At 51.5% G+C, this 138,488-nt stretch overlaps 6 protein-coding genes across 15 annotated transcripts; 2 read left to right on the top strand and 4 right to left on the bottom strand.

Moving 5' to 3' along the window:
• Nucleotides 1-20,641: 20,641 nt before the first annotated feature.
• EIF4E2 (eukaryotic translation initiation factor 4E family member 2) lies at nucleotides 20,642-53,744 on the bottom strand. Of its 5 annotated transcripts, XM_025404201.1 has the most exons (8): nucleotides 53,060-53,744; nucleotides 47,240-47,354; nucleotides 45,741-45,875; nucleotides 39,928-40,032; nucleotides 37,646-37,798; nucleotides 37,413-37,549; nucleotides 30,274-30,352; nucleotides 20,642-23,293 (listed from the first exon to the last, which is right to left on the bottom strand). In XM_025404201.1, the coding sequence occupies exons 1-7, from the start codon at nucleotides 53,077-53,079 to the stop codon at nucleotides 30,307-30,309; spliced, it is 711 nt and encodes a 236-aa protein (XP_025259986.1). In that variant the 5' UTR covers nucleotides 53,080-53,744; the 3' UTR covers nucleotides 20,642-23,293; nucleotides 30,274-30,306. The 5 variants fall into 5 exon arrangements, with proteins under 5 accessions (XP_025259986.1, XP_025259987.1, XP_025259984.1 ...); XM_025404202.1 differs by lacking the exon at nucleotides 30,274-30,352 and having other exon boundaries at nucleotides 20,643-23,293; XM_025404199.1 differs by lacking the exons at nucleotides 20,642-23,293; nucleotides 30,274-30,352 and adding an exon at nucleotides 35,410-35,675.
• On the top strand, nucleotides 53,220-55,821 carry TIGD1 (tigger transposable element derived 1). The gene has a single exon (XM_025404198.1). The coding sequence runs from the start codon at nucleotides 53,910-53,912 to the stop codon at nucleotides 55,683-55,685; it is 1,776 nt and encodes a 591-aa protein (XP_025259983.1). The 5' UTR covers nucleotides 53,220-53,909; the 3' UTR covers nucleotides 55,686-55,821.
• A 1,962-nt stretch (nucleotides 55,822-57,783) lies between these two features.
• On the bottom strand, nucleotides 57,784-64,299 carry CHRNG (cholinergic receptor nicotinic gamma subunit). Of its 2 annotated transcripts, XM_025405267.1 has the most exons (12): nucleotides 64,224-64,299; nucleotides 63,895-64,034; nucleotides 63,602-63,646; nucleotides 63,316-63,425; nucleotides 62,523-62,678; nucleotides 61,530-61,627; nucleotides 60,964-61,164; nucleotides 60,657-60,771; nucleotides 60,349-60,463; nucleotides 59,482-59,692; nucleotides 59,160-59,290; nucleotides 57,784-58,548 (listed from the first exon to the last, which is right to left on the bottom strand). In XM_025405267.1, the coding sequence occupies exons 1-12, from the start codon at nucleotides 64,276-64,278 to the stop codon at nucleotides 58,375-58,377; spliced, it is 1,551 nt and encodes a 516-aa protein (XP_025261052.1). In that variant the 5' UTR covers nucleotides 64,279-64,299; the 3' UTR covers nucleotides 57,784-58,374. The 2 variants fall into 2 exon arrangements, with proteins under 2 accessions (XP_025261052.1, XP_025261053.1); XM_025405268.1 differs by lacking the exon at nucleotides 62,523-62,678 and having other exon boundaries at nucleotides 58,375-58,548; nucleotides 64,224-64,278.
• Nucleotides 64,300-67,591: 3,292 nt separating this feature from the next.
• Nucleotides 67,592-78,040, bottom strand: CHRND (cholinergic receptor nicotinic delta subunit). Of its 4 annotated transcripts, none has more exons than XM_025405054.1 (12): nucleotides 77,933-78,040; nucleotides 77,524-77,669; nucleotides 76,762-76,806; nucleotides 75,830-75,939; nucleotides 75,545-75,700; nucleotides 75,230-75,339; nucleotides 74,085-74,285; nucleotides 72,795-72,906; nucleotides 72,602-72,716; nucleotides 70,135-70,339; nucleotides 69,932-70,050; nucleotides 67,592-69,144 (listed from the first exon to the last, which is right to left on the bottom strand). In XM_025405054.1, the coding sequence occupies exons 1-12, from the start codon at nucleotides 78,021-78,023 to the stop codon at nucleotides 68,962-68,964; spliced, it is 1,593 nt and encodes a 530-aa protein (XP_025260839.1). In that variant the 5' UTR covers nucleotides 78,024-78,040; the 3' UTR covers nucleotides 67,592-68,961. The 4 variants fall into 4 exon arrangements, with proteins under 4 accessions (XP_025260839.1, XP_025260841.1, XP_025260840.1 ...); XM_025405056.1 differs by having other exon boundaries at nucleotides 75,862-75,939; XM_025405055.1 differs by lacking the exon at nucleotides 76,762-76,806.
• A 456-nt stretch (nucleotides 78,041-78,496) lies between these two features.
• Nucleotides 78,497-83,729, bottom strand: PRSS56 (serine protease 56). Its single transcript, XM_025405429.1, has 13 exons — nucleotides 83,497-83,729; nucleotides 82,768-82,875; nucleotides 82,342-82,392; nucleotides 82,048-82,237; nucleotides 81,595-81,694; nucleotides 81,348-81,507; nucleotides 81,006-81,148; nucleotides 80,630-80,792; nucleotides 80,263-80,436; nucleotides 80,005-80,169; nucleotides 79,833-79,895; nucleotides 79,361-79,467; nucleotides 78,497-78,997 (listed from the first exon to the last, which is right to left on the bottom strand). The coding sequence occupies exons 1-13, from the start codon at nucleotides 83,591-83,593 to the stop codon at nucleotides 78,707-78,709; spliced, it is 1,812 nt and encodes a 603-aa protein (XP_025261214.1). The 5' UTR covers nucleotides 83,594-83,729; the 3' UTR covers nucleotides 78,497-78,706.
• Nucleotides 83,730-116,678: 32,949 nt separating this feature from the next.
• On the top strand, nucleotides 116,679-124,591 carry ECEL1 (endothelin converting enzyme like 1). 2 transcript variants are annotated; one of them, XM_025404613.1, is made up of 18 exons: nucleotides 116,679-116,818; nucleotides 117,777-118,663; nucleotides 119,272-119,340; nucleotides 119,448-119,558; nucleotides 119,646-119,738; nucleotides 119,944-120,068; nucleotides 120,317-120,539; nucleotides 120,911-121,009; nucleotides 121,241-121,315; nucleotides 121,466-121,563; nucleotides 121,812-121,870; nucleotides 121,951-122,002; nucleotides 122,572-122,639; nucleotides 122,792-122,916; nucleotides 123,265-123,330; nucleotides 123,608-123,703; nucleotides 123,946-124,022; nucleotides 124,166-124,591. In XM_025404613.1, exons 2-18 carry the CDS (start codon nucleotides 117,878-117,880, stop codon nucleotides 124,263-124,265), a joined length of 2,322 nt encoding a protein of 773 aa, XP_025260398.1. In that variant the 5' UTR covers nucleotides 116,679-116,818; nucleotides 117,777-117,877; the 3' UTR covers nucleotides 124,266-124,591. The 2 variants fall into 2 exon arrangements, with proteins under 2 accessions (XP_025260398.1, XP_025260397.1); XM_025404612.1 differs by having other exon boundaries at nucleotides 121,466-121,569.
• The last annotated feature ends 13,897 nt before the right edge of the window (nucleotides 124,592-138,488 follow it).

Here is a 138,488-nt window from a genome sequence, read left to right as displayed (position 1 = left end):
AAGGGGAAGGACGCTGTGGGAAGTGTGGCCCCAGCACCTGGACTTAGTGAGAGAAAGAGGCCACAGGCTCCTGGTCCCAGGCTTATGTGTTTCCCTGTCTTGCTGAGCTGTGGGAAGTGGGAAGCTGGAAGAGAAGGGAAGAGGATGAGCCCTGTTTCAGACTCCGAATGTTGAGTGTGGGGTGACAGTGAAGTCTCGTGTCTACTGGGCAGGTAGGGAGAGAGATAAGAGCCTGGGCACTGCAGAGGACGCCCACCTGAGGTCTTGTTGGCATGGGATGGAGGAGCAGAGAGGGGAAGATCTGATTCACGTTCTGGGTGGGAGATCAAGAGACCCACCCTGAAATGAGAGTGAGAAGGGCGTTCTCCAGGCCAGGGAGGATGCAGAACCGGGTAGGGTGGGCTGGGGGCTCCAGGAGACAGCAGTGGCAAAAGAGTGGTGTCTGCTGGCCCAGGGCATTCCTTTCAGAGGCTGGAGAGGGAAGAAAATCAAAAAGGAAGGAGGTGGCCATGAGCAGCTATTTTTAGCTGAGAAAGGAGAAACCAGTGAAGGGGAAGATGAATGAAAGATAGACGGGTACAGGAAACCTTGGTCTTTTTAAAGGAAAAGATTGTTTGGTACCTATGAAGAAGCATCTGATGCAAGTCAACATCAACCCCTGATGGAAACGTTTGCTAACTTAGCAGTAGAATGATTCCTTGAGTGAATGTGAAGAAGAATCCTCTCTAGGGGGCCGTAGGAAATCCCAGAAGCACTCAAGTTCAATCAGAACAAGGAATAAATCCCAGTGGCACTGCAATCATTTGGTATTTTTTTTTCTGGATATTGTGGCCAACGCAATGACACACAAAAATAAAGTAGTATAATTATTGGGAAAGGGAGAGACAACAATTATCATGATTGAAAGCTGAAAAACCGAAAAGCCACTACCCTCTTCACAAAACGAAATAAAACAAAACCTTACCAAACCCACAACACCATCATCTGAGGACAGCGAGGGGGAGAAAACTTAGTGGTTTTTTCTCCTTTCTTCCTCCTTCTCCTCCTCCTCCTCTTCCTCCTCTTCCTTCTTTTTCTTCTTTTCTTTTCTTCTTCCTCTTCTTTCTTTCTTCCTCCTCCTCCTTCCTCCTCTTTCTTCCTCTTCTTTTTCTTCCTTCCTTCCTCCTCCTCCTCTTCCGTCTTTCATCTTTTGATCTTTCTTCTTTCTTCTTCTTCTCTTATAGAAATGGGGTTTCACTTTGTTGCCCAGGCTGGTCTCAAGCTTCTGGGTTCAGGCGATCCTCCCACCTCAGCCTCCCAAAGTGCTGGGATTACAGGGGTGAGTTGCCACACCCAGTCAATTGATCTGTTTTTGGTGGGGAGAAATTCTCACACATTTCTTGATAACCCAAGGTCATAGAAGATTTTGTGTTGTTGAGAGTACAGTAGGAAGAAACTATTCCAGTTGCAGTGACTCACGGCTGTAATTCCAGCACTTTGGGAGGCTGAGGTGGGAGGAGCTCTTGACCCAGGAGTTCCCAGACCATCCTGAGCCACAAAGTAAGACCCCATCTCTACAAATCTTTTTTTTTTTTTTTAAAAAACCGCGTGGTAAGCCAAGGTGGCTCATGCCTGTAATCCCAGCACTTTAGGAGGCCAAGGTGGGCAGACCACGAGGTCAAGAGTTCGAGACCATCCTGGCTAACACGGTGAAACCCTCTCTCTACTACAAATACAAAAAATTAGCCAAGTGTGGCGGCGGGCACCTGTAGTCACAGCTACTTGGGAGGCTGAGGCAGGAGAATCACTTGAACCTGGGAGACAGAGGTTGCAGTGAGCCAAGATCGTGCCACTGCACTCCAGCCTGGGGGACAGTGCAAGACTCCATCTCAAAAACAGCAACAACAACAACAACAACAAAACTAGCCAGGTATGGTGGCACACACCTGTAGTCAGTCCTAGCCAGTTGGGAGACTGAGGCAGGAAGATTGCTTCATCCCAGTAAGTTGAGGCTGCAATGAGCCACTACACTCCAGCCTGGGTGCCAGAGCGAGATCCTGTCTCAAACTAACACAAAAACCAATCAATCAATTTTGCAGCAAACACCAACTGGGTGTCCTCTAAATCGATTACATTCTTCCTGTTTTTCTAACATTTAAAAAAAAATAAAAAATAGAGACGAGGTTTCTCCATGTTAGCCAGGCTGGTCTTGAACTCCTGACCTCAAGTAATCCGCCTGCCTTGGTCTCCCGAAGTGCTGAGATTACAGGTGTGAGCCACCGCACGAGGCCCCTAATTCAATGAAATTCTGACACTATCTGGAGACAGTTTCAGATCCTACAGGTTGAGGGCTCAGTCTCATAGGATTGTCCCTCACTTCCGACGCTAGTTGCAAACTCATGGTTCTTTTACCTTTGATTCTGAACGTCTGGGTATAAATCGGGGTTCCCATCAACCCCTCCTTAGGTTTGATTAATTTTTAGAGCAGGCTGGGTGCAGTAGCTCAGGCCTGTAACCCTAGCATTTTGGGAGACCAACGCGGGCGGCTCACCTGAGGTCAGGAGTTCAAGACCAGCCTGGCCAACATGGTGAAACCCCATCTCTACTAAAAATACAAAAATTGGCCAGGCGCAGTGGCTCACACCTGTAATCCCAGCACTTTGGTAGGCTGAGGCGAGTGGATCACCTGAGGTAAGGAGTTTGAAACTAGCCTGACCAACATGGAGAAACTCTGTCTCTACTGAAAATATAAAATTAGCCGGGCGTGGTGGCGCATGCCTGTAATCCCAGCCGCTTGGGTGGCTGAGGCAGGAAAATTCCTTGAACTGGGAGGTAGAGGTTGCAGTGAGCCAAGATTGAACTATTGCACTCTAGCCTGGGCGACAAAAGCAAAACTCCATCTCAAATAAATAAATAAATAAAAATACAAAATTAGTAGGGCGCGGTAGCACGTGTCTGTAATCCCAGCTACTCAGGAGGCTGAGGCAGGAGAATCACTTGAACCTGGGAGGCAGAGGTTGCAGTGAGCTGAGATCGTGCCACTGCACTCCAGACTGGGCGACAGAGTGAGACTCTGTCTCACAAAAAAAAAAAAAAAAAAAAAAAAAAAAAAAATTTGCTAGAGCAGCTCACAGAATTCTGGGAAATCAGTTTGCTGATTTATTCTAAAGGATGTTACAAAGGATGAAGAGATGCACAGGGCGAGGCACGTGGGAAGAAATGCGGAACCTCCACCTCCTCTCCAGGTTCGCCAGTACTGATGCTCAATCACTAAGTAAAGCCCCTAGTTTACATGAGGCTTCACTGCTTGCGTTGTACATTCTGTAAGTTTTGAGAAATGGACAATGCCATGTACCCACCCTTACAGTCGCATACAGAATAGTTTCACTGCCCTAAAAATCTGGTGCTTTACCTATTCATCTCTCTCTTTCCCTCTCCCCAATTTCCAGCAACCACTTGATCATAGTGTCTCCATAGTTTTGCCTTTTCCAGAATGTCACAGTTGGAGTTATACAGTATGGGGCTGTTTCAGATTGGCTTTTTTTACTTAGCATTATGCATTTACATTTCCTCCCCATCCTCTTATAGCTTGATAGCTCATTTCTTTTTAATCACTGAATAATATTCCATTGTATGAATGTATCATAGTTTGTCTAATTTTTAGTTTGTCTAATTTTTAGTTTGTCTAATTTTTGTCTTGTTTTTGAAATAGGAAAAACGTCCTTCATTTAGAAAGAAAAAAAAGTTGGCCAGGTGCGGTGGCTCATGCCTGTAATCCTAGCACTTCGGGAGGCTGAGGTGGGCAGATCACCTGCGGTCAGGAGTTTGAGACCAGCCTGGCCAACATGGCGAAACCCCATCTCTACTAAAAATAAAAAAAATTAGCTGGGCGTTGTGGTGCGCGCCTGTAATCACAGCTACTCAGGAGGCTGAGACAGGAGAATCACTTGAATTGGGAGGTGGAGGTTGCAGTGAGCCAAGATTGCCCCACTGCACTCCAGCCTAGGCAACAGAGCAAGACTCCATCTTAAAAAAAAAAGTTTTGCATTGAACGCCGGCGCTGGGGCGACCTGGTGAAGTGGGGAAGTGAGTAGAGCAGGACATTCCATGGGAGGGGGCAAGGCATGGGGCAGCCTGGGGGAGGGGGCTGCAGAAGGATGGCAGCCGCAGGAGGTGCTTAGCTGGAGTCCTGGGTCCTGGGAGAGAGGGTGGGGGCGTGACAGGTGCAGGAGCCGCTGGGATCTGATGTCCCTTCATGTTGACCAGGGTCTTGAGGGATTTCCTGTCTAGCTTGTGGAGGGTCAAATCACCCCTTTCGTCCCCATCCTGGCAGCTGCGATCTGGGAAGCTAGACAGAGCTATCCTTTTATCCATAAGCTGCTCACATTTCCCAGGAGGCCAGGGGCTCAGAGCTGGGATCTTTAGCACCTTCCGGGCCAAACCGGCAGTCTGCCAGGTTGCCACTGGTGCCAGGGCCTCATTCACCAGCTGCAATAGCCCCTTTGACACCACTGCATTCCCAGGGCTGGGGTGGCTGCTGGAGAGGGGGCTGTTAAGCTCCCTCCAGGCTCAGTTCTGAGACCCTCAGATCTCCTGACTGAATGGGGCCTTAAAGGTCATCTGACCTACCCTTGGGTCTACCACTGGCATTTCAGCAAACCCCCGAACAGGTGGCCTTCCGGGCTCTGCTTCTTCACCTGCAGTGGCTGAGCCAGCCACTCCATTTTTAGACAGCTCAAATGGTCAGGGAGCTTTTCTTAAACCTAAAGCCTCATCACTGTAACTTCTACCCAGAGGTGCTAGTTCCACACACAAGGCCATTTTCCATGATTGATCATTTAGATATTTGAAACCATTCCTCTGGAAGTGTTCCCTTCTCAGGGCTGGAGGGTTTCAGGGCCTCAGCCATGCTGTGGGCGGTACTGGGGGGCGCCTCCGAGACCTCAGCTCTTCCGCTGGAGCACACTGAGCAGCAGCCCCTGGAGAGGCAGCTGATACCCCCTCCCCGCTTCTGGAGAATTGGGTGTAGCTTTTCCCACCTGGGTTAGTGCTGGGACCCATGATTCCCCAGGCATGGCTTCTCATCTGCACCCATGCTGAGCAGCCCACCCTTTCCACACTGATGACCCATTTTCCAACAGGGAAGGCAATCTCTCTGCTTGTGGTAATCTCCCATCAATTGCCTCTTGTTCTTTTATGCTCTGATCATCAATTAAAAGATACAGTACTGCTCTTGGTGCTTTTTGCAAGCCTCAGCTCATTCTGGACTGGCATCTTAACAATAGTTGTCCTAGAGAGTCAGCCTAGGCTTGGTGTGGTGCCTTTTTTCGAACTTTTTTTCCATGATTTGGTTGACCTGTCACCACCTTAGCATGCCCTTAACCTGAGAGGGGACAATCTGACCATTAGCTGTGGCTCACCAGTGACCCACAGCTGGAGGCAGTTCCCGCCTTATTTTGGACTCTTACCACCTGTCATGTGTGGACCACCCAGAGCCCACCCAAGGTGGGGGGTTGAGAGGGGTTCCCTATGGGCAAAGTAGGCCATGCCTTCCACTCGTGGGACTGCCCACCTCCTCTGTGGGGTCCCTCTCTTCACCACCTGACACTTTGGATCCCACCGCTTCTCCTCCTGCTTGGTGTGCACCCTGCCACAGATCAGGGAAGGGGGGATCCTGTCAGGCCTCATAGGAATGTACTTTTTTGTTTTTTATTTTTTTGAGACAGAGTCTTGCTCTGTCACCCAGGCTGGAGTGCAGTGGCGCTATCTCGGCTCACTGCAGCCTCTGCCTCCCAGGTTCAAGGGATTCTCCTGTCTCAGCCTCCCTAGTAGCTGGGACTACAGGTACGTGCCACCATGCCCGACTAATTTTTTGTATTTTTAGTAGAGACAGGGTTTCACCATGTTAGCCAGGATGGTCTCAATCTTCTGACCTCATGATCCACCCACCTTGGCCTCCCAAAGTGCTGGGATTACAGGCGTGAGCCACCGCAACTGGCTGTACTTTAATTTAGTGTAATTCATTTATTTGTTTAGAGATGGGGTCTTGATCTGTTGCCTAGGCTGGAGTACAGGGGCATGATCATAGCTCACTGCAGCCTCAAATTCCTGGGCTCAAACAACCCTCCCACCTCAGCCTCCTGAGTAGCTGGGACTACAGCCACACACCACTATGCCTGGCTAATTTTAATAAAATTTCTAAGAGATGGGGTCTTGCTATGTTGCCCAGGGTGGTCTCAAACTCCTGGGCTCAAGTGATCCTCCTGTCTTGGCCTCCAGAGGAGCTGGGATTACAGGCAGGAGCCAAGGGGTCTAACTTGAACTTTTATTTTAAAATAATTTTAGATTTACACAAGAGTTGCTAAGACAGTACACAGAGTTCCCATGTACCCTTCACCCTGCTTCCCCTAATGTTAACACTTTGCCTAAATATGGCACATTGATCAAAACTAAGAAATTAGCTTTGGTACACTACTGCTAACTAAACTTCAGACTTTATTCCAATTTCCCTGGTTGAGCTTCTTCTGTTCCAGAATCCTATCCAAGATTCCAGATGATAGTCATCAGTTCTCCTCACTCATCTGTGACAGTTTCCAGGTCTTTCCTTGTCTCTTATGATGTTCACACTTTTGAATAGTGCTGGTCAGGTATTTTGGTGTTTTGTAGAATGTCCCTTGGTGTGGGTTTGTCTGACATTGTCTCATGAGTAGGCTAAGGTGATGGATTTGGGGGAAGAAGACTTCACAGGTGACTGCCTCTCTCGGCACATCCTCCCAAGGCATGCCATGTCAACATGCCTCATTGACGCTGTTGACTTTGACCACTTGGCGAAGGTGGTGTCTGCCAGTTTCCTCCACTATTAAATTACTGCTTTTCTCTTTCTGCTCTCATTCATTAGAAGCAAGTCACTAATCCAGAAGCACATATTTAAGGGGAGGGGAACTAAGCTCCCTCTCCTGGAATGAGGAATATCAAATATTTGTAAACATACATTCAAACCATCACTGTAATTAGAAATATTTTCAGGAGAGATACTTGGGGGTTATGGGAAATATCCTGTTTCTCCTTGAAGTTTTGCTCACTATTTTTAGCATTCATTTGCAGATCTTGCCTGTAACATTAATAAGGTGTTCTGGCCGGGCACAGTGGCTCAGGCCTGTAATCCCAGCACTTTGGGAGGCCAAAGCTGGGGTATCACCTGAGATCGGGAGTTTGAGACCAGCCTGGCCAACATGGTGAAACCCAGTCTTTACTAAAAAAACACACAAATTAGCCGGGCATGATGGCGTGCATCTGTAATCCCAACGACTCAGAAGGCTGAGGCAGGAGAATCGCTTGAGCCTGGGAGGCGAGAGTTGCAGTGAGCCAACATCATGCCACTGCACTCCAGCCTGGGCGACAGAGTGAGACTCCCTCTCATAAATAAATAAATAAAATAAGTGTTCTGAGCCAGGTGTGGTGGCATGCATCTGTAGTCCCAGCTACTCAGGAGGCTGAGGCTGGAGGATCCCATTAGACTAACAATCTGAGACTATAGTGTGCTATAATCACGCCTGGAATAGCCACTGCACTCCAGCCTGAGCAACATAGTGAGACCCCTGTCTCTTAAAAAAAAAAAAAAAAAAAAGTCCATACTTCATTCAGATTTCCTTAGTTATTACCTGATGTCCTTTTTCTGCTCCAGGGTCCCATCCAGATACCACATGACACCCGGTTGTCCTGTCTTCGGAGGCTTTTCCTGGCTGGGACAGTTTCTCAGACTTTCCTTGTTTGCAATGGCTGCTCGAGCTTTGAGGAGTACAGTCAGTGTTCTATAGAACGTCTTTCTCGCTGCCGGAATTCATCTAATGTTTTTCTCATGATTAGACTGGGGTTGGGCGTGTTTAGAAAGAAGACCATGAAAGTCAAGTGCTCCCCTCATCACACCGTGTCAAGGGTACACACCACGACATGACTTTTCCCTGTCACTGCTGACCTGGCCTTCTGGCTGAGGCAGGATTGCTCGGATTTCTCCATTCTCAGCTTTAAACTGGGGATCTCCTTTCCACACTGCACTCGCTGGAAGGGAGTCACTGAATGCAGCCAACACTGAAGGAATGAAGTTATTCCACACAGTATTTAGAATTCTCGGCCGGGCGCGGTGGCTCAAGCCTGTAATCCCAGCACTTTGGGAGGCCGAGACGGGCGGATCACGAGGTCAGGAGATCGAGACCATCCTGGCTAACACGGTGAAACCCCGTCTCTACTAAAAAATACAAAAAACTAGCCGGGCGAGGTGGCGGGCGCCTGTAGTCCCAGCTACTCGGGAGGCTGAGGCAGGAGAATGGCGGGAACCCGGGAGGCGGAGCTTGCAGTGAGCTGAGATCCGGCCACAGCACTCCAGCCTGGGCAACAGAGCGAGACTCCGTCTCAAAAAAAAAAAAAAAAAAAAAAAATTCTCCACAGACGATTTGTCTACTCTTGCTCTTTGTTTATTTATTTTATATCAGTATACATTCAAAGACATTTATTTTATGCTTTGGGCTACAATCCAATACCACCTTTTATTTTGTTGCTCAATTGTTTCAACTTTGGCCATTCAGCACTTTCAGTTGGTTCCTGTGTCCCATCGATGTGGTTTCTTTGCTGGTTTGTTTTTGTTTTTAGCTCTTCCTCTTCCTCTGCCTCTTCCTCTGCCTCTGCCTCTTCCTCTTCCTCCTCTTCCTCCTTCTTCTTCTCCTTCTCCTTCTTCTTCTTCTTTTTGAGACACAGTCTAACTCTGTCGCCCAGGCTGGAGTGCAGCGGCGCAATCTCGGTCACTGTAACCTCTCTGCCTCCCGGGTTCAAGCGATTCTTCTGCCTCAGCCTCTGGAGTAGCTGGGATTACAGGCGCATGCCACCTACACCCAGCTCATTTTTGTATTTTTAGTAGAGACAGGGTTTCACCATGTTGACCAGGCTGGTCTCGAACTCCTCACCTCAAGTGATCTGCCCATTTTGGGCTCCCAAAGTGCTGGGATTACAGGCGTAAGCCACTGCACTGGGCCTTGTTTTTAGTACTCCTTAACTTTCCGGCTCTATAAACTGTTCCAGGCTTATCTTATATTTTTCCTGCCCAGCCCTATAATCAGCTGTTTCACCAAGGAGGCTGGTTCCTTGTATTGGATAACTGTATTTAGAAATCAAGATCTAGGGCCAGGTGCAGTGGCTCATGCCTGTGATCCCAGCGCTTTGGGAAGCTGAGGCAGGCAGATCACCTGAGCTCAGGAGTTCAAGACCAGCCAGGGTAGCATGGCAAAACACCGTCTCTACAAAAAATACAAAAATTAGCCAGGCACGGTGGCGTGTGCCTGTAGTTTCAGCTACTTGGGAGGCTGCGGCAGGAGAATCACTTGAGTCCAGGAAGCAGAGGTTGCAGTGACGCCACTGCACTCCAGCCTGGGTGACAGAGCGTGAGAGACCCTGTCTCAAGATCTGGGTGTAAGGTGTACTCATTGCTACTGGGTGTCACTGCCTCCAGTCTGTCTCAGAGGACAAATCTAGGGAATACGTCTACCTATATTAACCCACATATACACACATATCTATATGTCTGTATCTATCTGTCTGTGTGTCTATTAAACATGATTGTAGGCTATGTCCTACTCTGATCCAGCATTACATGGCTCATTCTAGTCTCGTGTAATTTTGAAGGCTCTGTGGTGGTGGTAGTAAATGTTGTAGGTTGCTGGGAGGCTACAGTAAATGGCAATTATCCCTGATGATTTCAGAGTCTTTCATCTCCATGTACCCTTGACCTGGCAGACATTTTGCTGCTTGACATTGGACTCATCAAGATGAGCTGATGTGCTGCCAGAAGGACCCTTCTGCACCCAAGCTCATCCTGGATCTGCCCTGAGGCTGCAAGTGATCTTAACTAAGCAGAAACAGAGCCAGGACTAGGAAATCGGGTCTGGGCTGTTAGCACCACACCTGCACTGTGCTGCCCTGTCATTATTGAGGCACCAGGAAAAGGCTAGGAAGTCCATGTGGTTAGGCCTAAGATGAACTGACAGGGTCTCTTGCATTTAATTCATGCTCCCTACTTCAGTGGAAAGTTTAACAGCGACATAAGTTAGGACACCAATTTATAACTGCAGCTGACACTGGAATCATGGGGGCCGGGTCCAGACCCTGCTGATTATAAGGCACAATCAGGACTAAGATGTACTGAGCTAAGGGATGGTGAAGGCAGGCTTTAACCCTGGCTTTGGTCTTTCTTTGATCTTCAACATGTCATCATCCCGGGAGACATCCCGGACCCACACCTCCCCGCCTTCATGGTTCCTTGGTGCAAAGCATCCAGCCTACCAGCCGCCCTCTCCCATGTTTGCCCTCTGGCCTTTGCCATCACCTGAAATTGCTCTTTCTGGAATGACTTTCCTTCTACTTGTCTTCTTCTCTGACTCTTATGCTACCTGCTGTTTGCCTCACTAGGGCCCCCAGAACCCCTAACCCTCCCTGTTACTCTGCCATAACTCACCTCCCTCGCCTGCTGAGGCCCCTTGGTCAATCACTTCAGGTACCGTGACTGAGGCCTTCTTCAGCTTGTGCCCTCTGTCTCCAGCCCACCAGCTCTGCCAATTCCTGAACCTGGGGATCCAGACTGGATTAGTTCCTTCCTGGTTTGAGCCATGAATCCATGTCCTCGGCACTCCCCGAGCATCCTCGTGTGCCGGTGTCGTGGGTTTCCATCTCCCCACCCCCTGCCCTACGGCTCTTTCTTTCTTTTTTTTTTTTTTTGAGACGGAGTCTCGCTCTGTCGCCCAGGCTGGAGTGCAGTGGCGCGATCTCGGCTCACTGCAAGCTCCGCCTCCCGGGTTCACGCCATTCTCCTGCCTCAGCCTCCCGAGTAGCTGGGACTACAGGCGCCCACAACCGCGCCCGGCTAATTTTTTGTATTTTTAGTAGAGACGGGGTTTCACCGTGGTCTCGATCTCCTGACCTTGTGATCCGCCCGCCTCGGCCTCCCAAAGTGCTGGGATTACAGGCGTGAGCCACCGCGCCCGGCCCCTACGGCTCTTTCAAACCTTTAGTCTTCTCTCTAAATAGATCAAGGTTTTATAGGAAAGGGCTTTCAAGTATGAGTCAATCTCCAGAAGTCAAAAAAAGAAAGACTGATTCATTCAAATACATAGCAACAAGACTTTGGATGTAAAAACACGTTGGGCGAAACAAGACAAGCTTGGAAAGAACACCTGCAGTGCTGCTGGTCAGCGATTTCAAGGAGAGCAAATAAAATCACCCAACACCCCAACAGATCAGAGCAAAGGACTGTCTGTAGAAGACAATGACCATTAAACAGAGGAGAGAACTAAGCAAATCAACAATTCACGGCCAGAATCCTCATTCACCCAGTCCAGAGGGACAAGAGACAGTGGAGCTGGACAGGTCAGCAGTCCCCACCAGTAGAAGGCAGCTGGAACTCCTCCCACTAGGAGGAGAGGCAAAATGCTTGCATCACCCTCTTGGGACCTGGGCTGCTTATATCCTGGAGGCTCCAAAATAAGTTATCTAGGCAGCCACTTTAGAGTCAAGCTTGCCTGCGTAACAACAGGTTTTCCTGTTCAGATACAACTCATCTTTGACTCTCTTGCCCACCCTTAGCCACCAGCACGGTAAAGGCCTCATCCTACAACACTGGGTAAGCCATCCTGGACTCCTCATTCAATTGTGTTGGTTCCTGCTCTGGTCAAGCTAATATTACAAACAAAGGGATAATCTCCTTAATATATAAAAAACCCCTGTTAGTCAATAAGAAAAAGACCATCAACTCAATAGAAAAATGGTCAAGTTATGAACAGAAAACCCAACACAAATTCTCCTTAAATATATGAAAAGAAACTCAATCTCACTCACACAAAGAATGACACTGAAATACCATTTTTTACCTATCAGATTAGCAAAAATCTAAATTTTATAATATATTCTCTCTGTGGGGCTGAGACAAAACACATGCATTGCTGGTGAGGGTGTAACCTGGGGAGCAATTTCACAATATTTATCAAATCAAATATCGTGTACTCTTTGACCCAACCTATATGTATATATATGAGGAGACTTATTATGGGAATTGGTTCAGGTGATTATGGAGGCTGAGAAATCGTACCATCTACCATCTGCAAGCTGGAGGGCCCGGGAAATGCAGTCTGAGTCTTAAAGCCTGAGAACCAGGAGCTCCAATGTTGGAGGGCAGGAGAGATGGATGTCCCAGTTCAAGAAGAGAAAGCAAGTTTGCCCCTACTCTGCCTTTTTGTTCTGTTCAGCTCTCAATGGATGGATGATGCCCACCTACACTGGTGAGGGTGCATCTTTACTTAGTGTATCAACTCCAATCTTCATCTCCTCCAGAAACATCCTCACAGACACACCCAGAAATCATGTTTTACCAGCTATGTGGTCATCCCTTGGCCCAGTCAAGTTAACACACAAAATTAACCACCACACAGTCCAACAATTCAAGTTCTAGAACTGATCCTACAAATATGGTTCCACACATGCAAAATAATGGGTATATATACAAAGCTATTCACTTCTTTCAGCAAAATACTGGAAATAATCGAAATGTTCATGAAATCAGTAGACGGGACCAAGCACAAAGGGGAACCCATGTAATCCTAGTTACTTGGGAGACTGAGGTAGGAATATTGCTAGAGCCTGGGAGTTCAATGCTGTAGTGCATGGTGATCATGTCTGTGAATAGCCACTGTACTCCAGCCTGGGCAACATTAGAGAGACCTCAACCTCATCTCTTAAGAAAAATTAGGTTACAAAAAGATGGTACATCCATATACTCTCCCATACAACTTTTAAACCTTCTCTTCTTCTTCTTCTTCTTTTTTTTTTTTTTTTTTTTTGAGACAGAGTTTCTGTCTTGTTGCCCAGGCTGGAGTGTAATGGCGGGACCTCGGCTCACCGCAACCTCCACCTCCCAGGTTCAAGCGATTCTCCTGCCTCAGTCTCCCGAGTAGCTAGGATTACAGGCATGCGCCACCATGCCCAGCTAATTTTTGTATTTTTTTAGTAGAGATGGGGTTTCACCATGTTGGCCAGGCTGGTCTCGAACTCCTGACCTCGTAATCTGCCCACCTCAGCCTCCTAAAGTGCTGGGATTACAGGTGTGAGCCACCATGCCTGGCTCTTCTCTTCTTTAACAGGACAGAATACATTTCAGCTCCAAAACCAGCATCGTATTTAATGGGATTTAATTTAATCCTAGAGGCATTCCCATCAAGTTAGGAACAAGACAGCACGACCACTGTTACCAGCGTGAATCAACAATGTACTGGAGGTGCTAACCAACACAATGAAGTAAGGCAAAGAAAACAGATAGGAAAGTTGGAAAGGAGAAAGCAAAACCTTCATAATTTGAAGATAATAAGATTATAAAGCCAGGCATGGTGGCTCACACCCGTAATCCCAGCTCTTGGGGAGGCTGAGGTGGGAGGATTACTTGAGTGCAGGAGGTTCAAGACCAGCCTGGGCGACGTAGTGAGGCCTCATCTCTACAAAAAATACAAAATTAGCTGAGTGTGGTGGTGTGTGCTTGTAATCCCAGCTGCTCCAGAGGCTGAAGTGGGAGGATCCCTTAAACCCAAGAGGTGGAGACTGCAGTGGGCCAAGGTGGTACCACTGTACTGCAGCCTGGGGGACAGAGCAAGGCTATGTTAAAAAAAAAAAAATATATATATATATATATATAAAATATGTATACACACACACACACACACACACACACCTGGCAAATGCAAGCAAATGATCTGTGAAATGCTACAAATAGCAATAATTTATTATCAGTGAACAAACCTCAATCATAGAGGTCAGCAGCTCTCACATTCCCGCTTTAGGATGATGGGGTACCAGTAAGACCAGGGACCTCCATAAACATGAGCCTGAGGGAAGAACATGTAATTTCCCTCTACCTTCATAAGTTGATAGCTGGAACAAGCCTTCTGTAACAAAAGATAGATTAACAAGAGAAAAGCCATTTTTATGTTAATGTGCACAGTTTACATCACGTGGGAGGAGCCTCAGTTGAAAGGTGTAGCTCTCAAGGCAGTGGCTTGAAGCTCTGCCTGACATAGTATTTTATCAAAAAGCCATAAATCTTTTTTATTTTATTTTATTTTATTTTATTTTTGAGACAGAGTCTCGCTCTGTCGCCCAGGCTGGAGTGCAGTGGCGTGATCTCGGCTCACTGCAAGCTCTGCCTCCGGGGTTCACGCCATTCTCTTGCCTCTGCCTGGGACTACAGAGTAGCTGGGACTACAGACGCCTGCCACCACGCCTGGCTGATTTTTTGTATTTTTAGTAGAGACGTCGCGATCTCCTGACCTCATGATCCACCCACCTCGGCCTCCCAAAGTGCTGGGATTACAGGCATGAGCCACCGCGCCCAACGAAAAGCCATAAATCAGCCATAAATCGTAGAGTGTTGACATGACAAAGGAGAGTCTTGCAAAAGCAGGACAACTCTGGGAAGAGAGCAAAGTTAGCTCCCAAATTTCCCTGGTCCCATTGGCACCATCTCTGAGTTGATGAGTGAGTTGTCTGAGGAAATTTTCCATCTCTGCTTTTACACAGGAAAGCTGGAGGGGAGGTAGAAGGATCTCTTGTCTTTGTGAGTTGCTGTCCTGCCATCAGGGAAGCAGAGGGAAAGGCTGAGTGCCCCCCTGCATTTAGCCTTCTTCAGCCCAACAATCACAGCGTTTTATTATTTATTTATTTGTTATTTTATTTATTTATTTATTTATTTAGAGATGGAGTCTCACTCTGTAGCCCAGGCTGGAGTGCAGTGGCACGATCTCGGCTACTGCAACCTCTGCCTCCCGGGTTCAGGTGATTCTTCTGCCTCAGCCTCCCAAGTAGCTGGGATTACAGGCGTGAGCCACCATGTCCGGCTAGTTTTTGTATTTTAGTAGAGCCTGGCTATGTTGGCCAGGCTGGTTTTAAATGCCTGAGCTCAGGTGATCTGCCTGCCTCGGCCTCCCAAAGTACCAGGATTACAGGTGTGAGCCACTGCGCCCGACCGGCAGTATTTTAATTAGTATATTTATGTAGTGTTTTACGCTTATGTAATACTCAGTATTTTAGAGAGAAATATTTAGGTTTCCTTCAAGCCCACTGCTGCACTTCATTTGCTGTGAGGTGAGTTATTCGGTGAGAAGCAGTGCTAGGTGGAACAGCACACGATGACTAAGGCATTTTATAAATCTGTTTGGCAGGAATTTCTCGGCAGCCAGCATCCATGCCAGGCCTGTTCAGAGATGAGGAAGGTGTGGTCCCTGCCTTCTTGGAACCTACCCCAGCAGCCAGAACAGACAAGGACACCTGCGGTTCCAATCTCTTGGGCCCAGTGCTGTGGGAACATAGGAGGTGCCCATGATTAGGGCGGGAGGGGACCAGGGGCTCTCTGGAAGAGGCAGTATGTGAAGGGTGGAGGAGGTGGGCAGGGTGAAGGGTGGAGCGAGGGCCTTCTACAGCAGGGAATGAATGGCATGAGAGCAGGGAACAAGGATGTATCTGCGGAACCCCGGGAACTCTGGTCGAAACTGATATGGCAGGGCTTTCAATGAAGCAGCATGTGAGGTCCTTCAACAGTGCCAGGCTCAATGGCATGAGCACGACATGGGCTGGGGCTGGCCAAGGCTGTTGCAGGGGGCAGGAGCACATCGATTAGATGCGGGGGAGATACTGGGGATGTGTGTGTGTAAAGTTGTCCAAGGAGGCCAGGGCATAGGTCCAGGGGTGGTAAGGAAGGAGGGTCCCTCCAAGGTCATAGTCCTGACCTGGGCTGCCCATCTGAGCCTCCCACGAAGCACTGCGCTAAGATGAGGAGCAGGGTCTCCTCCCAGGGCCTCTGGCCATTCTGTCACACAGGAGGGACCAGCCACCTGTCCTCTGTAAAAGGGTCTTGGAAATCACTCGGAGATAAAGTGAGAACTGGTCAGGAGACAGAGGTGTGCGTGCTGCCCATGGGTGGGGCAGGAGTGAGCTGAGGTGAACCTGTGGTGGAACTGGTGACAGCAAAGGAGCCTGGCAGTGAGTCAGCCAGGGTGGCTGCAGCCAGGGCATGGTGGGCACTGTGAGCCAGAGAGCATGGGGTGGGAGGCCGGACCCCCGAGCCCTTCCAGGAGCCTGGTGCTAGGTGGTACCCAGCCAGCCCGGCCACAGATGAGCTCAGCCTCTGCAGGGGCTCTCACCACGTTCTGGGAAACATCCTGAGGGGGGTTGGGGGGCTGGGACCCTGCGAAGAAGAACACACGAGGCCACAGGACAGGGCTCTGGCTCTTGGGGCATCAATGTTTACAGTCCTCTTGTCAGGGACAGGAGGAAGGTCACCTGGAGGGGGACGTTGGATTGACCTACCTGCCTTCTTGGGCTCACAGGGGAGAAGACCTTGATGCCCCTTTCTCTGTCCGTTCGGAGTCCTGAGAGGGTGGAGGATGGCAGGTAGAGGGTGCTCTGAACATTCCTCCCCTGCCGCCTCACAGAGACGTCAAGACAGAGGGCAGGCCCTGGTGTGAAATACTATTGTCTATGTTTACTACAAGGAAGAGGTGGGGTGAGATGGAGAAAGGGAAGTTTTGCTCTCAGGGTGGGAATTTTACTTCCCATACAGTTCACGGAGAGGGTCTGACAGGGCCCGCTGGACAAATGTGGAGAGAATAATTTGGGCAGAGCCAGGCATGGCAGCATGTGCCTATAACCCCCGCGACTCAGGAGGCTGATGCCGGAGTATCACTCAAATACAGCCTGGGCTACATACCAAGACCTCACCTTCAATTTATTTTTTTTTTAAATAAGGCCAGGCACAGTGCCTCATGCCTGTAACCCTAGCTTTGGGAGCTCGAGGCAGGAGAATCACTTGAGGCCAGGAGTTCAAGACCAGTCTGGGGAACGATGCAAAACCCCACCAGGGACCTCCATAAACAATGCAAAAAAACAAAAAAAACAAACAAAACAAAACAAAACAAAAAAACCGCTGGGGGCGGGGGGAGCGGGCAGAGGGACTTTAAGGGAGTATTTATGGTCTGGTTGTAGAAATAGGGAACAGAGATGCCTGGAATCTACATGCCATGGATTTAGGGTAAGGCCAATACTCAGGTCAGGAGGAGGGTGTGGGATTAGGGGAAAGGACAGAAAATGTCACCTTGCTGGCAAACTCCTGTGCCCTCTTGGCTATTCCCAGGGCCCCAGGGGAGGCTGCCTTGCTCATGGCTCTTGATGCTCCTTGGCCAGTGGGGTGGGGCCTCTGATCTACTAGGATCACTCTGCGGCAGCAGGAGTCATTTTGGAGCTAGATCCGATTCAAAGCCCTCTTTCCCAGCAATCAAAATAATGACTTGCAGACTAGGTGAGCTATAACCTATCAGTGTGACAGGCTTAAGAGCTCTGGAATTCTAAATCAAATCCCATCTCTGCCCTTACATGGAGTGACTTTTTGCATTACTTAACCTCTGCCTGTTTCTTCATTTGTGAAATGGGGAACCCACAGGGCTCTTGTGAGATTTAAATGAAATATGCATGTAATTTTAGTGTCTAGCAGTTTTCAATAAATGGTACACTTTACAACATATGATACTAATCTCACCCATAGGCAACATCTCCAGCATGAAACCCACTGGCCTCATGTCTGCACTTCTGGAATCCAGATGAGTGACGGTCACCTGCCCACTGGACTTGGCCCACATGGAGTACACCTGAGCCGCCCATCCTCTGGGAGGCTTTCTTGCCTTTATTTGCTGCATTCCTTCTTCTCCCCTTTGGACTGCGAGCTCCTCAAGGGAACAGCCTATAGCTTCCTATTCATCTCCCACTCATCCTGCCTGCCACACTGGCCAGCCCACTGGACGGGAGGTAACAGTGTGCTGGACAGACATTCTGAGGGCTGCAGAGGCCTCCTGTGGACCCTGCTCTCCTGCAGCTGGCCCATCAGTGCGCTATACTTCTACAAATTGTTGGAATGGAGACAGGTTTCCCCCCCCCCCCCCCCCAGGATATTTGTTTGAGTCAAAATGATCTTGACGGGGAGCTCACTGTTACAGGTCTCATGGAAATAGGCCTGGGGGACAAGATTTGGCTGAGGCTTTCAAGTGACATCAGACAAGACTGCAATCAAGGGAAAGCAGACCTGGGGCCCATGGGCAATCACATGAGATGAGAAATACCAAAAATGTGGACCGTCCAGGTAGCTGGGGGACACAGCTCCAAAAAAGTGACGGTGATGCTGGATTAGCTCCATTGGAGGAACTGGAGGTTCCACTGGATGGTGCTGGATTAGTTCCATTGCCCTTTGGCAAACCATGTAAATAGATGCATATTCTAGATGTGAATTTGCGTTTCCTGCTTCTCCCACATGATCACCCGTGGACTAATGGAATGCCTTACTCACCAGTATAGTATTCCATATTGCTTTTAATCAAGAAACAAATTTCACAGCAAAGAAAATGAGGCAATGTGCTTGTGACCAGGTAATCAGTCATACCACATCTCAGCAGGAGGAAGCAGCTGGACAAACATTAGAGCGAAATAGCCTCGTGAAGACTCTGTTACAGCACCACTTGGGAGACCACCTTTGGGTGCTGCCCCAAAGGTTCTGCTTTGCATGTATTGTCTCTCCCATAACCAAGATTCGTGGGTCCGGGAATCAAGGGCTAGAAGTAGGAGTGGTTCCTCTCACCTGTCCCCTCAGCTGGAGTTCTGCTGGTTTGGAGGCTTGGTTTTTAAAGGAGGAACGCTTCCAGGGAACAACGGCTCACTGAATCGTACCCTGAGGCTCACCTGCTGTTTTGGGCCCTTCTGGGCACTGAACCAACAAGCAAACAAGGGGTTTAGTGACTCGGGTGTATTACCAAGGGAAAACAAAAGCTGCTACATTCCAGGGCCAGGGAGAACTGTCTAGAACCCATAATTTTCTGGGGTCCCTCTTACAAATAGCAAAAACAAAAGACTGTAACAAAGGAAGGACAACTAATTCAGATACCTTAGGAATAAAGGTTTGGATCAATCATACCCAAAAAAGAATCCTGACCAGAGGAGATCCTGGCTGACGGCAAAGGAAATACAGAATAGACAGTGGAAAAGGAAGTGATACATAACCGACAGCCTCAAGATCATTATAGATGATGTACATTTTTTTTTTTTTTTTTGAGATGGAGTCTCACTCTGTCGCCCAGGCTGGAGTATAGTGGCGCTATCTCGGCTCACTGCAACCTCTGCCTCCCAGGTTCAGGCGATTGTCCTGCTTCAGCCTCCTGAGCAGCTGGGGCTACTGGAGCACGCCACCACACCCACCTAATTTTTGTATTTTTAGTAGAGACGGGGTTTCACCATATTATCCAGGCTGGTCTCGAACTCCTGACCTCATGATCCACCCACCTCGGCCTCCCAAAGTGCTGGGATTACAGGCATGAGCCACCGAGCCCGGCTGATGTACATATTCTCGCTTGTTATGTGCACAAATTTTCTTCTCTCATCATTTCATGCAAATTTTTCTGGAAGTAAACTTTACCCTTTAGTGTTTGGGTACCGTTCTCTTGTTCTGTATTCTATTCAGAAGGGATTGAAACTGAATTAGAAGAGTCAACACAGCTCTGAGATTGACAGTGACTGGTGGGCTTTACATGTCCTCATTTTTGAGAGAGGGTAACAGCTTCCAATTAATTACATCTTCTTGGGCACAAATAATTGCTTTTGTGGTGGGACAGAAGTTCAAAGGTGTAGAAGGCTGTGCGCAGATGCTGAGTAGCTAACAGGGGCTGTGCCAGTTAGGAAGCTCTTGTCTCTCAGTTCCACACCTGCTCTTTTTAGCTCTGCTTTTGTGATACCAGGGATAGAACTCCACAAACATCTCTGCTTTCCCAGCTGGCATCCTGTTGGATTTTTCCAGTATATGCCAGTAGAGGGAAGCGTCCACGCTGCAGGTGATCCCAGTTGTCATTTCTGACCTGCTCAGAACCAGCTTCATGATGGGCTCAAAGACCCAGGACCAGGTGAGCAACACCCATCCTCAGAGCACTTCTGGAAATTGCTACTTCATTCTTGTTGGGTTTTTTGCTTTTTTGGTTAGTGTGTCAGTAATTCTTTTTATCACATTGTTGAACTGGCATGGTTTCTATCTCCTATTTGGACCATGACTGATAGACACAGAGAGGAGATTTCTATCTACAGAAACTAAGTCTCAAGACTGTATTGTTTTAAATCTTTTGTCAACAATAACTGAAGCTCAGCAAAGCCTCTTTCTCCCTCAGTGTTTCATGTGGGCACCAGCCATCGGCATGCCCACGTGTCCCTCTTTAGGCTAAGCTACTTAATATAACAAAAACATTCCAAGCTTAGGCTGAGTGATTTTTTACATCAAAATCAAATTCTTTAAACTTTCTTCTATTCCAATATTCCTTACCCCAAGTTAAAGAGAGTTACCAACTATATTTTGATAATAAAAATGTAAATTGAGTTGTGGCAATGATTAATATCAATTAGAGAATATTTCCACAATACATTTGTGTCATTGAGATTGACATTGCCTGGACTATTCCACATATTTCGTTTTGGGATGCAGTTAAGCTTGAGACTCATACACTGAAAGGTAGAATTAGTAACAGTACCCCCGGTTCCCTTGTATTAACAAGTCCACAACCTGGTTCTTGCTGATATTTTCCATTTATTACTGCAGTAGATAATTGCTCTGAAAGTGCAACACTAAATCACTCTTGTCATAGCCTCTGCTCCATTTCCACTGGCAAATACTTGGAAATTCATTCTTCGAGCATTGTGGACCACAAGCTTCTCTCTGGATGGAAAATTATTGCCACTGCCAGTATCACAGGGAAAACACACACACACACACACACACACACACACACACACACACACACACGAACAGGAGGATTCAAAAAGCAGAGCTCTGGAGAGGAGTAGGGGCCAATTTCAAACAGAAAACCCAGCAAAGGGGTTAGAGGAGAACAGCCCCAACTGTGCAAAGTGGAGACCGACTCTCCACTCTCCTCACATTCTGGTTACGTTGGCCCTGGTAGACCTTTCTCCCTTTGTCTCTATAACAGGTGATACCATAATCATAACCATGTCACATCTCAGCATATCAGAAGCCCATGGAGTAAAAATAGATGAAAAGACCTCTCAAGCTAGTTTGGAAAAATAGAGAGTTTAGATAAACTGACTATTTAATCTCCCACTTAAACCTGTTAGGCAGAACATCTGGGAGAACACTGGGGGTAAGATGCTGCCTAACAGACATAACCCCTTGCTCTAACCAGCCTAAAGGCAGTATGTTTTGGATGGAAAAGACAACTGTCAAATACTACAACGACAAAGAGGAAGGGGAAACATAAGCAGCTCTAGAAAACATAAGATTCAAAACTCTGAAAAAAAAAGAAAAAGAAAAAGAAATCTATGGACAACACACCTAACCAGTAGGCTTGACCACTCACTCACTCCTAAGCATGCTGTACACATACACACTGACTTCCCCACACACACAACAGTCAGGTAGACGCCCAAAGGAGGGCAAATCCAAATATCAGATCTCTTTGGAATTTTCATGGCAAATCTGAGTTTAGGCAAAAGTGAAGACCTCCCTGGGGTTTTCAAAGACAGCCTTTGCTCCCCATGTAGCCAATGGTGCTCTTACATTTGCCGAGCCCTTCACAACTGTCTGGACACTAGAATGCACTCTTCATATTCCTGGAGTTTAAATCACTGCTAGATCTTATCTAACTTGACCTGTAATAGAAGCACCTCCCTTTTGGCCCCTGTACTCCCCATTCTTTCAGGAAAAAAGCATCCCCAAAACAGTGGTAATTAGAGGGTGTTCAGGAAAGGAAAAGTAGGAGGAGAGTAATATAAATACAATAAGGAAATGCCTGTTATTCTCATATGATTTCTCTGAGACCAGGTGGCCAAGGATCCCCTAGTCTTCAAGGATATGTTTTAAAGAGAGGCCTTAATTTAAGGTACTGCAGTCTTTGCTCACAAGAGCCAAATAAGACAGTGCTACTTGGAGGTTGCTATAGGACTCTGACTCAATTTATTTGAATCCTAGGTGCTCTTTTGACCTCTCTGACTTCAGTCCTTCGGGAGTCAGATCACCCAGCTTCTCTGATGAGTGACTGGTCATTTTTAAAGCATACCTGCAGTAGTCTTCAAGAGGTTTCTGCCTGGGCATCACGATCAGCACACATTTGCTCATACACATACCAGGTGATAAGGACTCAACCACTGCAGACAGGCAGAGCCATGCAAATAAAGCCATCCAGCAAGGTCGCCTTTTCCTCAGATGCCCCAGTTTCGGGATGATAGAATTTGCATACTAAGTGTTAATAGGCCTGGCAAATAACCAGCTTTTGCTTCCCTTCCTCAATGAGGGACATGCCAGAAATAGGCTTGCACACAGGCTCTGCTCATACGGGAAACAGGCCTGACACACAGGCTCTGCTCATATGGGAAAAGATTTCAGTCACTGTCCTCAGCTCCAAATTCTGTACTTGGAACCTAGATTATAATCTAGCTCCTAATCAAACTAGATTCTGCTCCAGTTCAGTTTACTAAGGCATTCCCTCTAAGCTGCCTCAGTGAAACCAGTAAGAGTCACTGGATTACAATTCTAAGTGTAGCTGTGCCTAAGAGAGAGTCCCACAGGAGAGGAGACTGGAGGGCATAAGGCAGGGGATGATACAAAATCCTGGACAGTCATCACATCAGTAACACAGCTTCAGAAAGTGGTGGGCTTGGAGGAGGGGAGAGAAAGAAACAAAGTATCCCAATAATTTAATGGCATAGCTAGAAGAGAGCATTTACAGCTATTCTGGGACTCTCCAACAGAAAGCTTTTCCTGGATGCACAGACATTCATAATACTGGTAACTCTCATCAACAGCTCTGGCATCTACACGTGGCCATGGTACCCTTCGTACAGCACGGGAAGAGAACAACAGGATGCCCAAGAGGCATCTGGACAGGACACAGCAAACAGAAAGGCTGAACGCCCCCCACGGAACCCCATTAAAAACCAATGTTTGTCTATTACAAAGTCACGTTTTCCGTTTTTCCGCCTTATAAAGTCAGCGATGCTGGAGGGTGTCTAGCGGAATCCGTCCTCCAGGAATGAGTGCAAAAGGGGAGCGCACGGCTCAGGGACGTCCCTTCAGTGAGCAATGGAAGGACTGGCTGGAGGCCTCCCATCCATTTCGGACAAACACACACATACAGAAAAGGATTATTGCCAGCTTGTGTACTTTCACAATGTGATTTTTGTATTTCGAAAGCTTGAATTGTCCCTGAAAGAAAAAAATGGGAGAAAATAGAGTGTTCAATACAAGGATCATCTATATAGAAGCACATATATACAGGGGGAAGCTGACTCATCAGCCCTTGGGGTCTCCATGACATATCCCGGGGCCTTCTTCACTTGCCAATCTAATGCCAAAACAGCAACCCACCTCCCAAGTCCCTTGTAAAACTTCCATTCAATTTTTTTGCAACAGCAAAAGATTAGAAACAATTCAAATGCAGATCAAGAGAGGACTGGTTAAATATTAATGCTAGGGCACATTCATAGAAATAAAACAGGAAGCTCTCTACTGCTGTGGAAAGGGTTCCAAGATAAACTGATAGCTTAAAGTAGAGTGTGTATACATGGTATGCTACCTTCTGTGTAAGTGGGGGTAGGGAAACAAGGTTACAGGTTCATATTTGCTCATATATGCATTATCAAACTTTGCAAGGCTACACAGGAAACCAACAACAGTGGTTACCTGGGGCAGTGGAGGTGGAAGGGGCACACTAGAAACTGGGCAGATGGAGGAAGCCTGAGAAGGAGACATTCTGTCTCTCTCCCCTTCTTCTTTTAATCTAACAACACACTTCTGAAAACACTGTGTGATTCACCCGGTCTTATGTGAACAACAACAAAAAAAACAACCAACCAACCAACCAAATAAGAATCCTCAGTTTAAAACTCAGAGCTGCTTACAGAAGGAAAGGATATTCCAGGAAGTAAAATCTGGGTACCTTTCACTTTACAAACATGGTTCTAATTTTTCTGTGTGTGTGTGTGTGTGTGTGTGTGTGTGATGTATGTGGGGGATCCCAATATGTGTCCTCTTAGTTGCCTTTTATTGGATGTAGACAGGCTTGGCCAGCCACTAGTGACCTTTCCTGTCCCACTCTAGAAATCTAATGACATCTTAGCAGGTCCATCACCATCTGAGTCTCAACATTTCAGGCTGGCAGGGACTTTAAAGGCAACCAGTTGCTGCCCTTGCCCAGTGCTTTGGACTTCAATTTGTCAGAAAACTTTACCTGGATTTTGGAGTCGTTATTTCTCTTTCATTTTAAAGGGACATTCTAGAAGCTCTGGCTTTGACCTTTGTTTTGTTTTGTTTTTTCTGAGATAGTATCTCACTATGTTGCCCAGGTTGGTCTTGAACTCTTGGGCTCAAGTGACCCTCTGGCCATGGTCTCCCAAAGTGCTGAGATTACAAGCCCAGCCTGACCTATCTTAAAATTGTTATAATTAACGGGACATATGGCAATTGGTTCAGAGTAAATATGTGCTAAGGAAAGAATATGCTCAGCCCAGCCAAACAGCAGTTTCTTTCTGTTACTGGCTAACAGATCCTCCTCCATGATGGCGGTCAGCTGACAGTGACCAACAGCCCCCACTACACAAAGAGAACGACTGCAGACAAGAACTGAGAAGGGAAACTGGAGCTGGGATAGGTGAACTCAGGCTGGGAATAAACTGATGCTATCTCAAAAGTTCGCTGGTATTTTATAGCTGGCATGACAACTGTGTGGTTCATTTATCAATGGCTACTTAGCACTTCAACTATCTTCAACTAAAGAGCTGAAGGTTGAAAACCAAGTTAATAGGGTGGTCATCTTTTTAAAAGGCCAATGGTATTTTAAAAAAACTCCTTTCAAAAGGATAGACCCCTCTGAGATGCTACAAGTAGCTAGCAAAGGATAAGGAACATACCTGATCATAACACAGAGAAAAGCAAGCACAACTGCTCTGTGTGTGTGTGTGTGTTTGTGTGTGTGTGTGTGTTATTTCTGAGTTCTCTTAGGGACAATGTGCTGTGTTACAGAGATGCATTATAAAAGACACTTTTTTTTGTACCTACACTTAATACTAAAGAAAGTGATTACACAGGAACAGATGGCTGTGTTCCATTTCTTCCCTTTTACTGGCACCTCTATGCCCATCTAATCATTGAACACCAGAAGTCTATCAGTAGGGATTCTGCTCTTCTTATTAAAAGAGAGACTAGAAAGTCAGGGGTATGGGAAGGTAGGAGCAGAGAATTTGCTGACTTGGAGAATTATCTATCTTGGAATGAAGGAGATGGTAAGCAAGTGTCTGGCCCCAACTCTTTCAGCTGTTTAGTGATGGAAAGAGGATTTTCAGGGTAATCATTACCATAAGCAGGTCATCTTATCTTTTGGAAGAATTCCTCTATTATGCTAGGTGGGGCAGAAATAAATTCTTTCTCTGTAGCAGATAAACTGGAGAGCTTTAAAAACACTTTCTCATTCAGATTTTGTTTTTTGTTTTTTTTTTTTGAGATGCAGTGTTACTCTGTCACCACGCTGGAGTGCAGTGGTACAATCTCGACTCATTGCATCCTCCACCTCCTGGGTTCAAGGAATTCTCCTGCCTCAGCCTCCCGAGTAGCTGGAACTATAGGCGCGCACCACCACAACTGGCTAAGTTTTGTATATTTAGTAGAGACAGGGTTTCACCACGTTGGCCAGGATGGTCTCGATCTCTTGACCTCATGATCCGCCCGCCTCGGCCTTCCAAAGTGCTGGGATTACAGGCGTGAGCCACCGCACCCGGCCTCATTCAGATATTTAATATTTTTGTTATTATAGACCACTTTATTGTCAGAAAACCTAAGAAATCATATTCTAAGGTCCATTTGCAAAGTGAAAAAGGGGAGGAGAAGAGTAAAGGAAAAGCCAGGAGAATCCAGCTGTGCTTTTCCAATTTGATTTAAGAGGAAAACAGAACAGCAAGTGGGGGTAGCCTGCTCCTGACAGTGACAGACTAACACAGGTTGGTGGCAGTAAGGCCCTATGGCTTTGGTCCAGCCTTCTTTAAAAAAGTGGGTTGAGAACAGCTTGATGCCAAATTTGGTCTGAGCAATGTGTTCACCTCAAGCCAGCTGGGAAGTGATACTCCATTACATCCCTCACCCTGGGCTCAGTGCACAGAGAGATTAGGAGGCAGGAAAGGGAGAAGTAGACAGGAAGGGGCAGAGGCCACAGATGACCCTTTAAAAAACAACGTGCTGGCCGGGCGCGGTGGCTCAAGCCTGTAATCCTAGCACTTTGGGAGGCCGAGACGGGCGGATCACGAGGTCAGAAGATCGAGACCATCCTGGCTAACACGGTGAAACCTCGTCTCTATTAAAAAATACAAAAAACTAGCCGGGCGAGGTGGCGGGCGCCTGTAGTCCCAGCTACTCGGGAGGCTGAGGCAGGAGAATGGCGTAAACCCGGGAGGCGGAGCTTGCAGTGAGCTGAGATCCGGCCACAGCCCGGGCGACAGAGCCAGACTCCGTCTCAAAAAAAAAACAAAACAAACAAACAAACAAAAAAAAAACAACGTGCTTCTGTTCTTTTAAAAGCAAACTAAAATTTAGCAAATCCACAGTGAGCTCCTGAAAGCTGGACCTCTAGTAATCTGGCAAAGCTGTGATAGGGCATGGGCTATGCTTAGGACACCAAAGAGGACATAGAAGCTGACAGTCCCACAACGCTGGAAGAAAAAAATAGAATTCTTTCTCTACCAGATATTCCTTTGTCCTGATGATGTCTCAGAAATATCCGAGAGCCCCATTCAGAATGGCTTCCAACTTCACATTCCCAGGTATCTTGGGGAAAATAGTTGTCCAAATACTCTGAAATAGCTTTCCAATCTGCTCTACCTTAAAATGGTCATCTTTTAGTACTTTTAGAGAAATGGACAAGTTCCAACTCTGAAAACAATGAGCTACGGCAGAGATTAACTCCTGAAAATGGATGACAGAGGGGCAAATTGGTCATTCAGAATGCCCCCGCCTCTTTGGAGTTACCTGCCACTGTGCTGGTGCCTGGCAAGGGCACCGAAGTGATTCTGGGTTCGCAAGTGAAAGCTGGGAGTCATCCAAGGAGGAAGGCTACCTATGTGTCTGCTCTGAAGAGTGGCTCTGAGGGGTGGCTCTGAGTGGTACCGTAGACCTAAGCGCACACGGTCTTCAGGAGAACATTCTTTGGCCATTAGCTGTCCACCCCAGGCCAGTTCTGGCTTCCTCTTCTCTCCCTGCATATTCAGTAAAGCTGCAAACTCTTTTCTAGTTTCAGTGAGGCAAATTCCAGTCTCTCATCTTCAACTTTATTTTATTCCAACTTCATTTCCCAACAATATAGACTCACTGTTCTGTGTATACCAGCCCAGACAGCTAAGTAATCAGAATCCTTTCCTAGCAGCTCACTGACACTTTTACTGAAGTCATAGTTAAAAGGACAATACTTATTTGAACGGAAGTCAAATGAAATTGTCCTAAAATACTAGCAGTCACATGTAATGACATAAAATAGCAGATAAATTGAGAAAAAGTATTTATGATTCATCAAGAATTATTTAAATAGCAGTTTTTCTACCAAATTTCTTTATAGATCCCGATCTGTGTGGAGGAAAAAGAAAAGGGAGAGAGGGAAAGAGGGCTAAAATGTTAAGGGGGCCTCTAAAATGGCAGTCCCAACAAACATAAGCTAGGGATGCATATCTTCTCAGAACATCTCTTTCACTTACAGCGAGGTTAAATCAATAGAGATGCAACATGAAGTCCTTTTCAAGTCTATTAAGACAATGAAGTGAGTGGATTTTTTGTTGTTGCTGTGTAAATTCATTTTCTCCCCCACTTTCAGAATAATTTTTGGTTTAAATTCAAACACTCCTCACGGACTTCCAAGCCCGTGCTTTAAGGAAAATACCTGAACCATGAGTGTTCTCTTCATCTGCCTCCCACACTGTATAAAAAAGACACAGGGGCCACAAAGAGACCACAAAATGGCAATTATGCAAATATATGACTTTTTACAGCAATTCAAAGATATTTTTCCTGGGGGATTAGTGTCTGCCAAGAGGGGTGGGAGTCATTTTGAGTTTTCTTCCATTCTGACTATTCCACTTTCATTTTAAAGACTTTTCACTGAACCTCAGATGCCATCAATTTTTAAAGGTACATCATTTTATGTACTTTAAGAAATAAACACTGCCCATTAAACAGTGACAAAACCCTTTTAAATCACATTAACTGTAAGCATCCCCAATTTTTTTTTTTTTGAGATGGGGTCTCGCTCTGTTGCCAGGCTGGAGTACAGTGGCACGATCTCAGCTCACTGCAATCTCCGCCTCCTGAGTTCAAGTGATTCTCCTGCCTCAGCCTCCTGAGTAGCTGGGACAACAGGTGCGTGCCACCACGCCCAGCTAATTTTTGTATTTTTAGTAGAGATGGGGTTTCACCATGTTGGCCAGGATAGTCTCGATCTCTTGACCTCGTGATCCACCCGCCTTGGCCTCCCAAAGTGCTGGGATTATAGGCGTGAGCCACTGCGCCCAGCCAAGCAACCCAATTTTAAGAATATTAAAAGCCTTACAGAAGAAACAGGATTGAAAAAAATATTAAAAGCCAAAAAAAACCTTAGAAATAATTAAATATGGTAGTATTTTTAAAATAGCTCCATTATAGTACCTGGCTTCTGAAAATTTAACTTAATATCTTATTTCAAATATTTACTATTTTTTACCTTACAAATCAATGATTTATCTACTATTAGAGCTGGTACCTTTTTCCTCCCTCTTTGTGTATACTAGCAGACCTCTTGGAATTCCATGTTGACTATATATACAGACACTTATATATATGCACAAATACACAGACATATATTTAGAAACAGGGTCTTACTATGTTGCCCAGGCTGGCCTTGAACTTCTGGACTCAAGTGATCCTCCCACTACAGCCTCCAAGTAGCTGGGACAATAGACATGTGCCATGATACCAGGCACTAATGTTGACTACATCTTAAAGAGAATCCTTTTAAATTTTGAACCACCAGAAGACTGAATTTATAATAAAGAAATCAAACTATCAAGACAAAAAAAGGTATGGGTGGCATCACTTGTGTGTGCAGGAACTCTGCAACTAGTTTTATCTGTATATCATACCTACACCCCCGAGCTCTCAGGCCTGGCCACCTGCTGCTATCCCTCAGAGTGTCATCTTGTCTCTTCCAGCCCATGTCTCAGGCCCCTGGCCACCTGCTGCTGTCCCTCAGAGTGTCATCTTGTCTCTTCTAGCCCACATGAGGGATGCAGGTCTCCTTTTCTGGAAAGCACTCATCTCCTTCTTGGGAAGGGGGAATTCTGAGGTAGCTATTACAATTGACATGTTCTGTTCCAATTTCAGAAATACTCTATTTCTTAGGGATGTTAGTGGCAGGGACAGTTTGATGTCCAGGAAAAGGCTGTCATCTCCAGCACATGCAGATATTGGTCTTTCATCCATTCCTCTCATTCAGAATAAATTCACCCAGCTCCCTCTGCTACAGAGACAAACATGGACTTGATACTCTCTTAACTGAAATACAAATATTCCCAAAGTCAATGCTTTAGTTGCCTCAGTCTTTGTATCTCAGTGCCTCTCCCTGCTAGTACAGTTGCACTGGTCTAGTGAAAGTACAGCTTGGAACAACTGCTACGCACACAGCCCTGAAATCCAGCCCCACTACTGACATTGCGGAAACCCTGAATTTATATTACCGTTTCCTCACAACTGACACATGACACCAGCAAACAGGAGACATACCTCTCATGTAACTCATGTTGGGGCCTGTGGAAATGCCCTTTTAGTCATAGGACATTGCCAGATGGCTTAAAAATGGCATTTGAGCAAAAAAGAAAAAGCATCTGTGGCACGTTTACCATCATGAAATGTTAGCATCAAAAGAGATCTCAGAGACTTTTTCATCCATAGAGCCTCACTTTTCAGATGAGAAAATAGGGGCATAATAAGGTGAAGTGGCCTGCTCAGGGGTTCACCAGGAGACATGGGACCCAGGGAGGATGAGAATCCAGTGGTTTAGGACTTATGTTTTTCTCTGAGGCTCAATGTTGACAGCGGCAAGTTTGGGGGTAAATGGGAAGAGGGGTCCCATGAATGAGAGGTATGTCACAGGGTTACAGAGAAGATAGACAAGGCCCTACCCTGAGTGTGAGAGACAGAGGGGGAGCGTCCGATCAGCGGCCGCTGCTGTTCACCAGGCCATGAAACTCCTCCCAGGCCCTGGCAAACCAGAGACAAAAAAACACAATAGCACATTCAGATCAAAAGCTTTTGAACACAGAGAGCAGACACAATAACCCCACATCCCCCTTCAGATGCCCTCCAAGTCGAGTGGAGCCACAGGTACCTGGGAGCAGAGCAGCGAGGTCCCACTGGACTTTCCTTTCCGAGGAGCAGTGCGGCCTACCCTTTCAGGGCCAGTGGGCACTTCTGCTTGCTTCACTTGAGAAGTCTGCCCCTGTTCCCTCAAGGATTTGCACCAGTGTTCCTTCAACAAGGCTCCAGGGGAGGCCAGTAAGGTCAGAGCTGACGCTCAACTGTCACCAAAAACACTTCCAATTTACAGTGACACTCCCTGTCCTTTCTGCCTTGGGTATGTGTGCACAGGTGGCAGAAACAATTTTTCTTCATCAGGCCTCACTGAGGGTAAAGGCCAGTTCCCAACAGCATTATGTCTAAAGATGCAAGGAGGAAAGTATACACTTTCTCTGCTTTCATATTTCCAACCTTCTAACCCTTCTACACTCAGACTTTCAATGTGTCAGTTTCCACCTGTTTCTTAAGTGCTTATGTAACTACTATCTGAAAATTTAAAGTCACGGTAGTTCAAAATTTCCAGGGAACAACGCCCATTACAATTTTCATGCTGATTAGCTTAATTCTGAAATTAGGTTGGGAAGGGATAAGAAATGTGACAGAGGGGGTACGTGGCCTTTCAGAATGGTGCTCCACAGAGAAAAGACTCTTGGTGACTGCTGGACTAGTCACAGGAGAAAACCAGATCCCCTATGCTTCTGGAGGCTCAAACTCAAGTTTTCTCAGGGGAGCTGATTTCCTCCCTAAGCCCTAGCCACTTTTCAGCCCCAAACTGATGAGTTCCTTGGGAATTATAAATAAAATATGGTGCTTCTAAGTCTGAAGTTCCTCATTATTGTTACTCCATTCTTGGTTTAATTTGGTGACATAGTACCCAGGGTGACAATACACTACATTTATAAGTTAACCATCTACCTCTTAGAGGAGGTAGATCTGCAGTTCATGTTTTCTTCAGAGAATTATTACAAAAGCTCCTAGTGTATGTGCTAACTAAATTAAGGAAAAATGTAAGACTGCCAAACAAGTATGCCAGTCTTTGTCAATTCCCAAACTCAGTGTCCACAGCAAGACACCTGTTTCAGAGCTCTTTCTGGAAAGATGGTGATGTGATGCACTTTGTGAATCCCTGAGTGACATCAGAAGGCAATCTCACTCTTTACTCCAAATGAAGACAAGGGCAAAGCAAAATCCAATGCTTCAGCAATGACCCAGGGAAACCCCTCACTGTAATAGTGAAATTTAAATTCCTTTTTAAACCACTTAGGTGCCAACAAGAAATTACATGGCTGTGTTGAAGCTTCATGTCATTTACCCTTTTGTTTCCAGGAAGGGCCATCCTTACACTAGCCTACACTGAGCAGTTCTCTGTCAAGAACCTGAAGAAATACGGACTTCATGGCTCTGTCCTACTCCATTCCAGTATTATATTCCCCTCCCAGTTTCTTCATTAGTATCTTCACTATATGTTAAACCTCAACATGAAGAATCTGGGTTAAGAAATTTCCTCACGGCCGGGCACCACGGCTCATGCCTGTAATTCCAACACTTTGGGAGGCTGAGGCGGGCGGATCACCTGAGGTCAGGAGTTCAAGACCAGCCTGGCAAACACGGTGAAACCCCATCTCTGATAAAAATACAAAAAAATTAGCCGAGTGTGGTGGCAGGCACCTGTAATCCCAGCTACTGGAGAGAATCCCAGCTACTGGGATTCTCCCAGCAGGAGAATCTCTTGAACCCAGGAGGCAGAGGTTGCAGTGAGCAGAGATCACGTTACTGCACTCCAGCCTGGGTGACAGAGCAAGACTCCATCTCAGAAAAAAAAAAAAAAAGAAAAATTTCTTCACATGGATCCAGCAGAAATAAAATACTGGGCCATAATCTTTGGTATAATCACTCTTATTCTCATAGGCCCAGAGCTCGGCCAAAAGGCAAATCTACTACCTAAAGCTAGGTGTGAATAGTCCAGCTATTTTCCATCTGGCATTCCAGGCATACTGGGTAATATTACAACTTTCTTCTTTTAAAGGTAAAGAAAGAACAAGTTAAATGTAAAAAGTGTCATATGACTGGAGTTTCTAAAAACAGAAATTACTGAGATTAATACAGCCAACAGGGAATTCTGAACAGATTCAAACGACAGAGGAACAAAGAGTTCTTTTAAGACCACTCTTGTCCCATCTCACATACCAGAAAGCAAATCCTGTGCAATTCTACACTTTCCCCTACCTCCACCCAAAGCCTGCAAGGTTCGCAGTCTTGCACTCACTAGCTCTCTATACTTAGGGAGGGGCTCAGCCTCTTGCTAATCTGGGTTCTTTGCTTTGACTACCAGTTTGGTGGTACATATCACAGATGCAAAGCCAGGCCAGCAATTAAGCTGGGGTAACCTAGTGCTACTGGCCTATGATTTAGCCATGCCAGGAGAAGGGAATGGGCTAGTCCTGGCCTATATATTAAAGTTCAGTGTTGAAATACAATGATATTTAGACGTGGGAAAGTCCCCACAATTTGACCTGTCTCCCCTCTAAGATAAAGGAATAAAGAGAATCACCCACCCTCCACTCCTGCAGAGAAGCTGGGCCAGTCTTTTCCAGTGCTGTAGTCCACTATGGGAAGTTGGCCTGTTTTCCTTTTCCATTCCAGGCTAGATGCACAAAAGGAATCAGTGGGACTAATCCAAAGAGGAGTTTCTTCACAAAAGACATTGGTGTTTCATATGGTTCCGAGCCCAGTTTTATCCTGGTAGCCCCATGATTCTCACTGCATTATGAGATTTCTCCTCAAAGCAGAGAATATGGGGAACCCATATCTATGAAAACTCGACTACAAGTTGGCCTCATTAAAAGGAGCTATGACCTGAGCAAAAACTCAGTTTAACAAGTTGTCCGCTTCTTAGGGGTGAACTGTCAGCTATAAACAAGAGCAGGAGCCCTCTGCAGCACAGCAGCTCATCACCTGCCTGCTCTGTGTGGCAGGCAGTGCCTTGTAGCACACTGAGGGGAGCAGCAGGAAAAGGCCATAAGCAGTGTGATTAGGGAAAGGCTGGAAAAACCCAACAGTTGAAGAAGGACATTGGAAACTGGGCCAAAAATAGCAAGCAGGAATCAGGAACACCTGACTGAAAGATCTAAGCCACTCCTAAAAAAACTCCCCTCACCACCAGCAGCCCTATCTTCAGAGTACTCGCAGGAAAATGAATGTTGGCTCCTTCTTCCTTCATTTTCCCTGGAATTCTTTTTTTTTTTTTTTGAGATGGAGTTTTGCTCTTGTTGCCCAGGCTGGAGTACAGTGGCGCAATCTCGGCTCCCTGCAACCTTCGCCTCCTGGGTTCAAGCAATCCTCCTGCCTCAGCCTCCCCGAGTAGCTGAGATTATAGGCGCTGGCCACTATGCCCGGCTAATTTTATATTTTTGGGAAAGATGGGGTTTCACCATGTTGGCCAGGCTGGTCTCCTGACCTCGTGATCTGCCCGGCTCAGCCTCCCAAAGTGCTAGGATTACAGGCATGAGCCACCTCGCCCAGCCTCCTTGGAATTCTTGAGTCTCAGTAGCTGCTGTTCCTTGGCTCAAACAAAGCCATATCCATGGAAGAGCCACAAGGAATAGAAGAAAGCAGAAGTACTTCTGACTTTTGTTCATACTGACAAGGATCAGAAGGGTCTCGAGGTCAGTTTGGTGCTTTCTAATCAACATTGACTCTGGGAGGTGACATCAAGCCTCCCTCCTGGAAAAGTTACAATACAGCCGAAATTAAGGTTAATACATGTAACACTTTTTGAAGGCAAGAGAAGGTAATTCTTTGACAAATACTAAAAATGTAGAGAACGGGCCTTTCCATATTCCAGCAAATCTCTCATTTTATAGGTACTTCAACCAATTTTGGATAGGTAATAAACAAAGATGCAATGACACAAACACCCCTAGAATATTGAGCCCACAGTGCTAATCCTAACAGGTGTTATGCAGGATCTTGGGCCACATGGAGATCAGGGGTAAGTCAGGATGGTACAAGCACAGGGTATCACTGCCAAAGTGGAACAGCCACTCTGGAAAACTCAACCTTAAATCCACAGCCACTTTCACAGATCCTCTCAGGCCGACTGACCCAGTGTTTGCAAAAAAAAAGATTATTTATTATGTTTTTGGTGGTAGCTCCTAAGAAAACCTGAAGTAGCATGAGGCTTGCTGAAACTCTACATGCAGGTTAGGGGCCTAAAGGCCAAGCTGCAGCACATACAAGCCAAAGCCACAAAGCACACAAGGGGTCCATATGTGCTACGGTCAGATATCCTACAGAGCAAACTCACACGGGATGAAGACGTTTCCCTACCCCAGATCCTGATGTGCAGTAACACCGGGCCCAGGAGAAAGGGAAGGGCTATAACCCTGAGATCTTGCAAGCAGGGCTAACTCAAAGAGGAAGATGACCTGGCTCTAAAGGGAAAGCAGAAGGGAGAAGGCTAGAAAAGAGCTGTGGCTTGGGCAGCTTTGGCACCAGCAAGAAAACCCCATTAGCACAAAGCAAGGAAGCTATATACATACAGCCACACAGAGAAGCAGGGATTTACCTCCAAGCAAGAAATTTCTTTGAAGTAAAGGCGAATGGAAGTCAGCGAAGCAAAGGCCAAGGATCCCCCTTTCCAACCTGAACAGACTTTCAAGCTGAATTCTATATCAGAAATCACTCTGTTCTGGTCATCGGCGTGACTAGATGGGACCTCAAATTTAAGTACCAGAAAATAGGGTCTTATTTTGAAAGCTAGATGTCACCTTATTATGTCAGGCCTCAGCAGTCCTGGAACAAAATACCACATGACACTATACAATGGGCTTATGGAAATGAGGCTGCATTCCCCGGATGGCCCTCCATGGAAAAGTCTGTGCCATCCCTTAATATGGTGACAGTCAGTCCGAAAGGCCACATCTTTGATGCACCATAAAGAGCAAGAGCATGAGACAAGCTAGTTTAGCACCATTTATTAAGTGATCTCAGCTGTTGTTGTAGCTGCTGTGTGTCAGCCTGTTCTTAAAACATAAAATGCTCTTCCAATTCCTCTTGTCCAGGACAGAAGGATCTTCCAGGTAGCACGCCAACAGAACAAGAGACTCCGATGACGCCAGCTTCAATGATGGTGCCATCCAGAGAGGGAGAGGGTCATGGCACATTCAACCGCGGCTTCCAGAGGTTTTGAAAAAGGAGCCTTTGGGGGCCCAGCCTGCCTGGCATTCTAGTGGAAGTGCAAAAGGTTGGCTCATTGGGAAAGGAAAGAGAGGGGGACGCAAGGGAAAGTAGCATCTGTGTCTCAAAGAGGGCTGGTTTTCTGGTCTCTACAGCTATAGGGCTGAAGTCCCAGAGGCAGACCTCTGGATAAAGCAGGGAGCAGCAGGCCAGTCTTTCTAGCAGACTAAGGCAAAAAGCCCACAGGCTCTCCTAAACTCTGTCAGGACATGTACATATATATCTATAAAAGTCACAAAGAACTGCCTTATGGTATTAGAAAGGGAGAACAGCAGAGAAGGGGAGAACTGATGAAAAATACCTCTTTCCCTCTCTTATCCAGGTGGAAAACTTATTTTGGGGGTGAGTGGGAGTGGGGGATATTTAGAAACCTTGAAAACAAGAATCCTAGAAAAAGGTAGAGATCTCTCCAGCCTGGACTGAATGAGGCTAGAGGCCAGAAACTACTTCTATCCCAGAACAGAGAATAAGAAAAATGTGCCTAGAGAAAAACAATGCTAACACAGGACTGCTAAGGCAAGCAACCAGGGCCAAGGCTGGCTAATAACTGTTGGTGACTATGATGAGTCATGCCAGCCGTTTGATCACGGACCAACTCCCATAGCAGTGGAAGTTCCCACTTAAAAACTGGTACTTAGCTGGTTTAAGCCAACTCCACTCATAACATTATCTGTGAATGCATGGGAAAGAGATTCCCAAACGGTCTGTCTGCTGAACATAATCGCTGGGCTCACTACTAGTCTTCAATAATAACAACATGATGATATTCTTATTAATGATGATGATGATGATAGCAATACTACTACGTGGCCCTGTAAGAGCATTCTCCATCTGAGGACCCTCAGTTAAAGATTAAATCAGCCTCACAATAGCCTTGTTAGATAAAGTACTGTCTCCCACTTTACAGATGGAGAAACTGAAGCAAAGTTGCAAAGACGCTTGTCAAAGGCACATATTGGTACGGGGCCATAGGACAGAACTAAACCTAAGAGTCCTAACTCTTAGCTGGCTAGCTCTCCCTCCAGCTTTGAGACAATCTGACAGCCACTCCCCACACTTTTTCACAATAGCCTGAGCTTACTTCTGACACTCAATCACTGAAGGAGCAAGCCTAACAGTGATTCTCACTGTAGACAGAAAGCTCTATTTCCCTGAGTCCTAGGGAGACTGCAAAGCTTATTTTCCCTGTGGCCATCATGCTTCCCTTTGATTCTGCTCTCTCACACACACACTATCCCCCTTCTTCTATGAGTCAGCTCTATACACAAGGAAATGGAGTCATTCCTGACAAGTAGTCAGTATCCCAGGACAAAGAAAACAGACTGAAGCTAACAAGTTAAAAAGACATGCAGAAGTGGGGTGAGGGTGGGCAGGGTGAAATTATCTTAAAAAACAGCAAGAAAAAGAAAAGCACTTGTCTTTCATTTTAAGATAGTGGTTAGAATATGAAAGACAGGACAGCCTGTAGAAATTAAGCAAGCCCAGGCAGTGCAACTGGGTTTCTGCAGACAGGCTCTCTCTGCTACAAAGCACCTGGTAGTATAGGTGGCAGGGAGCCTCGCTGACAAAGAACTGCAGCAAGTAGCCAGAAGCCCTGGAGGGAAGGCCTGGTCTGTCCCTTCTCCACAAGTAAGTCTCCTGTCCGGTCATATTCCTCTGGGCCCAACTACAGATCTACTTCTGCTAAGCTTAGGGACACATCCTCCCATAACCCCCCAACACGTACTTGATGCTGTCGGTGTGAGTTTTGTATTCCATAATGGTGTTGGGAGGTAGGTTAAGCACTCGCCGAAGTGTGTCCCGGATTCGGGCTGTGGTTGCTTGGTCACTGGCAGTCTTATTCCATATTGAAATAATGTCCTCCTATCAGAGGAACACAAGGAATCATCAAAGCAAATCAGAGGCAGCGAGGAGAGCAAAGGCAACACAAGAAACCAGACTGGCCCATGGGTGGCTTACCTGAAAGCGGACAGACACCACAGCCCCACAGATCTCCTCCCCAACCATGAACTGTTCCCCCAGCATGGCCAAAATGAGATTCTCCCAGCAACGGGAGGCCAAGCCCTTCCGCAGCCGAATAATCCACTTGCCACCATTTTTATTTGCATCATCCTGTAAAAAGACAGAAAGCACTAAAGTTAAAATACGGTTTCACAGTGTTTTTTTTTTTTGTATGAAGGCAGTAAAAAGCCAATAATCTCTTAAACACTAAGAAGTCATATCATTTTCCAATTATTCAACTCTATAGAAAAACTGATGGTAGGACTACGGAGAGAAGAAATGGGGAAAAAAAGAAAAACATGGCTGGGATCCTTGGCATAAGCCATATATTAAAATGGCTTAACAGACCTTTTAAAAATAATCCCCTTTACTGGAAATACTTTAGGAATCAAAATGAAATGATGTCATATTTCAAGCACGGATCATCCCTTCACTTGCTAAAAGTACTGAGTGTCTGCTGGGCATGGTGGCTCACACCTGTAATACCAGCACTTTGGGAGGCCGAGGCGGGCAAATCACGAGGTCAGGAGATCTAGACTAGCCAGGCTGACATGGTGAAATCGCATCTCTACTAAAAATACAGAAACAAAATTAGCCGGGCATGGTGGCGGGTGCCTATAGTCCCAGGTACTCGGGAGGCTGAGGCGGGAGAATGGCGTAAACTTTGGAGGCAGAGCTTGCAGTGAGCTGAGATGGCACCACTGCACTCCAGCCTGGGCAACAGAACAAGACTTTGTCTCAAAAAAAAAAAAAAAAAAAAAACTGAGTGTAACTACATACCAAGTACACAGTCATGAAGCCCCAATCTAGTTTTTTGTTTTTTTTTTTTGAGACGGAGTCTCCCTCTGTCACCCAGTCTGGAGTGCAGTGGCATGGTATCGGCTCACTGCAACTTCTGCCTCTCGGGTTCAAGTGATTCTCTAGTCTCTGTCTTCTGAGTAGCTGGGACTACAGGCGCATGCCACCATACCCTGCTAATTGTTGTATTTTTAGTAGAGACAGGGTTTCACCATATTGGGCAGGGTAGTCTCGAACTCCTGACCTCGTGATCTGCCCGCCTCGGCCTCCCAAAGTGCTGGGATTACAGGAGTGAGCCACTGTGCCTGGCTGAAGCCCCAGTCGCTACTTAGATCCAGTCTAGTAGAACAGACAGACAAGGATATTAATTACAGCAATGCTACTGTAATTATAAGTGCTGCTGTTAACAGATATACACACTATGTTAAGAAAGAACAAGACAGTTGGAAACAGTCAAGACGTGGGTCTTTTTTTTTTTTTGAGATGGAGTCTTGCTGTGTCACCCAGGCTGAAGTGCAGTGGTGCAATCTCGGCTCAGTGCAACCTCCACCTCCTGGGTTCAAGTGATTCTCCTGTCTCAGTCTCCCGAGTAGCTGGGATTACAGGTGCCTGCCACCACACCTGGCTAATTTTTGTATTTTTAGTAGAGACGGGGTTTCACCATGTTGGCCAGGCTGGTCTCAAACTCCTGACCTCAGGTAATCTGTCCACCTTGACCTCCCAAAGTACTGGGATTACAGGCATGAGCCACCAAGGCCTGCCAAGAAGTGGGTCTTAAGGGCAACAGGAGTGAGTCAGGAAAAGCAGGTGAAGGGCACTGCGGGCACTGGAAAGAACACGTCTGCGCAAAAACTGACAGGAGGGTCCACCTGCAAGGAAGGGAAGATTTAGAGATAATGGGAGATGAGGCCTGAAAGGTAAATGAGATGCAAGATCATGTGAGCAATGAGGAGCTGTGTAAGTTGGGCGGCGTGGATGTGACCACATGTGTCTACTCAAAAAATGCCACGGCATCAGAATAGAAGATGCATTACACCAGGGCGCAGTCGAATACTGGCTCTGCAAACAGTTCTAGGTCTTCAGTTACTGCCTTTAAGCTTATTTTCCTACCCACTTTAATCATATGTGTACTATGTAAAAATATTACACACATACACAAACAAGTTCTATAGGGATAAAGGTAACTGAAAACAAAAATCCTTTAATGTTCTAATACCATTTTAGTCATAAAACAGTCTTTAAAAAACACCCAGCACCAACCCACACAGACAAAAAAATGGCATCAGTGCATTTCTCTAGAGGCTCAGGTTCCAAGGATATACTGGAGAGTGATGCAGTTTTGAGAGAAGACTTTAAAATACTTTTAACCTTGGTAGGCTAAGAGACAAAACAAAAAAACCCAAACTTGCTCAAAAAAGCAGTCAGAGACCATTAGTCCTTACCTCCCACATGGGTTTAATTCCTTCTTTGAAGAGATGGAAGTCACTGTGGCCTGTCAGGTCCCCGGGACGTACCATGTGGCTATAAAACCTCCAGAACTGCTCCACCTGCAGAGAGAAGACCCCACAGTAAAAAAGATGTGTCTTGTATTTTTCTTTGAATGCATCCCGAAGTTGAGATTTAGTTAAGAACATAAGCATGGAAGACACTATACTACAGGCTGTCCTTTTCAGAGGACTCATTTTCATGTGTGGCACTGTGAGGGAAGACATATTAGAAGAAAAGTGTATCATCTAGTTTCACGAAAGAAAAAATGCAACATTAGCAATACAAGAATAAAATCTTTGGTGAGAAATGCAAGCCTGAGCCAGGAGCTTTAGTTGGTGAAACCATGTTAATACGCACTCTCCCACTCAAGCCGCAGGACAGTCATCACATGCAGTAAGAGGACCAGGTTTTTGCACAATGGAAACTCTTTAGCCTTGAGGTATATTAAGTGCCACACAGCCTCAGCCTGAATGCATTTTTTAGAACCAAATCACTTACTGATCAAAGATTGTTTAACTGGCAAATATAGCATTTGCTGAATGAAATACTTCTTAGACCTGTTTAGTTACTAAGCATAAGTGATAGAATCAACCACTTGTACCACACATACTACTCTACACCATGGTGCTGTTGCTAAAGTCCAGGCCCATCCAAAATCGTACAGGACTTAGCTTCTCATAGCTAGGGTTTAAGGCCTTCTTCTTAGCTAGAAAAATTATGTTTCTCCTTGCTGCTCCTTCACAATCCCATGAGAAAACTACATTTATATTTTTCTATCAAGTATATGCTTATTTGTATTCATCACAGTAGTCCCATTTTTCTCATTAGTGTCACCTCCCCCCTTAAAAGAAAAAGAAAAAGAAAAAAAAAAGAGACAGGGTCTGTGCAGCAGTATGATCATAGCTCATTATAGCTTCTAACTCCTGGTGTCAAGGGATCCTCCTATCTCAGCCTCCCAAGTAGCTGGGACTATAGGCTCATTAGTGTCTTGATAGGACAGATTATTTCCTTATTCACAGAGGATACCTAGTAAGTACTGGCCAGTGAAGAGGCACACTTTAGGAGGAAAGAAAAAACATGAACACTCTGATGAGAAATAGCTGGTATTTGCCAACTTGCTGAGCAGGCTCTAAATCAACATACAGCAAGATACCACAACTATGGAGCTGACAATGGGTACTGAGTAGACAAAGATTCAGGTCATACTTCTAGATTTCAGGAGCACCTAAGGAGAAATCAACCTTACACTGGGTGAAATGGCTGCCCCTTTAGTTCCTCTCTGGCACAAGAACATGTGATGCATCTTACATGTTAAAAAGAAGTCAGGAACTAACGCCATCTATAGGGCTTCAAGGCAGTGCTTCATATTCAGCAACTGCTAAGCTTAGCTGCATATAGTGACTTGGAATAGTAAATGGTCATATGAATACAATCGGCAATAATCTAAACCTTTATCCACCCTAACATAGTTGAAGAGAACTAAGTACACCCACAAGTGGCTCATTGTGAATAAGGAACTGAAAGAGGCTTGGTGAGGAGAAAGTATGGCAACCATCTCCAGTTCCCCAGTCAATAATCACTTTAATAGTTTGGTCTCCTCCAATCTTACAACTACACTGCACAATCTTCTTTTTTTTGTTTTTGTTTTGTTTTTCTGAGACGGAGTTTCACTCTTTTTGCCCAGGCTGGAGTGCAATGGTGCAGCCTTGCCTCAGCTCACTGCAACCTCCATCTTCTGGGTTCAAGTAATTCTCCTGCCTCAGCCTCCCAAGTAGCTGGGACTACAGGCACATGCTACCACGCCTGGCTAATTTTTGTATTTTTAGTAGACGGGGTTTCACCATGTTGGCCAGGCTGGTCTCGAACTCCTGACCTCAGGTGATCCACCTGCCTTGGCTTCCCAAAGTGCTGGGATTACAGGCGTTAGCCAACACGCCTAGCTCCACTACACAATCTTATATGCAAAGAGGTGAAGTTAAACAGCTCGAGACCATCATTCATTCATTCATTCATTCATTCATCATTTGAGATGGGGTCTTGCTCTGTTACCCAGGTTGGAGTGCAGCAGTGTGATCACGGCTCACTGCAGCCTCGACCTCCCAGGCTCAAGCAATACTCCTGGCTCAGCCTCCTGAGTAGCTGGGACAAGTGGGCACCACCATGCCCAGCTATTTTTTTATTTTTATTTTTTGTAGAGATGAAGTCTAACCCTATTGCCCAGGATAGTCTTGAAGTCCTAGATTGATCCTCCCTCCTTGGCCTCCCAGAGTGCTGGACTACAGGCATTAGCTACTGTGCCTGGCCTGAGAAATATTATTAAACTTTAAAAGATTTGACAGTTCTAATTGAAACCAAAAAAATAAGTGTTCACAGACTCAGAATATGAGGTGCAGAAAGGACTTCAGAAATCATCTCAACAACTTGTTTTATAGTTGAGAAAAGTTTCAGGACTGAGTTGCTCTAGCTGAGAGTCAAGCATCAGAATAGGTGAGCTCTGATTACCAAGTCCAGTGCTCTTTCCATTTCAAGATGATGCCTTCCTCGTCACCCTGACTTTAAGAACTTTTGAATGTTGTTAATGATTAGGCTAAGAATCACTGGGAAACACTGCTTTGAATTCGATAAAAGGATTAATAATGTAATTATTTATCTGTGATGAATTTAATATTGTGAGCCATTTCCTAATGACCTGAATTACATAATAGACTTTATTTCTATTTTTCAGGTTCAGACCTACGAAGTCAAAATGACAGACTTTAAATACTATCACACATCCAGTGAGCACTGAAGAAGCCTTAACCCGAGATAGTCCTGATGATAAATCATTCCTTAACATATACGCTGAAAGAAAAGAAAAACTCTTCTTGTACAATTTGGGTAAATTTTTATATGCTTTTTTTTTCCCACAAGAGGGAAATAAAAATGCAAGAAGTATGCATAATTACCCCAATTTTTTTTTTTTTTTTCAGATAAGATCTCACTATGTTGCCCAGGCTGATTTTGAACTCCTGGCTTCAAGCAATCCTCCCACCTTGGCCTCCCAAAGTACTGGGATTACAGGAATGAGCCACCAGGTCTGGCCAAGTTCTTTAAAATCGATCTTAAACCCATCTCTTCAATGGCAGTATTCCCCAAACTGGAATCAATTCCTTCTTTCCTCCAAACTCCAAGAGCACTCTACATGCCTTTCCCATAGTACTACTTATTGTCTATCCTGTATTAGAAATTCCTGGGCACATCTTATTTCCCCAAGGACAGGATCTGTGCCTTCATTCCTTTTAGAAGCCTACTAGGGCCTTGAATTCATTCAACAAGCATTTCTTGAATCAAATATGAACCAGTACACAAGCTAGTTATATTATTTCAAAAACCTAAGTTAGCCGATTCTAAGATAACACTGGCGAACTAAACAAGATCTTTGCTTTAGGCTGAAATTTTATCAGCTCGGCAAAGTAATGATGTTGATTTCATATTAAGCAGATTATAATTGAGTTGTAAGAGTATTCTAGATACAAGTATTAGATATGATTTGCAATATTTTCTCCCATTTTGTAGGCTATCTTTTCACTTTCTTGATAGTGTCCTTTGAAGCAGAAAAGTTTTGAATTTTGACGAAATCCTATAGAGATAGGGTCTCACTATGTTGCCCAGGCTGGTCTCAAACTCCCGAGCTCAAGTGATCCTCCTGCCTCAGCCTCCCAAAGTACTAGGATTACAGGTGTGAGCCACCACGCCCAGCCAAGTATTTAATCTTTTGCTGCTTATGCATTTAGTGTGTTATTTAAGAAGGCTTTGCCTAACCTAAGTTCATTAAGATGTACTAACATTTTTCTTCTAAGAATTTTATAATTTTAGCTCTTACATTTAGGTCTATGATCCATTTTTAGTTACTTTTTGTACATGGTATCAGGAAGGAATGCAAATTCATTCTTCTGCACCTGGAAATCCAGTTGTCTCAGCACTGTTTGTTGAAAAGAAGATTCTTTCCCCAGTTACTGTCTTGGTACCTTACGTTACCGGTTTATTATAAACAAAGGACACAGATGAAGAGATGTGTAGGGCAAGGTATGAGGGAAGGTATGGAGGAAGGTTCAGGGAGCTTCCATGTCCCCTCTAGGTGCACCACCCTCCAGGTACCTCCATGTGTTCAGCTATCCAGAAACTTCCGTACCTGAGCTTCAATTACACTGGCTCCCCCATTTAATCCAGTGAATTATGACTGACTTGAGAATTTAAAAAAATTTTTAAGACAGGGTCTATCTCTGTTGCCCAGGCTAGAGTGCAGTGGCACAAACATGGCTCACTGTAGTCTTAACCTCCTGGGTTCAAGTGATCTTCCTGCCTCAGCCTCCTGAGTAGTTGGGGCCACAGGTGCACACCAACATGGCCAGGATTTTTTTTTTTTTTTTTTTTTTTAGTGTTCCCCTTTTCTCCAAATCAGCTAATTTTACGTTACCTAGGCTGGTCTCAAACTCCTGGGCTCAAACAATCTTCCTACCTCAGCCTCCCAAAGTGGTGGAATTACAGGCATGAGCTACCATGCCCCACCGTAACTTGAGACTTTAGATCAGATACTTAACCCAAGTTTTCCTTTCCTCATTTGTAAAATATGGATAATATCACTGACCTCATAGGGCTATCGAAATGATGGAAGGAAATGACACAAATAAAGTATGTGTTATACGTCCTTCCTCCTTAGCAGTTTGTTGTAGTATTTCCTACTGGAGTATTCTTTTCCAGTTTCTGCATTTTAAACAGACTAATACTTTGCCAATCTCAAGAAAATGACAAACCCCACATTTGACTCTGCCCAGAGATTGAATGTACAGCACACACTGGGTACATAATAACCTTTGTTCAACTAGAGTGGTGTTAGTTGCAGATGGATTCTTGGGGTACACAAACCAAGTTACCTGGGAGAGAGATGAGACGGTCTGGGCTCTCTGACTGACAGTACAAAAAGCAATTATTAGACATTTCATTTTCTTTCTGAACACAGGAAAAAGATATTTTATGCATAATCGTTAACACAGCCAGAACCCTAATGGGAGCTTCTTAAATATAAAACTTTCAAAATTTTTCAGTTTACTGTTAAACTTCATGAGGATAGACAACATGTATTATAAACCTTTGTATTTATGACACTTTGAACTTAGTAAGGACTCCATAAATATCTACTTAAACAAACAAAACAAAACAAAACAAAAAATAGGGCCAGGTACAGCAGGTCACTCCTATAATCCAGCACTTTGGGAGGCCAAGGCAGATAGATCACCTAAGGTCAGGAGTTCGAGACCAGCCTGGCCAACATAGTGGAATCCCGTCTCTACTAAAAATACAAAAATTAGCTGATTGTGGTGGCACATGCCTATAATCTCAGCTACTCAGGAGGCTGAGGCAAGCGAATTGCTTGAACCCAGGAAGTGGAGGTTGCAATGAGCTGGGATTACACCACTGCACTCCAGCCTGGGCGACAGAGCAAGAGACTCTGTCTCAGTTAAAAAAAAAACAAAACCCCAAACCTGTTCTTTTGTATTATGCCCTTCTGATCAACTCTACAATTCTCCTATATGTTGATACCTACATGCTAACCATGGATATCTAGTGAGAAACCTAAAAATGAACAAATCTGACTCCGGAGGCTCAGGTCAGTCAATTCAGAAAACCAGAATCTTAAATAGGTTACTAGGAAGGTAAATAAACATCATATTGATACAGGCATGAATGAACTATCAAGGCACACTCCATTAAATCACCAAGAACTCACAGAGGCAAAGGTGCCAATCTGTTTGATATTCTGTTCATAGCTCTGTGAGCTGGTGGGACGGCCGGGGGTTCTCCTGGAGTACCAAAAAGTGTAGTTGTACTGCAGGGGATGCTCTGCTGGTCCAGGAACAACAGCCTGGGAAGTAAAGAACGTGTGTTAGTCCTGGGCATTTGTCATATGGTCTGAGACTGAGAGAACATTTTACAGTGTCAATCTTTACCACCTCCACAATTAAAAAAGGATATACAACCTCAACTACCCGCAATGTGCCCAAGATTCTGCTTACACAGTACGTTTCCTCAGTGGTTAACTGATTCCAAATTCCTCTAACACTTTACCTGTGTTCTTATGGCCTTTGTAACTTTCTGCCTCATATAATAACAGGTATTCACGTTTGTATCTTATCTCAGCCTATGCCCAGTCCAAGCACTGCTTTCTCTATGAGATTCATCACTGTCAAGTTACTTAACCTGTTTGTGCCTCATCTTCTTACCTGCAAAATGAGGAAAATAATAACAACTATCTCATAATACTGCCGAGAGGATCAAATGAATTAGTGGATATACAATGCTGAGCAACTGGCAGAGAGTACGTGCACAACAGATGTCAGTATTGTTATTATTGGTACTATTAAATATAAGCCCCTTCCACAGTCTCATTCCCCTTTGTGTCCTCTTAGCATCTAGCATAAAGTGGCTTGCCCTTGGAGTGCTACTCAATATTGCAGAATAAATGAATTAGTGATTGCTTTGATATTTCTTCTTTTGTTTTTTTTTTTTTTTTTTTTTTTTGAAATGGAGTCTGTTGCCAGGCTGGAGTGCAGTGGTATGATCTTGGCTCACCGCAGCCTCCGCCTCCCGGGTTCAAGCAATTCTCCTGCCTCAGCCTCCCCAGTAGCTGGGACTACAGGCATATGCTACAGCACCCAGCTAATTTTTGTATTTTTAGTAGAGATGGGATTTCACCATGTTGGCCAGGATGGTCCTGATCTCTTGACCTAGGGATCTGCCCACCTTGGCCTTTCAAAGTGCTGGAATTACAGGCATGAGCCACTGCACCCAGCCTGTTTTGACATTTCAAGGAAAAAACTGATCTCTCTCTCTCTCATTCCCTAAGTTTTCCCTTTTCCAAGTCACTTTCACCTTAGACTATTGTTGACTAAACTGTCTAAAATTTAAAAGGGTGTGTAGCATTTGAAACACTCAGCAGTGGCCTAAGAAGTAGCTAACAGCCTTGTTAAGCTCCAGAGCTAATCTCCTCCATCTCAGGCTAGGAGAATGCTGAAAGCAAGGCAGCATCTCAAGATTTTGCGGCAAGAGAAAAGTTCTAGGTCCCAAAATGAACGTCAATGATTGCACAATGTTTTTCTGAGAACAAAGTCAGATATTCCAACACAGGATGCCATCAAGTTAATCTGGTATCTTCCAGATAAACAGATTCCACAAGACAATAAAGTCTCAAGTTCAAAGGCAACTACAACTGTGCAGCGCAAAACTCACCTTTCTCTTGCTACTGCTCTGATTCTTGTCTCGTTCCGTTTTTTCCTTCTCACCATCTTTCTGTGTGCTGTTTTCTTCATTCTGATCATGGTCCCCACTGTCATCATCTTTCAAACTGAATGGAAAGGCAACATAATACTATTCTGTGATGAAGTCAATTCTTGCTTACCTAACAAAGCCACCAAGTCATACGAACTACATGTAACCAACCCAAAGTCACTCAAATTCAGGCCCTGAGATGTGAGAAGGGCAAAATAATACAGACAGGCAAATTAGGAGGATTAAACAAAAACGAAATGCCCATCAGCTAACTTGTGAACTCCAGAAAGCACTCTTTCAGTTTTCTAAAAAGGCACAAAAAGAACCAGTTAAAGGGACTGTTTAAGGTATACAGTTTAAGGGATTGTTTTCCCTGCCAAAAATGGAGTAAAAAATGAGAAGAGTCTCTAATGCTTTGGCATTTCAAATGAAGGTTAAAAACGTACTATCTGCTTTGCCACTTCTCCTTACCACCTCTTCTACACTTCCCCACTGTCACTACTTTAGTTTAGGCCCTCTTCGCCTGACATCTCAATCATACAATAAATTCCTCAGTGGTCTTCCTGACACAAAACTCTCACTCTCTATCCACCCTTTCACCAGCATTATCTTTTTAAGTGCAAATCTGACATTTAACTTCCGTGTTTAAACTTTCAACGGTCCCTCGCTTTTTGATGCCTACCCTCTAAGATAAAGTACAGCAAAATGTAAAATCCTCTAGAATCTGACTCCTGCCAGCCAGGATCCTCCACCTCTAGCAATCTATATTCCCTTATCCGTGCCATTTGCAAACACCACCCCTTCAGTCTGCCACACCATTCCTCCCATGTCTGTTTTTCCTACTAGAGAGAGAGTTCCCTTAGAGCAGTGTCTTATTTCATCTTGGTATCTCCTGCACCCACGGCAAGATGTTGCCCTAACATGCAGCACTAGAAGATGCTGCATAAATGGTAAACCAAAAGGAAAAATAAATGACTGAAAGAATAAATGTGTTCTTGCTTCATAAGCACAAACGTACTTTAGGGATTACCCTCCCTTTCATGAGCAGCGAAACTACCCCAAGGTTTTCAGGTACACCTAAAAATCAATGGATCCAGACAAAAAGATAAATGGAAGGTGAGTTTGCAAAGACAATAAGAAAACCATTTATTCTAGGGTTGGACCATTAACTCATCAGAGATCTCTCCAATCATCTTTCTTGCCCCAATAACTATATATGTGGTCAAATGAAATTAGGCAGTTCTCAAGAATGGTACAAGAAATGCTCCAATTATAATTCAGATACTATCCTATGCAGATACATAAACATGTTGCAGGGTACTTTGTGGTTTTTTTTTTTTTTTTTGCACATGAATCCCCAGTGCCTGATACATTAAAAGCACCCAATAAATATTAGAATGAATGCACTAGTCACATGTTGGGGTCTCTGCTCTCCCCATTTCACAGGCCTAGCTGTAGGATAATCTCAGGAGGTTATGCCCTGTGCCATGAACCTTCCCATCCCTACCCTGGTCAAGACACAACTAGGACGGGCACCTGACCAAAGGGCAGTCCAGCCCAGGCAATAACCTATGCTCCAGGGCCTTGCTCAAATATATAAGCAGATTCCTCCCCTCAGCATTCATCTAGGAGGAGAAAGATCATAGACTTAGGAGTTGCGGCAGCCATATGCGCCCCATGCAAGAAAAGCCCTGAAAGAATTAAGACAATGAGCAAAAGCAGAGAAAGCCAGGAGATAAGAGATAAGAAAGCCAGGAGATAAGAGAGTGGGGCAGATGAGCAGAGAAAATGCAGGGGACTTTCATTTTGTTGCTGGTGCTACCATCTCTCTGGCTTTTATTCAGCCTCCCTGGACTTTCAGGAGACCATCATCTGCGCTTATGATATTCCCTTCCCCTTTATTAAACATTTGGTTTCCTTTTCAAAAGGAGCCTGTCTAGCACACAAGATCTATGGATTAAAAATTACCAACATCTACCAAGCATCTATGGTGTGTATGAGCTACCAGAGTGCTTGTCCCCAAGGACCTAGCTGAGGAGAAAAGGTTCACAGATATATCCATGCCTCAGCATGGTGCAAAGGCCCCTGCTCTGCTCACATGTCCCAATATCATCTCCTTCCTGGTCCCAACGAACTCTTTTCACTCCAGTTGTATCATCCTAATTTTGATGCCCCAGTTTTATCCTTCTGCTGTGCTCATCATGTGGTCTCTCCTCAAGAAGTCCTTCTTTGCCTAGTTAACTTGTCCTACAGGACTCAGATCGAGGGCCACTTTCTCTTGGAAACATTTCCTAACCTCTCCCGACCTAGGCTAAGTTGGGCTCTCCTCTTCTGAACTTCCCCATATAAACGTTTGCACTTGTTCCAGCTATACTCTCATGGCCAGTTCTGTCTCCTGATCAAGAACATCTCAAGGGTTCTTCTGCTTAGGCCCAGGACAGCTCTCAACTCTCTTCTTTAGGGCACACCCCTGGGATGCAAACCCTATTCCTCTCTTCTTAGCTTCCAACTCCCACTATAGCCTCTGAGGTCCCTTGCATTTAGATCTTGGTTGAAGAGGGGTATAGTCATCCCAGCATCTTGTTTTTGCTAGTCCCAAGAAAAGCATATACCTTCCTTTCTTTTTAGTGGTTTTGCTGCTTATCACTACCAGGAAACAGAGAAAAAACTAACAAAAATAATTGTCAGAGAAGAAACAATGTTCCTGTGATCCCTGGAGCACTTCGGATTCCTTTCTAAGACAGTAAATGGGAACCCTAATGGACCTACACCTAGTGCTTTTATTACCTGAGGGTGGAACTAACCAACTACTCTGCCCTCTAAGCCTACATTTAAGGCAAATCTTATAAGCTACTCTTCCCAGCTTCAAGCTGGATTTGAGTCAAGATACCACTCAGCCTGAAAAATCAGTGCTCTGTAAACTCGGGCAGTCAGGTAGCAACTCTGAGGCTGTCCAGACTGAGAGGAACTTTAGTTAGCTTGCTAAGCTTCTGCCCAGGTATTTCCTCACCCTCTGAACTAGACCAATTCCTTGTGGGCAAGACCTTGGTTCAATTCATCTTTATACCCCCACCATCAGACAGTGGCATAAAACAAATTTCCATTTAATGAATGGGTCTATAGAATCAAAGCAATGAGTGCCAAATAAGTGGTTTAGACAATAGTTAGGAATGGGCCCAAAGTTAACAATACAGAATAAAAAGCAAATGATGTAGAATACGGACAAAATCAAGTACAGTGGTCTAGATCTGAAAACCATGTTTAACTACGTCAGGACTGCAGTTTTTGTGAAAGCATCTTAGGGTTTTACATATCAATAGGATCACTGGCAATGCGATCTAAGGACTTCATAGGTCTACCCCCTCTCCACAAAAGCAATTATAATCAAAGGTTTCATTCAGAGAAGTTGAGTCCATACAGTAACGGAGATTAGAGCTAATCTTTAATATGAGCCCATTAGATTATATACTACTGTACTCAGCTCCAGCCACTGGACTTCTGGAAGAATTCTGGCAAACTGGAACATGTCCTTAAGAGCAATGTGGTAAAGAGTGCAGATTAGTAAAGAGAGCAATGTGATAAAGACTCCAAATATGCAGCAATGGCCTAAAAAGTGCAGAATTTCTGAATGAAAAACAACATAAAAAAATAAAACTAGGGGCAGGAGTGCTGTTTTCAATTGCTAATTTCAAATGAAAGAAAGCTTGTTTTTCTTCTTCCTGCAATGCTAGAGGGTAGATGTTAAAAGATTCTGGCTCAATATAATAGTTAATAATTCAAAGTGATTAAAATGACCCAGGTTCTTCAATCATAGAAGAGCTAAGATAAAAAAGTGGACAAGTTTAATTTTTCTCACAAGGTGCTTGAACCAAGGTTACACAACAAACCTGGGATAGCCCTTCCTTTCCTGTTGTCTTGGGCATTACTTAATCTCAGAGTCTCCTTTTCCTTATCTGTAAAAGGAGATAACAAGATCCCCTTCACAGAATTGTTAGAGTAGAAATAACATATGAGGCTGGGGGTGGTGGCTCCCGCCTGTAATCTCAGCACTTTGGGAGGCCAAGGTGGGTGGATCTCTTGAGTCCAGGAATTGGACATCAGCCTGGGCAACATGGTGAAACCCTGTCTCTACAAAAAATACAAAAAAATTAGCCAGGCAGGGTGGCACATGCTTGTAGTCCCAGCTACTCTGGAGGCTGAGATGGTAGGATTGCTGGTGCCCGGGAGGTTGAGTGGGCAGTGAGCTGTGATCACACCACTGCACTCCAGCCAGGGTGACACAGTGAGACCCTGGCTCAAAAAACATATATATATGAAAAGTACCTAGCAAAATCCCTGTGGAAGTCCATTATTACCATTCTTACTGCAGACCCCCAAATGATTTAGGTAGGCCTGAGCTAGATGACCCATAAGATGTCTTCTTAGGATGAAATTTGGTTTGTGCAAATCAGTGGAGGAAGGGGTATAAAGGTTCCAGAAAGCTCCACTGAGGCAGGATGTGGATCTGGAGCTAGGTGTTGCAGGGTTTACGATAGAGATGAAATGGGACGGCAGTGTGGGAGAGGTTCGTAGAGGGATAGGCTCAGTTAAACCTAAGGATAGAGAAGAGGTCGGGCAAAGACTTTCTCAAGTAGCAGAGACCTCTCAGCAACCAGCAAACATGCCTGAGGACCTACCTGCCTGGAATGTTGGAAATCCAGTACTCCTTGAATTTGCACAGTACTCTCTGCATTGGAAAAACCCTAATTTCCCATCAAAAGCACAAGGTCACAACCTAAACTAATAGTAATTCCACTTTACGTTTATATCTCAGTAGTTAGCAATGTTTCACAAGTATCTTTAAGCATTGCTGAGTGTGATTTGACCCTTATCACACCCCGCTGTGGCAGCAGGGTATTAACCACTAACGTGGTTTGAGCAACAATGGCTCAGAGACTGGGTAACTTTTCTACAGTCAAACAGCTGGTAAGTGGTGAATCTGGGACTACAAATCCAGGCTTTCAGATGAAGAGACAGATTTACTAGACTACTGGAACAGAGGTAGGAACATATTCTACCTCAAGATACAATCCTTGGAGGGGGATAAGTAAAAATACTTCTGCATTTTCCTTCTGTACCTCCAAACTGTTTGATGCTGAAACTAGAAACCGGAGCGGGCAAGAGAGGGCGACAAGTATACCCAAGTCTTGGCGAGTGTGTTGGAAGACGGGAACGGGAGTGGGAGGAGAAAGAAAGTAGGAAGAGTCTCAGGAAGATGCTAATTCCTAAGCCAGCCTTCCACCGCGTCGAGGGCAGCCGCCACATTACCTCATTGCATCCTCCAAACTCTACGACAAAGGGTGTTACCGTCCCCACTCTGCAGATGAGAAAACTGAGGCTCAGAGGGGAGAGGGAGTGTGTGAGGAAAGCTGGATTCAGAGACAGCGCGGCCAGACTGCGGAAACACCCAAACCGCCGAGGTCCCCACCCCTCCACGTCGTCGGCAATCCGCATCCACCGGGGCGGGGCGTCCGAAAATCTCCCCCTACCGGGCGGCACAGCCACCCCTCCCCCGGGCTCAGCTCTTCGCCCTCGGTTCGGACGGCCCTGGGGTCTCCGGGACCCCGGGATCCATCGCTCCCCAGCCCCCTCCTCCCCGCCAGCCCAGGCCAGGTCCGGCCGCAGCCTGATCCCGGCAGGGAAGCCGGGGCCGCCGGGTTTGCGCCGCCCCAGCCCCAGTGGGGGCGGGCGCGGGGGAACTGTTGGGGGAAGGGGCCCCGGGGGCGGCCACGAGCCACTCACGCGTCGAACTTGTTGTTCATCCTCTCGCCGCGGCTGTCGCCACTGCCTCAGGGAGTGACTTCCGCTCCACCGGGTCCCTCAGCCTTAGGCCCGGGTACTTCCGGTTTTGCGCGGGGCACAGCGGAACGTCCACGCGCAGGCCCGGTTTGGGGGCGGCTATCTCGGGACGCCAGCCCAGGGCGGCTGCGCAGAGGGTTGGCCTCAGCGGTGGAGCTGGCTTCAGGTCTCAGCTTTGTCGCCGTCCAGGTCCTGTGACCTGCCCGCTCTCCTAAGGGAGCGTGTCCAGGCGCCCTCCCGCAGCGCCTCCGAAAAAAGGCAGCACCGCGTCGTTGACAGCGCGGGCTCTGGACTCGCTGCCTGGTAAAAACCCTCCTCCTCCTCCAGTGCCGGACGCACTCTCCGGTATCTCTCTTAACCTTCCCGAGGCTTTCCTTTGGCGGCAGCGCCACTATACTATGGCATACCTCGTTTTATTGCGCTTCGCAGATAGGACTTTCTAAAAACAAATTGAGGGTTTGTGGCAGCCCTGAGTCCAGCAACTGTATTAGCGCCATTTTCCAACAGCATGTGTTCACTTCGTGTCTCTGTGTTACATTTTGGTAATTCTCAAAATATTTCAAACTTTTCATGATTTCTGTGTCTGTTATGGTGATCTATGATCAGTGATCTTTGATGTTGCTATTGTTTTGGGGTGCCACATACAGCGTCTTTTATAAGACCGCGAACTTAATGTTGTGTGTGTTCTGACTGCTCCACCCACAGATTGTTCCCCATCTTTCTCCCTCTTCTTGGGCCTCTCTATTCCCTGAGACACAACAATATTGAGATTAGGCGAATTAATAACTTTGCAATGGCCTCTAAGTGCTCAAGTGAAAGGAAGAGTCGCACGTCTCTCACTTTAAATCAAAAACTAGAAATGATTAAACTCAGTGAGGAAGGTATGTCAAAAGCCGAGATAGGCCGAAGGCTAGGCCTCCTGCGGCAAACAGTTAGCCAAGTTGTAAATGCAAAGGAAAAGTTCTTGAAGGAGGTTAAAAGTGCTACTCCAATGAACACACGAATGATAAGAAAGCGAAACAGCCTTATTGCTGATATGGAGAAAGTTTTAGTGGTCTGGATAGAAGATCAGACCAGCCACAACATTCCCTTAAGCCAAAGCCTAATCCAGAACAAGGCCCTAACTCTCTTCAACTCTATGAAAGCTGAGAGAGGTGTGGAAGCCGCAGAAGAAAAGTTTGAAGCTAGCAGAGGTTGGTTCATGAGGTTTAAGGAAAGAAGCCATTTCCACAACATAAAAGCACAGGGTGAAGCAGCTAGTGCTGATGTAGAAGCTGCAGCAAGTTATCCAGAAGCTTTAGCTAAGATCATTGATGAAGGTGGCTACACTAAACAACAGATTTTCAATGTAGATGAAACAGCCTTCTGTTGGAAGAAGATGCCATCTAGGACTTTCATAGCTAGAGAGGAGAAGTCAGTGCCTGGCTTCAAAGCTTCAAAGGACAGGCTGACTCTCTTGTTGGGGGCTAATGCAGCTGGTGACTTTAAGTTGAAGCCAATGCTTGTTTACCATTCTGAAAATCCTAGGGCCCTTAAGAATTATACTAAATCTACTCTACCTGTGCTATATAAATGGAACAGCAAAGCCCGGATGACAGCACATCTGTTTACAGTGTGGTTTACTGAATATTTTAAACCCACTGTTGAGACCTACTGCTCAGAAAAGAAGATTCCTTTCAAAATATTACTGCTCATTGACAATGCCCCTAGTCATCCAAGAGCTCTGATGGAGATATACAAGGAGATTAATGTTGTTTTCATGCCCGCTAACACAACATCCATTCTGCAGCCCATGGATCAAGGAGTAATTTCGACCTTCAAGTCTTATTATTTGAGAAATACGTTTCATAAGGCTCTAGCTGCCATGGATAGAGATGTCTCTGATGGATCTGGGCAAAGCAAATTGAAAACCTTCTGGAAAGGATTCACCATTTTAGATGCCATTAAAAACATTCGTGATTCATGGGAGGAGGTCAAAATGTCAACATTAACAGGAGTTTGGAAGAAGTTGATTCCCACCCTCATTGATGACTATGATGGGTTCAAGACTTCAGTGGAGGAAGTAAGTGCAGATGTGGTGGAAATAGCAAGAGAACTAGAATTAGAAGTAGAGCCTAGAGATGTAACTGAATTGCTGCAATCTCATGATAAAACTGTAACAGATAAGGAGCTGTTTCTTATGGATGCGCAAAGAAAGTGGTTTCTTGAGATGGAATCTACACCTGGTGAAGATGCTGTGAGCATTGTTGAAATGACAACAAAGGATTTAGAATATTACATAAACTTAGTTGACAAAGCAGCAGCAGGGTTTGAGAGGATTGACTCCAATTTTGAAAGAAGTTCTACTGTGGGCAAAATGCTATCAAACAGCATCGCATGCTACAGAGAAATCTTTCATGAAAGGAAGAGTCAATTGATGAGACAAACTTCACTGATGTCTTATTTTAAGAAATTGCCACAGCCACCCCAACCTTCAGCAGCCACCACCCTGACCAGTCAGCAGCCATCAACCTCGAGGCAAGACCCTCCACCAGCAAAAAGAGTACGACTCACTGAAGGCTCAGATTGATCATTAGCATTTTTAGCAATAAAGTATTTTTAAATTTAGGTATGTATATTGTTTTATTAGAAAATGCTATTGCACTCTTGCTAGTCTACAGTATAGTGTAAACATAACTTTTATGTGCATTGGGAAACCAAAAACATTCATGTGACTTGCTTTCTTGTGTTGGTCTGGAACTGAACCTGGAATATCTTTGAGGTATACGTCTTCCTACCTCCTCAGGTTACTATATGGATCCCATGAGACAGTAACCTATAGTAATGGCAGCCAATTTGAGTGCTTACTGTGTACAAGGAGCTAATCCTCTGCCTTCTGAGGCTTTCAGAGAGGTTGAGAGACTTGTGCCAGATACACAGCTAGTAAGGGGCTTATGGGAAGCTGAAATGACCCCACTGTCACCAGATTCCCTCCCTGATCAAAGTTCTCCCCCACTCTCCCTAACTCCTCTAGGACTCTAGGGCTCTGACTCTGCTCTTGCTTCAAACACACTACGCATGCACAAGCACAGACACACACTGGAGTAAATAAAATGAACTTGCTGGTGATTGAACCCCAAAGACAGCAATCCTGTGCTTGGAGGGAGGGCATATTTCCAAGGTCCCCTCCTGCCATCATATCCTGTTGTCAGGCCTTTATGTGGCACTTTCACTTTTTTTTTAGTTTTGTAATTTTTTATTTTTATTTTTTTTGAGACAGGCTCTTACTGTGTCATCAGGCTGGAGTGCAGTCACATGATCACAGCTCACTGCAGCCTAGACCTCCTGGGCTCAAGCGATCCCCCCACCTCAGCCTCCCGAGTAACTGGGACTACAGGTATGCATCACCACGCCCAGCTAAGTTTTTATTTTTTGGTAGAGACCGGGTGTCCCCATGTTGCCCAGGCTGGGTTCCTGGGCTCCTGAGCTCAAGCAGTCCACCACCTTGTCCTCTCAAGGTGCTGGGATTACAGGTGTGAGCCACCACACCTGGTCGGGAATGGATTATTTTTTGCACCTTATTTACCGATGAGGGAACAGGCTTAGGGAGCATAGGTGACTTGCCCAAGGGTGTCCCCTGGTTACCAGCCGAACTCTTGTGCCAGCTGTAATCTTAGAGCAGGACCTCGCCTCTCCCACAGGAAGACCCCAGCTTATTGCCTTACTACCTGATTAGTGGGGTCAAGGGAGGCCAAAGTCTTCTCCTGGAATGAAGAGCTCAGTGGCTTTCTGTTAACTCCACACTCTTCTTGCCTGGCTCTTCCTTGTCTCAACCATCCTTTGGGAAGAAGGGCCTGTTTTTCAGGCCATAGAATCTTAGAATGTCAGATTGGGTCAGAGTCAGGAATTCTGGACTTCAAACCTTGTTTAGCCACCAGTGTTGTGTGGAGTCCCTCTTACTCTAGACTCAATTTGCCAGTATAACACGGGGAATAATGATTCTTGCTTGTGCATACTGCTGTGAGGAGCTCTTAATTAAAATGGAGGCCAGGTGACCTGGCGCGGTGGCTCACGCCTGTAATCCCAGCACTTTTTGGGAGGCTGAGGTGGGCGGATCACAAGGTCAGGAGTTCGAGACCAGCCTGGCCAACATGGTGAAACCCCATTTCTACTAAAAATACAAAAAAAAAAAATTAGCTGGGTGTGGTGATGTGCACCTGTAATTCCAGCTACTCAGGAGGCTGAGGCAGGAGAATCACTTGAACCCAGGAGGCGGAAGTTGCAGTGAGCCGAGATTGTGCCACTGCACTCCAGCCTGGAGGACAGAGCAAGACTCCATCTCAAAAAAAAAAAAAAAAAAAAAGGAGGCCAGGTACAGTGGCTTATGCCTGTTGTAATCCCAAGGCTCAAGTGGGAGGATCACTTGAGCTCAGGAGTTCAAGACCAACCTAGGCAACATAGCAAAACCTCATCTGTACTAAAAATTTAAAAGTAGCTGGGTGTAGTGGTGCATGCCTGTGGTGCCAGCTACTTGGGAGACTGAGGCAGGAGGATCGCTTGAGCCCCGGAAGTTGAGGCTGCAGTGAGCTGTGATCATGCCACTCCACTCTAGCTTGCATGACAAGAGTGAGGCTCTGTCTCAAAACTAAACAAAACAACAACGACACATCAAAAACTGAAAAAAAAAAAGGATTACAAAACTCAGGAAATTGTCTTGTGGTCAGTGGTAGAAAAATGGACATGAATGGAAAGGCCACTGGGGCTTTTGAGAATTGGGTGCTTATTGTACCCAGAAGGCACAGTGGGGAGATGCCAGCTGGCATGGGCTGCTGCCCTGCTTTGGAGAGAGCATAGGCTGCTACTCTTCACACCTCTCTTGACTGCCCTCTTTCAGGGAGAACTTGTAAAAAGGGAGCCAGTCCCAAGCCCGAAGGTATTACACAAAACAGTCCTTTGGACTTCAGATTGATGGGAATGAATAATGCTTGGCCTAAGTGAGGGGAGTGCGCTGAGTGGAGGAGCAGCTATTGCCAGGACAAGCTAGCCAGTCCTGCACGCATGCTGACCGCAGCAGCACACTAACCACAGCCCACCCCCAACCACTCCCAGACTCCAGCTCAGACTCTTTCCCCAGCTTTTCTTAGGACTGTTTGGCTCACACAGCCCTGAAGGGCACTTCCCAAAGAGTACACTTAGGACCTCAGTAGGAGAACGTGGCTGATAAGACTCAGTGTGACCCACGTGTGTGACTCCCACATGCCCCGCGGTGGTTGGTTGGCTCAGTCTGGTGAGGGCAGGTAGGAGCGTGGATCTCCAGGGAATGGCAGGGCTGGCACCCGGTTGTAGTGGGCCATGAGGAAGATGCCAGCCGTGCCACAGACGAAGAGCGAGAGCATGGCCAGGAAGCAGACGCGGTCCAGCACTCGGCCCACCAGGAACCACTCCTCATTCCCCTGAGGATGGGAGTCAGGTGTCGGATGGCCTGCGGCGGCACCAGGTCTTCCCTGGGTCCCGTTCTCATCCTTGGGCTTCCATGTCTCCATTTCCTGGGGCCCTTCTTACCTATGTCCAGGTCCCAACTGGTGGCTAATTCCATGGTCCCCTGGCCCTGAGATGTCCCCGCTGCCCCTGTTCCTTTTTCTTTCTTTTTTTTTTTTTTTTTTTTTGAGACAGAGTCTCACGTCTCACTCTTTTACCCAGGACAGAGTGCAGTGGTGCGATCTCGGCTCGGCTCACTGCAACCTCCACCTCCCAGGTTGAAGCGATTCTCCTGCCTCGGCCTCCTGAGTAGCTGGGAATACAGGTGCCCACCACCACGCCCAGCTAATTTTTGGTAGAGATAGGATTTTGCCATGTTGGCAGGCTGGTCTCAAACCCCTGACATCAGGTGAATCCACCTGCCTCGGCCTCCCAAAGTGCTGGGATTACAGATGTGAGCCACTGCTCCCAAACTCCTCTTTTTCCATCCCACTGCCCTATCTTGGCCACCCCACTCATCCTGTCTCCATCACAGGTCCAAGCCCAGGTACTCACTCCACCTCCACCCCACCCTGACTCAGCTTACATTGTCAAAGTGACTCTGCTGGTGCCGGGCACGGGCAATGAGGTTGCAGGCTTCCACGCAGGCCTGGATGGCTGGCGCAGCCTGCTTCAGGCTGCCACAGAACTGGCTCGGCTCTAACTCCGGGCCTTTCTCTGATAAAGAGAAAGGATAAGGTTTGGGAGTAGAATGGAGGAGAAACAGGCAGAGAAGATGGCCTCTCCTTAGGGACCCTAGCTGCTCTCTCCCTGACCTGGACACTTCTCCAGCACTCATCTGCTGTGTCTGGCTCCCCAGCTGGAGTCCCAGGGGAGGAGTGTCCCCAGGCACACCTGCAATGTCTCACCTAGCTTCTCCAGCGCTGCTGCCACCAGCCCTTGCTGCTGCCACTGCTGGAAGAGGAGTTCACTGCGAGGCAGGCAGAGGGCCACCTCCCCAGTTGTGATCGACCATCCCGAGGAGCCATTCTGTAGCCGGGGCTGGGTGTCCTGCACAGCTGCCGGGGCCAGCGGGTGAACGTGCATCCTCAGCAGCTGGGGCAAGAGCCTCAGGAACACCTAGAGAGGGGGTGGCTTCACTAGGGCAGCCAGGCCGAGCTTCAGAGCAGAAGCAGGAAGTTGGCGTTAAGGGCTTGTGCTGCTAGGCACATACCAGGGCAGTGATGTGGCCTTGGTAAAGCTCTGTACTGGACATGAGCCTGGGTCCCCAAACTTCAGTGCACATCAGAATCACCAGGGCACTTTTTACAAACACAGATTCCTGCCCCCAACCCTCATGCTATTCTGGCCTAGAATGCCTGGGGCAGGCCTGGGAATCTGCATGTGCAACAAGGGCCCAAGCTGAAGGCTGCAGGTGGGCTATAGATCACAGACTAGAATCAGACTATCCCGGGAGACTCTTGCTTTTTTGACTTCGTAGTGCACTTTCTTGGGCAAGTTACTTAACCTCTCTGCGCCTCAATGTCCTCATCTGTAATTGGAGATGATACGGATTTTATGAAGATGAAATACATTAACATTTGTAATATCCCTGGCACCTAGGAAGCAATTTCATTACTGTATTACTGTAATCGATTTTGGCCCATGCTTCAAGATACACCCAGGATAGGTGTGCTGTGGAATGTCGCAGGTGAGGAATACGGCCAGGGGCGTGCGAGAGGGAGGTGTAGGGGAGTGGGCAGCAGGATGTTGAAGTGGGCAGGGAAGGTCCTTGCCTTGCGGACCCCTCGGGCCATGGAGTGTGTGTGTGGGGACCGCAAGGACACGTTGAGCACGACCACAGCATTCACGACAATGAGGATGGTCACCACCAGGAGGAAGGTCAGGTACCTGTCAGGGTGGGGTGGGCAGGAGCTGGCAGCCCATACCATGATGCTACCCCCACCCTTAGTGGCTGCCCCCCTCAGGCCTCCTGAATTGAGGATGCTGGGGTGGATGGAGGGCAAAAGGGCAATGCAGGAGGCCATTGTGCTCCCAAGAAGGGAGAGTGGGGTAGGCGGGTGGGTATGAAGACCAGCCTTACTTGCTAATGAGTGGCACCGCCTGGGAGGTTTCAGGCACCTTCTTGGCCACAAGGAAAAGGAAGACAGTCTGGGCCAGGAGCACGTTGATGGCGACGGTACACTTCTGGCCCCCAGCTGCCAGTGACCGAGAGGCTCTCAGAGCAGGTCCCTACCTTCCCCACCCACAGAGGAAACCCTTACCCCAGGAGTAGCCCACTGCCTCTGTCCTGGGTCGTAATGCCACTCTGTGCCCCAGGCAGGGCCCGCCCCGGCCTCTCAGGTATCCCCTGTGCTACTGGACGGCTCTCTCCCATAGGCTCCAGGTACCCTTGGCAGGAAGGAAGTAGATGAGGATGGCGACGGAGGAGATGAGCACGCAGGGGGCGATGATGTTGATGACGTAGAAGAGGGGCTTGCGCTGGATGAGCAGGTAGAACACCACCTTCTGGTGGCCTGCCTCCTGGGCTGGTGCCGCTGGGTCCAGGAGCATCTTGGCTGGTCGGTGCTGGATGGCCCACTCCCCATTCTCTGTGGGCAGGCAGGCAGGCAGGAGTGGGCACAGGAAGTGTGGGCTAGGCAGATCCCTGCAGCCTGAGTGACCCAGCTGTAAGGGCAGCATGTGCCCTAAGGAGCACCAGCAGGGGAGGCACCCTTGCAGGACAGAAGTGGGGTGGGAGATTGGATACTTGAGCCTCTCCTTCTAAAATTGGAGTCATTATCATGAGGAAAGTCAGAGCTTTGTTGGACGTTTTAAAAAGCGTATTTTATGGTTTGCTGTAGTTTTCATTTTGAGTTACATGGGAGGGATTTGACCTTGGTCCAGCCTTGACCACAGCTTGGTCCAGCAGGAGCCCTGGATGAGGCTGCCTGGGGAGCCCTTGGGTGGGGGTTACCTGTGAAGGCCTCAGGGTCAATGAAAATCCACTCGATGGTCTGGCCATCTTCCTGACTCAGCTGCAGATCAATCTCATTGGTGCTGTAAGTCTGGGACCTGGGAGTCACCGAGGAAAGAGGCTAAATGTGAGTGGGTAGACCTGCCATGACTGCATGGGGATGACCATCTGGGGACATGTGTGGGCAGCTTTGCTTCAGCAAGATGCAGCCCCATGCTTCTGAGTTCTCCATAAAACCCCAGTGGTGAGATATGGAGAGCAGGGGACCTAGGGCTCTTTGGGGTCAGGAAGATTGAGTTGAAGGCCCAGGAGGCTGCAGGGCCCTCACCTGGCTGATGGGCCCAGGGCCACTCTGCATGTGTCCCTCCCACTGCTGTCTGGCAGGAGGGGCTGATGATGGCAATGTAGAATATACATGCCTAGCTAAGGAGGACCCTTGTGTCTATGGAGGGGAGTCTCCCTGCCAGGTTTGCTTGTGGAAAGACTGCTCCTCTAAGATACAGGAGAACCCTCCCTCAGGCCCTCCTCCCCACACTTAGGTTTGAGGAAACAGACCCAGAGACGCCCAGGGGTGGCTTGGTTGCACACATGCTTCCGCTGGGTTCCCTGCCAGGGCCCCTCTCTCACAGAACAGCCCCGCCTCCCCGTGGGCCTGGAGTGTGCAGTGATTTCGTATGTGCGCAGACATGCATGTTGTGTGCATGTGTACCATTCACACCCCAGGTGTGAATGTCTCCCCTTGGGGCACCGGCGAGGAAACTGAGGCAGTGAAGGAGGATGAGTGAGGGGACTCGGGCTTAGCAGGGAGAGCTCGGGCACCTTCAGGCGTCTTAGCCTGAGATGGGCACAGAGGCCCAGGGGAGATGGAGCCAGGCCCTTGGCCTCTAGGTGCTGCCGGAGCCAAGGCCAGAAGTCTTGCCCAGGCCTTGCCCCACCCCTGCCCAGGGCCCTCTGAGAGCAGCTCTCTTAATCCTCCCCCATAAATGGCCTCACTGGAAGATAAGGGAGCAGTTCTGCCAGTCGAAGGGGAAGTAGGTGACTGAGATAGAGCAGGCGGAACGGAAGATGGCAGGCGGCAGCCAGTAGATACAGCCGTCAGGGGACACGAGCACATTGCAGTAGAGGGCCACCTCGAAGACACCGTCCACGCTGTGTGCACAGAACAGGCCAGGCCATGAGGCTGTGGGCTCAGCCCCCGACACCCCAGCCCCAGACCAGCCCCTCTGCCCCATGTGGATAGGGGCCTGGGGACACAAGTCCCTACCAGCCTGTCACCCCCTGAGTGGTTCCCACCCGGACCACTAGGTCCCCCCAGCAATCCTCCTGCCACCCCTGCCCCAGACAGACTTCCTCAGGCACCACCTCCTAATTTCTGCTTCTCTTTCTCTCTCTTGTTTTAATAATAATAATAACGATTAACGTGTTAAGCCCACACCATGTGCCAGCCCCCAAGTGATGCACTTTTCATGCCTGTCTTGTTGACTCCCACCAGCTTCTGTAGGACCCGTCAGTGGCCCCATGTTACAGGGAAGGGAGCAGCCCACCAGGTGGCCCAGCCCAGAGGGGATGGAGCCTGGCGTAGGGTCTGGTCTGCTGGCCCTGGGGTCAGAGGCCATACCCAGGGCCCTGCCCTTGGCACCTGCTCCATCCAGTTCTTCCCTAGCCACACAGGTGCCCAATTTGCACCCCCTGCTCATCTTTCTCTTTTCCCAGTGCCCCCTTGTTCTGCTGGGCCCAGACCCTGTGTTCTTTGTCCCCCACACCCCTGTCTGCGCCCCCTCCTCACTTGTTCTCCAGCACAATATCCGGCCGCCACACCATGGTGGACGGCACCCTCAGCACCCACAGGCCTTCGTAGTCTCGCGGATCCCAGCGCAGGCGATAGTCGCACCACTGCTGCAGGGGGAGGGGCAGTTGCTAGGCCTCTGCACTCTGCTGCACCACACCCCTAGGAGTGGGCATCCAGCCCAAGAGGACAGAAGAGGCAGGAAGGGGGCAGGCAACTCTCAGGAGGCCTTGGGGTGGTGAGGTGGGGCCCCTGATGGAAGGAGGGTAGCAGGGTGGCCTCTTACCATCTCTATCCAGACGTTGGTGGTGAGGGCTTCCTCTCGCTCATTCTGGGGGTGCAAGGGTGCAGTATGGAGGGCTCAGCCCCCAACTTCAGTGCCAGTCCCACAGGCCACCGATGGGGCCAAGCATCCCCCAGCCTCTTGACAGTACACCCCCCACAATCATGGGGGTTTTCCAGACCCCAGCCTGTCCCCTGTGGGGCCCTCCAACCTCTTGGTGGCTGGAGTCACCCCATGCTATCCCCAGCGGGTCCCAGGGCCTGGTGCACTGACCCCTCCTCCATCCTGCGGCTTACCAGGGAGATGAGGTTGGTGAGGGTTAGCTTCAGGCTGACGTTGACCACATCCGAGTCTCGTTCCGCAGGTCGCAGGTTGGGGTCGTAGTTTTGCATCAGGTCTGCGAGCAGGCGCTCCTCCTGGTTCCGGCCCTGGACCCCTGCAATAGACAGGCGTGAGCCTAGCAGGAGCTTGGAGGCGGAAAGATTGGGGAGGCCCTGGGGGTGTGAAGTGGAGACTCAGGGAACTGGATCCAGGGCAGGCCCCAATAGCCCTCAGGCTCTCCATCCCCTGAGGCCGTGGACCCCAGCTCTGGGACTCCCTAGGCTGAGATTCCTTTGTGTCCTACCCAGGCAGACAGCCAGCAGCGGCAGGAGGAGCAGCAGCCCCTGGCCCCCATGCATGGCGCCTCAGCAATCTGCAGTGATGGGTGGGACAACAGCTCCAAGGTCTGGGGCAGAGACAGATGGGCTCTGGGTGTCATATAACAGCCTACACTCCCACCCCAGTCAGCCCAGCCAACCCGGCCCAGCCCCACCAGCTGTCTGACCACAGCCTTGTCAGCTGTTCCAGGATGGACACAATGCTGGGCTCAGATTACCTGGGCTGGAGAGGGGAGACAGGGGCCCTGTCTGCCCCAAAAGAGACATCCACCTTCCAGCCCCAACTCGGGCTCAGTTGTCCCAGCCCCACCTCTGTGTTTCACATGGGGGCCAAGGACACAGCCAGGGCCAGCTGGGTGTGGTAGGGAAGGCAGGTTGCCAAGGAACCTGATGGCAGCTCCAGAGAGGGCTGAGGTGGACTCCCTCCTGCTCCCTCTAGGGAGTCAGGATTTGGGTGGGTGTGAAGGCTGTTGGGTAGGCATGTGAGGATTTTGTTTGTTTGTTTTTTGCTGGAGTGCAGTGGTGCGATCTTGGCTCACTACAACCTCCACCTCGATTCTCCTACTTCAGCCTTCTGAGTAGCTGGGACTACTGGCACGTGCCAACATGCCTGGCTATTTTTTTTTTTTTTTTGTATTTTTAGTGGAGACGGGGTTTCACCATGTTGGCCAGGCCAGTCTTAAATTCCTAAACTCAAGTGATCCGCCCATCTTGGCCTGCCACTGGGCATCTCCCTCACTGCGCATCCCCATCACTCGGCATCCCCCTCACTCGGCATCGCCCTCACTCGGCATTTCCCTCACTCGGCATCGCCCTCACTCGGCATCGCCCTCACTCCGTATCCCCCTCACTCGGCATCGCCCTCACTCGGCATCGCCCTCACTCCGTATCCCCCTCACTCGGCATCCCCCTCACTCGGCATCGCCCTCACTCGGCATCACCCTCACTCCGTATCCCCCTCACTCGGCATCGCCCTCACTCCGTATCCCCCTCACTCGGCATCGCCCTCACTCGGCATCCCCCTCACTCGGCATCGCCCTCATTCGGCATCCCCCTCACTCGGCATCGCCCTCACTCCGTATCCCCCTCACTCGGCATCCCCCTCACTCGGTATCGCCCTCACTCAGCATCCCTCTCCCTGAACTTCCCCCTCCCTAAGCTTCCCCCTCACTGGGTTTCCCTTTCCCCGAGCTTCCCCCTCCCTGAGCTTCCCCCTCCCTGAGCTTCCCCTCAGTGGGGGGGAAGCTTACCCCTCCCCCGCCACTGAGCTTCTCTCTGTGTGGCCCACTTTTCCTGGAATTTACAAAGCCCTTGTGTCCTTCTCACTTCTGAGACCCTTGCCTTTCCATTTTGCCCTCTGGTCCCCCTAGATGCAGTTTTCTTATCCTCTTTTGCAGACCATTTTCTCTCCACCTCTTTACTCTCCTTTATGCCCACACTTTACCAAATTCATCAATGGCCTCCAAGATCAGGAAGCACTGCCAAACAGTGGACCACCTGTCCCTGCATTCCCTGCCCCCGACCCTCCTGTTTTCTCCCTCTCCCTGCTCTGGGAGAGACGGCCTAGAAGCCTTCTTGATGTTCTCCAAAGGGTAAATCATCAATGAGGAATGGCAGTTTCTTGGAGGGGTTACGTGTGCAGGGACAGGACCCATTCAGAGAAAATCATCTGTAGAATTGTCTAACACTACTCCTTTGCCACCCTCTGTTATAATGGCTGGTAGAGCAAAATACTCATTTCCTAGTCTCCCTTCAGATAGGCTAGCCATGTGATGTTTTGACCTGTGGGATGTCTGCAGGGACTTTATGTAAAAGTTATTTTTTGTTTGTTTGTTTGTTTTTTGAGATGGAGTTTCACTCTTGTTGCCAAGGCTGTAGTACGATGGCTTGATCTCGGCTCACTGCAACCTCTGCCTCCTGGGTTCAAGCAATTCTCTTGCCTCAGCCTCCTGAGTAGCTGGGATTACAGGCGGGCACCACCACGCCCATCTAATTTTTGTGTTTTTAGTAGAGAGGGGATTTCACCATGTTGGCCAGCCTGGTCTTGAACTCTTTACCTCAGGTGATCCAGCCGCCTTGGCCTCCCAAAGTGCTATGATTACAGGCGTGAGCCACTATGTCTGGCCTCTGGAAAAGTTTTGCTTCTTGATGAAAGGGATCAGAAATGGCTGGCCCTTTTCTGCCTGAACATAGGTGCTAATTGTGCAGCTGTTGCTGTCAGCTCACAATCTGGGGCCAACAGGTCTGAGGACAGAAGCCAGCTTGCCATGGAGGCAGGGCTGGGCAGATGGCAAAGTGCCTGGGTCCCTGATAGCTTTGTTAGACAGCTGAGGCGGTGTGATCACCTCCGCCTCCCTATTATTATGTGAGAAAAAGGAAACCTTTTGTGTTTAAACTACAATTCCTTGAGCTTTCTGTTCCTTGCATCCCAGTGTATTACTGATTCACTGTCCATTGAAAGAGAGCAGGTAGCCCTGTTGGTCTGGAGAGAGTAAGGAACACACTCTGGCTTCCCGGAAAGCTGTGCCCATGAGCATGACTTCCTGGGGACAGAATATGGAGTTCCATGTCAGTCAGAGTGGACCAGTCCTGAGAGCACCACGGTGCTGGGGGAGCGGGTGCTGCTGGTGGAAACCGTGGTTTCCCTGGGAGCCTGTGCAAGAGGCACCCCCCCAGTTTTGTGTGACATTTTGGGGTTGTCTTCTCTGGAAGTCCACAGCCACTTGAGCAAGGCCTAATAGAACTGAGGACTCAGCTGGTGGTTGAACCAAGACCTGTTGCCAGCAGCGCCACCATGAGGCAGAGAGAAGCAAAGACTGTGGCTGAGAGCCCTAGACTCACTCTCATCCCTGTACTTAAGACGGACCCTCCCTGAGTTGATGGACTATTCCTGGCGAAGTCTCAGACTTCCTGCTCACCTGACGGGTGTGAGAACAAACTGACTTTCCTATTTAGACAGGAAAATAAAAGATTTGTACCTTGAATTTTGTGAATATAGTTCATGCTGGAAGGCAGAAGTTACTGGGGTCAGTTTTGGTTTTAAATGGTTTTTCTTTTTCCTTGGTTACATCTAAACATTAAAAATCTCACCTTCTATATATCTGAGTTAATGAGGTCACCAATTCCCCACTGAGGGAAATGGGTTAAATCACCACCCATTAAATGTGCAGGTCACATGAAAATGCTACTACTAGAAATTCAATTTTCACAACACCCCATGACTAGGACTCACTAGACACACATTTTGCAGATTAGAAAATGGAAGGTAAGAGATGAAGAGCAGCTCACTCAAGGTCACATTGCTGGTATAACAAATGACACCAAAACTTTGTTACTTAAAACAACACACATTTATTATCTCACACAGTTTCTGGGGGATCAGGAATCCAGGAGCCACTTAGCTGGTGGTTCTGGCTTAGGGACTTTCATGGTGCTGCACGTAAGATGTCTACTGGGCTGTGATCTCATCCAAAGGCCCTACTGGGGCAGAGGATCCACTTCCACCTTCGCTTACGTGGCTGATGGCAGGAGGCCTTATTTCCTTGCCGTGTGGGCCTCTCCATAGGGCTCCTCAACGTGCCAGCTGGCTTCCCCAAAGTGAGAGATCCAACTGCTGTGAGAATGAGGGTGAATGAGCAAGAAAGAGGCCCTAGTGTCTTTCCTAACTGAATCTGGGAAGTGAGGTACCATCACTTCTGCCTCATTCTGTTGGTTACCCAGACCCACCCTGGTACAGAGTGAGGGGACTGCACAAGAGTGTGAATACTGGGTATCACCGGGGCCATCTTGGAGGTGGGCTGCCTTACAAACAGACCCTTGTCTCCCAATTCCTGCAGTATTGGCCTTTGGCCCTCAGGATAGGATTGAATGGAGGCTGTCTTTGGGATAGGGTTGCTAGATTTAGCAAATAAAAATACAGGACAAATTTCAGAGAAACAACGAATGATTTTTTTAGAATATGCCCCAAATAATGCATGACAACCCTACTTTGGGGAGGAGTAGATGCTGGGGGGCAGGGGCCCTTTGGGGAGAGGTGCTGCATTCTGGTCCTCTAGGATTGTGTGTGCAACCTCAGGTTGACCCCAAGTCTTTGTGGATGTCAATCCTGACCTTTCCACTCCAGTCCTCAACTTCCCAAAGGGACCTAGGCAGAGTGGTCAAGGCAGAAAGAGCTAGGAAAGGATACTCTGGGGTCTTGAGGGAGGGAGGTATCCTCAACCTCAGTCCCAGGTGAGGCCTCAGAAGCCTGAGGTTGAAGGGTAGGTGGGAAGAGGGAGGCTGGAGGAGCCAGGGAGTGAAGGCGCAGATTCCTGCCTGCTCTACCCCACACCTTGTGGGAGGAGGAGCAGAGAAGGGGCCCTATCTGTCTCACCCCTATCAGAGTTCTCCCTGTGAGGCCACCCTGAGTGGCCTCCTCCCTGGCCCCTGAGCCGGCCTCCTCCCTGGCCCCTGAGCCAGCCTCCTACTTCCCCACAGATCGTCCTGCCCACCTGCTGTAGCCGGTGTCCACCCTCAGACCATCTCAGGTGGCCCTGTCTTGATTTCAGGGGAGCCATTGAGCATTGAGGAGTGGCTGCTCCCTTCCTTCCCTGGACTCTTCCCCAGTCTGAGGGGCGTGAGCCTCAGGGCTATGAGTGGGTCTCATTAGGGACCATGGCTCCTCTCTCAGACCCTGCTGTCTCCTGGCTCCCCCACAGGCCCACCCTAGATAAAGCGCTTGTCCTGCACGTCATAGGAGTAGGGGTCCCCGGGAAAAGGCTGGGGCGGTGGCTGGTTGTAAACGCCCTGCAGGAAGATCCAGGCTGTGCCCACCACCATAACAGGCGTCACCACAAACAGGCAGAGGCGGTCCACTGTGCGGGCCACTCGGTTCCAGCTGTCTTTCTCCTGTGGGTAGGGGCAGAGAGAGTGGGGTGAGAAGGGCCTCAGGCCACAGAGCCCCACCCCCAAGCTGAGGCCCAGCCATGGAGGCAGAGGCCCGGCTCAGTGTGCCTGCAGAGGCTGCCTCTGGCTTGCAGGATACTGCCAGCTTGTCCCCAGCAAGGTCCCAGGCGCCTCTGGTCACAGGCAGGGCTGATCACTCTGTTGAGGAGGCAGAGAACAGACCATAGCCTCCCTCTCTGCTGTAGCACAGGGTTCTGGGGCTAGAGAGGAACTGAGGCCCAGGGGTCTCTCCTAGCGGCTAAGGAAGGTGGATAGACCCCTCTCCTCTTTCTCCCCAATCCAGCAAGTCAGGGCTGCTGCCAGCCCATATGTGAACTGGGAAAAGATGCCTTTTCTCAAGAGAGAATTTTTAGAAGTTGTACAATGTTGAATAACCGTATATGGCTACCTTTAAAACGTCTGGTTCTGTCTGGAGTATCAGGCTTGAAACTGAGTAGGGACAGAAAATGATTGGCAGCTGGGAGAAAGAAGGGACCCTAAGGGGTGCTCAGAGTGTGGCCTGGACAGGGTGGAGCTGTATGCCTCTGTGTGTGTGCCTAGCCCCAGTGCTGCTATAGGGTGCCAGGCAGGAGTTCCCTCTCCCTGGGAGGGGCCTGGAATCTGTATCACCTTAACTTCCTCATCTAAGTTGGTGTGTGTCTCTAAGGGGAACCCTGTCCTCTTAAGGTAGAATACACTTAATCAGTGCCCTACTTGAACACCTGTACATGGCAATCCTGTGGTCCCTTACCTCATTGTAATTGTTCTGGTCCCTCATGTGGTTAACAATGAAGTTTGCCCCATCCACAGCTGGCTTCAGCTCATTGAAGAGTTCCTGCTGGGCCTGCTCAGAGCTTGCTGGGGGCCGGCCTATGGACAAGGGCCCAGCGTGGGTGTGAGGCCTGCCCCCACCTCCCACAGATGGGCTGAAAACCAAGACCAGCGGGAACCCACGTGCAGTGGTGGGGCGCCTGGCCAGCCCGTGCCGCTCTGACTGCTTCTCAAACATGAGGTCGCTGCGGGACTTGAGCAAGAAGTACTCCTCAGCCTTGGAGATGTATCCCAGGGAGCTGCTCCTCCGCACCAGGGCCCCAGGGCTGGGTCCATCCTCTGCTGGGCGGGACATGTGCAGGAGCTCTGGCAGGGTCTCCAGGAAGAGCTGGGGCCGGGTCAAGGGGCCACAAGAAAGGCGTTTTGTTGTTGTTGTTTTGTTTTGTTTTGTTTTGAGATGGAGTCTCACTCTGTCGCCAGGCTGGAGTGCAGTGGCGCGATCTCGGCTCACTGCAACTTCCACCTCCCGGGTTCAAGTGATTCCCCTGTCTCAGCCTCCCAAGTAGTTGGGACTACAGGCACATGCCACCATGCCTAGCTTATTTTTGTATTTTTAGCAGAGATGGGGTTTCACCATGTTGGCCAGGATGGTCTTGCTCTCTTGACCTCGTGATCCGCCCAACTCGGCCTCCCAAAGTGCTGGAATTACAGGCGTGAGGCACTGCGCCCAGCCAAGAAAGGCCATTTTACAAGCATGAGGTGACCTTTATACGTCCTAACATACGTGACTTCATTCCTGGCTGCCACAAAGTGCTCGCCTATCTGACTCTGTCATTGATTCCCTGATCCCTACTGATGCATATGTAGGTTGCTTCCAGCTCTCGAGACCACATCACCCATGGTGCGGGGGAGAACCCATTCACTAAAAATGATTAATTAAAGGCCAAAAACTAAGGTAAATCCTCCAAATGCTACAGTCTCCCCCATCAAATGCTGAAAAGAAAAGAGTTGCTAAGGCCGGTCATGGTGGCTCACGCCTATACTCCCAACCGTTTGGAAAGCCAAGGCAGGTGGATCACTTGAGGTCAGGAGTTCGAGACCAGCCTGGCCAACATGGCAAAACCCCATCTCTACTAAAAATGCAAAAATTAGCTGGGCATGGTGGCAGGTGCCTGTAATCCCAGCTACTCAGGAGGGTGAGGCATGAGAATCATTTGAACCTGGGAGGCAGAGGTTGCAGTGAGCTGAGATTGAACCATGGTACTCCAGCCTGGGCGACAGAGGGAGACTCCATCTCAAAAAAAAAAAAAAAAAAGAGTTGCTAAACTGACTTCAGCTGTCCCAGAACAGCCAGCCAGCCCTGCAGTAGCCAAGAGGCAAGGGCATCCCTCTCCCAGCACCCTGCCCACTCAGTCCTCCCCTTCTTCCTTCTGAGTTGCAGCATACAGTGGAATGAACACATTAAGTATATAGCTAGATGAATTTTTACAGATGCATTCCACTGGGTAAATCCCCAGTGATGAGATAGTGAGCATGATCCCCAAAAATCTACCTCATACCTGCCCCCGCTCAGTTCCCTCCCAGCCCCAGAGATAGCCACCATTCTGACTTCTATCACCAAACATTGATTTGGCCTATTCTTGAACTTCTTACAAAGTGAGGCCTGCAGCATGTGCCGCTGCGTCTGGTTTCTTTCACGGATCAGTCTGCCAGGAGGTTCACGCATGCAGGGGTGCAGTAGCCGCGGTGCTTCTGCACTGCTGAGCAGCACTCCTGTGGGAGTATGTGTCCAGTGTCTCTATCCATTCTACAGATGGCCTTTGGACAACTTCCAGATTTTTTTTTTTTTTGGAGACGGAGTTTCACTCTTGTCGCCCAGGCTGGAGTGCAGTGGTGGGATCTTGGCTCACTGCAACCTCCACCTCCCAGGTTCAAGCAATTCTCATACCTCAGCCCCCCGAATAGCTGGGATTACAAACACATGCTATCATGCCTGGCTAATTTTTGTATTTTTAGTAGAGATGGGGTTTCACCATGTTGGCCAGGGTGGTCTCAAACTCCTGACCTCAGGTGATCCACCCGCCTCAGCCTCCCAAAGTGCTGGGATTACAGGCGTGAGCTACCACGGCCGGCCCCTGCCTTTTTTTTTTTAGAGATGGGGTCTCAATCTGTTGCCCAGACTGGGGTGCAGTGATGTGATCATAGCACATTGCAACCTCCACCTCCTGGGTTCCAGGGATCCTCCCACCTCAGCCTCCTGAGTAGCTGAGACTCCAGGTGTGAACTACTGTACCTGGCTCAATCTCCAGCTTTTGGCTATTGAGAGTGCTCATTTCCTTTTTTTTTTTTTTTTTTTGAGACAAGGTCTCACTCTGTTGCCCAGGCTGGAGTGCCCTGGGGCGATCACAGCTCACTGCAACTTTGACCTCCCAGACTCAAGTGATCCACCTCAGCCTCTTGAGTAGCTGGGACTACAAGCATGCGCCACCACACCTGGCTAATTTTTTGTTTGATTTTTTTGTAGAGATGGGAGTGTCACTATGTTGCCCAGGCTAGTCTCCAACTCCTGGGCTCAAGAGATTCTCCCGCCTCAGTCTCCCAAAATACTGGGATTACAGTGGTGAGCCATGGTGCCGGGCCGAGTACTCACCTTCTTGACCCCCTCAGACAGCACATGGGTGCTGGGTGTTCGGAAGTGGATGTTGAGCACGATGACACAGATCACCACAACCATGGTGACCAGCACCATGCCGAAGAGCAGGAACCTGTGGGCACACACTCAGCTTGGAGCCCCAGGGCTGGGCTGGGCAAGCAGGGTGGGGCCGGGCTTGGGCATCACTCACTTGCCGATAAGGGGGATGGCCATGGATGTGGCGGGCAGCCGCTTGGAGATGAGAAGCAGAAAGACGGACTGAGCCAGGAGCACAGAAATGGCCACTGATGTCTTCTCACCACCTGGGGAAGCCAGACTTAGCTTCTTTGGGGAAACTAGGACCTTGGGGCCCTAGTCCTAGAGGGTCCTGCTGTGGCCCCTGGCACCTCTGTAGTACCATGGTGCCCTGATAAAAATCATGGGTTATGGAGCTACAGGCCCTGGGTGCAAATCTCAGCTCTGCCACTTACTAGCTGGGTGACCTTGGGCAAGTAGCCCAACCTCTCTGTGCATCAGTTTTCTCAACTGTTGAATATGGTGAGAGTGTGTTTAACACACATCACTCTGCCTGGCACTGGGTAAGTGCTCATGAAAATCAGCTGTCACAACCCACCCACGCCACTGAACCCTCCTGGAGCGCAGATCTGTGTGCATTACTCCCTGCTCAGAAAGCACCAGGGTGTCCTCATAGCACCAGGATAACAACCCAACTCCCAGCCCCTCACTCAGACACCCCAGCCCAGTGCTGTCTTGCTCTTCCCACCTGAGCTCCTGCAAGGGCAGGAGGGGGGCTCCCCTGCTGAGGCCCCCTCAGCCCCTGCCTGGCCCCCCTCCTCATTAGCATTGCTCCTCCTGCCGAGGGTAGCCTCACCCAATCCTGCTCAAGTCCATTCCAACTCCACCTCCTCTAGGAGCTCTCCCAACCCCACTGCAGATGGAAGGTGCCCCCCTTCTCCCTCCTGAAGTCCCGCCAGGGGCAGGGGCTGAGTGGCCTTTCACCCTGGGACTCACTATGCGCTGCTCATAGTAAATATTCTGAACTTGTAAACCACTGCCTCCTAGAGTCAGGTGAGCATAGACAGGTTTTCTGCCTCACACCCTACTGTCCCAGAGACCCTGTTATTCACCCACTGGTTCAGTAGTTGAGGGCCTCCTGTGTGCCAGGCTCAAGGCCACATACTGGTGACCGTGAGGGACTTAGTCTCTGCTCTGACAGAGGGACAGTTTACCAGTTCTTCTGCGAGTCCGTGGGAAGTAGCATCTTGGAGATGCCCTGCCCTGTCCATTTGGGGATGTCGCCCAGAATCATACAGCCCTCCCTCTGGGTGTCCACCTGGCCCTCACACCTGGCCCAGGCAGGGAGCTCCAGGAATGGAAATCTCAGGTGGCTCCCAGGAGGAAGTGAGGGGGCAGGGCTGGGGCTGGCCCTGTTCAGGTGGGCATGGGGAGGGGGAGCAGGGAACAAGGCCTGGAGGCTCACTGTCGGCCGGTAGGTAGAAGACCAGGTTGACCATGAAGGAGATGAGCACACAGGGCACCAAGATGTTGATGATGTAGAAGAGGGGCTTGCGGCGGATGATGAGGTAGAAGGTGACGTCCTGGCGGCTGGGGCTGTCCAGAGGGGCTCTGGGGTCCACGTTGACCCTGGCCGGCCGGTGCACTATCTCCCACTCCCCGTTCTCTGAGGGCGGTACATGGACACCTTAGGGTCAGGCCAGGCCAAAGGGGCTAGGCAAGGCCTGGGGACAGAATGAGGGGCTGGGCGGGGCAAGCCAGTCCAGAGACGCGGCCGGCTGTCTGGGTGTCGTTCCCTGGGGCGTCGGGATGGAAGTTTCGGTCTTCCTCTGTGACTGATTTCTTTTTTATCTTTTCGGAAAAAGTAGAAGCTGAGGCCATACAGGGCTCAAATAAGGAGTATCTTTTGGCTGAAAAGATACACGAGCCAAAAATAGGTATTGCAGATTAAAGAGACCAAGTCAAACATATGCTCTCAGATATTGAGCCTGTCTTCCTGAGTAACAAAAAAAAAACCCTCCTGGACATTAATTGAGCCACTCCTCCTCGGCCTGGGCCTGGGGGATAACGAGCCAGTGACAGTAAAACTATCCCTGCCATGATGTGCCAGCCTGAGACAGTGAGACAGGGTCCCTTCTGATGGACGGGGTGAGCGGTAGGCCCCATGGAGAATCCGAGCCTGGGTACAGATCAGGGATGAGGATGTCAGGAGGGATGGCAGACACCCCCCATCAGGATGACACAGCCCTCATGCCAACCACACCCCTGGGTTCACCAGGCACAGGAAACACTAAACCCCTGTCAGCCACAGGCATCTCATGTGTGAGAAGCATGACTTCCGGGCCTGGACAGGGGCGGGGGAGGGCACTGGCACCGTCTCTCTCTGCCTTTGGGATAGCTTTGCATTCAGGAAGTGTGAGTGTCTGTGTGCTTCTCTGTGGGCGGGCATGTGTCTGCCCTTCTGTGTCTAGCTGCGTGTGTGAGTAGCTGTGTATCGGTGTTCTAGGTATGTGTGTGTGCACGTGTGTATCTCTTGGGTGGGCAGTGCCAGTGTGTCTGTGTGTGTGTGTCTGAGGGACCTGCCCACCCACTGGTGGCTGCTCCCAGCACCTGTGAAGCCTTCAGGGTCAATGATGATCCACTCCACGGGGTAGGTGCGGTTCTCTTCGGCATCCTGCTTCAGGCTCAGGGTGATCTCTTTGGCCGTGTACTTGAGGGAACTGGGGAGGGCAATGGGCAGAGAGTGACACTCAGTCACTGGCTGGGGCCACAGAGCGGGGAAAGGTTAGTAAGGGAGGACCATTGTGGGGAGGGCAGCACTAATCCGGACAGGGCAGGGGCCTCTGTCTGGAGGTGCTTCAGTCACCTCCTTCAGCCCCTGGTAGGGTGCTTTGGGGTGAGGGATGGCTGGATAAATGGGAGCACCTGAACTTGAGGGAGCAGTTCTGCCAGTCGAAGGGGAAATAGGTAACAGAGATGGGGCAGGAGGAGCGGAAGATGGCAGGTGGCAGCCAGTACACAAAGCCGTAGTCGTAGACAAGCACGTTGCAGGAGTAGGAGATCTGGAAGGAGCCATCATTGCTGGGGAACAGGGACAAGAACCACAGTGAGCTCTGGCGACTCAGGACTGGCAGAGTTGGGGGATGCAGAGGAGGCTTAAGGAAAGGAGGCAGGGTGACAGAGAGGAGGTCAGGGAGGGCTTGGCTCAACTTGTTCTCCAGCACAATCTCTGGGAGCCACACCATGTCCGGGGGGAGGCGCAGGACACTGATGTTTCCAAATTCTTCAGCATTCCACTTCAGCCGGTTGTCTGTCCAGCCCTGGAATCCCAAAGGCATGTCAGCAGTGCACTCTGCAGCTGTCCAGGCTCCTGGCTCCCCCTACTTCCCTGAGAGAAGACTGAACAGGGTCTGAGAGCTGTGACAAAAGAGGTTTGGGGAAGGCAGGTACAGAGTGTGGATTCAGGTCTGTCATGGACAGCTGTGCAGGATGCTCACTGCACAACTAAGGGAGCATTATTTCCACTGTGAGCATAGGAGATTTGTGTTTGTATTGTGGACTTTTGACAGACAGGAGGAGAATGTTTTCTAATAAAAACCAAGATAAAGTGGCAGTTTTCCAATATGTGAATCCTAATCCACTTGAAGGTGGCACTAGGGGCTGGTGAGGGCACTAGGTGGGGGAAGGACAGTTGGGCCTGGGGCTTCTCTGTAGGGAGGCACCAACCCCTCCTGGGGAACAGTGTCCAAGGCAGATGGGATCTCCAAGTGGAAGCAGCCTGGAACCCTGCATTCCCGCTACCCCACTGGCTCTGGGAGGGGCATTATTTTTTTTTTTGAGATGGAGTCTTGCTCTGTCACCCAGGCTGGAGTGCAGTGGCACAATCTTGACTCACTGCAAGCTCCGCCTCCTGGGTTCACACCATTCTCCATTCTCCTGCCTCAGCCTCCCGAGTAGCTGGAACTACCAGCGCCCACCACCACGTCCGGCTAATTTTTTGTATTTTTAGTAGAGACGGGGTTTCACCGTGTTAGCCAGGATGGTCTTGATCTCCTGACCTCGTGATCTGCCCGCCTCGACCTCCCAAAGTGCTGGGATTACAGGCATGAGCCCCCGCGCCCAGCTGGGAGGGGCATTCTTACGTGCTCTATCCACACATTGGTAGTGAGGGTCTCCTCAACTTCTTTCTGTAATTAGACGGTAGGGCCATCCTTCAGGGCCATATCATTCTTTTATCCACACACATTCACCCACTGTCTCTGTATTTTTTTTTTTTTTTGAATCTTGTTCAATTGCCCAGGCTGGAGTGCAGTGGCACGATCTTGGCTCACTGCAACCTGCAACCTCTGCCTCTTTGGTTCAAGGAATTCTCCTGCCTCAGCCTCCCTAGTAGCTGGGATTACAGGCACATGCCATCACACCCAGCTAATTTTTATATTTTTAGTAGAGACAGGGTTTCACTATGTTGGCCAGGCTGGTCTCGAACTCCTGACCTCAGGTAATCCGCCCACCTTGGCCTCCCAAAGTGCTGAGATTACAGGCGTAATCCACCACGCCCGGCCTACATTCACCCACTCTCAACTGGCACCCAGGGACACCATGGCATCTGGGCCCTGATCACTCGCAGTCAGGAGTGGGCGGGCAGCTAGGGAGCAGAGAGGACCGGTGGCCTCTGAAGTGTGTCACAGATGGGTCGTGCTATGGGTGTGGATGGAGGACACCCCAAAGCTTACACTGGAGGGGCAGGACAGCAGCCTGTCAGGGCACAGAGCAGCTCCAGCACATTTCCCAGAAAGGGAGCCGCCATAGGCCAGGCGGGGGCTTCTGTATTCCTCCATGGCTATCCTGGTCCTGGGAAGCTGTCCCTGCTCTACCTCCCAACCCAGCAGCGGAGGGCCTCTCACCAGGGAGATGAGGTTGGAGAGCGTGAGGGCCAGGGTGACGTCCACACTCTCCTCTTTGTGTGCCACGGGCCGGAGCTCCTTGTTGTAGCCCTTCTCTTGAAACAGGTGCCGGATCAGCCGCTCCTCCTCGTTCAGCCCCCAGATGCCTGGGGAGGGTCAGGGACAAGGACTGAATGGGGCCCTGGGCAGGGGACTCAGGAGGGAAGCTGCCCTGAGGTCCTGCTGGACCATGAGGTTGGGATGAGCAGGGAGGAATCCAACCACTCCCTGGGAGTGGGGACCCCAGAAGGCGGCCCCCCAGCAGGGAGAGATGGCAGAGTGGGAGTGGGGAGTGAGAGGAGGCCATACCGTGTGGGGCCTGGGTGGGCATCACGGGGGACCCCAGGGTGGGGAAGATGTCTACCCTTACCACACACCGCCAGGGTGGCCAGCAGCCCCAGTGTCAGCAATGGCCCCTCCATCCCATCCCTCTGACTGGGACCTGCATCTGCCCCTCCCATCTACAGGGCTGTGGAATGAGGGTGGGCGGGAGAGGGGACAGGTGTTGGGGGAGGAGGGAGTCAAAGGGAAGAGGCAGCCGGAAACACAATCTGACACCTCATGGCGGTGGGGGACGGGCCAGCCAGGGCAGGAGCCCAAGGACGTGAGGCAAAGATCCCAGGCTGGGACTCCCCGCAGCTCAGCAGCAGGGGGCAGAGTGGGGAGGACGGTGGGGGGGAGGGGCAGGGCGCTGAGCGGAGACGCTGGGCACTGGGGCCAGCGCTGGGCAGCCATGCAAGGGGGTGGGGCGACAGGCAGGCCAGCTGCTGCCACTTCTCAGGAAGCAGGAGATGGTCTCAGATGGGGACCTCACAGCCTCTCTCCAGCCTCTGTGACCCTTGCCAACTGCTTCCAGAGGCAGCCCTGCCTGGATCCCACCCCTGAGACTGAATGTCCACCCACCAGGTCCCGTCCCAAGAAAGCTCCAGAGTTGTTTCCATGTATTATAAATAACATTTATTAAAGCCGCTGTGATTCTCTGCTTGTAAACCTGGGAAGACACGGAGGGCCCAGGACCCCCACCCCATCCCACCCGCACACACCCAGCCACTGTGGCAGCAACAGTTTGTGATTATGCTCCCCAGCCGCTCTCAGCTCCTGGGAGCAGTAGGTCCTGCCCAGGGGCTGGGGGCCCAGACATGGCTCAGGGTTGCCTGGCGGGGGGTACCTGAGGGTTGAGTGGGTGGTGCCCCTTCCTCTCCAGTCCAGGCCCCTGCCCTACATCCATCCAGTGTCCCTCGGGCTCCCCTTCTGCCAGGGCAGCCACACGGAAGGCCTGCAGGGCCTGCACCAGCAGTCGGGGGAGGCTGCGAGCCAGTGTGGCCGGCTCCAGGCCCACCAGGCCACTGAAGGCCACATGCCGACCCCCCAAGCCTGCTCGCACCCAGGCTCTGAAGAGCCCGGTCAGTGTCTTGGAGCCCAGATCTGCCAGGACCTACAGAGGGAGGAGTGGGGATCAGGGGCCCTGAGTTGGAATCCCAGAGGTCACCCCCTCTGCCCCTGGGCCCCAGAAACTCTCACCTAGACCCATGCTCCTTCCTTTCTCCCCGAAACCCTGCTCATTTCCCGCTGCTGTGGACACCCCCACCCACCCCTCTACTCACTCTCCCCACCACCATCCCCAGTGGCCTGGCTTACACTCCGCGGGCCCTACTCCCTCTACCTACCCCCAGAGCAGGGCCAGAGGCGACCCTAGGCTGCTGGGAGGGCATCGGGGCTGAGCTCTCTGCACCTTCCCTGGGCTAGGTCTCAGCCTTCCCAGGCCACCGTGAAGGAGTTTGGAAGCCTGGGGGCCTACCTCATGAAAGTTCATGGCCAGGTGCTCCGAGGGGACCTGCAGGATCCAGGCATGGGCCCCCTGCAGGGCAGCCAACTTCTGTCGCAGGGGATCCAGCCCAGGGCAGCCTGGAGGAAGAGGAGAGGCCCCTGGAATAATGAACGGATGCGGTATGGAACTGGAGGTGGCACTCCCACCAGCACTTCAGGACGGCCTCCCAGGGGACACACAGCCTCTTATGATATAGATGGGGAAACTGAGGCTCGGGGAAGTTAAGCAGTAACACCAGGCAAAGCATCTCTGTTTGACACTGATGAGAGCTAAAACCACAAGTCCTCCAAAAGAGTCTTACGCTCTGTGGCGGAGAGGGGAGAGTGAGTTCACTCTGTTGCCCCACTGGGTAAGTGCTTCCCGGAGCTGCCTAAAAGCGCTTCCGACCTCATCCAGGCCCTCGACCTATCCCCTCCCGAAGGTCGGCAGAGGGCGTCATTACCATTGGCTTCTCCGCGCGGCTCCGGCCTCCACTTCGGGAATCGAGTGCCTGCAGCCCGCGATCCTGGGGAGTCACAGGGTTAGGGGACCTCCTCGGCCGGAGAAAGTGGCTCCGCCGCCCGGGTGGGGCCGGGCCAGGGATGGGCTGGGCTGGGCTGGAGGGCGCGGGGTACCTGAGTGCAGCCGCAGCTCGCGGGCAGGGTGCCGGGGAGACTCCTGGAGCGCTGGAGCGGGGCGAGCCAGGGCGGGGGCCAGGCGCCGCAGCCCCGGGCGCGGGCCGAGCAGCTCCTGGGCGTTCCGCAGCAGGCCCAGCAGTGTGTGCGCCAGCGAGCGCAGCTCTGCAGACCGTACAGGAGTCGGAGCGGCGGTCAGAGGCTGGCCAGGCCCCTTTCCCTCCGCCCCCCGTCCCGGTCCCGGTGAACAGAACTGACCGCATCGCCGCCGGCGCTGCAGGCACTGCTGGTGCGCCAAGCGCGCACAGGCGCCCTGGGACCCCGGGCACAGGCGGGCATAGAAGGCGCAGAGCCGGGCGGTGTCTGCCTGCAGTTCCTGGGGGGGTTCCCAGGCCAGAAGCTCCCTGCAGCTGGGCTCGCGGCTGGAGGAGGCTGCTGCGGGCGGGACAGGGGTCGGCTCACCCTCTGTTTGGGGCCCTAGCTCCCACACTCCTTCCCCAGAGGGAGACAGGCTTTGCAGAGGCAGAAGGGAGCTGGGAATGGGCACGGGCGGGGTGGAAACGGGCTTGTCCCACGGTTGTCCGTTGGGACACTGGGGATGGGGCATTGGAAAGAGAGCGCTCACAGCTCATCTGCTCCTGGAGCCAGTCCTTGAACACGGCCACGCGGGTGTAGACTCCGGGCTTCCCTGGCTCCCCGCAGCCGTCCCCCCAGGAGGTGACTCCGAACAGGACTTCTCTAGGGCGGGGGCCAGGCTCAGAACAGGTCAGGGGGCCTCCCGAGTCACCCTGTGGGGCCAAGAGAGAGGACGCTGCATTCACTTGCCCCCTGTGACGCCCGCCTTACGCCTGGCAGGCGTGAGCTTGCCACTTGTATCCATTTTAGCGATGAGGACAGAGAGGCTCAGAGAAGTCGAGTGACAGCCAGATGTGGAAGGAAAGGAGGCCGTCGTGGCCCTAGGGAGGCTCAGACGGCCTTTTCTCATCAGACTAGGTTCATACCTGGCACGAGTCAACGCCCCCCGCCAGGTACCCGGCGCAGAGCATGGTGCTGGGGCGCAGCCCGGGCCCCAGGGCCCTTCGGCAGGTGTCGGCGCTGAGCAGGGGAACACGGGCCTCTCTCACTGCCTCAGCCTCAGGCCCGTCTGCAGGGAAGGGGTGGAAGGCTCAGGTTTGGAGGGCAAGAGCTCTGCCTTGAGTGTCCCCTTCCCACCACCCCCCCTTGATTCCTCCCCCTTTGAAAGAGCAGGCAGCATTTTTCCAAGGCAACCTGGCCTCCCCACACTCTATTACCTCGGACCTCCAATTCTTCCCACCACGCGCCGGCTCACCCAGGCCCAGTACCTTCGAAGAGGGCCCCCCAGCCCGCGATGGCGCAGGCGGTGCCGGCAGGGGGCTCCTGGGGCTCCTGGGGCAGGCACACGGGGCGCGCCGGCCCCCCCGGGCTCACCGGCGTCCACAGCTGCACCAGGGCCAGGTCGTTGTGGAAGGTCTGCGGGTCAAACTGAGGAGGGGGAGGCGGCATAGGGTCAAGGAGGCGCGAGTGGGGGTGCGGTTCCCAGCCTTGGGGGCCTGGAGACTGCCTTCTTACCTTGGGGTGGGGCAGGATGCGGTTCACTGGCACCTCCTCCCCTTGCTCCCCCCGGGGCCCCTCGGCCAGCGTCACAGTCCACAGAAGCTCATTCGGGGCGCTGCGGGACGAGCGGTGGCTGAGACGCAGGAAGGACAGGGGCACACGCAGCAGGCCCCTCGGAGACCCTACCCCTCCGCCCGCACGCAGGGCTTTCTCTACTTGGGGGCAGGGAGGGCGGGCCGGGGAGGGGTCCCGTCCCAGAGGGGCGAACGCGCCCGGCAGTGCCACCCCCTCTGGGCTGGCATCCTGGCGGGGCGGGCTCTGCCCCTTGAGACAGGGCAGCCTGGGGCCGGCAGCCGCCAGGGGGCAGCAGAGACCACCTTTCCCGCGCGTCGCCCGCCGGACAACCCGGCAGGTGCGGGGCCCAGCGCTGGGGACCCCGGCTGGGCAGGGCCTGGGGGCCCTACTTACCCCACAAAGCAGTGCGCTGCCGTGAGCACCCAGGACGCCGCTACCAGGACGCCGCCGCACAGAGGCTGCCCGCCGAGCTGCAGCCTCACCAGCCAGGGCCAGGCCCCGGGCGGCGCCGCGCTGCCCCCGACGATGCGGCCGTGGGCCCGCGTCACGTTGGCAGTGCTCGGGCGCCTCTCGCCGCACCGCCCTAGAAAGGGGCAAGGGGTGTCACGAGGGACATGTTCTGGCCATCCTCGCCTTCGAGGCCCACCGGGCTCTCAGGCCTGCCCTCTCCAGCCTTTCCAGCCTCACCTGGCTCAGGTGGGTCCTGGAGGGGAGCTTGAAGCCTGGGGCGCCCAGATCCTGCGGAGAAACAGGGCTTTGAGTCTTACTGCCGCCCTCTCACCCGTCCTCACCCCAGGCTGGGCCGAGCCTCTTTCTCCCCGTCTCTCAGCCCTCCAGCCCACACAGGTTCTATTTCAACAACCATGAACTTCTCCTGGTCACCACAGGAGCACAGAGTGTTTCTGCCTCCCTGCCTTTGCACAGGCCATGCCCCAAGCCTAGCAAGTCCCTTCACTTGGAGAGACGGACCTTCACAAATATCGTCTTGGTTGCGGCCCAACTCAGTCTCTGCCCCCAAGAGGGGAGTTAAGGCTGAAGGGAAGGGACAGGGGCAGCAGAATGGGCCCAGGGTAGGCAGCAAGTTCAGTGGGGCATGGGGGGCAGGGTGGGCACCTCGGCACTCGTGCGATCTGTGCTGGATCTCCATCGCCACTCGGTTTATTGCCCACTGGGCACTCCTCTGGGCTGCCTGCAACGCCTGAGTCCCCTGGGCCGACAGAACTGCTGGGACAGGGGGCACACAATCATGCGTGGTTGGGGAAGAGCCTCAGCCTTATCCTCCTGGTCCCAGCCCTGAGCCCTGCCTCAGGAGACCCACAAGCCTGGGACAAAATGAGGAGGTGAGTGAGGCCCTGGGAAGCTGGGCCCAGCACTCAGAGCCCATGGTCCCAGGTTCTCAGCCCAAGATATCTCCCTAATTCAACCGAGCTGGACTGGAATCTTTGAAAGGTGCTTTTCCTTAACAATTTTTTTTAAAGACACCACCCCAAAGATACATCACAGAACTCAGTCTTATTGACTGAAAGTAGCTGTGTTTGAGTGGCCTACCTTCGGCCAGGACAGCCAAGGGTGTGGTACTGCCCCGGGCTGTTTCTCTCTGCTCCACGGGGCCTTCTCTCCATTCCTTTCGGCATGCTTGACAGCTCCCCTTCCCTCTCCCGCCACACCCCTCCTCTCCCATCTATATCTCCGTTCTTGGCCCCTTCTCACAGCAGGGTGGGCAGAAGGGGCCAAAGGTCCTTATGAATAGGGGTGACAAGCTCTTTTGATCCCGTCCGCCCAGGGTCCCACTTCCTCTACGTTATTCCCGACTCCGCGGCTCTCAGACCAGCCTGGGCTTACCTTGCAGGGTGCTGGGGGGCAGGCGCATGTACAGTGGGTGCCCGTGAGCAAACCATGAACTTGGGAGAGGTAGCAGTAGCAGCACAGCCAGCAGCATGGTGACCAGGATCTGGGGTGAGAGACCCCCGTCCTCTCTCCTCCTCGGAGTCCACCTTCCGGGCGCCTATCCTTTGGTGCCCGCCTTCTGCTGCCTTTCGGCCCCCAGGCACTGAATTCTTGTCCCTCAAATCATCTGACCCCGTTCTCTTACATCAAAATTACCCGCCTCCCTGGTCAGCCCTCACCTGGCCCTTAACTCCTAGGAGCCCACAGGGGAACGGGGCTGCGGGGTCTTTATAGAGGACAGCCTGGGGGAGGGGTGCATGGGAGGGTGGCCAAGACTGGGGGAGGAGTGGGGTAGTGGGCTTGACCCTTCACCTTTCAAGTCTCATCATCCCAGCTCTGAGCCCCCCTTCTGTCAAAGGAGCCCTTGTTTCTGCGGCTCCATCAAAGGGGCCAAGACAGGGAAGAAGAGCTGACGGTTGGGCTGCAGGCCAGGCAGAGGGGGGCTGCTGGGTGGGGGCGGGCCCTGGCTTCAGGGCTGGGATGGGGGGGATCCCCATCTGCCTCTACCCCCTGAGGAGCTTACAGCTATGACGGGGGCAGATACTCCTGGAGGGAGGAGGGCAGGGGGTGTCTGGGGTTTCTCAGCAGCCCCACCCCCTGAGGAAGCCCTGGAGCTCCCCACCCCTCTGCCCCTAATTGCTTGGCAGAGTCCCTCCCCAATGTGGCCATTTCTAAAGATGATCAAAGCAGCCTAATTAGCGCCGTAATTGCCGCACTGGGGGTGGTGGGGTGGGAAGGGGCAGAGGCAGGCAGCCGCAGGAGTGGTGCAGAAAGGGAGGCGGGAGATGAAAGGCCCACAGTGGCCCAGTTCCGGGAGGACAGGCCCTAGCAGCTTCTGACGCTCTCCCAGACCTCCTGGTCCTGCACGGTGCCCGCTCCGCCTGTCCGACATTGTTCTGTGACCCTGATCTGGCAGTGGGGATCCTTCTGGAGTCCTCTGGAGTCTCATGGGCAGAGTCACGCAGCTCTCCTGGGATCAAGTTACCACCTGGGTTAGGGTAGTGCCCGTCTGTGCTACCCAGGCTCCCCAATTCATGTGAGGTGAACTGGTGAGAATATTTATCAGCAAATGCTATGACCCAGGGCTCTTTCCGCCTGGAGAGCCAGCTGTTCCACAGTCACCAGCACACCATGCTAAGGACCCCTTTCCCCAGTTACCACCGCACCTCACCGTGACAATACCTCTGCTTCGGGAATGCCCTGAAAATACTGTCTGCGGATGACTCTGGTGAGTGAATTTGGTGACGTTGGAAAGGACTCTATTCACCAGAGTATCTCTCCATCTTGCAGGGCATCTTTTTATCAATGACCTCCAAAATATTGGCAGACAGGGCATCAGCTCAACACAGCTTGAATTTTAGCATACACAGAGAAAGAGTCCAAAGGAAGATCGCCTGTGGTTCCCAGTAAGAGCCATCAAGGCAGGGGACCCAGGAACAGAGAAGGTGGTTGGGAAATCCTCATAGGCCTCTGGATGGAGAGGCCACAGCTTCGACAGAGCTTCTGCCCTGCAGGTTACCGCATCCAAGTTGAGGGGATAAGCAGATGGAGCCAGCCCTGCAGGCAGCTCTATGGACACTTCCCCTGGGGAATCCCTCCAGGAAGGTATGTCCTGCCCACTCTTGCCGAGTCATGCAGGCCAGGACACAGCAAGCCCACACAGAGTCCCTGGGCCTCCCTCCTGCCTCTGGTCTTCAGGTGGGAGGCAGGGTGAGAATCCAGCCACTGCCAAAGAAAACGGAGGGACATTTCGGCGTGGACCGTACTGCTCAACCCCGTTCTGCTGTTCTCTGGTTCCTGTGCCCACAGCTGGGTCCCGAGCCCTCTCCTCTCTTCTGTATGGATCCACCCCCAAGTCTGGCTCAATTTTGTCCACTCCCACAGGTCACCTCCTAGAAAGCACATCAAAATCCCACCTCATAAAATTACTTTGTTTATTATTAAGTGTGCACTCACTCCCTGTCTGCTTCCTCCATTGGAATGTGATGGGGAGACTTCCAGGCCTCTGTCCCGCAGTCTTGTTCTCTGTAACACAACCCTCTTCTATTTTCTTTATTTTTTTGTCTTTACATTTGAGGCAAGGTCTCACTCTGTCACCCACGCTGGAGTGCAGTGGCACAAATCACGGCTCACTGCAGCCTCGACTTCCTGGGTTCAAGTGATCCTCCTGCCTCAGCCGCCTGAGTAGCTGGGACCATAGGCATACACCACTACGCCGGCTAGTTTTTAAATTTTTTGTAGAGGCAGCGTCTCCCTGTATTCCCCGGGCTGGTCTGGAACTCCAGGGCTCAAGTGATCTGCCCACCTCAGCCTCCCACGGTGCTGGGATTACAGGCATGAGCCACTGCACCTGGCCCCGGACTTCGTATTTTCTTTAGAGTATTTATTCCTGTGTTGCAGGATGTTGAAGGGGGTTCTTGGCTGTTATAAGGGGCTCAGTCTCCCATAGTCTAGTTAAGAGGGTACCAGCAGTTGGCCCCAGACCTCCTGCCAGTGAGCAGCTCGATGCCAGGGACCTGCCGAAATGTATGCCATCCTCTATGGCTCCTTCCCCGAGTGAATAGGAAAACAGGACAGGGGCGAGGGGCCTTGGTGGAGCACAGCAGCCTCCCTCGCTTCCCCAGCCAAGCTGGAAAGGACAGGTGAGGTCTCAGGAGGAATCATGGAATTTGAATTCCTTGATCAGGAATCAAGGAAGCTGGTAAGAGGGAGAGGCTCGCATTTCAGTTCCCAGTTGGAGGGCACGGCTTGTCTGTCGGGCTCCGTGCTGGCCCAGCATCTCATGCATGTGCTAAATGAATGAAAGATCAGCCCTGAAGACCAGATGTGGTGGCTCATGCTTGTAATCCCAGCACTCTGGGAGGCCGAAGCAGGCGGATCACTTGACATCAGGAGTTTGAGACCAGCTCGGCCAACATGGTGAAACCCCATCTCTACTAAAAATACAAAAATTAACTGATGTGGTGGTGGGCGCCTATAACCCCAGCTACTTGGGAGGCTGAGGCATGAGAATTGCTTGAACCCAGGAGGCAGAGGTTGCAGTGAGCCAAGATTGCACCACTGCACTCCAGCCTGGGCAACAGGGGAAGACTCCATATCAAAAAAAAAAAAAAAAAAAATCAGCATTGGCCCCTCCCCTGCTCCAGGGCTGCCTGCATCTCTTGCCTCCTGGCACTTCTATCTCAACCTGCCCAAAGCAGTGCTGGGATCTCCCCTCCCCTGCCAGCTCCCTGTCCATGCTCTGCTGCCCTTGCTCTCACGGCCACACCTGGCCTGTCCAGTCCCGGTTGCCCTCCTCTGGTAGGCCCAGCAGTTCCTCTTCCTTCAAGTTTGGGTCAGGCAAAGAGAAGCAACATTTTCTGAGGGGAACTTAAGGCAGCTATTTCCAGATACAGGGAGAGAATGTGGCTCAGAGAGGTGCAGAGCTCGCCCCCACCCCTGCTGTCCCAGGCTCTCCCTCTTTCTTCTCCTTTTGGGCGGAGCCTGGTGACTGTCCAGGTTGCAGGAAGGATGCAAAGGTGACCAGGAAAGCCCCTAGTTCTCCTCTTCCTCCCTCACTGCCTCCACTCCAGGCTTCCATATCTCTTCCCTGGGAGGAGAGAGGTCCTGTCTGTCACTTGCAGGCCCTCTCTCTACCCCTGGGTGTCCTCCGAGGTCACAGCTGCTCCATCTCCATCCTTCCCACAGGCAGAGGCAAGCCTTGGTCTCAACCTTCCCATTTCAAGAAGAGACAGGGAAAGAACTTTGGACCTTGTCGCTGTTATCTCTGGAAAACCCCAGCAGGCTCCTGTCAGGAGGTTCCAGTGGACTCAGGTGATACAAGTCAGTCCCGCAGCCTCCTCAGAGGAGGAATGAAGGTGGGAAGGGCTGGGCCTCTGGAAATGGAAAGGAGAGAGCTGGCACCTGGAAGGGCACCTGCCTGTGATGCAGCATCTCTGCGGTTGTCCTTTCGGGAAGGGCCTTCCTCTTCCAAGCCCCTGAAGACCCCCCATGTCATGGAGGTGCTTGTCCTTCCCTCCTTCCCAAACTCCCCTGACCTCCTAGTCCTCTCCAATGAAGTGGAAAGCATAGTAGGAGCCTGGGCCACATGGTGAAACCCCATCTCTACAAAAAAGAAAGAAAGAAAGAAAAAAAATACAAACATTAGCTGGGCATGTTCACATGCACCTGTGGTCCCAGCTACTTGGGAGGCTGAGGTGGGAGGATCACTTGAGCCTGGGAGGTAGAGGTTGCAGTGAGCCAAGAATGTGCCACTGCACTGCAACATGGGAGACAGAGCAAGACATTGTCTCAAGAAAAAAATAAATAAATAAATAAAGCAGAGTGGGAGCAGCAGCTGAGCAGGCTGCCTTTGGGGCTCTATCCCTAGATGGGAGGGTGGGACCTGCAGCTAGGCCAGCTCTGCTGACCACAGTGCGGCTGCCCTATGAAGGTGTGAGGGGAGGTTGAGTTAGGGTCTTCCTGGCATGAGACCACAATTCAGAGCTTGGCATGGAGATTCAATTGCACCTCCATGTGACTTTGGGTGAATCTCTTCCTGTTATGGGCAGAATCGTGTCCCTAAAAAGGTATGTGGAAGTTCAACCAGTACTTCAGACTATGACCTTATTCTTTTTTTTTTTGAGACGGAGTCTTGCTCTGTCACCCAGGCTGGAGTGCAGTGGCCGGATCTCAGCTCACTGTAAGCTCCGCCTCCCAGGTTTACGCCATTCTCCTGCCTCAGCCTCCTGAGTAGCTGGGACTACAGGCGCCCGCCACCTTGCCTGGCTAGTTTTTTGTATTTTTTTTAGTAGAGACGGGGTTTCACCAGGTTAGCCAGGATGGTCTCGATCTCCTGACCTCGTGATTCGCCCGTCTCGACCTCCCAAAGTGCTGGGATTACAGGCTTGAGCCACCGCGCCCGGCCGACCTTATTCAGAAATAGGGTTGCTGCTGTAGTAGTTAGTTAATAATGAGGTCACACTGGAGTTGGGTGGGCCCTTCATCCAATATGACTGGTGTCCTTACAAGAAGACACAGAGACAGAAACACACAAGTGAATGTCATGTGACAAGAGAGGCGGAGGCTGGAGAGATGCAATTCAAGCTGGGGAATGCCAAGGACAGCTAGCAATAACTGGAGCTATGACAAGGGCATGGAACAGGTTCTCCTGGAGAGCCTTCAAGAGAGCAGGGCCCCACTGACCCCTTGTTTAGACTTCTAGCCTCCAAAACTGTGAAAGAATAAATTTCTGTCGTCTGAAGCCACCTGGTTTGTGGTAACTTGTAACAGCAGCCCTCGGAAACTAATATACTTCTCCTCTCTCAACCTCATGTCCTCATCTGGGAAATGGGCTAGTAACCCCCATCTTGTTGGCGGGGATTAAAGGAGCTGACACAGGCCTCCTGCAAAGAGCTGCCAGGGATTGTGGTCATTGCTCTAGATCAGCTCTTTGTAAATGTGATGGAATAGATAAATGCTGTTTCCTTGCATGAATAGAGAGAGGGCAGGGAGGGCCTGAGCTTGGGAGACAGCAAGGGAGCTGTGGGAGCCCAGAGAATGATGCGAAACTGCAGAAGGGGCAGGGGCTCCCCAGGTTGTGTGTGGCCTGGGCCCCAGCTTGTCTGAGTAGGGGCTCACTTCTCCCCATGGGGCCTTCCTCATGGATTGCCTGTCTCTTTCAGCTTTTCAGCTTTGCTTTCTGTTCTGACCTTCCCTATCCCTCATGGGCTGAACTTGACTTTTTTTTTTTTTTTTTTTTGGAGACGAGTTGTTGCTATATTGCCCATGCTGGTCTTGAACTCCTAGGTTCAAGCAATCCTCCTGCTTCAGCCTCCCAAAGTGTTGGAATTACAGGCACGAGCCACCATGCTTGGCCTGTATTTGACTTTAAGAGGACTCTGAAGAGGCAGAGGTGCTGTCTAGCCCAGGAGGGAGCTCTGCTGAAGCTGGGACGCCTGCAGGCTCTGTGGGTCTCTGACAATGGAGTGATCCTGGAATCTGTATCCAGAGCTTTCTGCAGTAGGTGAGACCCGTGGCCTCCCCGCTCTCTTCTCACCCAATATTTTGGGCATGGACACATCCAGACCACCACCGATGCCACTGAAGACCACTGTTCAATCCTGTGATGAAAGAATGCAAACCATTTCACAATTTTATTTGTTTCCTCTCTCGTTCTTTTTTTTTTTTTTTTTGTCTTTTTTCTTGTGATCTCCTTAAGTTTTCTTTCCTTTCTTTCAATCTGGCTGATGGCTGTGTTTCTTTGAAATCTGCTAATTTAACACCTTCAATTTCTATGCTACTATTAACATTCTCCCCTCCTCCTACATAGTAGAGTCTCCCAGATCAATATTTCCCATTGCTGTTGCTTTCAAATCTTTTTGTTAACTTAGATGATTTTTTTTTGAGATGGAGTTTCACCCTTGTCACCCAGGCTGGAGTGCAGTGGTATGATCTGAGCTCACTGCAAACTCTGCCTCCCAGTTTCAAGGGATTCTCGTGCCTCAGCCTCCCGAGTAGCTGGGACTCCTGTGTAGCATGGGTGTGCGCCACCATGCCTGGCTAATTTTGTATTTTTAGTAGAGACGGGGTTTCACCATGTTGGCCAGACTGGTCTCAAATTCCTGACCTCAAGTGATCCGCCTGCCTCAGCCACCCAAAGTGCTGGGATTACAGGCATGAGCCACTGCGCCCGGCCTTAGATGATCTTTTTAGAAAACACCATCTCTCTGATGCAAAGACGTTTCTTGGAGTCATGGGGTTCTCTTCATGGTTACTTCCAGTCATTTACTGCTGCCAACATAAACTCAAATTAGATTTAATAAGTCATATTAAAATTTTCAATAGGATCCCTCTTTACAGCAAATTTCTAGCAATCTATCTCTCCAAGCTTTTATCTGCATCAATGCAAAAATAAATTTTGGGAAATGGTGGTTATTTATTAATGATGGCTTAATTTCTGAAATGGAGATTTATTTTATTGTGTTTTGCTTTTTACTTTCTTCTGTGTGCTTTCCTGTGTTATTTGAATTCTTTAAAATCAGCAGGTAGCATTTATACAAATACGAAACATCAAGAGTAAAAAAAAAAAAAGGACAGGCATCAAGTAGAAATCTTATCAATGAGACAGAGTTTATTGATATAATATTTCACCGAGTAAATATTCATTAATGTCAAAAGCTGGTTGAGTAAAGGGAATTTCATGTAGTTCGATGTATTACAATGTATCAAACCTTCACAATAACTGTTTGAGGCAGGCGTTGTCAGACCTATTTTACAGATGAGGCCACTGAGGCTCAGAGAAGTTGATTGACGTAGCTGAGACCACACTGGTAGGAACTGGAGAAGAGAACTGGAGTAGGCTGTTCTGCCTACTGCCAGAGGCCACACCCTCAACCTCTGCCCAGCCCTGCCTCGGGAGTCCACAGGTGCCTTCTGACTGCTAACCCTGCAGGTGTTTGCTGAGGTATCCACATAAAGGTTGAAGGTTCTTGAAATGGATGAAAGGGTTGGGGCCGAGGCCTTGTCTCCTCTTGCGGGGGAGTCAGCTGTGTGAGGCAGGAGTGGGTGAGGCAGAACAGCTGAGAAGACACCTAGGAGTGGGGTTGGGGCCTGCAGATGATGGGAGACCAGGGACCTAAAGGGGAGAGGAGGAGGAGAAACCAGAGACACGGGTGCCACCAAAGTTCCTCCAGTGTCCCTTCTGCATCTATCTGGCAACCTCCTCAGAGCCCCTGAGGTTGGGGAGGCCTCATGGGGGTGCTCCAGCTACTCTCTCCTGTGTCCAGCCAGCAGGCAGGGGGCAGGAAGGGGTGGGTGCCTAGGTCAGGGGGCCCTCTGTAAGGCCTCACTTACCCTCCTGCTGGGCATGTCCGGCCCCCTGCCCAGAGCTCCAAGCCTCATCACTCAGGGCCAGGTGGAGGCCATGTAGGGTGCAGGGAGAGCTTACAAAGCCAATAAATCCCCCGAGGCAATTACAGCGGTGAGCGAGGCATAAACAAGGCGCTTTGCCTGCCTCAGCCACCCCTCCCCTGTACACACGTGCGCATGCACACACACAGGAATACACACACACACATACACACACACACATGCTGGAGCCAGCCCATTTGCAGGGTAATGGCTTTGCGACAGCAGAAATTATCTGCAGCATTAGAGGCAGCCTGGCCAGGCAGGGCAAGCTGGGAGCAGGGCCTCAGGATGGACCCGGGGAATACTAAGGGAGGAAGCAGGTGCTTCCAGACCTGCAGGCTAGGGTCTGGGCCCCTGGAAACACTGCAGGGCTGGGGGGAGTGGGTGCCGGCTGCAAAGGGCTTGGTGAGGGCCAGGACAAGTGGTGAGTCCCTGCCCACCCCTGCCCACAGCTCTTTCCCTTTCTACTTCCAAGGCCTGTAAGTGGGCAGATAACCGGGAGCAGCAGTGACTCAGGACCTGAAATCACAGCTGAGCAGCCACTGGCTCCTGTCCTGGCCTGAAAGCCATGTCCTTTTCCCTAGCCCCAGGGAGCCACACTTGGTAGCCTAGGGAGAGGGGCATGGGGTGATTAAGGAATGAAAGGGAGCCCCAGAAAGGAGAATGCGTGTTGTGGGTGTGGTGATGGGGATGGCAGGGTTTGCATTAGCTGATTGTTTCCCTCCGCGACTGTCATGGGAATTAGGGCTGGGCTGCCTGGCAGTGCTGGGGAGGAGGGGGCTCTGGAGGGAGGACCTCCTCCTTCCCCAGGTCAGGAAACTGAAAAGAGCCACCACCTGGATCTTCAGAAAAGACCTCTGGCTGCCCGTTTTAGGCCAAGGACAGAGAGGGCTAATCTCCCCCTACACCCCTTTAGCCAGCTAGCATTGGTAGGGGCAGCAAAACCCAAGTAAAGAGAGTGGGGCAAGCTGGACTCCCAGGCCTATGGGACTTTGAGGTTTTCAGTGATGTCGGGGTGGGAACAGTCCCAGGGGTCCTTAGCATCCTGCCCCAGGGCTTGGCTAGACCTGGCATCTGCGGTGGGGGTGCTCGCTGGTGAATCATGCCTGTCAGCCTGACAATAAAGCTGGGCTCTGTGACTCTGGCAGCAACGGAGCATCCTGCCCACCTGCGGGCACACCCAGATTGCATTTGCTGAAATAAATTGCTGGAGAAAATAAATCCTGCACACATGATTAATGGGAGGCAGGGAGGCAGGCAGCCAGCATGAGGAGCCACTGGGGACAGAGTGACAGTTGGGCACAAAGCCAGCACAGCCACGGGGCCTCCGGGAAATGGCTGTAGCAACTGTATGGCTACCAGGGTCACTGTGGTCCCTGCCACTGCCACTGCACAGGGAACCTGACCCTGCTGGCTGACAAGGCCCCTAGGGACTCAGGCCAGCTCCCAGCTTGACTCTGCATCACTGCAGGTGGTGTGGAGGGGCCGATCCTGGGCTTGCTACTGTGACCTGGGCCAGACCATGCCTCCTGGGGATTGGAGACCCCACGGACCAGAGCAGGGAAGAAATCAAGCCAGGATGTTGGGAGGAGGGGTGGGGGCGAGGGGTAAGGACTTCCCAGCTGGCCAGCTGTGAGTTCTTGAGCAAATTACCTCCTGTCTCCTCATCTGCTCAGTGGAGCTAATACCAGGGCCTTCCTCAGAAGGTTGTTGAGGGGCTCAGCTTAGGCCACCCAGTCAAAGCATCTGCTAGGGTGCTGGGCACACAGGGGGCTGTCCCAGATGACAAAGGTGTGCTTAGCATCTATGACATGCCCATGCTGCGCTGAGGACTGGGGCACAGTCTCCGCCCTCATGGAGCTTATAGCCTGGTGGTAGGCAAATGGTAAAGAAGTAATAATAGTAAGAACTGGCTCGCACCTGTAATCCCAGCACTTTGGGAGGCCAAGGCGGGCGGATCATGAGGTCAGGAGATAAAGACCATCCTGGCTAACATGGTGAAACCCCTTCTCTACTAAAAACACAAAAAAATTAGCCGGGTGTGGTGGTGGGCGCCTGTAGCCCCAGCTACTCAGGAAGCTGAGGCAGGAGAATGGCAGGAAGCTGAGGCAGGAGAATGGTGTGAACCTGGGAGGCGGAGCTTGCAGTGAACCGAGTTCACGCCACTGCACTCCAGCCGGGGCGACAGAGTGAGACTCCGTCTCAAAAAAAAAAAAAAAAAAAAGCAAAACCAAAAAACCACCCGAAAAAAAAATTAGCGAGGACTATGTAAGTCATCTCAAATGCACATGGCGCTGTACTGGAGAAGCCTTGAGTGCTGGGGATGGGGGGGAAGAGGCTTGCTTACACTCTGGAGGTCAAGGCAGGCTTCCTGGAGGAGAGGGCACTGAACACAAGTGAATTTATGGCAAAAATCCAACAGTTTGATTTTGGTGAGTCTGTTGAGAAACAGTCTCATTCACTGCTTTTGGGAGAGTCATAATGAGAATTGACAATGCCTACACAAACACCTACCCACAGTACACACACTCTTATTCTCCTTTGAATTTTTACTTTCTCTTAAATGAGACAGGGTCTCATTCTGCCACCTAGGCTGGAGTGCAATAGTGTGGCCACGGCTCACTGTAACCTGGACTCCTGGGCTCAAGTGATCCTCCTGCCTCAGCCTCCTGAGTATCTGGGACCACAGGCGTTTGCTGCCATACCCAGCTAATTTTTTAAGTTTTTTATAGAGAAGAGGTCTAGCTGTGTCGCTCAGGCTGGTCTTGAACTCCTGAGTTCAACAATCCCCATGGCTTGGCCTCCCAAAGTGTCAAGCCATCGTGCCTGGTCTCACGCATTCTTAATCTTTAGTACTCCCACTTCAGAGCATTTTATCCTACAGATATGTGCAGAAACACAGTTATAAAATGACAGATGTACAAAGATGTTCACTGCAACATTGTTAGAAAGCGCAAAAAAGAAAAGTAGCAACAACTCAGGTAGTGATGGAGGAAGGACTGAGTTGAATAAACTATGTACAAGACTAGGAATGGTGACTCATGCCTGTCATCCCAGCATTTTGGGAGGCTGAAGTGGGAACTGCTTGAGGCCAGGAGTTTTGAGACCAGCCTGGGCAACATGGCAAGATCCCCGTATCTGCAAAAAAAAAAAAAAAAATTTTTTTTTTTTTTTTTTTTTTTAAATTAGCTAGGCATTGGCTGGCTGCGGTGGCTCATGCCTGTAATCCCAGAAATTTGGGAGGCTGAGGCAGGTGGATCACTTGAGGTCAGGAATTTGAGACTAGCCTGGCCAACATGGTGAAACCCCATGTCTACTAAAAATACAAAAATTAGCCAGGTGTGGTGGTGCATGCCTGTAATCTCAGCTACTCAGGAGGCAGTGGCACCAGAATTGCTTGAACCCAGGAGGCGGAGGTTGCAGTAAGCCGAGATGGTGCCACTGCACTCCAGCCTGGGTGAAAGAGGAAGACTCTGTCTCAAAAATAAAAATAAAAATAAATAAATAAATTGGCTGGGCATCGTGGCATGTAGCTGTAGTCCTATGTACTCATGAGGCTGAAGTGGGAGTATCACTTGAACCCAGGAATTTGAAGTTGCAATGAGTTATGATTGTACCACTGCACTTTAGTCTGGGTGATAGAGAAAGATGAAATATTATATAGCTGTGAAAAAGGAATAAGGAATGTATTGCTGTGGAAAGAATGTCAAGATAGATTAAGTGAAAACAAAATGAGGAACAGTGTACACGGCATTCTACTTTTTGTGTGAGAAAGGACAAAAAGAAAAGCACACATTTTAATTTGTTTTAGACTACACACAGAATTAAAGTAGCCCCCTGGGGTTATGGGGTAGAAGAGGAAACCAGGTGCATGGGAATGAGAGTGGCACTTTGAATTGCTTCGATTTTTCAATCATATGGGTGTATTATCTACAGAAAAAAAATTGTAAAGATATTTCAGGGGCTTTGTTTATTTCTGGAGGGCAAAGGGCACATGACTGGAGGGGCGGGGGCAGGGAGCTGGTTCAGGGATAAACACAGTGACTCCAGGCCTTACCTCAACCTGGGGTGGCCTGGCAGTGCCGAAGGAATATCAAAGTATCAAAGTGCCAGATGAGTCCAAACAAACCATGTCTGGGAACCTTCAGGAAGCGATGGAGGCTCAGAGAGAAGAGGATGTGCAGCAGGTGTGGCCCTGCTGGGCCCCAGACTTGGCCCTCTGCCCACACTAAGGCCGAGGACTCAGAGGGTGGGGACTGAGGGAGTGACCAGAAAAGCTGACCGTGGATGGAGTTGCAGTGGCACTGGGGCGCAAGTCTCTGGTGGGACACCTGTCACTCACCTAGTGTGGCGGGGGGGGTGTGTGTGGGCGGGGGGGGGGGGGGGGCAGGGGTCTGTGGTCAGGGCAAGAAGCGCTGGGAGGTCAGGAGAGATAAACGGTCACCTTGTGATCGCTGATTCTGAGCCGCGAGGCCTGAGGCCCAAAGACCTTCCCCACCTCTACCCTGAGGAAGTCCCTCCTCCCCACCTGCCAGGCTGGAAGGTCCCAGGGCCCACCTGGGTAAGCAGGTGTGGCGGTGCCTCCTGGTGGCGCTCAGTGAGAGTCACAGGCCTTGAAGGACTAGGAAGTCCTGGGCAGCCCTGGGCCAAATTCCAGGACCTCACAAGGGCTGGGAGCTAAACAAAACCAAGGGGTCGAAGCCGGGAGATTTAGGGGGAGACCTTGGGGCAGGTGAAGGAAGATCTCAGTGGCTGTGGATGCCGCAGTACCCATCTCCCCATGACAAGCCCAACCTTCCTCCCTCAGCTTACCCGGCAGGACACAGCCTCTCTGCCTCGGAGTATTCTGGGGCTCAGGGAGGTGAGCCTTCTGCTTTTCCCGACTCCCCATGATCTTTCCACTCTGCCCCCCTCCTTCTCCAAAGTTGCCTTTCCTGTTTCCATATCACTCCCTCTCTGTTCAAGCTGCCCGCCAGGCAGCTTTGCCCACATGTGCAATCCCAAGTGAGCTGCAGCCTCCTCAGTCAACAGTTACTAAGCAATTCACGGGGGCAACAGCACAGGGGGACACCAGGCGGGGGCCATCTGCAGCGGGCAGCTCCGAGAGCTGAGCAGGGCAGGGGCTAGGGCTGCAGGGGAAGGGGGTCCTGATGAGGAGGGGCTAGGGCTGCAGGGGAAGGGGGTCCTCTACTCCCAAGCACATGGGGCCCTAGGCCTGGTTTTGGGGGTCTCCCTCACCTGACAGCTGTGCCTGAGTATCTCCACTCTGGGAGGCTCCCAGTCCTTCCCCCATTTGTGTGGACATGTGGGGAGACACTGGCTGGGGATGGCTGTCCTGTCACAGTGGCTCAGGCCAACGTGCTGGGCCTCCAACCACAGGGGCAGCACCCTTCCCTGGGCAGCCTGCTCCTGGAGGAGAGGGGTCCTAAGAGCAGAGGGCACCTGAACCAGGCTTCTGTGGGCTTCCCTCAGTGCTTACCCACACCACTTCCATGGAGTCTCACAGTGTGCCCATTTTGCAGATGCAGAAATTGAGATGTGGATAGGTGGATGGCTTGGCAAGGTGAGTCAGGATTCTCAGGTCTGGGCAAGGGCCGGTGGGGAGAAAGGAAGAAAAAGGAGGAAGAAAAAGGAGGTGCAGGGACTTGTTCTCAGTGTCATCTTGTTTACACAGACACGGCTGGGCCTAGAGAAATAATAAGATAAATGATGGCTTGTGGGGTTCGCTGAACCATTAGCTCATGGCACCTGGCTCCAGGAATCCTCCAGGTACAGGCTCAGTGACCCCCACAGAAGCTGCATGCAGTAAGGGCTCTAATCCTAATCACACCCCTTCACACGCGGGGCCGTTGAGTGAGGCACAGTATGTCACACAACGCGCACTGGGTCACAGAACAAAAAGGGATGGAGCTAGGATTTGTACCTGGGCCTGTGGGGGCCAGGGAGGCTGAACTGTGGTGACAGAGAGGCAGGCTGCCCCCAGAGCCTGTCAGGAATCCCCTCTGCCTGTGTTGCTCTCCCAGCCTCTTCTCTCCAGGCTTCGCTCTCTCCACGCCTTGCTCTGGGCCTGGTTCATCTTCTCCAGAGGTCCCTGACCCAGGCAGCCCTGCATTTCAGAACTCAGGCTGTGGGGATCTGGGGCTTGCAGAGCAGTGCAGGAGTGCAGAACTGGGGCTCACCCTCTGTGCTGGTCCCTGTGTCCCCCCTCCCTGGGGGCCAGGACCCCTCTCCTCCAGAAGCAGGCTGCCCATGGAAGGGTGCTGCCCTGTGTTGGAAGCCCAGCACATTCGCCTGAGCCACTTATGAGAGAATAGTCATTCCCAGCCAGTGTCTCCCCATCCCGGAGGCTCAGGATCAAGTAGAGGGACGTCCGGGGGCCAGCCTTGAAGTTCTGTCTCCAACCTGGCCCTCCCTGGAGGGTTAGGGACACAGCCCCCAGTGGGAATCTGAAGCCCCCAAGGGAGACATCTTTGCCCTGTGTTCACACAGGGCCTCCCCCGTCCACCTGCCCCCCTCCCTCCAAGTTGTCTCTTTGTCCTTCTTTCCTCTCTCCTTCCCTTTCCCTCCCCACCACCTTCATCTGGGCCTCTGCCTCTGTCTCCCTCTGACACCCCTGCTCCTCTTTCTGTATCTCAGGAAGCCTGTCTATCCCCATCACCCTCCCTGTCTGCTGCTTCTCTCCCTGCGGTGTCTCTGTTTCTGGGCATCTCTGTGGCCTGTCTCCCTCCGTGTCCCTCACCCCACCCTCCCCCTTCCCAAGCCCTCTCTAGAAATCCCTCAGCTGCCCCAGCCCTTCCCAGGGGCTCAGTCCTCAGGAAGCCTCCCTTCCTCTCTGGGCTCTTCCCGGCCATGTTGGGGAGGGCACATTGCTTGTTGCCCAGACCTAATATCTTAATGCAAGGCCATTATTCACCCGGAGTCCAGGCAGAGCAGGACTCTCCCCTCCTCGTTTGTCATCCAGAGTGAAGCCTCTGCACTGCTCCTCGGGGATCAGATTAAGGGACTGACAGGCTGGCCAGGAGCAAATGGAGCTGCCAGCGCCGCCTCCATTCCTCACTCCCTGCTGCCCCAGCCTCCCAGTCTCCGGGTCCCTGAAGTGGGGCCTGGCAGAGACCTCAGACCTTGGAGCAGGGGCGGCCTGGGGCCTCAGAGGGTCCTGTTTCTCACTTCAGCTCCTCCTTATGCACCTGGCAAAAGGTTAGAGGCAGCAGGAGGCTTTTCTCCTGAGACGGAGAGAAAAAAGGATGGGGGTTCAGAGTGACCTGGACTCCTGGGGCTGGGGAGATCTACTCTAAAAACAGAACAGCCAGCCGGGCACAGCGGCTCATGCCTGTAATCTCAGCACTTTGGGTGGCCGAGGCTTGTGGATCACCTGAGGCTGAGTTTGAGACTAGCCTGGCCAATGTGGTGAAACCCCGTCTCTACTGAAAATACAAAAATTAGCTGGGTATGATGGTGTGATCCTGTAATTTCAGCTACGCAGGTGGCTGAGGCAGGAGAATCACTTGAACCTGTAAGGCGGAGGTTGCAGCAGTGAGCTGAGATTGTTCCACTGCACTCCAGCCTGGGTGACAGAGCAAGACTCTGTCTCAAAAAAAAAAAAAAAAAAAACAACAACAACAAAAAACAAAACAAAACAAAACAAAAAACAGAACAGCAAACACTGTAGATAGTCCTTAAAGCCTGGGAGGACCTTTACCTGTATTCACGTATTGAATCCCTAGAGCAACCCTATAAAGCAGGTCCTATAAATATCCCTGTTTCACAGAGGCTCAGAGAGGCTAAGTGACTTGTCCAAGGCCATAGAGCCAGTGAAGTCTATGTGTCAGGCATAGTGCTTTTTGTATCTTTGTCAATTTTCTCAGCACGGTATGAGAGAGGGGCTGGATCATCCTCATTTTATAGGTGAGAGAACCAAGGTGTTCTCCTGGGTCCAGAACTCTCTGGCATGGGTCTGTGCCCCACCATGGTCCTGTCTTCCCTTTTTCTTGTTTTGCAAGGAGAGGATCTGCTCTGCACTGCTGTCTGCAGGGCAGGTGTGACTGCAGCAAATGTCCGGCAAGTAGGATGGTGAGGCTCTCTGGCCTGTCTCGCCCCTCTGACCTGTCTTTGGGACCACATCCTCCACCAGGGCTCTTGGCTTGTCAGGGCAGTGTCCAGCATAACTCACCATCATAGAACCTCCCTCAGGTCCCATCAGGACATGTGCCATCTGGAACCCAGAGCTGAACACCAAGGGCTGCTTCCACAGAAGGGGCAGGGGAGGGGTGCGAAACCTACCTGGAGCCTTATTGCTGCCTGGACACCAACTCTCCACTTTCCACATCAGCCTAGTTCCCATAGTAACTGCCAGTTTGCTGTCTCCTAGCAACTAAGTGGTTCTCAGAGGCGAGGCAGAGTATTAAAGAGTAGTTGACATTTGAGGCCAGAGCCCTGGGTTCAAATCCCAGCTATGCCATGTCATAGCTGTGAGGTCTTTGGCAGGTCACTTAACCTCTCTGAAACTCGGCCTTTTTAAACCTTCTCCTGTCTGTGAAATGGGGGTGCTACTGTTCATGGATTAAACATTCAAAATTAAGTTGCCAACAGGTGAAAGTGGGAAGGGCCAGGCAAAGGTGTGGGAGTTATGTGAAAGGCCCAGTGGGTCACTGTCGCGACCTGGTAGGAGCAGAGGGAGGCAAAGCCTGGGTTTGGGGTGGGATCCCTGGTGTGGGTGGGCCTCCCCATTTCAAGGGACCCTATCTCCAGGGACCCCAGCCTGGCCCACCTGGCAGCCCCACAGACTCTTTCGCCCTTTGCATCACCACAGTCCTCACTGTGGTACTTCCATCACTTAAGTGCCCAGGGATCTTTCTAGAGAAGCCACACTCCTGCGGCAGCTCTGCCTCCCCAGTGTAAAACCTCAATGTACTGGCTACCAGAATCTGCGAATTTTAAGCCCCTCGCACATATCATTGAACTTCCCAGAGAAGTGGGGTCTCCTCATTACTTCCCAGTGTCAGATGAAAGGGGCTGAGAAGCTAAATTACCTGCCCACAGTCTCGCAGGAACAAGAGGTGGGGCTGGGGCTCTGGGAGCCCAACTTCCTAGCATCTTTCCAGTGCTCTCAAGTTAGGAAGGAAAGAGTGCGGGAGAAGGGGTAACCAGAATGGAGGTGGGGGAAAGGGAGGCAGAGAGACCCAGGGACAGATCCCGCGGTCTCAGCGGGAAGGTGTTGGGGCCCGACAGCCCCATCCAGAGCTCCAGGCTAGAGGAAACCTCCTTGTCTCATAAACCGCTAGGACAAACTGCCCGCGGGGCTCCTCGCCCTGAGCAGGGGGAACGCTCTGGGAGGGTCGGGGAAGAGCGCGGGGAAGTGTTGACGTGAACAGTCGCCCCCTCCCTCCCCGGGCTCGGGAATTAGCCGCCTTTCTCGACACCCGCGGAGGGAAGCGAGGGTAGAAGAGGGGGACCCACCCCGAGGGGCAGGTGCAGAAAGAAGGGCGCAGGAAGTGTCCTGCCGCGCTGCGTCCGCAGGGGCCCGGTCCGCAGCCAGTCCCCAAGGTCCACCAGGCGGGCGCCAGGCCCCAGGCCTCGGTCCTCACGGTGCTGGGGAGGGAGGCTGAGCGGGACATTGATCTATATTTGGAGAGCGCTCAGTCCCCCTCCCGAGTCCAGGTGAGTCCCCTCCTCCCGTCCCCGCACGCAGCCCTCCAGCCTGAACCTCCCCCAGCCGCCCGCCCAGACCCCTCCCTGGGGCCAGGGCCGAGGTCGCTGCCGCAGCTCGGGCCGCCTGATTCAATGAACTAATTCCCGGCAAGACAGATGTGCCATTCCCCGTCGCCTGCCATTAGCGGAGACTGAGTGCCCGCGGGCGGGGGCGGGAGCCCGGTGGGGGTGGTGAGGTGACGTCACGGCCCAGCCGCTGACGTCAAGGGCGCCGGGCCAGGAGTCCCGCAGCGGCCCGGCCCGCCCGGTCCTTCCGCAGAGTGCGTGTTTGTGCGCACACCTGTGTCTCTGGGCCTCGGGGTCTGCACTGGGTCCTTAGTTTGACCCAACTGGGCTGACTCCTACGGATAAACCTCCCTCCCGCCCCCACCTCTGCCTTCCCTTTGTGGTCTGATCTTGCCTCTCCGCTCCCTCTCCGCCCCCAACACCACCCCCCTCCACTCCCCACCACCTCCCGTCTCTTCCGTCTCTTACTTCAGTGGTACTTTCTGTGGGCGCTTGCACAGTGAGGACGCACGCATACATGCGTGTACATTGTCACCCAAGCATGCACACGCGTATACACACGGGGGCCTGTGCGCACACAGGTGTGTGTCAGCCGGAGCATACTTCAGACATGGACACCGTGGTGCCCAGGGACACATGCATGCACGCAAGGGCACAGGAGTCTCCAAGCAACACCTGCACACACGCGTGCGCACACACAGCCCTGGGTCTGGCTGGGGGTGATGCAGGCCCCAGGGGGCCCTCTCAGCCTTAGAGAAGCCGAGCCCATAGCCTCAGCCCCTCCCCAGCCAGGTTTCTGGGCCCTTGAGGAGCATTACAGCTGGGGTTGGAGAAGGGGCAGGATGGGGGAAGGGTAGCCTTGTCAAGGACACCAGCAAGGGAAAGGGAAAAAAAAAAAAAATAAAGTGGAAGAAATAAAATCAAAAGGCTTTTAAGGCTGCTCTCCCCAAGTAGTTGATGTCTTGGCTGCGATTGCCGGCAATGAAATATTGTGCTCTCTGATCGCTTAATGCACGGAGCTCCGCAGCCCCTCCCCCTGCCCGTGAGAGACCCTCCCCTCCCCCTCCTCTCGCCCCCTCCCCCTTTCCCTGGCCGATCTGCCTCCTTGCTCCCAGAAGGGCCCTGAATGTTTAATGGAGGGCACAGCTGATGCCCACGTCCACCCTGGCACTGACCCCAGGAGGGGTCCTGAAAGCCACAGCTGGCCAGGACACCCCAGTCCACAGCCTTCGCAGGAGGGGACAGTCCAGCCAGGAGATGGGAACCCTGCCCATGCCCAGCAATTGTGGTGCCCAGGGCTCTCCCCCTGCAGAGAAAGAGCTGGCTCTGGGGGTCTTTGAGGTGTGACAGCATCCTCAGCCCAAGAAGGAAATGAGGCCCATGTGTCATTGATTGTGATCCCCTGCCCTTGGAGCTCTGAGAGGCTGGTGACACAGCCGAGGCTCCTGGAGACTGCGTGTGTTGGGGCGGAGGAATGGATAGGTGGGTGGGGGGCGGGGGTTGAGTGGATAGGTGGAGGGTGTCCTGCCCTAATTTTCAGCCTTTAGTTAAAAACTGAGCTCAGTAATGGTTAAGAGGCCTGGCTTCAAGCCTCAGCTTCTATTCCAGCTCCCTCACTTCCTGGCTCTGTGACCTTGGGCAAGCTCCGAGCCTCCTGTGTCTAAGTTTCCACACCAGGAAGGATAGAGCAAATAATAGAACCAGCTTCATAGGGTTATTGGAGGATTAAAAGAGAAAATATATGCAAAGTGATTAGCACAGGGCCCAGTGCACAGGAGGGGCCCATAAGTAGGGCTAATTATCTTTGTAATCTCTGCAGTGGCTCCACCCCGCCTTGCCTGGACTAGGAGGGGCTGGGCTGGCAGCAGGCCGAAGGTGGTGGAGCCCACAGCCCCTCTCCTTCCCATCTTCCTCCTCCTCTTCCACCCTGGCTTCCACACCCGCCCCACCCCCAGGCATCAGTTCACTCCATGCGCCTTTCTGTCAAGGCTGCAAAATTGGCCAAATCTCCGTAATGCTAAAAAATTGGTCCATTAGCTGTCAGGGAACATTGACAGGAGGGGAGAGCGGAGAGCATCACCACCACAGATGTGCCAGGGGCAGGGGGAAGGGGCTCCAGAGCCAGCCCTGTGTGTGTTTCTGTGCATATATGTGTATGCACATGTGTGTATGCATGCATGTGTGTGTGTGTGTTTGAGTGGCTGAGGCCCTGCTGTGTGCTAGACATGCTACCACTCGGGACGTTCACAGCATCATCTCATAAACCCCATGACAGCCCTGAGAGGTTGGTCCTGTTATTACTCCCATATTACAGATGAGGAAATGGAGGCTCAGAGACCAGAAGGGCTCAAGCAGGGTCACTCAGCAGGTGTCAGGGAGAGACTTCACCCTCTGCTCTGGGACTCCACTGGCCTCTGTGGGGCCCCTTCCCAGATGTCCCAGGGGCCCCAAACACCCCATGATCCTTGATCCTGCAGTCTCTGCCCTCATGTACATGCGTGTACACTGTCTGCCTCCTGGCCCTGCCCTGGGGGCTTCTCACTGCCCTGGAGCAGCTGGCTGGGGAACTTCATCTCGTTGGGGTCAGCCATGCCCAGTTTCTCCTTGTGGGGAGACATGATGGGTGTGGGAAGTGATCAGTGCCTGGAGGAGGATGGGGAGGGAAGCTCAGGCCTCCTGGCTATCCCAGACTTCCTTCCTGGAGGGAGGGATGGGCTTGGACAAGGGCTGCCCACGACTCCCTGGCTGCCCATCACGGGGACAAGGCTCTTCTCTGCCCTCTTTGGAAGTCATCTCACTTAAGTCTAGCCCAGGTAGATATTACTGTCCCTGTTTTGGGGCAAAGAAATTGAGGCCTAAAGAGGCAAAGTAACATGTCCACAGCTAGTGGAGGGTGGCGCTGGGATTGAATCCAGATGACTCTGACTCCAGAGCCTGGGGTTTCAATCCTTTCACTTCAGTGATGGGGAGCACCTCCGTGGGTGTCGTGTCCTATCAGGACTGTTTGAATCCTGAGAATGTGTTTATTCATTCTTTCCTTCCATACATATGAAGTACCTCCTACTGCCAGCACTGTGCACTGGGGACACAGAGATGCACCAGCTCCTTCGCTATCCCCAGGCCCAGGCTGCTGCACACAGCTGAGACAGCCCCTACCTGACTCCTGCAGCCCTAGGAATCCCCTGCGTCTCCTCTCGGGGCAGCTCGGCAATCCTCGCCTCTTCCCCTCTCCCTCTGTCCCTTGCTTCCCGGATCTGCTTAATTCTGAGTCAGTCCACCCAGCTGCCTGCACACACGGGTCCCCATCCCTGCCTGTAAGAGGTGAGCACCTGTTAGTGGGCCTCAGGACCCCCAATTCTTACTCTGCAGTCCCCCGGGCCCCCCGTTTCCCACCCCAGCACCCCCATCAGATGGGTAGTAGGGACATGGCTCATGTCTGGGGATGTAGCTGCCCACTCCAGCCACCCTAATGGAACAGTACTTCAAGGCCAATGCTCTGGGCTGTGGTTGGGGACAGGGAAGGCTGAAGAGAGGGAGGCTGGCAGGCTGGGGAAAGTCTTCTTTTGGCCATAACCTGTCCTGAGACACCACCAAGGGTCTGGCTGGGCTACCGCGTGGCCCCGGCCTCACTGTCTATCATGGACTGCATATTAGTGTCCCCCAAATTCCCATGTTGAAGCCCTAATTCCCAGTGGGATGGCATCTGGAGGTGGAACCTCTGGGAGGTCATTAGACCTTGAGGGTGGATCCTTCATGATGGGATGTGTGCCCTTCTGAGAAGAGATGGGAGAGAACTTGCTTCCTCCCTCTTCTCTCTGCCGTGGGAGGAAACAACCAGGGGACAGCACCTGCAAACCAGTAGGGCCCAGGCAGAAGCCGGCTATGCTGGCACCCTGGTCTCACCCTGCCCAGCCGCCAGGACTGTGAGGACACACACGCCCTCTCGAAGCCACCCAGCCCATCATGTTGCTATAGCAGCCCGAATGAATGCACCGTCCATCCTCAGCCTGGCTGCCACCCACGAGAGGTGAATGAGCGCCCCCAGAGCCAGCCATGGCTGAAAGTGAGGGGATGTTGAGGGAGATGGGGCAAGCTGGCCTCCATCTGGCTGGAGACAAAACTAGGATTCAGCTTCTCAAGTCAACATAGTCCCTTTTAACATCGCCTCTCTGCAACTCTGCAGGGTGGAAAACTCAGCCAGGGAGGCTCAGGCACAACTGCCACGCACCGGCAGCGATGGAGCACAGGCTGGCTGCGGGCAGGGCCTGCCTCTGATGCTGCTGCTCCTGAGTAGTCCAGGTGGCAAGTGGCAAGTTGCTCTCTCCCACTTTTCTTCCTCCTTGCCCCCATCCCCCAGCTTGATTCCTTAGAACCCCTTAATGGACTGTGGTAAAGTACAGTGGTTATGACTTTGGGCTCTGATGTCAAGCAGTTTAGGATGAAGTCCTACCTCTGACACTTCCTGGTCATAACTTTGGAAAAGCCCCTTCATTGTAAGCTGTGGTCTCCTCATCCTGCAAAGTGGGAGAATAATAATGGTACCTGCCCCTTGGGAGGTGTTGCAAGGATTCAGTGAGATGCAACAGTGCTGGTACAATGTGAGTCCTGATGGCAATGATGGTGGTGACGATTTTGTTGAAAGGGATGATGGTGGTGGTGATGATGATGGGGAATTCAGTGAAAAGGATGATCTAGATAAGGTGATGGTGCTGATGGTGATAGAAAAGGGGAGGATGACAAGGATGGGGTGCTGCAAGTCAGGCCCAGTGAAGAAAGACAGCAAGACAGATAGGAAGCTTGGTGATGCAGGGATATGAAGCCGAAGGGTGCTTCTCTGTGGATCCTGTGCCTACCCCACCTGCTGTTAACCCCCTTGCCTCCAGCCAGCCCAGGAGAAGGCAGAGGTCTCTCTTCTTTCCTGCCTGAACCTGGCTGCGTATTAGTCCGGGCTCTGGTCTCGCCATGGGCCCCTGGCCCCACCTAGGTCTTTGGGAAGCATCCACGAGTCCTGGTGGCCAGTGTGAGTCCCGGTTCTCCGGACCCAAAGGACCTGTCAGCAGGTGGTCATGGGGTCCAGAGTGGCAGGCATGGACTGGTGCGTGGGTCTTGAGCAGGAGTCCCAAGGCTGTGGCCCATCCCATGGGCTCTGAGGAGGGTCGGGGTGGGGCTGTGGACCTCAGGTGGGGTCCACAGGAGGAGGCAGTTATGTGGGTTAGATGGGCAGGCGGCTGCAGTGCTTCCGAGTTTGGAGTCAGACCTGTTCACATCCAGTTCCACCACTGACAAGCCAGAGATTAAGAAACCCTGGCTGTTTTGTAATCTCCCCGAGTCTCAGCTTTATCTCTGTCCCGACACATGGGGTCATGATTGCATTTTTCACAGGTTGGGTGGTCAGCAGAACACCTGCACCTGGGAGGAACCCCAGAGACATTGCTGACTTCGTTATCATGACCTTCATTGGCTCTGATGGGCTGCATAGACCCTGGCCTGGGCTGCACCCGGGACAGTCATGGGCCAGGCCCAGGCCGGGCTGGGGGCTCCTGGCAGGCAGGCTGGGCTCAGATGCTTCACCTCCCTGACCCCTCCATGCGCCAGCTCTCCACTGCCCCCACCCCCCAGCCTCCCCCTGCGCCCTCTCCACAGGCTGGCGAAGGCTCTGACGTGTGAAATAAAAAGAGATTTTAATTACCTCTCAGCAAAACAGCAATTAGAGAGAATCACAGCACAACAGAGGTCCCCTCCTCCACTCCCCCAGCCAGGTCCGCCTCCTCGCCTTTTCTCCCTGCAACCCCAGCGTGAGGCTGGATGTGACAGGAAGTCCTCCCATTTAGCTCAGGGCCCCGTCCCTGTACCCCAGGCGTGGGGTGGGCGAGCCAAAGGTCAGGAGGTGGTCTGTGCTGGGGATGGGGGTGGGAGGGTGCCAGGGGCCGTAGGGAAAGCCCCCAAATGACGAGGGCTGCTTGGGCAAGTGGGGCCTCCTTCTGCGCACACCTCGAGGATGGCCACAACCCCATCTCTCTGGGGTCTGTGTGCAGACCACCGGGCTCTGCCTCCACACCACGTGTGCCCTGGCAGTGCCTGTCCCTGTGTGCATGGCTGGCACGTGTGAACACCCGTGTGTTCATGTGAGCCTGGCAGCAACCTGGGGTGGTGCAACCCTCAGGATGAGCAGGCTGCGCTGGACAGGCAGCGCATTCTCCTGCAACAGGCTTTTAAAATAATTGCCTGTGACCCTGAGCAGTAGCTCTCTGTCTACTGGCTGCCCCTGCCCCAGGCCCCTGCTGCCAGGGGTCACTGCTCTGTCCATCTGCAGAGACTTGGGCACCTGTGCTGTACTTGGGGATGGGGCAGGGAGGGCGGGTGAGGTGTCCCCATGGGTGGCCTGAGGCTGGGGGCGGCGGGTGGCGGGTGGCTGACTGAAGGGATAATTGCAGGCAGCAGGCCTTAGCTAATGCATGCTATGATAAAGCCCCATTACTGAGGGAGGCTGCTGGAGCATGGAGGTGGGGCTGGGGGGGAGGCTGCCTATGGGGGGCTGACAGCCTTTCTCATGGGAGGGGGAGTGGGCAGCCACTGACACCTCTGCAGTCTCCTACCTTCCAGAGCTGCAGACAGAGGAGCAGGGAGAGCCAGGCCCCAGGGGTAGGAGGGAGCTGTCCCACAGACACACATGACCAGCCCTGGGCAAAGGTCTGCAAGCCTCCACTTCAGTTGTCTAGGGGCCCAACCCCCATGGAGGAGCAGCAGTTTCCTGGCCATTCATCTTGAGGTTCCTGTACTGTGAAGCCTCCCAGCCTCAATGTCAGGGAATATCATCGCTGGGTTGTAGAAGTCACACTGGGCCAGGTGAGGTGCCTCACCCCTGAAATCCCAGCACTTTGGGAGGCCGAAGAGGGTGGATCACCTGAGGTCAGGAGTTTGAGACTAGCCTGGCTAACATGGTGAAACCCCATCTCTACTGAAAGCACAAAAATTAGCCGGGCATGGTGGTGGGTGCCTGTAATCCCAGCTACTCGGGAGGCCAATGCAGAAGAATCTCTTGAAACCGGGAGGCAGAGGTTGCAGTGAGTCTAGATCACACCACTGCACTCCAGCCTGGGCAACAAGAGTGAGACTCTGTCTCAAAAAAAAAAAAAAAAGTCAGACTGGCAGTGAATGAACAGCTGACAGCAGGGACCCCAGCCCATTGGGTGTCACAGATGCCAACTACCTGTGGTGGGGGCACAGATTAGTCTGGTGAGTCCCTGTAACGTGGCCCCAAGTCTCACCCACTTGTCCATGGGGAACAGACCTCAGCATCCATTTCCCAGAGGCCCAGAGTGGGTAGATGACTTCCCTAAGAACACACAGCCAGGGCTGGATCAGACCCCACATACCCCTAATCTCTCAGCATGGTCACTTACCAGCTGTGTGACTGTGAAAGTCACTTAATCTCTCAGGGCCTCAGCTGCTTCCTCTGTAAAATGGGATAATAGTAGCAGTCACTCCTAGGATTGTCCTGAGGAGTGAATGAAATAAATCAGCACTAATGCCCAGGGCCTGGCCTGGAAGTCAGCTGCTTCTACTCTCAGCGCTGTCTTTGTTCTCTGACCCACATCCTTGTGGTAGACAGAATCCTAAGATGCCCCCAAGATTCCTGGCCCCTGGTGTGCACACGCACATCCCACCACTGTTCAACTGAACACAAATCCGGGGACCGGTATGAAGGGATTTTGCAGATGTGATTAAGGTCCCAAATGACTTGACCTGAAGATGAGATTATTGGGGTGGGCCCGACCTAAGCACATGAGCCCTTCAAAATCACAGAATTTTGCCAAGTGCAGTGGCTTACGCCTGTAATCCTAGCACTTTGGGGGGCCAAGGTGGGAGGATTGCTTAAGCCCAGGAGTTGGAGACCAGCCTGAACAATACAGCGAGACCCCATCTCTTAAAAAATAAGTAAATAAAAGCAGAGCGTTTCCTGGGCTGGTCAATGTAAGGAAACCAGAAACTTGAAGCACGTGGAAGATTTCACTGGTGGGAGGGATTCTCCATTGCTGGCTCTGGAAGTGGAGGGGGCCTCTGGGAGCTGACAGCAGAACCCCAAAGTGGACACCTTGATTCTGGCACTTCAAGGAACTGAATTCTGCCACAAACCCTGAGCTTAGCGAAGGCCCCTGAACCCCAGATGAGCGCCACATCCTCAGCCAACATCTCGATTTGGCCCAGTGAGGCCACGGGCAGAGAATCGCATGCCGTGCCTGGGCCGCTGACTACAGAAACTGTGAGGTCATAAAAGTGTGCTGTTGTAAGTAGCTATGTTTGTGCTACTTTGTTTTGCAGCAATAGAAAACTAATAACCCTCTTTGGTAGTTCTGTCACAGGCTCTGGGACCTCTTGCCAAGAGGGGATCTTGGTGCCAGGCTGAGGGCAGCCCCAGGCATAGCTGGCACTCTCCAGTGATATGTGGATAGGCACCTTGCTGCTGGCTACTCCTGGCAGGCCTGAGCACCTGCCCAAGAGGCTGTCACAGGTGGAAGGGAAGGCAGAAACTTGATACCCAGCTTCCTGCTCTGGCTGTCCTGGAGTTGGGGGAACCTTGTACCCGGTTGCCCATCCTCTAATCTGATCTATCATCACAACAGAGGAGGAGGCCTGTGGGAGGCCCTGCCATGTGCTGTCCAGCCCACAGCCCCGGGGTGGGTGGCAGTGGGCAGAGGTGGGCACTGATAGTCACAGTGATGCAGGGTGAATCACAGGAGCACCAAATCTGCTTCTCTCGTCCTTTACCCACTTTAAGGAGCCTCTGACAATGTCTGAACCCCCAAACATACGGTCTGGAAGGAGGCCCCACTAGGGGCCAGGGCCCTGTGCCCAGCCCCCCACCTGCCAATATCCCCCTCCCCAGACCCTCTATCTCCTTCCCTGCACAGCCCTGCTGTCTCTCCAAAAGGGACAATTAGTGGCCTCAGCTTTAATTAGCTAACGATCCCCTTCAGCTCCAATCACTTGAAATGATGATGGAGTGCTGGGGGAGGGGACTGCAGGCCCAGGGACCCTGGGAGCCAAGGAAGAGGCCCTTCAGGCCATTCAGGCTTCTCTGCCTGTCCCAGGCTCGCCCTTCCTTGCAGTCCCAGGCAATGTGCCAAGGAGATCCTGCCAGGAAGGGGTGTCCCCAGCCCCCACAGCCTCATTTGCATCCCTCTTGCAGCAGGAGCTGAGCTCCTGTCGTGGCCTGCCCATCAGATGGGGAGCCCAAGGGACCTGCTTGTCAGCGCTAGAGGCCACTGGCCGGAGACTCTCCACTGCCCCCTCCTTCTTGTCCCCCATAGCCACAGGCTCTGGCTCTGCAAATCTGACCTCCACTCCTGACCCCCTGCCTGTGGCCAAGGCCTTGCCACTTAAAGGTTGGGTAGGAAGGACAAGGCAATAGGAAAATCTAGGGTTCCAGCAGAGCTGAGGAAGAGAGGCTGTCGTGAAAATACCGAGTCACAAGATAACGTCAGGTAGTGACAAATGTAGTATGGGATGCACCCAGTGCCACAGACAGAAAACGGCTTGGCCTCTTCAACTAGGGAAGTCCAGGAAGGTCCCGTGGAGGTGGTGACATCTGGAAAGGAGGTCAAAGTCCCAGCTGCAGGCCCTGAGATGCCTCCTGAGGTCGCTGAGCAAAGCCACACTTGGCATCTCTGACACAGTTTCTGGGCGGGAGGTCTCAGGCTGGGCCCCTGGCTCCCGGCTGCCATCGCTTGGGTTCCTGAGTGCCCTACTGCCCCCTGCAGAGCTGTTCTTCCATCTCCCAGCTCACAGTGTGCATGGCCCCGAGACTGAATGCAGCAGACACAGGGTCAAGTCTCCGTTTCAGTACTGAGTCTCCGTGAGAACCTGGGCATCTTCCTTTCCTTCTATGCATCCGTTTCTTCCTCTGTAAACAGGGGCCAACGACAGGGCTCCCTCGTGGGATAACTCAGCGTGAGGCTCAGTGTGGAGGAGATAGAGGGCTTGGCACAGAGCATGGCGCTTAGGAGCCGCTCCGCATGTGACAGTGGGTGTCCTGCCCACAGTTGCGACAGCCTTTCCAGGTTGGAGCTGGGGCCTTCTCCATTCAGCCTAGCCCAGGCTCTGGGCACCCCTGCTCTGAGGTCACGTGTCAGGCTCCAGGCTGGGCACTGGGGGGCATGCATCTCTCCCTGCCAGGGGCCCTTGGGCAGCTTCCTCAGGTGGGGGCCTGTCAGGGGGATCCTGGAAGCCTGAGATGGACCTAAAGGAGGGACACAAGTCTGGGGACACAGCACTCAGGCAGAGGGGACAGCTCGAACAAAGGCTGCGCTGTGAGTATGCCATGCTGGTAGAGGAGGGACACTCAGGGGAGTGTGAGGGGACCACACCCAGGCGGCCTCAGAAGCCACAGTGGCCATGGCTACACAGAGGCTGTGGCCGGGAACGGGCAGAACTGCAGCAGCACTGGGGTGGGCAAGGAGAGAGAGACCCCCTTCTCCACTAAGAAAGGGAGAAGGAGGGGCCAGAGCTGGAGACAGGAAAGGGATGGGAATGAGAGGAGGAGGTGAGAAGTCTTTCCAAGGCTGGGTTTGAAATGCAGTGAGTTTCCAGTGCCAGCAGGTGTGGGTAGGACCTGGGACCAGAGCCAAACACCTGGACACAGCATCGGGGGGTGGAGGAAGGGCAGGAGGCAGGGAAGGTGGGACAGGGCGGGCAGAGAGGGAAAGTGGGAGGAAAAACTCTGGGCCAAGGCCTTAGGATTTGGAGACCAGACGGGGTGAGTGAGACAATCTAAGTGTCCCTCAGTCAGGGAGGATGACCCCAAGGACCTCTGGCTGGGAAACACTAGCACAGACCACAGGGGGAGAAGAGGCACTCAACCATCCATCCTATTGTGTCCTATTTATTAAAAATAAATCAATAAGGGCTGGGCACAGTGGCCCACACCTGTAATCCCAGCACTTTGAGAGGCGGAGGCAGGTGGATCACCGGGAGTTCAAGACCAGTCTGGGCAACATAGCGAGACTCCAGTCTCTACACAATAAAAAAAATTAGCTGGGCATGGTGGGAACACCTGTAGTCCCAGTTACTTTGGAGGTCAACGTGGGAGGATCACTTAAGCCTAGGAGATCCAGGCTGCAGTGAGGTATGATTGTACCATGGCACTCTCACTGGGCAACACAACGAGACCTCATCTCTAAAACAACAAAAACACAGTAAAACAAAGAGATACCCAGGTGGGCCTCGATGTTCACCCTGCACTGGTCGCAGAGCCTACCTGGCCTTACCTTGGGAGGGCTGGGGCTGCGTGAAGGAGGGCTCTCATGTTTGTCCTCTACAGTCTTGTGTGGCTTCAATATTTTAAAACGAGAGAATATTTACATGTTTCTTGTATAAAAACAACATTGCTCTAGAGGTTGGGAGGTGACCCCGAGAGGAGTCTGTGCCTGGCGGGGACAAAGCCCACCACGGGGTTCAGAGTGGAGGTGAGGCGTGCAGGAGGGTGGAAAAATGGCCCCCTCTTGTCATCTGGTGGGTTCCGAGCAAAGGAAAGGTGTTCGGGATCCGAGAGTCTGGGCAGGTTTGCCTGGGTGCTGTGCCTGGTGTATGGCCTGGCGCTGAGAGATACTTCACGCAGGGTATCTCCATGAGCTGATCACAGTCGTCACCTGAGTTTATCATATGCATCCCCTGTCCTGGGCTCCCGAAGGCACCTTGGGCTACCTGGAGGTGAAGCACAGGGGCTGCCATAGGACAGACTTTGCATTCAGTGGAGTAGGGGCCTGTGGAGGCAGCACCTGACCAGATGGGAGAGGCCACTCCCAGGTGGCCCTGAAGGATGGTTGGCAATTGGCCACTGTAAGAGCGGATGGAGGAAGGGTGTTCCAGGCAGCTGGAACAGCAAGTGCTAAGGCCTGAGGGATGAGAGAGCCAGCCATGTTCTGGGAAATGGAAACAGAGTGAAAAAGGGAGGTATAGGGGCAGGTATGGGGGCAGGGAGGCAGAGAGGGACAAAGACAGAGAAGAGCCAGGAAGAGGCCCTGCCACACTAGGTGCCTGAGCTCCACCGTGAGGGGTGAGGAGGGGTTCCAGCGTGGAGGCCAGCGTGGAGGCCAGGGCAGCAGTCCAGGCTGGAGTGGGCCTAGTGTGGGGTCAGGACCTAGCAAAGGAGCTCAGCCAGAGGTCTGGACAGCAGGGAGGAAGCCAGGCCAGGAGGGCCGGGGAGTGTGGGGAGGTGATAGGCCAGGCCAGGGAGCCCAAGGGCTGCCTTTGAGGCACAGGAAAGCCAGTGGAGAACAGAGTTCAGCTGTCCCCTGCACCGCCCTGCCAGAGGCAGGCCTCACTGGAGGCTCAGGTAGAACCAACGGGCAGCCAGTCACCCCCCCTTGGTCACAGCAGTGGGGAGAAGTGGAGGCCCAGGGCAGAGTGGTGGGGTACTGGGCTTTTGGGGGTCTCTCAGTTAGGCTGTGGGCCCCGAGATTTCCAAGACGAACCTGAGTCAGCACTGTGGCGGCCGCGGCGGCTCCGGCCTTCCTTCACCCCTCCCTCCCACCCCGGTCACTTGGGAGAGTCATTTCATTTCTCAAATTAAAAATCCATTCTGTGTTGTGAATAATAGATGGAATGAGCCCCGAGAGGCCGGGTGGAGGACAGGAAACTGGTTGGGGGCGTGTTTTTAGGGCTCAGAAGATACCACAGGTCTGCAGGGGAGGAGTGGGGCCTGGTTGCACAGGGTGGAGGCTGGCAGGGCACGTTCTGGAGCTGACACCCCGCTGCAGCACACTGAGGCAGGGAAAGGGGTTCATCCCCACCCACATGCAGGCCGCAGGAGAGAAGCGGGTCTGACCACAAGTGGGCTCCAGGCAGGACCAGGCCTGGCGTTTAGGTGGGCAGCCCTACCTCAGATTAAGGCACTTACCAGCCCACTTGGTGAATGTGCAACAGATGCAAGCTGTTGGTGACAGCACGCTGTCCCCAGGGAGAGCTCCATGCCCAGAACCTAAACCAAGTGATGCCCTGTTCGGCAGCGTGGCTGAGATCTACCCTTGGTCAGGGAGGAGACAGACAGTCAGGTTCTGAACCCCTCATCTCTGCCCCTTGCATCCCCTCAGGCCTTTTCTCTTCAAGGCAGCTCTGGCGGCATTCCACTGCTCCCTGAAGCTGGGCACCCAGATGCCTCACTCATGGCTTGGCTGGGTTTAGCTGGGCACTGCTGTGACCTGTCATTCTCTTGCTCATGAGTCATGGGGTCACCTTGGTAATATAGGGATAGGAAGAGATCTCCCAAGAGAGTGAGCAAGCTACAGGTCAGATCACTGGTGCCCTACTCCCCTAGAGCACCAGATTCCCTTACAGAGAAGGCGCCGGAAAGTCAAGGAGGTGGGCCTCCGACCTCTCTTTATTGGCAGTCTGTGCGGGGTGGCCAGGACTGAGGGGTCAGAGGGCCCAATTCCAAGTCAACTCCTGTAGGTCCTGGTTGCTGCTCTCAGCCCGGGGCTGGGGGATGAGATGAGAACAGAAAAGGTGAGGTGGAGCCAGGCAGGTCGCCTGGGAGTCGGGAGGCCCATGAACAGATCAATAGCAGCTGAGTCTGGGAGAGGGTGGCTGGAAGGGGGGTCCCAGAGCTGACTGACCTGGGAGGGAGGAGGAAGGGACAACGGAGGGAAAAAGGAGGGCGGAGAGACTGAGGGCCTGGGACTGCCCCCACCCCACCACCGTGACTGGAGCAGAAGAGTCCCTAGGGAAGCATGTTTGCCTCTGTGCCTTTCTGTCGGAAGAGTCGGCTCTCTGAGACAATATCCATTTTTATATTTCTTGGAAATTTCACGGCATTCATTTCGGGGAAAATAAAAGCTGTCATTGCTGGAGAAATGATACCAATCAGGGCCTGAAAAGGCTGGAAAATTATCCTCCTGGAGACGGGAACATTGAGGGAAAAATGCAGATTAAAAGCACAAAGAGCCACTTTGCCACCTCCCTGCCCTCCCCTCCCCCCTTCATGGAATCACCACATTATAAGTAATTCCATGTTTCCTCCTTAGAATTAATAGGACCCAAGAAGGATGCCTGGGGAAGAGGATGACCCTGGGGTGGCCAGAGACGGAGGCAGGGTATCCAGAGTGGGGGCTTAGAGATGGAGAGATGAACAGGCAGGGGAGAGGCAAGACAGGGACAGAGGCCGGCACTCAGGGCCAGGGCTCAGGAGCTGGGCAGATGCACAGCCCCCAAGGAGGGGAACAGGATGATGGATAGTTTATCAGAGTCCCTACCTTGTCGTGATTTTTATCAGATGGCTCTCCATGGCTCTCACACATTGTTTAGGCCAATCCTACAGGCTGGAGTCGGCAGACCTGGGAGGGCTGATGCTTTGTGGGGTCCCCTGCTAGAGACACCAGAGGTCGGTAGGGTAGAGAAAGCAGAGATTCCAGAAACAGTATCAGTCTTCCAAGGAGCCCCAAGTTCTCTGTGTCCCATGAGGGCCAGGCTGTCTGACCAAGGCAGGGAGGCAGGTAGAAGAGGGCTCTGCCTCCAGGCAGCGGGGAGATCCCACATTGAAAAAGCCAGTTCACCTGGAAGAAGGCAGGGGGTGGGTAAATTCAGAGTCCCGGCACCCAGCCTGCCCTCCCATCAGTCCACATACCAGGGTCTTGAGGCTCAGGGCTTGTCTGAGGCCGGAGGCTGCTGGCCAGAGGAGGCAGGCTCCAGCCCTCCCTGGCTCCAGCAGGGAGACTTCGCTCATTCTTCTCTTGGCCTTTTCTTCCTACCTGGGCCAGAGACTTCCTGAGCCATGGTGCCAGGGCCAGCCACGGCTGGGGAGGATGGGGAAGGGGGCTGCAAGCCCTCTTCTTGCAGGAGTCCCCACTGAGCTCCCTTCACCAGGGGCTAGGCGAAGGGAGCGAGGCCAACCAGAAGCTCTGGTGGAGAGCGGATCCAGGACAGGGGTTCCAGGGAAGACAAAGAAGCCGGTAGTGAAGGTGCGCTCTGCGCCAGGGACTGTGCCGGCAGACACAGGCACTACTGACACCGTCCCCAGCCCTTCAGAGGAGTACTTGGCCCGTCATCTCCAGCTCCAGCTCCTTTTCTTCCTACCTGGGCCAGGGACTTCCTGAGCCGTGGTGCCAGGGCTAGCCACGGCTGGGGAGGATGGGGAAGGGGGCTGCAAGCCCTCTTCTTGCAGGGGTCCCCACTGAGCTCCCTTCACCAGGGGCTAGTGGGCGGCTGGGAGTGGGGACACTAGATCGGAGGGAACCCCTCACGGCAGTACTCGCTGCCCTCACTCGTCTTGGAATGCGGCTGGACCCGGAGTCCCAGACCGCAGCCCGCGCACGACCCCCGGGAACCGGTCTCCGCGGGCCGCCGACCCACGTCCGCGCTGCGGCCCCGCTGCCAGGTGGCCCGAGAGACGCAGGAGGAAGGAGGGGCGCGCGGGGCGGGCGGAGGAGGGTGGAGCCGCCCGCGCGCCCCCTCCCTCGGGCCGGCAGGCGGGCGGCGCGGCGGGCTCGGCGCCGCGGCAGAGGAGGCGGCGGGCGCTGGGAGACACCGGACGCCGGCTCAGCTCCACTCCGCTCCGGCTCAGGCCCCTGCTCGGGCCCGACCCGCTCTGTCACCGCCGGCTCGGGCGCGCACCTGCCGGGTAAGTGGCGCCCGAGTCCCTGTCGCTGAGGCCACCATCGCGGCCACCTCCGTCGCCGCCGCCGCCACTGCGCGGAGCCTCCCGGCTTTGTCTGCGTCCTCTCGGCTGCGGCTCCGGCTGCGGCTGCGGCTGCGGCTCCCGGGCTCGGCTCTCGGGCTCCGCGGACTGCGCGGCACAGCGCCAGGGCTCGGGGCTCGCCGGCCAGCTCGCTCCCCGCCGGGGGTGAAACTTCGCCCAAGTTTGGGTTCTGGGGAGAACCTGTTGAAGCCGGGAGTGGCTCGGGGCGGGGACAGAGATGGTGGGAGTCGGGGGAGGGCACCCGTCTCGGCTTCTCCATCAGGGCCGTCCAGGGGTGGGTTGTGTGTTCGCCACCCTGGGGCGTTGGCGCGCGCCTCCAGGGAAGGGGCGAGTGGGCCGTCGGGCCACCGAGCAGAAGGAGCCAGCGAACGGGATTGGCGTGGTCAACCCCGCGGACTTCCACGAGGACAAAGTTTGGTTCTTTGGCCGCTTTGCCGAGCGTCTGGGTCCAGAGCGGAGAGCTGAAAGTGCCGCATAGACGCGCCCCTGACTGCACCTCCTCACTCCAGCCTCCGCTCCTTCCCCCACGCCACCCGGCCTTGGCTGGGGCAGGTCGTGGGAAAGAAAGGCGAAGGGAAGAGGGACGACCTTTCAATGAAGGCCCACTACGTGCCAGGCCCCTTGTCTGGCGCCTCTTGCTTCCAATAAGAGCCCTCCCAACCCTGCGGCTCTCAAGCCTGCGCAGGGAGGGGACAGGGGAGAAGACTACACTGTGCACGCGGGGGTGGTGGCCCCGCCGAGCCCCCCTAATCCCTGGTTTCCGCAGTGAATGAGGCCCAAGGCTGGGGCCTCTGCACCCAGGCCTGTGTGCCTCCTCGCGGTGCCCCTGAGCCCCATCCGGCTGCGGCGCCTCCAGAGCCAGCTTCTGCCCTTCCCGCAGCTGCGGCCCCGGGGCCATGCGGAGGCCCACGAGGAGGCCGGCGGCCACGCGCATCCCGTAGCCCAGGTGGCCCAGGGCTGCACCCCAGCGGCCTCGGCGCCATGGAGCCCCCGTATTCGCTGACAGCGCACTACGATGAGTTCCAAGAGGTCAAGTACGTGAGCCGCTGCGGTGCGGGGGGCGCGCGCGGGGCCTCCCTGCCCCCGGGCTTCCCGTTGGGTGCTGCGCGCAGCGCCACCGGGGCCCGGTCCGGACTGCCGCGCTGGAACCGGCGCGAGGTGTGCCTGCTGTCGGGGCTGGTGTTCGCCGCCGGCCTCTGTGCCATCCTGGCGGCTATGCTGGCTCTCAAGTACCTGGGCCCGGTCGCTGCCGGCGGCGGCGCCTGTCCCGAGGGCTGCCCTGAGCGCAAGGCCTTCGCGCGTGCCGCTCGCTTCCTAGCCGCCAACCTGGACGCCAGCATCGACCCATGCCAAGACTTCTACTCGTTCGCCTGCGGTGGCTGGCTGCGGCGCCATGCCATCCCCGACGACAAGCTCACCTATGGCACCATCGCGGCCATCGGCGAGCAGAACGAGGAGCGCCTGCGGCGCCTGCTGGCGCGGCCCGGGGGTGGGCCCGGCGGCGCGGCCCAGCGCAAGGTGCGCGCCTTCTTCCGCTCCTGCCTAGACATGCACGAGATCGAGCGACTGGGCCCGCGGCCCATGCTGGAGGTAATCGAGGACTGCGGGGGCTGGGACTTGGGCGGCGCAGAGGAGCGTCCGGGGGTCGCTGCGCGATGGGACCTCAACCGGCTGCTGTACAAGGCGCAGGGCGTGTACAGCGCCGCCGCGCTCTTCTCGCTCACGGTCAGCCTGGACGACAGGAACTCCTCGCGCTACGTCATCCGCGTGAGTGCCCTCCCCACCACCCGAGCGCCCTGCCGGCGGCCGCGGATCCGGGGCGCAGTGGCTTTGCCCAGGGGTCCCTGTGCGCGGGAGGCGGGTGCGTGAGAGGAGAGGAGGGGAGAGGCGAGCAGGAGAGGGGAGGGGAGGGGAGCGCACCGCGGCAGAGCGCGGGAGGAGGGCGCAAGTAATTTCCCTGGGAGTAATTGCGGTGTTTAGAGGAGCCGCGGGAGCCGCAATTTCCCAGCCCTCTGGCAGGCTGTGAGGGCCAGGAGGGAGGGGCGCGCCGGCGGGCTGGGTTGACATCTCCGCAAGGGCTTGAGCTGGCCCCGAAACTAGGGGTCCCAACTGTCAGTGGGGGAACTAGGAATGCCCCTGACAGATAAGGAAAGTGCAGACGTACAGGGGTAAGATTGGGCGCCCGTAGGCTGGGACAGTCAGGGATGGGGCTTTGGCCATCTCGTCCTGGTGGAAAGAGGGGCTGGGGTCTGCGTGCTTCTGGGACTGTACTCATGGATGTCTGGTTGCTCTCTGGGAATTGGAGTGGGAATTCCCTTTGTTTAGGGAACCTGAGGTGTGGACCTCTGACCTCTGGACCCTGTCTCCCTCCCCAGATTGACCAGGATGGGCTCACCCTGCCAGAGAGGACCCTGTACCTAGCTCAGGATGAGGAGAGTGAGAAGGTGCTGGGGCATGGGATGGGGAGGCAGGGAAGGCCTGGGGCCCCAGGAGGGGTGGATCCAGGCTAGGCCTGTCTTTGTCCCTGGATGAGCCCCCTCCCCTGGTGCAGATTCTGGCAGCATACAGGGTGTTCATGGAGCGAGTGCTCAGCCTCCTGGGTGCAGATGCTGTGGAACAGAAGGCCCAGGAGATCCTGCAGGTGGAGCAGCGACTGGCCAATGTGAGCAGACCGGGGCTGGCGGCTGCCCTGGACTTGAGAGAAGGCATCATGGAGCACGGCTGGGTCAGCTGTAATCTCTCCCAACAGATCACTGTGTCAGAGTATGATGACCTACGGCGAGATGTCAGCTCCATGTACAACAAGGTGACGCTGGGGCAGCTGCAGAAGATCACCCCCCATGTGAGTGTGGCCCAGTCCTCGTGGGCAGGCAGGGTTGGGGGCAATGCTGCTGCTGGGACTACAGGGTCATCTCTCCCCAGAGATGGGCAAACCCTTCCTTGGCCATGGACTCTTATGTCCCCTTGCTGCCTCTCTCTGCCCCTCTCCCTGTCTTCTGTGGCCCCTGCCACCCCCAGCCTCACTGTCCTTGTCCTTGGCCTCACAGTTGCGGTGGAAGTGGCTGCTAGACCAGATCTTCCAGGAGGACTTCTCAGAGGAAGAGGAGGTGGTGCTGCTGGCGACAGACTACATGCAGCAGGTGTCCCAGCTCATCCGCTCCACACCCCGCCGGTATGGCTGCAGATCTGGCATTTTCTGCCCAGCGGCCACTAGATCCTTCCCCTGCATGCTGGACCTATCTGCTGGGTGGGCTTTACATTTTCTGCTCTGCATATCTGGGATGACCCCCTGTCCCTTCTTTGTGGGGTTGTCTGGGTCCTGGGTCCAGCCGCAGGTTGGGGGGCACAGGTGGGGGTGGTGCCCTTGGTGGCCCACATGCATGTCCGTCTGGACACCCACTGGCTTCACCTGGCCCCCAGGGTCCTGCACAACTACCTGGTGTGGCGCGTGGTGGTGGTCCTGAGTGAGCATCTGTCCCCGCCATTCCGTGAGGCGCTGCATGAGCTGGCACGGGAGATGGAGGGCAGCGACAAGCCACAGGAGCTGGCCCGGGTCTGCCTGGGCCAGGCCAACCGCCACTTTGGCATGGCGCTTGGTGCCCTCTTTGTACACGAGCACTTCTCAGCTGCCAGCAAAGCCAAGGTGGGCTGCCCTTGTTTGGGTGGGGAGGATGGTGCTGAACTGAGGGTGAAGCCCTCCCGAGGCCATGGTCCTAACATGGGGAGCCCCACATGTTAGGCCAGGCCCCAGCCCTCCTTCTCAGGCACGCTCGGGAGGCGTGGCCTTAGGGATGTCCGTGGTCATTGCGGGGGCAGTTTCCTCTTCTGTCTTGTGAGCCCTCGGGGGTGCAGGGCCTGGATCCCCACCTCCAAAGTATCCTCTTGGTGTTCAGAACTGAGGTTTGGGCTTAGAAAGTGGTGTTTAAAGACAGGGGTACCCCTCCTGCCAGGAGTGATGGACCAGAGTGAAAGGCTGCTGGGTTGACCCTTGCTCCCTGACCTCTGACCCTGCAGGTGCAGCAGCTGGTAGAAGACATCAAGTACATCCTGGGCCAGCGGCTGGAGGAGCTGGACTGGATGGATGCTGAGACCAGGGCTGCCGCTCGGGCCAAGGTGAGGGGACCCTGTGCCATTGGTTGGTCCTATATACATTGAGCACCTACTGTGTGCCAGTGAAAGAGAACAAAAGGGGCAAAAAGGGCTTCATAGAGTTGACTAGGCCTGCCTCCCCAACTGTGAAGCCCACTCCCAGGCTGGCCTAGTGTTCCCTTCCTTGGTGAGTAGGATGGGGTGGAGGCTGTCTCCTGAAGCCCCGTGCCACCCTCACCTGCCCTCGGCCTGCAGCTCCAGTACATGATGGTGATGGTCGGCTACCCAGACTTCCTGCTGAAACCTGATGCTGTGGACAAGGAATATGAGGTGGGCCCTGACCCTGCCTGCCCTGCCCATCCACAGCCCCTGTACTAACGGCACTCAGGAGGGCAGGTGGCCTGCATGGCCAGGATGTCGCCCAGTCTGCAGGTAGCCCTGCCCTTGTCTGTGGCTGAGTGCCGCCCATGCCTCCTGCAGTTTGAGGTCCATGAGAAGACCTACTTCAAGAACATCTTGAACAGCATCCGGTTCAGCATCCAGCTCTCAGTTAAGAAGATTCGGCAGGAGGTGGACAAGTCCACGTGGGTACCTGGTCCAGAGCTGGGGGTCAGAGAAGGTTGTGGGGAAAGGGCAGGAGCTGGTGGGGCAAATCATCTCACAGCCATGCAGATATGGGGGGGCACACAGGCCAGCACAGGGCATGGGGTGGAGGCCGGCAGGGTGACCCCCAGACCGTCAGGAGATGGCTGATGAGGAAGCTGTGATGTGAGGGTAGTGGGGGAGGGAGTGTGTGCCCCCCATTCACCCCAGCCTCCCTCCACAGGTGGCTACTCCCGCCACAGGCGCTCAATGCCTACTATCTACCCAACAAGAACCAAATGGGTAAGGGGATGTGTCCCTACACTGGGCGGGGCAGGGTCTAAAAGTGGGTGTGTCTCCCACTAAGCACCCCCTTCTTGTAGTGTTCCCCGCGGGCATCCTGCAGCCCACCCTGTATGACCCTGACTTCCCACAGTGAGTACATAGCTTGCCCTGTTTGTGGCTGAGGGCAGGGCTGGCATGCAGACCTTGTCTACCAGGTGTGTGTCGGTGTACTGTGGCTCCAATCGCCCCAGACCCAGCTGGGTTCAGGAGTCAGGACAGCTGTGGACCCTGGCTCCCCACTGCATCCTTGGTTATTTAGAAAAATGTGTAGGTTTGTTATTTGTAACTTCCTGGGGTCTTCCTTACTTGTTTGAGGCTCATTTCGATGTTTCAAAGGTGGCGCAACACTAATGATGAGGTCGGAGGCCAAACCCCCTCGTGGGTGCCTCCGTTTCCCTCCTGTCTCCTCCAGCCCTGTTTCACCGCCCAGCCAGCTCTGTTAGATGGGATTTCCTAAAAGCGGCTGGATAGGTTCCACTGGCATTCACACAGCCCATGAGGAAGCTGAGGCACAAGTGCCCCTGGACCACACGGATGCCTCTGTGGCCTCCCTGGGCTACCTCCTGGCCTGGCCAGGGGACATCCGGGGCCTGGGCAGCAGCATGGGGCTCTCAGAGGGTGCTGAGGGCTAGGGCCTGATGCTGCTGCTGTGGGCCCAGGTCTCTCAACTACGGGGGCATCGGTACCATCATTGGACATGAGCTGACCCACGGCTACGACGACTGGGGTGAGGCCTGCTGGGGCCCGAGGGGATGGCTGGGAGGGGGCAGGACAGGCAGTGGAGAGGCAGGGTAGGGGATGGGCTAACTGGGGCTGGTGGGTGGGAAGGGGAGGGTGCTCAGGGTGAGAGTGGGTCTCATCCTGCTGCACTGCCCACAGGGGGCCAGTATGACCGCTCAGGGAACCTGCTGCACTGGTGGACTGAGGCCTCCTACACCCACTTCCTGCGAAAGGCCGAGTGCATCGTCCGTCTCTATGACAATTTCACTGTCTACAACCAGCGGGTGAGACCCCCCACCTGCCCCTTGTGCCCCTCAGGCCTGGTGGGGCACGGGCTGGGAGCATCACGCATACCCTTGTGCACATGCACATGTCTAAACAAAACCTGTGCCCAGGTCCCTGCACACACACTTGGTTCCCGCACACTCATGTGGACACATAATGAGTGTCTGTAGACTTACGGAGGACAAGGGGTTTAGGGGGAAGGAGTAGAGTTGGAGCCCCCCCTCAAACTCTCTGGGCAAGGGAAGGAGAGGGGTGGTGGGAATTAGGGGCTGGGGCCCAAGGTATCAATGCCCGAGGGAGGCCAGCTGGGCCCCAAGCAGCCCCCTGTCCTCTTCCCTTCCCGGCAGGTGAACGGGAAACACACGCTTGGGGAGAACATCGCAGATATGGGTGGCCTCAAGCTGGCCTACCACGTGAGCCGCCTGCCTGCGCTCCACCCCAGCTGCGGGAGGGGCGGGGGCTGATGAGGACTCCAGATGAGGGACAGAGCTGCCTCTCCCTGCCCACCCTGCTGAGCTCTGGCCTGGGGTGGGGCAGGGCATGTGCTGGGGACATGGTCCACTGGAAGAGGAAGGATTCACAGGCCTGCCTTCACAGGGAGAGCAGGGAGGGCTACCTGGATGGAGGACAGAGAGGAAGCAGTGCCCAGGGTGGGTGGACATAGCAGGTCCATGCTCTCTCTGTCCCCAGGCCTATCAGAAGTGGGTGCGGGAGCACGGCCCAGAGCACCCACTGCCCCGGCTCAAGTACACACACGACCAGCTCTTCTTCATTGCCTTTGCCCAGGTGGACGGGATGGGGGATTGGACTGGGAGCCTTGGGGTGGGGACACAGCATCCGGGGTCAGTCCCAGCTCTGCCTTGCCCAGGCCTCGCATGGCCAGCCTGTCTCTCATTACCTGTCCCCTCAGAGGTGATGGCCCTGTGGTGCTGAGGGGGCCTATGGCCTTGCGTCCTGGGTGGGGGGCTAGGGGGTGGATGCCTGGCTTCATCTCCCCCTCCCCCCCTCCACCCGGCTCCTGGACCCAGAACTGGTGCATCAAGCGGCGGTCTCAGTCCATCTACCTTCAGGTGCTGACCGACAAGCATGCCCCTGAGCACTACAGGTATGCCCAGCTGCCCGCCTGGCCTCGTCAGCTGCTTGTGTTTGGGGTGGGATCGGGAGCACGGGAAGGAATAAAACTCACTCGTTTGCTGGGGTTGGGGTGGTTGCAGGGCCCCTCACTGTGTGGGTCTCTCCCCACCCCAGGGTTCTGGGCAGCGTGTCCCAGTTTGAGGAGTTTGGCCGGGCTTTCCACTGTCCCAAGGACACGCCCATGAACCCTGCCCACAAGTGTTCCGTGTGGTGAGCCTGGCTGCCCGCCTGCACGCCCCCACCGCCCCCGCACGAATCACCTCCTGCCGGCTACCGGGGCAGGCATGCACCCGGTGCCAGCCCAGCTCTGGGCACCACCTGCCTTCCAGCCCCTCCAGGACCCAGACTCCCTGCTGCCCCTCACTTCAGGAGGGGCCTGGAGCAGGGATGAGGCTGGACTTCCGGGGGCTGTGGGGGAAATATGCTGGGGTCCCCAGACTCTGCTCTAAGGGGGCCAGACCCTCTGCCAGGCTGGATTGTACGGACCCACCTTCGCTGTGTTCTTGCTGCAAAGTCTGGTCAATAAATCACTGTATGGTTGCCTTGGCCTCTTCACGGGTCCCCAGGGCAGGCGGAGCTGGAGACAGCCGTCTGCAGGGAGGCTAGGGCGCTTAGCACAACCGGGACCCTGGAGAGGACCTTCTTGTCTACTGGTTGCCCTGGCTCAGCCGCCTGTGTCTAGCCCTCCTGGACTCTTCTATCTTTTCCACCAACCGGCAATACTTCCCTGGCCCAGCCGCCCTCCCCCAAAGCCTTGCCTGGGACTTCCTGCCCAGTTCTGGGGCACCCCTAATTCAGTCTCATGGCCTGGTGACCCACATTCCAGGGTGATGCTGGGACTTATGTCCCCTGCAAGTCTGAAGTAGGAGAAGCTTCTGCCTTGTCTCAGCCTGGCCCTTGGCCTCAGCCTCTCTAGAAAGGGGATAGTGACCCACACTTACATGGAGGTGGGGCCGGCCCACAGGACATCTCAGCCTCTCCTCCAGTGTGGAGGCAGGCTCCTGGGGTGCAGAAAGCAGAGGACTGGTAGGAATGATAGGCTCCTGGCATGCGGAGGGTGGACAGAGGCAGGGAGTGCTGCCCAGGCTGGAGGCTGCCGACTGGCCCTGCCCGATCGTGGAGGGGTGGCAGGGGGAGGGGGAATTCTCCTATCGGGCAGCCCCACTCAGGGATCCCGACCGAGTCTGCACTGAGGGGGACCAGCAGGCGCCTGCCCTTCCTCCCAGGTCTGCTTTTCTTCCTTCGGGGGTGGCCTAGAGGGGTTAACCCGTCCCTGGGCACCACCCAGTGTGGCCATCCCCATCTCTTGAATGGAAGTGGTGAATTTCTTGCCAGCCCAGCTCTTGTCGTTCTGCTCAGACAACGCCTGCCTGCACCCTGTCCCCAGCCTTCAGACACCTTTAAGAAGTCCTTGTCATCTGAGCCTTGGGCAGGACAGCCATGCGTGGTCCTGTGGAGGAGGCTGGAACTGAGAAGGATACCCACAGGAGTGGCCAATCCGGGATGGGGCAGGGCCCTTCCTCCCAGTCTGCAGGAGGCTGACACTGGGTTCCGATGTGTCAGGGAAGACTGCAGAGGCTCAGTCCTGGGCACCAAGCCGGGCTCAGAGCTGCCTGTCAAGGGCTCCTTCACCGTGTGCTCCTTGGAGGACCCCAGGCCCCATGCAGGTGCTGTTTCCAGACCTTTCCTCCTGAGCTGGGCACACACGTGTCCCTTGGGCAGCTGAAGCAGAAAAACAGTCCTCTTCCTGCCACCCTCCTGGGTGGGGCCTGGTGTCTGGGACCCTCTATACCCCGAGACCCACCCCGTCCCTCTGACCTGGGATCCTGGTTGGAACTGGAATCTGCAGGCCCAGCCCTCTTGCCCTCACCCCAGACTCCTCCAGTTTCCCAACTTTACCCATGATCAATCCCTCCTGTGTCCACACCAGCTTAGGGGAGGCCTCAGCATCAGGGGAGCCTGTAGGGTGAGCAGCCAGCAAAACCAGCAGACAGGGGTCCCTTCTGCCCAGCTCAGGAAATGCAATGAGGCTGGGACACTCCTGGGGCCAGGCCCCTTCCCTCTGTGCCCTGCTGAGGATGCAGTGAGGATGGGTGCAGCGAGGTGCCTGGGAAAAGACATGAAGTTCCTGGCTTCCAGGCTGGTCCAGAGCAAGTGGCCTGATGCCCGGCAGCACTGTGCATCACCTGCTAGTTCCCAAACTGCTTTTTCAGACAGGCCCTAGGAGCATCCCCACTGCACCCCAATGAGATGGACAGAGCGGCAGGGAGCCCCTTTAACAGATGGGCCACATGTTCCCCAAGGCCACACTGCTCATGTCAGGGTCTTGTGGAGCTCGGATGTCAGCAGGTGTCAGCATGGGTGCATCACGTGTTCCTCTGGGAGACCAGGCACGTGGCCTAGTCCCAGCCATTTATTTGTCTACCAGGCCCCATCCTAGGATCCGCATTGGGCTGTCGAAGACTGTGATTCTACTGGGGTCGAGGAATGAGAATGAGCTCAGCATAGCTACCTGCCTGGCCTCCGTTTCCCCTGTGTTCAGTGAGGGGACATCAGCCCGGCTGTGAAGGCCCTTCCTGGGTGATTCTAGAAGTGGCTGAGGGGCGGGTTGTTGCTGGGCTGGCTCCATCCATCCCCAAGGGCGGGTTCTCCCACACAGCGGGCACAGCTCACTGGGATGACAGAAAGCAGCCTTCGGCCAAGCACTTAACAGCAGGGAAATAAAGGAGCTGGGATGGTTTACAGCTGTGCTTAAACTTCCAGGCGTCTAGCCAAGCGAGGTGGCTCAGGCCTGTAATCTCAGGAGTTTGGGAGGCTGAGGCAGGTGGATCGCTTGAGTCCAGGAGTTAGATACCAGCCTGGGCAATATGGGCAAAACCGCATCTCTGCAAAAAATACAAAAATTAGCTGGGCATGGTGGCATGCCCCTGAAGTCCCACCTACTTGGGAGGCTGAGGTGGGAGGATCACTTGAGCCTGGGAGGCAGAGGTTGCAGAGAGCCATGGTTGCACTACTGCACTCCAGCTTGGGTGAGACTGAGACCCTGCCTCAAAAAACAAACAAACAAACAAACAAAAAAACCTGAGAAAAAAAAATCTTCCAGATTCCACCTGTGTACCCAAGTTGAGCAGGCGATGCTGTCCCCAGCAGTTTCCTCAGGGGCTGGCCTCTGCACCAGGTCCTGCTTCTGTCATCCAAAGCTTTGTGATCAGGCCTTGAGCCCAGGGGTTACTGCCAGGTGACCCTGGCAAGGGAGGAGCCCTCTATGGTCTCCAGTGTTGCCATCAGCAGATGAGAGGTGAGGGGTGCCCAAGCGCTGGCTTGCAGCTGCCACGATGAAGGATCGGCATGCCTGCCCCCCTCTTTCCTCCCCAGGTCTGCACAGCTCCCCCACCTTGGCTGCGAGCTTGCCTCAGAGTTCTCAGGGCCTAGGATGTTGGGGGTGCCCCTCAGCCCTGGGGACCCTGTGGGCGCCACCTCTGTACAGATTCAGGAAGGATTTGAAGCCAGCAGAGAGGTGGGTTTGTGCCTAAGTTTCCCATCCTCGGGTCAAAGAGGGGACATTGGCGAATGTGGGGGCTGAGCCCAGCTCCAGCTTAGTGGCCCTGGTATTTCTGGAGTACCCAGAAAGGGGCACATGGCGTCTAGTGCCACTGAACAGCCCTGAGCCCCAGGCCATTCTAACTAGCTCCAGGGAGCCCAGATTTAAGTTTCCACCACCCTTATGGTTGTCTCTATGCTGGCCCTGATGTCCAGGACCCTGTGGGGGCTCAGCTGGTAAGTGCCATAGATACAGTATTTTTAAATGGCTGAAAAATTTTAAATTTCCAAATAGGTTGGAAGCCCAGAGTCCTTCATAGGCTAATGCCTCGGGAGGCAGGTTCTGTGGGGGAGATCAGGTTTCTCCACATGGCCCCTTGGGTGGGCTGGTTCTTTCCCACCTCCACGCCCCCCATGGGGGCAGCACCCTAATTCATATTCCCCGGGTCCCATCCACACAATCCTGGGTGGGTCGCAGTCTTTGCTGAAGTTTCGGGGCGCCAGAGGGGGTATGGCCCATCAGCTGCTGAGATCTACTGTCTCTTTCTCTCCTCCCTCCCCCTGCTGAGCTCCTCCCCTCTCCCAGAAGCTGGCTGGAGGAACCCACTTTCCCAGGATTGATTATGAAGAGTCGTTTCCCCTTCCCCCTGCCTGCTCCAGGCTTGTCCAGAGGCTGAGCACTGTCTCTGTCCCCATGGGTGGGCTCTCAGCTACATTCAGCAGCAGGACAGGGCAGGACAGGGCTCAAGAGTCCAGCTTTCCTACTCCCATCCCCACGGCCTCTGAACCAGTGACACTGCAGAGGGTTATTTTTACAGATACGAATTTCACCTTCTACCATCCATTAAGAAGCAGAAGGGACTATAATCTGTTTCTCTTGATTAGCATCCTAAGTGTCCTATGGTCCCTTCCTGCTCCCCTTGCAAGGGGCCATAGGATACTTCCATCAGCTCCCTGCAGCCTGCAGGGGGTGAAAGGATTTTCTTTTTGTTTGTTTTTGTTGTTTTATTGAGACAGAGTTTCACTCTTGTTGCCCAAGCTGGAGTGCAATGGGGTGGATCTCGGCTCACTGCAACCTCTGCCTCCTGGGTTTAAGGGATTCTCCTGTCGTAGCCCCGCGAGTAGCTGGGATTACAGGTGCATGCCAGCTAATTTTTTGTATTTTTAGTAGAAACAGGGTTTCACTATGTTAGCCAGGCTGGTCTTGAGCTCCTAACCTCAGGTGATCCTCCTGCCTCGGCCTCCCAAGGTGCTGGGATCACGGCATGAGCCACCGTGCCTGGCCGAAGGAGGCTTCTTGAGAAACTGAGACCCTTTAGGCTTTGGAGTCAGCAGGTGGCCCTCCTGGGTCTAAGTCACTGCACAGCAATTGATCCATAAGAGGCTGTCCTTGGGAGGATTTTATGGAGAAGAACCCAGGCCACCGATCATGTTATATGTAGTTCCTTCCTACTGCTTCTAGAAGGTTTCAGGACAAGGGAAAACTCAGCCCATGTACCCCAAGGTAGCCCTTGCTCTATAAGCTCACTTGTCACTGCATTTTGGAGTCCACGATGGATGGCACGTAACTGAGCCCTTGGTAGCTGTGCACTCATCCCCGTCTGAGAAGAGCAGCTCTTCTCTGCAGCCTCCATCAGGCGGTCACTCAGCTTTGCCTGGAAAACCATGAGGGGCAGGAACTGCCACTTCTCAAGACCCCTTCCCCTTGGGGAAAACCTCAGCTATGTCCTGACCTGGACTTTCCTGCAGAGTCCTTAGAATGAGCAGGAATCCACACCCTAGTGTCCTGGTGTGGCCCCTGCCCCTGTGACTCCTCTTCATATGGTCCAAGGTGAGCCACAGGTTCCTTCTCCTGTCCAGACCAAATACCCCTTTTTATCCCTACTGCTGTTCATGTGACATGGATTGTGGCTCATGTTGGGGCTTCTCTCTGGGGCCTCCTTTCCATCTGCCTGGGTTGGGGGTTCTCAGCCCTCACTCATTTACAGCCCATCTTAGAAGTGCTGTCCCACATGTTCCCCTGGCCATTCCTACTCCCCCACTATCAAGTGTGGCTTATTTTACTTTGTGTCACTGACTCAGGCCACCCTGCTCCCTGACAGCTAGTGCACTCTGCTGTAGCAGAAATAAACCAACCCCAAGCAGCATGGTGGAATAGGAAGCTCCTGAATCTCCCCCGACCCACAAATGCACCAGATAGGTCTATTCACAGGTCAGTTTCCTCAAGAGAAAATCAGAGACCAGTTTAGACCCCTACCTATCGAGCAACGGAGAAAGCCACTTTGAATGGTTAGGAGAGTGGAGGCATATTCGGGCATGGCCCCGGGCACCTCACCATCCAGCTGGGAAGGAATCACCCCAGTTTCCTTCTCCCTGTGGAGGGGAGGGTTAGAGCCTTAAATATAGCACCCTAACTCTAAAGTTCCCCACAGTTTGGTTCTTATTTCACCAGCTCTGGGAGCAGAGATTAGACGCATGTGAGTCTCTCTAGACCACAGGAACAAAGCAGCAGTTTCATATAGGCATACAAGCACTTCCAGTGGCTTTATCCTCTGGGAACAGTACAGAGAAGGGGCCTTGAAAAGAACAGCCCCCTGTTTCTCCCTCAGATAGAGCACCCCAACTTTTATAGCTTCCACTTGCAAGACTGCATCCTAAACCTCCTAGCTCTGGGGGCAAAGGGACTGGCATAAATGCGTCTCTCTAGACCACAGGAAGAAAGCAGCATTTTTATACAGGTGCACAAACACTTCCAGGGTCTTCATCTCCCAGGAGCAGCACAGAGAAGGATAGACACAGCCCCTTCTTTGTCCCTGGAAAGGGTTTATACCAAAAATTGAATTCCCCAACTTTCACAGCTACCTCCCAAAGGACTTGATCCTAAACCTCTTAGCTCTGTGAACAGAAGGGACCAGGTATATGTGAGTCTCCTTGATCACAGAACAAAGAAGTGGTTTTAAATGAGTGTGTAAACACTTCCATGGGCTACACCCCCTTGGAGCAGTGCAGAAAGAGGCAGGAATGTGCAGTTCCCGTTCACTCTCCAGAAGAGGCTCTCGGCACACACTTCCAGTGGCTACTTGATGGTCTGCCTTCTAAATGAACTTGCATAAAGCAGCTAACTAGGCAATGGAACAGAATAGGAGCCCTTCGACAGCTGGAGCCAGAGCTTGGTGCTTCATAAGCCTTCCCTTGGGCTCACCCTGGTGATAAATTCAGGCTTACCCATTCTTCATGAAAGGAGTTTGGCCAAGTGCCAAGTGCCAGAACTTCTATAGCTCCCACCTAAGGGACTCTGTTTTTAATTACCAGCTCTGGGACTCAATGGGGCTTTGCATTCTTGAATGATCCCAGACCACAAAAAACAAAGAGGTGGGCCCAATGTCAGCAGCTATCTCCCCAGGATCAGAGAGTGCAGCCTGTACAAATGCCTATACAGGCATTTGCCACAGATTTTGACCCCAGATTAATGCAGAGAAAGTGGGAGACAAATGCCTGCACTCAGCTTCACTGTAAAGATAGAAGGAACTGGAACACATATCCAACATCCAACATTTCCAGCTACATCTAGAGAGTCTGGCTGCCATCTTACTGGTATTGGGTACTAACATGATGTAGTACATCCCAAGCTCTAGGGGGCCACCTCAAACAGAGGTAGCAGTCTGGACAAACACAAAGATTTGAGGGACATCTTAAAATCTGAGGTTAGATGGATTGGTGAGATTCTTCTACATGAGGCCAGTCTCACAAGACTGAAGGAAGTAGTTGTCCTATCTAATTCCAACACAGGGAGTCAAGGAAAATGAAGAAACAGGGGATGATATTCCAAATAAAGGAACAATACAAATCTCCAGTGAAGAACCAAGTGAAGTGGAGATATGTGATTTAACTGAATTCAAAATAATGGTCATAGAGATGCTTACCAAGGTCAGGAGAGCAATACAAAACCAAACTGAGAATTTCAACAATGAGACAGAAATTATTTAAAAGTACTAAACGGAAATCATAGGTCTGAAAAATACTATAACTGAACTGAAAAAGAGGATCAACAGCAGACTAGATCACGCAGAAGAAAATCTATAAATTCAAAGACAGGCCACTGGAAATCATCTAATATGAGAAGCAAAAAGAATGAAAGGATTGAAGATAGCTTAAGATACTTACAACTTACACATTACTGGCATGCCAGAAGGAGAAGAAAGAGAGAGAAAGGGATAGAAAACATATTCAAAGAAATAACAGCAGAAAACATTGCAAGCCTAAGGAGTTAAATAGAAAGCCAGATCCAGGAAGACCAGAGGATGCCAGATAAGATGAATCCAAAGAGATCCACACAAAGACACATTGTAATCGAATTGTCAGTAGTTAAAAAGAGTGTTGAAAGCAGCAAGGGAAAGTGAATCATCATGTATAAGGGAAACCCAATATGACTATCAGCATACTTCTCAACAGAAACCTTGTAGGCCATAAGGAAGTGGGATGATATATTCAAAATCCTGAAAGAAAAAAAAAAAGAAAAAGCCAACCAATAATACTATACCCAGCAATTCTGTCTCTAAAAAATGAAGGGGTGATAAAGACTTTCTCGACAAAAACTGAGAGAGTTTTTGTTTTATACCTGCTTTACAAGAAATGCTAAAAGTTTTTCAAGCTGAAGGAAGAGGATGTTAATTAGTAGTAATATGAAAACATATGAAAGTATAAAACTCATTGGTAAAAGTAAGTACATTGTCAAATCCAAAACACTCTAATACCATAATGGCAGCAGGTAAATCATTTATATATCCAGTACAAACGTTAAAAGGTAAAACTATTAAAAACAACTAGAGCTATAGTGATTGGTTAAAAGATACAAATTATAAAAAGATGTAAACTGTGACATCAAAAACATAAAATGGGAGGAGAAGTAAAAGTATAAAGTTTATATATGCGATCTAAGTTAAGTTGTTGTCAACTTAAAATAACCAGTTAAGTATAAGATGGCTTATGTAAGCCTTAGGGTAACCACAAAGCAAAAGCCTATAATAGATACACAACAGTTAAAAAGAACAGATCCCAAGCATAGCAGTATAGAAAGCCATCAAATCACAAAGGAAAAAAACAAGAGGAAGAAAGGACAAAAAATCTACAAAATACCCAGAAAACAATGAACAAAATGGTACTAGTAAGTCTTTACCTATCAATAATTAGTCTGAATGTAAATGAGTTAAATTCTCCAATCAAAAGGCACAGAGTAGCTAAATGGATAAAATAACAAGACCCAACAAACGTTGCCTACACAAGACTCACTTCACCTTAAAGGACACTCATAGACTGAAAGTGAAAGGATAGAAAAAGATATTCCATGCAAATGGGATAAAGAGAACAGAGGTAGCTATACTTATTTCAGACAAAATATACTTGTGTGTGTGTGTGTGTGTGTGTGTAATGGAGTCTGCCTCTGTTGCCCAGGCTGGGGTGCAGTGATGTGATCTCAGCTCACTGCAACCTCCACCTCCCAGGTTCAAGGGATTATCCTGCCTCAGCCTCCCAAGTAGCTGGGATTACAGGTGTGCACCACCATGCTCGGCTAAATTTTGTATTTTTAGTAGAAACGGGGTTTCACCATGTTGGCCAGGCTGGTCACGAACTCCTGACCTCAGGTGATCTGCCCACCTCGGCCTCCCAAAGTGCTGGGATTACAGGCATGAGCCACTGTGCCCAGCCCAGACAAAATATACTTTACAGGAAAAACTGTAAAAAGCGACAAAGTCATTGTATAGTGACATTCTATAGCGGTGAATTTGTCAAGAGGATATAACAAGTACAAATATATATGCACCCAATTTTGGAGCACCTAAATACATGAAGCAAGCCTGCAATCTCAGCACTTTGAGAGGCCAAGGGGGGAGGATTGCTTGAGGCCAGGAATTTGAGATCAGCCTGGGTACCATAGCAAAACCCCATCCCTACAGTCAGTCAATCAAGCAACCAGACAAGCAAACCTTAAGGGGTCTGAAGAAAGACACAGACTACAACATAATAATAGTAGTGAATTGCAATTCCTCACTTTCAGCATCGGACAGATCCAAACAGAAAATCAATAAGGAAACATTGGATTTAAGCTACACTTTAGACCAAATGGATCATATATATGTGTATATATATACACACATACATATATACACACACACACACACACACACACATATATATATATATACACACACAGACCATTCCACCTAAAAGTAACTTAATACACATTCTTCTCAAGTGAGCATAAAACATTCTTCAAGGTATATCATATATTAGGTCACAAAATAAGTCTTAACAAATTTAAGAAGATTGAAATGGCTGGGTACAGTGGCTCACTTCTATAATTACAACATTTTCAAAGACCGAAGCATGAGGATCACTTGAGCCCAGGAGTTTGAGACCAGCCTGGGTAATATAGAGAGACCCTGTCTCTATGAAAAATAAAAAAAATTAGCTGGATGTGGTAGTGCATGCCCGTACTCCCAGCTCCTAGGGAGGCTGAGTCAGGAGGATTGCTTGAGCCTGGGAGTCCGAGGTTGCAGTGAGTAGTGATCAGCACCACTGCACTCCAGCCTGGACGACACAGCAAGACCCTGCCTCAAAAAAACAGAAAAAAATTGAAGTCATATCAAGCACCTTTTCCAACCACAATGGTATGAAACTAGAAATCAATAACAGAAGGAATTATGGGAAATTAACAAATATGTGGAAATTAAACAATATGCTTCTCTGAACAACTGTTGAATCAAGAAAAAATTAAAGGGGAAACTTAAAAATATCTTGAGACAAACAAAAAATGGAAGCACGATATACGAAAACGTGTGGGATGCAGCAAAGGCAGCTTTGGTTTGTTTTGTTTTTTTGAGATAGGGTCTCACTCTGTTGCCCAGGCTGGAATGCAGCAGCACAATCACTGCTTACTGTAGCCTTGAACTCCTGGGCTCAAGCAATCCTCCCACCTCAGCCTCCCAAGTAGCTGGGACTACAGGCAGGTGCCGCCATACCTGGATAATTTATTTTTATTTTTGTAGAGATAGAGTCTCACTATGTTGACCAGGCTGGTTTCAAACTCCGGGCCTCAACCTATCCTCTCACCTCAGCCTCCCAAAATGCTGGGATTACAGACATGAGCCACCACACCCAGCCTAAAGCAGTTCTGAGAGGGAAGTTTATAGCAATAAATGCCTATATCAAAAAAGAAGAAAAATCTCAAATAAGCAGGCTAATATTATGCCTCAAGGAACTAGAAAAAAGAAGAACAAATTAAGGTCAAAGTTAGCAGAAGGAAGGAAATAACAAAGATCAGAGAAGAAATCAATGAAATAGAGACTAGAAAAACAATAGAAAAAATCAACAAAACTAAGAGTTGGTTTGTAAAAAGCTGAACAAAATTGACAAACCCTTAGCTAGACTAATAAAGAAAAAAGAGAGAAGACTCAAATAAAATCAGAGATGAAAGAAGAGTTGTTACCATTGATAACAGAAATACAAAGGATCGTAAGAGACTACTATAAGCAATTATATGCCAACAAATCGCACAACCTAGAAGAAATGGATAAATTCCTAGAAATATAACCTAAACACTGGATCATGAAAAAATTGGAAATCTGAACAGACTACAGACTAATAACTAATAAGAAGATTGAATCAGTAATTAGAAGTCTACCACCACCAACAAAAAAATCCCAGAACGAGAAAACTTCATGGTTAAATTCTACCGAATATTTAAAGAAGAGCTGATACCAATTCTTATCAAGCCCTTCCCAAAAACTGAAGAGGAGAGCATACTTCCAAACTCATTCTACAAGGCCAGCTTACTCTGATACCAAGCCAGACAAAGACACTGCAAGAAGGAATAAGTACAGGCAATATCATTGATGAACATGGTTGCAAAAATCCTCAAGAAAATACTAGATAACCCTATTCACCAGTACATTAAAAAGATCATTCACCATGGCCTGGACATGATGGCTCATGCCTGTGATCCCAGCATGAGGTTGAGGTGGGCGGATCACCTGAGCCCAGGAGTTTGAGACCAGCCTGGGCAATATGGCAAAATCCTGTCTCTACTAAAGATACAAAAATTAGCCAGGCATGGTGGTACACGCCTGAAGCCCCAGCTACTAGGGTGGCTGAGGCATGAAAATTGCTTGAACCTGGGAGGCAGAGGTTGCAGTGAGCCAATATTGTGCCACTGTACTCCAGCCTGGGCCACAGAGTGAGACTCTGTCTCAAAAAAAAAAAAAAAAAAAAAAAGATTATCTCTGCAAGTTTGGTTCAACATATGCCAATCAATGAGAGTCACCATATTAGCAGAATGAAGGACAAGAAATCATATATTCATCTCAATAGATGCAGAAAAAGCATTTGACAGTGTTCAATCCTTTCATGGTAAAAAAAATCTCTCAACACACTTTGGGAGGCCAAGGCGGGTGGATCACGAGGTCAGGAGATTGAGACCTTCCTGGCTAACATGATGAAACCCCATCTCTACTAAAAATACAAAAAAATTAGCCAGCATGATGGTGGGCACCTGTAGTCCCAGCTACTCGGCAGGCTGAGGCAGAATGGCGTGAACCCAGGAGGCGGAGCTTGCAGTGAGCTGAGATCGCACCACTGCACTCCAGCCTGGGCGACAGAGCAAGACTCTGTCTCAAAACAAAAACATAAACAAAAACAAAAACGAAAACACTCTCAACAAAGTAGGTATGCAAGGAATGTTCCTCAACTCAGTGAAGATCATGTGTGACAAGTCCACAGCCAGCATCATACTCAACAGTGAAAAGTTGAAAGCTTCTCCTCCAAGATCAGGAACAAGGCAAGGATGCCTGCTGTGTTGCACATGGTACTGGAAACCTTAGCCAGAGCAATTCAGCAAGAAAAAGAAATAAAAGGCATCCTAATAGGAAAGGATGAAGTGAAATTGTTTCTGTTTGCTGACATGATCTTATATGTAAAACATCCTAAACAGTTCCCCCCAAAAACCATTAGAATTGATAAACAAATTCAGTAAAGTTGCAGGATACAAAATCAACTTACAAAAAGCAGTAGTGTTTCTTTATACTAACTAGCTGTCTGAAAAAGAAATTACGAAAACAACCCCACTTAAGAGAGCATAAAAAAGGTCGGAGTGCAGTGATGCAATCATAGCTCACTGTAACCTTGAACTCCTGTGCTCTCACAATCCTCATGCCTCAGCCTCCTGAGTAGCTGGGACTACAGGTGCATGCCACTATGCTGAGCTAATGAATTTTTTTTTTTTTTTTTTAAAGGGACGGGGCTTGCTATGTTGTCCAGTCTGGTCTCAAACTCCTGGCCTCAAGTGATCCTCCCACCTTGGCCTCTCAGAGGGCTGGGATTACAGGCATGTGCTGCTTTACCTGGTCTTGGATAATGGGGAAAGGACAGTCTCTTTAATAAATGGTTTTGGAAAAACTAGATCTCCACAGACAGAAGAATGAAAAGGGGACTTTATCTCACCCCTTATACAAAAATCAACTCAAAATGAAGACTTAAATGCAAGGCCTGAAACTATAAAACTACTAGAAGAAACACAGGGGAAAGGCTCCATGCCATTGGTCTGGGCAGAGATTTCTTGGATATGACCCCAAAAACACAGGCAACAAAAGCTAAAATAGACAAATTGTATTGCATCAAACTAAAAAGCTTGTGAACAGCAATGGAAACAGTTAATAGGGTGAAGAGACAACTCGAAGATTGGGAGAAGATATTTGCAAATCATACACTGGTAAAGGGCTAATATCCAAAATATACAAGGAACCCAAATGACTCAATAATTTAAAAAAAAACCCTATTTTAAAAAGGCAAAGGACTTGAACAGACATTTCTCAAAACAAGACATACAAATGGCCAACAGTTATATGAAAAAGTGCTCAATATTGCTAATCATCAGAGAAATGCAAATTAAAACCACAATGAGATATTGCCTCGCACCTGTTAGATTGGCCAGTATAAAAAAGATGAAAGATAGTAAGTGTTGACAAGGATGTGGAGAAAAGGGAACCATTATACACTGTTGGTAGTATTGCAAATTAGTACAGCCATTTTGGATAAGAGTATGAAGGTTTCTCAAAAGACTAAAAATAGAATTACTTGGAGGGCTAGGTGTTGTGGCTCATGCCTATAATCTCAGCACTCTACTCTAGGAGACCAAGGGGGAAGGACTGTTTCAGGTCAGGAGTTCAAGACCAGCCTGGACAACATAGTGAGACCCTATCTCTACAAAAAAAGAGAATTACCTGTATCATATAATCCAGCAACCCCACTGCGGGGTACATACCCAAAGGATTGAAATCTGTATGCGGAAGAGATGTCTGCACTGCCATGTTCGTGACACCATTATTCACAATAGTTGAGATATGGAAATAACCTAAATGTTCCTAAACAGATAAATGGATTTTTAGCACATGGTGTATTTACATAACGGAACACTAGTCAGCCTTATAAAAACAGGAAATTCTGTCATTTTCAACAACGTGGATGAACCGAGAGGATATTATATGGAGTGAAATAAGCCAGGCACAGAGGGGAGGTGAACGGGGAAGAGGAGAGGTTTGTCAACGGGTATAAAATTACAGCTAGTAGGAGGAATAAGTTCTGCTGTTCTATTGCATAGCAAGGTGACTACAGTTCATAATAATGTATTGTATATTTTAAAACAGTTGAAAGACTGGATTTTACTGGTTTTGGTTTTTTTTTTTTTTTTTTTTTGAGACGGAGTTTCGCTTTTGTCGCCCAGGCTGGAGTGCAGTGGCGTTATCTCAGCTCACTGCAACCTATACCTCCTGGGTTCAAGCAGTTCTCCTGCCTCAGCCTCCCAAGTAGTTGGGATTACAAGTGTGTGCCACCATGCCCAGCTAGT

Source organism: Theropithecus gelada, chromosome 12 (assembly GCF_003255815.1).
Source record: "Theropithecus gelada isolate Dixy chromosome 12, Tgel_1.0, whole genome shotgun sequence".
NCBI classification, from domain to species: domain Eukaryota; kingdom Metazoa; phylum Chordata; class Mammalia; order Primates; family Cercopithecidae; genus Theropithecus; species Theropithecus gelada.
The sequence above is the reverse complement of the archived record's forward strand: the minus strand, read 5'-3'. Positions and strand labels throughout refer to the sequence as shown.

What these genes read in the sequence shown, in the direction of transcription:
- TIGD1 (XM_025404198.1), top strand. Translation starts at nt 53,910, where the DNA reads ATGGCCTCTAAGTGCTCAAGTGAAAGGAAGAGTCGCACGTCTCTCACT.
- PRSS56 (XM_025405429.1), bottom strand. Translation starts at nt 83,593, where the DNA reads ATGCTGCTGGCTGTGCTGCTACTGCTACCTCTCCCAAGTTCATGGTTT. An exon ending in CAGATCGCACGAGTGCCGAG is followed by an intron (nt 82,393 to 82,767) that starts GTGCCCACCCTG and finishes GTTTCTCCGCAG; the next exon opens with GATCTGGGCGCCCCAGGCTT. An exon ending in GCTCCAGGAGCAGATGAGCT is followed by an intron (nt 80,437 to 80,629) that starts GTGAGCGCTCTC and finishes CGCCCGCAGCAG; the next exon opens with CCTCCTCCAGCCGCGAGCCC.
- CHRNG (XM_025405267.1), bottom strand. Translation starts at nt 64,278, where the DNA reads ATGCATGGGGGCCAGGGGCTGCTGCTCCTCCTGCCGCTGCTGGCTGTC. An exon ending in GCTGCTGGCTGTCTGCCTGG is followed by an intron (nt 64,035 to 64,223) that starts GTAGGACACAAA and finishes TGTCTATTGCAG; the next exon opens with GGGTCCAGGGCCGGAACCAG. An exon ending in AGCAGAGTCACTTTGACAAT is followed by an intron (nt 58,549 to 59,159) that starts GTAAGCTGAGTC and finishes TCCCATCCTCAG; the next exon opens with GGGAATGAGGAGTGGTTCCT.
- ECEL1 (XM_025404612.1), top strand. Translation starts at nt 117,878, where the DNA reads ATGGAGCCCCCGTATTCGCTGACAGCGCACTACGATGAGTTCCAAGAG. An exon ending in CCTCGCGCTACGTCATCCGC is followed by an intron (nt 118,664 to 119,271) that starts GTGAGTGCCCTC and finishes CTCCCTCCCCAG; the next exon opens with ATTGACCAGGATGGGCTCAC. An exon ending in CTGTGGACAAGGAATATGAG is followed by an intron (nt 121,316 to 121,465) that starts GTGGGCCCTGAC and finishes TGCCTCCTGCAG; the next exon opens with TTTGAGGTCCATGAGAAGAC.
- CHRND (XM_025405054.1), bottom strand. Translation starts at nt 78,023, where the DNA reads ATGGGAGGGGCAGATGCAGGTCCCAGTCAGAGGGATGGGATGGAGGGG. An exon ending in CCAATGTGTGGATAGAGCAC is followed by an intron (nt 75,940 to 76,761) that starts GTAAGAATGCCC and finishes TTGGGATTCCAG; the next exon opens with GGCTGGACAGACAACCGGCT. An exon ending in TGTCTGAGGGGGTCAAGAAG is followed by an intron (nt 70,340 to 72,601) that starts GTGAGTACTCGG and finishes ACCCGGCCCCAG; the next exon opens with CTCTTCCTGGAGACCCTGCC.
- EIF4E2 (XM_025404199.1), bottom strand. Translation starts at nt 53,079, where the DNA reads ATGAACAACAAGTTCGACGC. An exon ending in AGATTGGCACCTTTGCCTCT is followed by an intron (nt 40,033 to 45,740) that starts GTGAGTTCTTGG and finishes TTCTCTCTGCAG; the next exon opens with GTGGAGCAGTTCTGGAGGTT. An exon ending in TGGTGTCTGTCCGCTTTCAG is followed by an intron (nt 37,550 to 37,645) that starts GTAAGCCACCCA and finishes TTCCTCTGATAG; the next exon opens with GAGGACATTATTTCAATATG.